At 35.3% G+C, this 144,179-nt stretch overlaps 6 protein-coding genes across 8 annotated transcripts; 4 read left to right on the forward strand and 2 right to left on the reverse strand.

Moving 5' to 3' along the window:
- Positions 1 to 2,003: 2,003 nt before the first annotated feature.
- Positions 2,004 to 9,890, forward strand: LOC111046161. Of its 2 annotated transcripts, none has more exons than XM_022331660.2 (3): positions 2,004 to 2,149; positions 7,171 to 7,407; positions 8,585 to 9,890. In XM_022331660.2, exons 2-3 carry the CDS (start codon positions 7,276 to 7,278, stop codon positions 8,957 to 8,959), a joined length of 507 nt encoding a protein of 168 aa, XP_022187352.1. In that variant the 5' UTR covers positions 2,004 to 2,149; positions 7,171 to 7,275; the 3' UTR covers positions 8,960 to 9,890. The 2 variants fall into 2 exon arrangements, with proteins under 2 accessions (XP_022187352.1, XP_039282663.1); XM_039426729.1 differs by having other exon boundaries at positions 2,085 to 2,466.
- An 8,308-nt stretch (positions 9,891 to 18,198) lies between these two features.
- LOC111046188 (zinc finger protein 525) lies at positions 18,199 to 37,997 on the reverse strand. The gene is made up of 6 exons (XM_039426732.1): positions 37,867 to 37,997; positions 36,927 to 37,023; positions 33,908 to 34,008; positions 31,684 to 31,780; positions 21,210 to 23,355; positions 18,199 to 18,952 (listed from the first exon to the last, which is right to left on the reverse strand). Exons 5-6 carry the CDS (start codon positions 21,763 to 21,765, stop codon positions 18,771 to 18,773), a joined length of 738 nt encoding a protein of 245 aa, XP_039282666.1. The 5' UTR covers positions 21,766 to 23,355; positions 31,684 to 31,780; positions 33,908 to 34,008; positions 36,927 to 37,023; positions 37,867 to 37,997; the 3' UTR covers positions 18,199 to 18,770.
- On the reverse strand, positions 27,220 to 30,678 carry LOC120348736 (host cell factor 1-like). Its single transcript, XM_039426731.1, has one exon. The coding sequence runs from the start codon at positions 30,579 to 30,581 to the stop codon at positions 27,348 to 27,350; it is 3,234 nt and encodes a 1,077-aa protein (XP_039282665.1). The 5' UTR covers positions 30,582 to 30,678; the 3' UTR covers positions 27,220 to 27,347.
- A 1,341-nt stretch (positions 37,998 to 39,338) lies between the features above and the next one.
- On the forward strand, positions 39,339 to 55,512 carry LOC111046199 (enolase-phosphatase E1). Of its 2 annotated transcripts, XM_039426734.1 has the most exons (7): positions 39,354 to 39,643; positions 40,729 to 40,830; positions 45,495 to 45,688; positions 47,170 to 47,302; positions 47,724 to 47,865; positions 51,530 to 51,873; positions 52,009 to 55,512. In XM_039426734.1, the coding sequence occupies exons 1-7, from the start codon at positions 39,536 to 39,538 to the stop codon at positions 52,258 to 52,260; spliced, it is 1,275 nt and encodes a 424-aa protein (XP_039282668.1). In that variant the 5' UTR covers positions 39,354 to 39,535; the 3' UTR covers positions 52,261 to 55,512. The 2 variants fall into 2 exon arrangements, with proteins under 2 accessions (XP_039282667.1, XP_039282668.1); XM_039426733.1 differs by having other exon boundaries at positions 39,339 to 39,643; positions 51,530 to 55,512.
- Positions 55,513 to 55,553: 41 nt separating this feature from the next.
- LOC120351004 lies at positions 55,554 to 65,537 on the forward strand. Its single transcript, XM_039426736.1, has 3 exons — positions 55,554 to 55,671; positions 59,856 to 59,932; positions 61,536 to 65,537. Exon 3 carries the CDS (start codon positions 63,465 to 63,467, stop codon positions 64,692 to 64,694), a length of 1,230 nt encoding a protein of 409 aa, XP_039282670.1. The 5' UTR covers positions 55,554 to 55,671; positions 59,856 to 59,932; positions 61,536 to 63,464; the 3' UTR covers positions 64,695 to 65,537.
- A 4,742-nt stretch (positions 65,538 to 70,279) lies between these two features.
- Positions 70,280 to 92,327, forward strand: LOC111046336. The gene is made up of 8 exons (XM_039426735.1): positions 70,280 to 70,617; positions 71,992 to 72,157; positions 73,737 to 74,283; positions 78,376 to 78,455; positions 80,895 to 80,936; positions 82,686 to 82,780; positions 83,320 to 83,436; positions 87,289 to 92,327. Exons 1-8 carry the CDS (start codon positions 70,607 to 70,609, stop codon positions 87,461 to 87,463), a joined length of 1,233 nt encoding a protein of 410 aa, XP_039282669.1. The 5' UTR covers positions 70,280 to 70,606; the 3' UTR covers positions 87,464 to 92,327.
- The last annotated feature ends 51,852 nt before the right edge of the window (positions 92,328 to 144,179 follow it).

A 144,179-nucleotide genomic window follows, 5' to 3' on the forward strand; every position in this document is an offset into this window, starting at 1 on the left:
TGCTTATTATGAAGTATTGCAATCATTACACACATAAATGTTCAGAAGTTAATAGAAATGACAATAGACGTGATATTTCAGAGTTATCCAGGAGTCAATTATTTTCATCCCATCTACAAAAAATCATAAATTAGTACTATAATGAAGATTATAATAACAAAAATAATATGATTGATGTTGAAAAATAATTCCTTTCTACATAGGTATGAAATGATATAGTTTTACTCATTTCGCTTTAGATATAGTATTTACAGGGTTTTCTAACTCAGCTTTTTTGGAGAGTAAAAGTGGAATTCAAATATTCTTCTTTCTTGTATGTTAATTTTTTTCCTTCAATTATGAGTCAATTTTATGAGCTACTGCAGCTGCCTACTATTGTGTCTCACTTCCACAATCACATTCAACACTATCCACATCCATTTTTTACACAAATTATTACGAAAATCAAATAAGAAACAACAAATTTGCATTCAAAATACATATGCCAACGGCTGCTTTGAATGATGGAGGTATGAAGAACCGAAAGGCACGCGACTTAGCGGAAAAAATCGTAACTACGTTTGTTCCATCTTTCCAAATACCTATCTAAAAACAATTTCCAGAAATTATTTTAGATTTACGTTCTCAAATTACAAAAAAATGCTCAAAGTAGCCTGAAAATATTAATAAAAATAACATGGACACCAGAGAATTTTGATTGTAGTTTTTTTTATTCACATGGATATCAATGAATGGTAATTATTTAACCTCAAAATTCAAATTTCATAATGTGTATTTGCTAGAGTACATTTCTCATTGCTTGCAGTTGCAGTAATAATTATCAATAGAAAAGAAACATTATTTATTATTAAATGATGAGAAGTAATTATTAAATTATGATTTACATGAACATTATTCTTATTTTGGATTTCTAGAATGAGATTTTATCATAAATGTAGCCATTGAAATGATTCTCATCCAAACACAGTCATTCTAACCAACATAATTTTGGCTTTCGCGTACCATTCATCCATATAGCCCACTAACTATTTTGTGTTGCCATGTTGCAAATCTGGAGTATGCAAAGTAATCACTTTGCGCACTAGTGCGCAAAAGTGATTCTTCGCGTTCTGTAATCAGTGCAGGAATGGTCACTTTTCAAGGTAACTGTAGGAAAACAAAATTTCTTAAGGAATATAGTATATTTCACACCTAGAGCAGAAAATGAGATTTTTCCGGCTCAAAATCAGTATTCAAGTCCGAGGTAGTAGGCCGAGGACTAGAAAAGATTGAGAGCCAGAAAAACATTTTTGCCCATGGTGCGAACGATATTTTTCACCACACTACAGGTATTGCTGACAAATAAATAAAGAATACTTGTTATTGTACCTATCTCTTGATTTTAGTGGTAGAAGATTTGCAGTCAGGATTTCAGATTCTTCTAAAATTTCACTTGGAATATAACAGGCATCGTCATCTTCAGGCATTTTTGAAAATTTGGAATGCACTAATCAACAATAAATAATTGAATAAAAATGGTTGCAAAGCGAATGCTGAATTAGTTTGATTTGAAACTCGAACTGAAATCATGGCGACTTAGTTAAAGAAAGTGGACACTCGCCCGATCTAGCGGATGACTTATTAACTACGGACTTCCATGTTAGCGGCTAGAAAGAGTATGTTTTCCGGTCTAGGCCGGAAAGAAACCCTTTTCTGACGTCAGATGAGAGTCGTCTGCAAATAAGGTCTTTTAGATCTACGTAGGGACTGGAAAACAGCTGCTTTCAGTGCAGAGTGGCGAAAAAATATGATTGATAATTTTAAACAAAAATGAAAAATTAATATTACATCAGCTAGATCTTATAGAAGGCAGATAATCAGCAACACTGTTCTCCTTTCTTCCTCCAGTGATATTATTATAACTCACTTTAACTCTGCCAGCGCTGGCAAACCACCCAACCATACACTGACGCTGGTATTCATTGGGCCAACGTGTGAATACGGATTTACACATTGCTCATGCGCAGGATCTTCTTCCGGGAGACCGATTTGCTTGCTGCTAGTTCAGTCAGCTGTTTTGAAGAAAATATTGACAAAAGCCTTTTAACCTTAAAATTTCCACTTTCACGCATTCACGGCATTGAGTATTGAGTTAGCGTGGCAAATCATTGTAAGTAAATTGATTAGTATTATACAAAATTCAGAATAAAGATTATTCAGATCCTATAAATTTAGGTTATTCTATCAATTATATAAAATTTGTGCTATAAATACGCTGTCAATTAGTAAAAATGTATATAGTAACATTTATTAAACAAATGTAGCACAGACTGTGCTTAAAATACATATTTGGAAGACGTAACTTACTTGTATACTTGTAGTGATCCCACTGGAAGCCTTTACAGCCGTGGTTGTCATTTTATTCTGTTCTATCTGGTTGTCAGACGTCATCCCAGAACTCCTTCATGGAATAATAATTCTTTCTAAGTAAGTGGGTCTTCAAGGATCTCCTGAAGCTCCAAGGGAAGCTTGTTGTACACCCTGCTTGCCACGTCTCTAACACTAGACAAGGCTAGTGTTGTTCTTTGCCTGTCGATGTGGGTATTGTCTCTGTCTTGTATTGTGATGATGAATGCTGGAGTTCATTTCAAAATATTCTGGATATTTCAATATTGTAGTCGCTGACTCCAATATGTATACATCAGTTAATGTTAACACATGCAATCTCTTGAATATCGGTCTACAATCTTCGATGTAGTGTGCACCACTTAAAATTCTTAATATTCTTTTTGTAATAAGAATACTCTTTCCGCTTCTGAGCGATTTTCCCAGTATTCGATACTATAATTTAATACACTGTGGAAGCATCCATGATAGACTTTCAGTAATACTTCTGCGTCCACCATTTTCTGCAGCCGTCGAGCAAGGCAACACACTACATTGAGTCTCTTGACAACATTATTTATGTGCTCTTTCCATCGTAGGTTGTCAGCAATATGTACTCCTAAATATTTTAAATTTTTATTCAGTTGTAGGTGTTGATCACCAACTCGCAATAGTGGACTTAAGTCTTGTTTCTTAACATTATGGAACTGCAACACACACGTTTTCTTTTGGTCAAGTACCAGCTTATTTTCTGTGCACCATACACTCATCTCATTTAGACCTTTCTGCGTTTTTTTAATTGCTTCAGAAGCATTCTTGTCTATTAAGAAGTGACAAACATCATCTGCAAACATCCAAATCTCCCCCTCTTGCACAGAAGTGGGGAGATCGTTTACATAAAGCAGAAACAAGACTGGGCCCATATTGGAACCTTGAGGTACTCCTATGTCAACACCCTGTTGTACTTGTGATCTAATATGTCGAATAACATTATCATTTCCTATGTGACTTACATTGACCACTTGTTGATGATTTTTCAAATATGTCATTATCCAATCCAAAGGTTTTCCTGTGATTCCGTATTTGATGAGTTTAAGCTTCAACATTTCGTGGTGAACACAATCAAATGCCTTAGTCATATCATATAATATTGTGTATACCTCATCAGTACAATCTACTTTGTCATACACTGCAGTTAACAAGGCAAAAATCGCATCAGCTGTGATTTTTTTATTCCTGAAACCAAATTGTCTACAACTTATCAATCTGTGTTGCTCCAAATACGGAATCAATCTGTCCAGATAAGTTACTTCAAAAACTTTGGAATAGACCGATTGAACAGCTACAGGTATATATATTGGTATATATTGGCTTATATTGGTATAAGCTTAGAAGTTTTGATAGCGTCTGGAAATTCACCTTCCTCAAATGACTTATTAATTATCAATGACAGTAGTTCAGCTGTAATATGTGCTGAGGCTTTAACTAGTCTACATGGAATATTGTCAACTCCAGCACTTGGCTTATTGCACATTCTATCAATTTTTATATTTATCACTTCATCAGCACAAGTTGATCTTAAGTGAAAATAACAACCATCCCTTGTCTCACAATCATCCCCTATCATGTAATGCTTGGGTAATCCATCACCAACAAGGCTCCTTACTTCCTCATAGAAATATTTATTAAACTCTTGTGCAATCTTAAAGGGATCACTAACCAGCTCCTCCTCTATCTTTAACTTATCATGGATGAAAGTATTCTTTGTTAAGCTGTGAACAATTCTCCATCACTCCTTACTAACATTTCTTGCCCTTATTATTTATTTCTATAAAACACCCTCCTGTTACCAGAAATTAACTGTGAGTGCTGTCTCTTTGCAACTTTGCTCTCTCATTGTTAAATTGCCTAGTCCTCCAGTATAATTGTTTCAATTTATCTCTTGACAATATAATGTCATTGTCAATCCAACTCAATTCAGATTTGTTATTAATCTTATAGATCTTTTTTGGGCAACATATTTCAAAACAGTATCTATAATTGTCATAAAATTCATTGAACCATGTCCATCCATTTTATCATGCCAAGCCTTCCAAAACATTCGTCCATACCTAGTTTTGTAATTCTATTCTTTTCTATTTTTAAGCCTGACTTCATATCAACATGCATCTATATCTATATGCAGCCATCTATGATCTGACAATGGTGTGTCAATACAGCCGCTTTGTACATGTTGTATGTTCTCACTTGTCAGTATGTAATCAATTTGTGTTGATACATTTGGAGTTACTCGAGTGTTCAACTTTACAACATTCAACAATTTGTGTGATTCTAACACATAAAAAAAACATCTCCTATATACGGAATCTATCTTGCCATCAATATTCCTATCTCCACATATCAAAATAGGTACATCCAACCTTCCAATTTGATTCAATAATTGCTCCAAAATGTCAATAAAGTTGTAGAAATTTGTATCTTGTGGAAACCGTCGTATCTTCTAATTTTAAATCTCTGCTGGTTTGAAATGGACAGATTAATTAACAGTAGTAAAAACGTTGGCTAGGTCTTTCAAAAGACGTTTCATGCTACGCTATGGCGGTGTGAAATTTGCTTAAAGATAGATTGTCGGGTCAGAACATAGTAGAGCATAAGACAAGTGAAATTTAGATGAAATGAATGTCACCCGTGTCATTCTAGCTTCTATCTATGCCACCGCTTGGCTCAACCACAGATACTAGCCAACTTCCCATTTCGTAAGTATTCTGTGGCTCAACTTTGCACTGATTTTTTTCAATACGAGACGCACAAAAACGAGTAACTCCCTACCACTGATCTTAATGAGAAGCTCATCTTCTGGTTACATTACAGTCTCTAAATAGTATGGCCTATGCATTAGCTACCGTTTCTGCTCCACTATTTTTTGAGACAGACAATAAAAGTTATATATTAATGAATCCTTCTTTGATTTCAATCATGAATTAGTTCAAATCTAGGGCCAAACCACATGAGGCGTTTTTAGACGATTCGGCAGGGTAGGAAGCTCTCCGAACTCGTCTAAAAACGAATAAAAAATAAAACTAATTTATTTCTAATCAAATTTATAAAGTATAAATGTTCAATACTGTAATTAAAAAATTAGTTATTTGATGAAGGATTCATTAATATATAATTTTACTGTCTGACTCAATTTGGCTTGGCCCTATCCAAAAAATTGGATACGTTGCAGAAATTTAGCTCAACGCACCATAAGATTAATGGCACCTTGCTGCCATTTGATAATAATAACCAAATTCCGAGTTACTGGGCTGTCCTCAGGTCTAGTTTCACGAGTTTTCAGGTCGCACCTTGACGTCTGCCCTTTTAGGTAGCCAGAACCGATGGCTATAGGCTACGTGTCCATCCAAAACTCGGGAATGGCCCTAGAAAAATATCTGGCTTTACATACCAGGTTTACAAAGCCAGCAGCGTCCAATATACTCGTATACGGCCACTCCATTTGAATTGAAAACCAGACTTGTTTTCTCAAAGCTGGTTTAAGGCATCTCGTGACGCGGTACCCTCTTCTTTATATTTCTTAGCAAGGATTTTGTTACCCGAGATTTTTCTCAACCAACGACTGTACATATTCAGAAGGCAAGTCGTTATGTCGAATAAGCTCTCCGATCGTGACCTGCCTATGAGTGACCAAAAAATGGTCGTTGATCTCTTCTACACGATGCGTGTAGGTATTGTCGGTCAGTTGTCCATAAACTATGTTTAGCGTCAGATCGCTCAATTTCCATCGTCCTGGCTGTCACATGGCTGAGATCCACATTCAATACATTCAATGTTTCAGCCAGTTCCACAATGCTGATGCGGCCCTCCCGAACGAGAAGATCATCCTCATTTCCTCGGTGAGATGGTTAGGCGTGATATATTCCTTTCCATCATTGGTAAATAAAACATCAAAGAGTTCCTAGAAATTTTGCAACGACTTCAATGCAATCCTTTCAGTCAACCTTATACCTTCTCCTTCATCCATTACTCAAAGCTGTGGGATCGATGGCGTCATTTATAATAAGTGAACCATAAGCTGTAGATATATATTTCAAGACGACCTAATTTCAAACCTACTAATTTTTGAAAAAATGTATATCAGTAAGCTATTACCCACTGAAGATGAAGTGTTTTACTTGATCTCATTTCATTATCAAAAAAATGTGGGAGTGATATAATTGGTCCGATGGTTTGTTTTGGCAAATATCAAAGACAACTGGAAGAGGAACAAAAAGTTCGAGGATTTTGAACTTTAAAGAAAGTGTCAGGGTACTTTCAACTTGATTTCAAATTGTCTAATATTCCAAAACATTGAAAAATTCAGTTGGTTTGGAGTTTTTTCACCGCAACATATACCTTGAGGTCATTGTACCCAGGTCAATGGCGTGGGAGTCATTTGGACTTATAACCGAACGATGAAAAACAAACCATCGAGGGATCATTTCTAATGCAAACACGTTTGGTTAACTCCAATTTCCAGGTTTTTATACAAACTGATTGTGAATTTTAAGTTGACTTATAGTACTGGTTGGTGGTATTGCAAAGTGAAAACTTCACCTCAAAATTGAAATTCTTATAGAAATAGAAATTAATTTTTTTGTTAGATTTTTCCCAGACCACCGCCTAGACTCACAATCAGTCAGCTCTAACCAGTATCCTGTCTTCAATCAATAATCTCTATTTCTTGTTTCTCCTATGATTTCACACCATTCAAACACACCAATCTTTTTCTAAATGCAGACTCATCACATATCTCCTCTTTTGCAGATATTCATCTCCAAGCAACCTCTGACTACTGTTTTTCAAGAGACACCTTTTTGTGACCGACAGTGTGAAGATATTGATGTATTGATGAAAGGATAGGAAAACTCGATGGAATCTAAATTGAAAGCGTACAGACGAAGAAGAGCCAGAGAAGAACTTCTGGACCGTACTCAAAATAAAATAAAAAGCATATTCAATAAAATGTTCAACTCGGATACAAAGGATGATAGAGTACAGGAGGTAAGATACTACTTGGACATTTATAATTTTGTCGATCGATTGAATCCTTTGACCTGTGGATTCATGGATGCTTGAATTCTTTTTGGAAAAATAAATTGGCATTATTAAGGTTCAGATAATTTGAAATAAGTTAGATTCAGTTGGAAGTCCATCTATTCTCTACAAGTTTCCAAGTTGAATAATTCAATCTCATTGGTGAATAATCAGTATATATGTTTTTGAATAACGGTTATCTGATATTGTCTTGGAATCTTCAGTGTTTCAATCGATCACCGATCGAGAAGTATCCACTTTGTTTTGGATATGTTAAATTAAATTACAAGGATGTTCGGAAAATGGATTATTTTCTGATGATCATATATAAAATTTTGAAAACCCTAATCCCCTAATGTATGAAAACATTATAATCATTTTTGCGCATTATTGAAATTGCGAATTTTTTAGAGAGCTATCAATTTGTCAGCTTGAAATTTATATAATATTTGTTTTTATTACTAAGTTTTTCACTGCGAAATGAAAGAAATTTGACAGCAACCTGAATTACTCATTTCATAGGCTACTGATATTTAGCTCAACTAAATTGAGTAAATATTAATCTACATTGAAATTTATGATTTTAAGAGTTCCAAAATATTTTTCCAGTTGGTCAGCATTCAACTAATTGCAATAAGTATAAAACTATAAATAACTGTATTGTATATCACATTCTAATAAATGAAACCACGGCTACAGCCGCAACTCAGATTTTGAGGCCAATTGCTCTCCTTTGAGGCTTTTACCATCGCTATTGTGATATTTTTGCCATGGTTGATGAATTTTTTATCTTCTACAAGATTATGTAACGATTCTATAGTAGTAGTTTCAACGATTCTGGTTTGGCGATATTGTAATATTTTATTATTTATTACGGATGATGCCCACATGAGCTTCTCGCTTGTGCGTGGGTAATGGGAAGTGCGTGGGTGATTTGTTGAGATGGTCAAACGTCCATGCCTATTTGATGGGATTCGGCGGGATTCGAACCCGCGACCAGGTAGCACTATCAGACTGATGGGTGCAACGCCAGAATCGACTCGGCTATCCTGGCCGAAAAATAAAGTTACAATGTGCTGTATTGAATTTGTACTAATCTTGCCGTATTTATTTGAATAATTTGGTTTCATCAATTGCTTTACAGAATGACACAAGACTGGATATCAACAACAGAGAGCTTGTTGATCAAGCAGCCGTCAGTGAGAGTGAATCGGTTATCGAAAATGAGTCAATTGTATCCGACGAAGACGGTGAACTCTTCGATTCAAGAACCTGGACTAAACTGACCCTATACACGTCCCTGTGGGCGTTTCTGTTTGTTCTGGCCATACACGCCGAATTCGGGGCCGTCTATTTTGTGATCTCGCTCATGGTTATTCTGTATAAGAACACTAGGACGGGGCCTAAGAAAGCGGGTGAACTGAGTGCCTATTCTGTGTTTAATCCGAATTGTGAGGCGATCGAGGGAACTCTAGATGCTGAACAGTTGCAGAAAGAACTGCTCTATGGCTTTAGGTGATCAAATTTGTTTGATCAACACAGTATACTGTGGGTACACTATATAAGGCGGGTAAACTTAGGTTCTCTTTATAAAATGTACATTATCAACATATATTTTAGGTAGAATTTGACTTTATTCTTCAAGGATTTGCTAGGACTGTTAGCTATTAACTAACATTAGCTAACATCCTAGCTTTATTAACATTTCTCCTCCTATTTCATTTAAAACAAAAGTAATTTCAGAAATATTTTTCTCCTAGAAAAACGTTGGAGTTGATATCTTTAATTCTTTTCATGAATCCATGACCAGCCGTTGCACTGGATAAATTTTCGTCTTAAAATATTTTCAATAGTAATTATTATTGAATAATTGGAATATCTCAGTAATTTCCATCTGTTTTCAATAGAAGTTGAGATTCAATGTACGCCGTAATACTAGGATCTAGTAATACATTATATTGTAATAAGAATTTGTAACTTTGCTGTGATTTATATTTAAAATGTTATTTATTTTATTTGGATAGAATTATAATTTGGAAATAGTTATTAAGTGAGCTAACACTACATTTTAAACGTACGTTAGCTAGGTAAATAAGTTTTAACTATTGATGTTTAGTTTGATCTGCATTTCAAGTGCAAGAGAGTTTCGGAAGTGTTGATCATCTTTATTGTTCCAAACTAATTACTATCACTCGTTTTAAGATATATTTGTATTAGAAAATCAATGAAGGTTCGCCAGTTATTGTCTTGAAATAGTAAAACTATTTTGAATTGTTATATTTTCTTTGTTGAAATATGAGGGGGTCTCTTTCAGAAGTATTTTAGTAATAGGGCATCTGCGAATATCTATAGTGGTGATCTATGACGCAAACACTCGACGTTTTTTGACATGTTTATTTATTATACAATTTTACAACTGGGTTCATTAAAGTGATTCGTTTTATATTTTATTCGAAGTTTACCAATTTTATTTTTACCTTTACACAATCAATCCCAATGTTTCATATTTATTTATTTGTGGATACAATTACAAGAATTGTATTTATAATTTATATCTACTTTTATTGCATTTATAAGTGATATACTGTGCTTCACATGTCATCATACAATTGACTCTGAGCAAAAGCTTGATAAGAGTACATAAATACGACGGCAGAAAGCTTCCCAATGGTGATTTGATCTATAATAAGATTCATTTCAAACTGCAAGCATTAAATATATGTAATATCGATGCTTACCATTTAACCTATGCTGAGAGTCTGAAGTGGATCTCAGACACTATGAATGCACTGTGATGGTGACATTTACTGGTGAATTATCCAATAATCAAAACGCACCCAGAAAAACACAACACGTAAATAGTTAAGTTGTCTTTGTACCACTAATTTTTATTACATCCAGCCTACAATTTAAATAACTGTGGATTTGATTTCTATCTAATTCTAATGTGAATGAGTATAAACTCTGCTTATTTCAGGCATCAGAAAATAATATTTTCCTGTTGAGTATGAACTCTGCTTATTTCAGGCATTAAAAAAGAATATTTTCCTGTAAATAGAATACCTCTTGTAGGTGAAAATTCTATCAGAGAGTTGATTGCGAGCAGACGTTTTTCGTTCCGTTCTCTCTTATCGGCTACCGGTTGATTTATGAATAGTTTGGCTTAGTTTGGTCGCCATCTTACTAAGCCTGTCGGTTCTTTCGTTGATATTTATTCGTTTTAACAGTTTTCAAGCCGAATTAAATCTTTATTACAGTACTAAAATGAGTGCATGTGCGGAGTGCAATGTGTTGGTTGGAAGATCTGACAAGGTCAAAGTGGTATGCGCTGAGTGTGGCTCGATTTTCCATAGAAAATGTATCAGGGGAGAGTCGGACAGAGATCTAAGTGAAGTTGAGCTCGAACTCATGAGGAAGAGTTCTTGGAAGTGCGGAAGCTGTTTGGCGGGTCACCGTAGTCAGCGGGGTACTGAGGCTCAATCGACTCCAGTAAAAACTTCCAGCGCTGGTGCGTCCGTCAATTCATCAGGCTCCGAGGACCCGTATACTGAGGCCTTGAATGATTTCAAGCGGCAAGTTATGAGCAGCTTCGAGAAATGACAAGAGTCCCTCAGTTCGTGTCATGCAAAACTCGACAACAACGCTGAAATTCTTGTTACACAGGGAGAATTGATAGCATCTCAGCAGGAAATAGACTAATAAGGACTCTGCAAACTGAAAATGAAGCTCTAAAGCAGAAAATTAATGACCTGTCGATGCAAGCCGACGATCTGGAGCAGTATGGAAGACGAAATACTTTGAAGATACACGGTATTCCAGTCGCAGATCAGGAGGTCGTCTCAAAGGTGGTGCTCCAAACTTGCCAAGCTGTAGGTGTGCAGATAGGTGCAAAAGAGATTGACTGCTGTCATCGTCTTAAAAAGCGACCTGATTCACGAAATCCGCCACCAATCATAGTGAAGTATGTTGGACGCACGAGATTATGCAGCAGAAGCGCAGTTTCAGCAAGCAGTCGACCAGGCACATGGGGATGCAAGGTGAGACCCACCCAGTTTATATAAACTTTAACGGCTCTACGAAAAATACTTCTCTCCAAAGCTAGAAAACTTCAAAAGGAATTTGGCTTCAAATTTATGTTTGGGTGGACAAGACTGGTACAATAGAGATAAGAATTGTTGAGAACGGTAGAATCTATACCGTACGATGTGAGAAGGACTTGAAAGCTGTACCAACTACAGTCAATTGTTAAAGATTTAATTTTATTTTCCCTATATTGTAGGTCTCATATAATATATTATATTGTTTTCCGGGAATGAATTGTGTCAAATCTAGAGTGTATTATTATTCGATTTCACGTATCTGTTTTTATTCATTAATCAATCAGAATTATACAACTGTTAATCCATTATTATCATTGTTCTCTCAGCTATTAACTCAACTACATAGAGTTATAATCAACTCAACCGAATGAATGCTTTCTATGAGACTTGCTTTTGTGATTTAAAATAACTGCTTCTAGTCCAGTCAAATGGTCGTTTTCAGGAAACAGCTCCTAAAGAATTTTTCTCGACGATTCTATTTATGTAATTTGGAGCGCTGAATTCGAATCTGAAATTTGCTGACACGCAAGAGGGCGGCTTCATCCCCAAAACCCCCTAAAATTTTGTGACTTTTTTAATTTTTCCATTCAATCTCGAAAACTTCAAGTTTTTGGAGAAAAATCACTCTCTACAAAATTAAAGATAATAAAATTTCCAATAAATTGAGTGGTCGCGCAGGATTCTACAACTTTTAGTTCCGGAGCTACGAATTTTCAAAAAAGGGGTATTTTTTAAGGGGTTTTCAAAATTATGCAAACCTACCACTTCTACCCTATACAACTTGGATATTTTTCTAGTATAGATAAAACACCATACATCACGTGAAAGAACAATTGAATCTGAACAGGATTCCTTAGGAATTTTCGAATTTAGTAGTGGGGGAGGGGGAATACACCCAACAATAGAAAATCATGTCCTACAGCCAAAATACAAATTGTTCATTATAATACCTTTTCAAGGCCTTCCTAACAAAAAATACATATTTCGGCTGAAATCATCTCACGAGGGTTTATTTTCTATGAGAATCATAGAATCGGTTCAAAATCATGTATCATAACTGAAATTTGATGAATAAATAAAACATTCCTCCTTTAGTGTATTTTAGCCCATATTTAAATACACAGAAAAATGGCCAATTCCTATATTTAAAACTGTGTATCTCGGTAACCCGAAATGATAAAAATGGTACTTGGTCTTGATTTGAAGAACAGAATCTACTCTTTCATGAGGGAGAAAATTCTCTACAACTTTGACTACTTTTTGGATTTTTAATCTAAAGTGTTTCACAAGATACGCAACTTTGAATATGCGAGACTGTGAAAATGATTAAAGCATCACAAATTTTCTGCATATTCAAAATTGCGTATCTTGTGAAACACTTTAGATAAAAAATCCAAAAAGTAGTAAAGGTTGTAGAGAATTTTTTCCTCTTCTTGCTCCCATAAATCGTTTTTCTGATTACAATACTGTTCGAAAGTAACAGCCAATTAAAAAAATGATTATTTTCATTTTTTCATTATTTTCTCATTTTTTCTGCGATTTTACTGTTATTCGAGAGGTCTCTAAAACGAGTAAGATACATGATAGAAACTTGCGATTGGTCTCAAATGAAAGAGAATTACATGCTCTATAAGCTACGTCTTAAATTCATCTTGCATGACTGTTAATTATCGATAAACTGTGGAGACTGTGAAAATGAGGAAAGTATAGCAAATTTCTTGATTTTTTGAAACAAACGTATCTTACCACACGATCATATTTTTACAAAATTCATTCACCTCACATGAAAGAGGAGATTCTGTTCTTCAAATCAAGATTAATTACCATTTTTTATCATTTCGGGTTACCGAGATACACAGTTTTGAATAAAGGAATTGGTCATTTTTCTGAGTATTTAAATATGGGCTAAGATACACTGAAGGAGGAATTTTTTATTTTTTCATCAAATTTCAGTTACAATAAATGATTTTGAACCGCCTTGACGAGCTGAGAAGAATGAGCTGAATTACGAGGAGATCTGATTATTCTGTCAAAAGTTATAAATGTTCAAAGTTTTGATCCTTGACGTATCCTTATGACGTACCCCCTACTAGTAAATTCTAAAATTTAATGTTTCTAACGGGCGATTCTCATAGAGAATAAACCTCGTGAGATGATTTCAGCTGAAATATGTATTTTTTGTTAGGAAGGCCTTGAAAAGGCATTATAATGAAAAATCTGGTGTGGCGCACTCACACAACTTTCCTTGCCGTTATGAGAATTGATCACCTGACGCTAGTGTTGACGCGCATCTCAAGTCCACTTATAAACAAAGATCTGAGTCAGCTGGTGACAGGAAAATAACGCTGGAGACATACGAGGTCTGCTATGTCTTCATAGTGAATCATTTAATAGAATCAACAGTTGCCAACAGTTTGCAATTGGATAATCACATTTTCTCGAATTTCGAGCTTATTTTCAATTTTAGGTGAAAATGTTACTGAACATTAATTGTAGAGATTTTCATACTCAATCTTTTCCACTTGAATTTTTTTGTTTAAATTGTATCTGGAGCCTGATAATTGAGAATCTAAAATCAAACTTTGCATAGATGGGGTGGAGCTCCTGAAATTTTTACAGATATGGGACTTGTGGCAGTTGATAGAGCTTATCAGTGACTATTTCAGGTGTAAATTTAATCAAAATCGTTGGAGCCGTTTTCGAGAAAATCTCGAAAAACCCTGTTTTTGACATCATTTTCGCCATTTTAGCCGCCATCTTGAATTTAATTTGATCAAAATTGTTCGTGTCGGATCCTTATATGTAGGGGAAGGACCTTAAGTTCCAAATTTCAAGTCATTCCGTTAATTGGGAGATGAGATATCGTGTACACAGACGCACATACACTCATACACACACACACACACACACACACACATATACAGACCAATACCCAAAAACCACTTTTTTGGACTCAGAGGACCTTGAAACGTATAGAAATTTAGAAATTGGGGTACCTTAATTTTTTTTCGGAAAGCAATACTTTCCTTACCTATGGTAATAGGGCAAGGAAAGTAAAAATTTGTATTTTGGCTGTAGGACATGATTTTCTATTGTTGGGTGTATTCCCCCTCCCCCACTACTAAATTCGAAAATTCCTAAGGAATCCTGTTCAGATTCAATTGTTCTTTCACGTGATGTATGGTGTTTTATCTATACTAGAAAAATATCCAAGTTGTATAGGGTAGAAGTGGTAGGTTTGCATAATTTTGAAAACTCCTAAAAAATACCCCTTTTTGAAAATTCGTAGCTCCGGAACTAAAAGTTGTAGAATCCTGCGCGACCACTCAATTTATTGGAAATTTTATTATCTTTAATTTTGTAGAGAGTGATTTTTCTCCAAAAACTTGAAGTTTTCGAGATTAAATGGAAAAATTAAAAAAGTCACAAAAATTTAGGGGGTTTTGGGGATGAAGCCGCCCTCTGGCGTGTCAGCAAATTTCAGATTCGAATTCAGCGCCCCAAATTACATAAATAGAACCGTCGAGAAAAATTCTTTCGGGGCTGTTTCCTGAAAAACGACCATTTGACTGAACTATTCTCCTATCTGGAGTCCTGGAAATTGATAAACAATTTATAATTTAATGAATGTTTAATCTTAAAGAAATTGGTAAGGAACCTTTCAATTGAAAAGCAAATAATAACGAAATAAATGTACTAGGGATTGTCTTAGTTGTTCCTGGTAATGGATTATAAGGCTACATTATATCAATACAAAATTCGTTTACTATTTAACAATGCGTGGTATAGTCTTATCAATTCACTAACTGCTCTAACTGTATGTTTTTCTTTCTGCAACTTATTCTACGGTATATCAACAGAACTATCGAATATTTTTATCTCATTCTCATTTACAGTATTGCTAGGTCTTCCAATAACATTTCTCGTTCTTGCTTCTAATCTTATTACTCTGTTTTCTTTTAAACTGGGTGTTTTCAATATTATAGATTCTTTCTGAGTAGTTGTGGTGGTACTAAGGTGGTTATCCATGCTGAAGACCAAATATCTAGTATTTTATTCATTAAAGGTTCTGCTATTTATAAGTTATTTTTTCCTTTAATTATTATAATTCTTGAAATGTAAAAGGGGGGAGGAGAATAGTGGTGATGACCCAAGTTATTTTCTGATTAAGGATGAGAATCTGATTATGAACGATAACCTTAAGGCTGTGCAAAGGCTAAAAATAAACTTTTTACTCGAGATATTTTTCAAAGTTTTTTGATTTGTATATCATCAAGCTATCAAAATGAGAAAGTTTTCTCAGGAAAACATTTTTTCTGATCATTACTTTCTGAGATATGATTACTTTCTTACAATGATATTCTGTCTCCTATCAATGGGCTGAGGTCGGGCTGCTCCGAGGGTCCTGATGCGATTCCAACCTTTATTGTCAAGGGCTGTGCTGTAGAGCTCCTTTAGAGCCATTAAAATTCATTTTCAACTTGGCTATAAGGTCGAGTAGATTTCCTTCAAAATGGAAGATTGCAAGAGTTACTCCTGTTTTCAAGTCTGGGAATAGGAATGGTATTAAAAACTACAAACCAATTTGGATTTGCATTTCCATTTTGCATTTCCAATTTCCATTTTGAATTGTTTTTCGAAAGTTTTTGAGAAGCTCCTGTATTCGATTATTTATAAGCAGGGTCAGAGGATTATTGAACCTGAGCAACATGGATTTCTGCCTGGTCGCTCAACTGTGTCCAATCTTATAGTGTTTAGTAGTGAGGTTTCACAAATTTTGGATCATGGGGGTCGTTCAGATGTTATCTTTACAGATCTATCAAAAGCGTTTGACACCATAAATCAGACTTCTGATACGGAAACTCAAAGTGTTAGGATTTTGTGTAACAATGGTTAATCTTCTACAGAGTTATCTGGAGGCAAGAATACAGTAAGTCAAGATTCATAATTTCAAATCAGAATGGTTTGAGTGTACATCAGGGGTTCCTCAGGGCTCTAACCTTGGTCCACTTCTATTTCTTCTGTTCATTAATGATCTACCATCTACCATCAGTGAATCTTCATGCCTTCTGTATGCAGATGATGTAAAATTATATGAAGAAATCAATTATCATAGAGATTGCTATGATTTGCAGAGGGATATTAATAGTCTGTCTAGATGGTGTGATGAAAATGGACTAAAAATGAATGTGAATGAAATATGTAAATTCATGAGTTTCACTCGGCAGTCCTCCACTCATCCAGGTGTATACTATATAAATGGCATTCCAATGGAAAAGGTGGAGTCCTTCAAGGACCTTGGAGTAGTATTCAGCCCAGACCTTTCTTTCAATTCACATATTGATTACATAGCTAACAGAGCCAATCAACAGATGGGTTTCATTTTGAGGACATGCTCGCCCTTCACTGATGTGGTACCTCTGCTACTCTTAAGCTGCGTACACATATTCGCGCTTGCAACCCGCACCGAGCACGCTCCTCCCTCGTACCACCATCGAACCACAGTCGCTCCGCCCACGCACCCATCATGAACGTTACGGAAGATGTTAGATCTTCTCGCGTTCCCGGTCGAACCACTCTTGCTCGCCGGTCGATCATCAATCGCTCTGCTGGAGTGACGTTCGGTTGCAGAGCAGAGCGAAAGTCTGTACGCACCTTTATACAAATCAATTGTGAGGAGTCTATTAGAGTATGCATGCGAAGTATGGAATCCTTATCATAATGAACAGATTCACCTTCTAGAACGCTTGCAAAACACATTTTTGAGATGTATGTATTATAAAAAGAACAGGGTTTTCTGTCCCTTTGATTATCCAACCAACTCCCTCAGAAGTATGTTCAATATTAAATCAATGAAAGTAAGACGTGATGTTAAATTACTTGTTTTTCTGTACAATCTGTTAAATTGATTCTTCCTACCTGTTTTTTTAAATTAACATATATATAAATACCATTGCTCGACGTTCTGAATTTCAATTTCATATTTCTCGCTCCAGAACGGTAAGCCATTATAACTTTCCTTTAAGTGGAGCTCAAAGAATTTTCAATACTTATTCGGAGCACTTGGATATCTTCTGGTTCTCCCCTTCCAAATTCCGAAGGATTTCATATGATTTAGTCTTGTAGTATGTGGTCCATCATTTCGTGATTTGCGCTTGCATTTCTTTTATTCTTTTATTCAATTATTATATATTATTTTATTCTTTTATAGTGGGGTGTATATTTATTCATTGTTGAAACACCGCTGATTTATGTAGTTACATTACAATACTATATTATCAATGTTCTAATGTTGCATTCAATCTTCATTGTAATTAATACGTTTTCATAATATGTGAAATTTGTTGCATAATAAGCTGTTGTACTGCATTTATTGTAGATTCGTGTATAAACCAGAATGTATTGTAACTTACTTGAATAAATAAATTTGAATTTGAATTATGCTCATAAAGGCTAGTGGTAGTACATTACACAGACATTTTTTCCCTTTTGTCTATATACTAGTAATGATTATAGTTTACTAAGGTATGTGTGCATTTTTTCATATTGAATTAAGCTACTGTATTTTTATTATTCTATATACGACTGTATATTTCTTAATAATAATAATAATAAATTTGACTTTATTTCTGCGTGAAAAAATACACAAAAAAATACAAAATATATCTTATATTTTCATCTTATTTCATTCTCATAATTTTATAATTAGCTATTTTTATAATTTATTTATTATTTTCTATCTTCTTTTTATTGAAAATTGTATTATGTTGGAAATTATTGTATAGTGTGAAGGAGGCAAAATGGTTTTTTTACCTGTTGTCTCCATGAATAAATAAGCAAAGAGAGTTAGAATATGACAAGAAATATTTTTATTATCTTTGATACCGAGGTACACAAAGAATCATAACCAAATCTATATAAACTAAATTATTTAGAAGCAATAGAGACCATTTATCTCTATATATCTCTACTATAAGCCGCTACCTGAGAGACTTATATAGATGTTGTACATTATCATTAAATAATAAAACCTATGATATAAAAGTTACATTGCTATCCATTTACCTGGTAAAAGCATTCCATCGACTATCCAAAAGTGATTAAAAAAATGCTCTGTAGGCTTTTGGCAAAGAATTGTCAGCGGCTTCCATCAATGCTAAATTGATACATTTTTGCTAATATTGCTAATACATTTTTATGGATATTCCAGTTTTCATGGATATTGAATTCTTACGTTTTCATGGATTCATTGTCAGAAACAGTGAAAGTCAGTATATCATCTATCGTTGGCTCCAATTCTATGGTAGAGTCAGTTGAGTCTGTAACCTCATGCTTTGATTTCAAATGCTTGCTAAGGCTGCCGTTCTGCATAAATTTGCGATCACACATGTGGCATGAGTAAGGCTTCTCGCCTGAAAAATAACAAAAATATTTTTCCATGAAAATAATTTGTATTATTTTATTTATTTTGTGTAAAGCTTTTTTGTGGCTGATGAAGCTCCTCTTCAGGAGTGAAATGCATTCCTCAATACTCCAACAAAAGTAAGTGTTTTTTTTCAAATATTTACAAGTAACACAGTGTCAGAACTACAACAAAGTTATTATATAGTGTTTCGTCATGGAAAGCAACTTCAATTTCAGCTTTTTTGTGTTTTGTTTTTGGCAAATAAATAAATAAATTATTTATATTCATTATTGAATTGAGGATAATAATATATATTATGGAAGCTTATAGTGACTATTATAAGAAATATTTCTTTGGCTGTCTTTGTATAATAAAGTCTAATTTAAAATAAAATCGTGGACTTTGTGTAACTTGGAGCCGTCTCATATAAAACTTGGTGAATGTATGTGGAAATTCACAGAGAACGTTTTCAGCCATCCACTGTATTGCCTCAACTAAAGCTATCTTATAATTGGCTTTATCCCCAGATACCAAAAAAAAGAATAAGTTATAAATTAATTTTGTTTGAATTTATATAATTTCTTGAACAAGTTCAAGATCTTGATATCGTATGTTTTTAAATCTTGATCTTCAATTTTTTGATGTTGCATATTTTGCGCAGAGGACTGCCACATGTACATTCAATATGAATTGTTGAAAGATTAGATTTCCTAACACAAATTATTATATATATGCTGAGTTACCTAGAGGATGATTCAGTGCTACGAGAGCTATTCAATAAGTAACGAGGCAAATTACTACTCAAAAACGTCTCAATTGATTCGCATGAAACTGAGGACATGTTAGCAACCTTGCAATGACATCTGGGAACTAAAAAGTCTCATGTTCTTATTCATGTCCAGAAGGGTCCTTCTCACAGCTCCGACCACGAACCATTACCCAAACCATCTTTTTGCACTCCTTAAAGAGGGTCTAAAAGGGAAACAATTTTAATCCAATTAAGAAGTCAAAAAGCATAAGTGGCTTTGAATATTAAATTGTCAGAAAGAAGGTATAATAAATGTTGTTAGGGTCTATTAATAATTTTCTTAAATGATTAAATGAATCATTTTTGAAGAGTAGCCTATTTATTGTCACGTGTTTGTTCCAAGGTGCAATTCTTGAGCGGATTTGCCATCATTAACTGAGTAATTTGCGACTGTGCTTGCAAAATACGATTAAACACTACTCATACTTAATCACAAAATTGCCAACTTCATGTCCTGAAGATTTCATGTGAATCAGTTGAGAAGTTTATGGGAGTAGTAATTCGTCTCATTAATAATAATTGAATGGCCCTTTTTTGTATTAAAAGAGAAAATAAGCATGACAATTTGTCAACGTCTGCCAGGTTCACCTTAAGAGAAATTTGGTTTTAATGAAATTTGCAATCAAAAATTTAAAATAGCCGTCATTTTGAATTTTTTTGTTTTATTTTTTAAAGCTGAGTCTTTATAGCATAAATATTCATGCCAAATTTCAGATCAATACAACATTTCATCATCTTGAGAAAAAATTGCCATGGAAAAAATTGTAATGTGAAATTTTCAGTTCAATATTATCATCAACATTTTTATAGTTTTTGCTTTTTAAATGTGATTTTGTGTTTGAAAATATTTTTCTTTATTTTAAAATTTATAAAATAGGAACTCAGGAAGTGAAAGTGCAAATTTTTAGTGAGAAAAATGAAGAACCCAAGACTTAACCTATAAACTTGAGTGTTGATAGGAGATGACATTGGGTAATACGGCAAGGTAGAACATCCGAAAGGATCTCTCTGCCGATAAAAGCCATAAGAGTGAATGAACCTTAAGAGAAGGTGAGAGCTTATTACAGAAAAGCCAGGTTCACCTTAAGAGGAGGTGACCTTATTACAGAGAAGCCAGGTTTACCTCAAAAGAGGGTCACCTTAGTACAGAGAAGCAAGGTTCACGTTATTATCCACAACTCACAACAGCAGGCTTATTTTTTATGTATATGAATATCTAATAATTTAGTTTAACCAGTTAAACTAAACTTTTTAATGGATAATTAATATGATTATTATAACTATAATTTTAATGGATCCGTATAATTTTCCTTTTAATCAAATATGTTCTGTAAACTTGATGTTACAATAGGCGATAGCCTAGTAACAATCATCAATATAATTCTATTCTATTTTATAGAGAAGGATAACGACATTCTCTATCAATGAATAGTTTTAAAAGAAAATAAATTATTACCTGTATGAACCATTCTGTGAGAGATGAGCGCATTGCGGTGTTTGAATAGCTGTCCACACTGGTTGCATCTGCAGGAGTAGATCTTCAAGTGAAGATGTTTGATGTGCTCTTGCAGAGTGGACCGGCTGCGGAATCCCTGCTTGCAGTCTGAACAGCGGAAGGGACGCTCACCCGTGTGCTTCAGCAGGTGAGTCTTGTAATAGATCAACTTGGAAAAGCAACGACCACATTGCTCGCATTCGAAAGGCTTCTTCTCCCCTTTGTGCTGGGCCACATGCCAACGAAGTTTCAATTCGGTCTTCAGGACCCGCTTACAAATGCTACACACAAATTTTGTGTCACCTACTAGCGGCTGCCTTTTATTTGGTGAGATTTGTTTCTCATCATCTGAATTCTGTTTGCTGTGAGAAGCTTCTTGTAGTTTTGTTTCTTTAGATGTGACTTGATGTGTCTTGAGGTTTGGTGTGCTGTTAGATGAGAATTGCTCATCATCTGAGAGTTGCTTACTGTGGAGAACATCCTGTCGTTGTTTGGTGTAATCTGAATTTTTCAACATGATTTGCTCACTATTTGAAATTTCTTCACTTTGAGGAAATCGGTGTGGAGTGCTGTCTGACAAGATTTGCTCATCACCATCTGAAATGTGTTATTATCGGGAATTTCGTGTTGCTTTTTGGTGTGTCGCTGTAAATTAAGTCGCCGTTTGAACGATGCACCACAAAAACATAAGTATGGCCGCGAGTCTGAATGACAAACCATATGCTTTCGGAGAAAACGCTTCTCATGAAATTGTTTCGAGCACACCTCACAAATGTAAGGTTTTCGTTGATCCTCCTCCTTCTCCTCCTCATGAAAAGGCACGTCATATTCTAACTCAATTTGAGATGACTTTGAGCTCGTTTTACAGGCAACGTCATTCTGGTTTTCATGCAACTTTTGACCACCACAAACTGCATCTTGATCCTCCTCTTCCTCCTCATGAAAAGGTACGTCATATTCTAACTCAATTTGAGAAGACTTTGAGCACGTTTCACAGGCAACGTCACTCTGGTTTTCATGCAACGGTTGATGACCAGAATCTTTGCACAAATCGACTTGCGAATCCTTACTGTGCAATGTCAAGTGACCCAACTTATTACCAGCATTGCTAAACTCTGATCCATGTAACTCAGCTGTCTTGAAATGCTCCTCCTTCCGGTGAATTCTAAGTTTTTGTAAATAATGAAACTGAATTCCACATACATCACACAAATACTCCATTGTTTCTTGTGATGATAATTCTTTGTGCATCTTTGTGATGTGAATCATTTTGTTCCGGTTGTTCGTGAACTGCAACCCACAATAGTGACAACTTTGTTCAGAATTTTTGTGTGTATTGACATGCTTCCTCAAACGCTTCAATGACCGGAAGAGCAGTTTACAATACGGACACTTGTTATCTTCAGGCAAGTGACTCGCCATATGATCGTGCATCTTAGAGTACATTACAAATTCATCACATTGTTTGCACTTTATTTTCGTGTTCCCAACTTTTAGCATTTCTTTTAATTTTTTATGTTTTTTGGAATGATGTCTACTCAAGGATGATTCTGAAGTGAACGTATCATCACAGAACCAACAGGCTAGAACTCTTTGATCTACCGCTACATCCCTAGCAGGATCACCTATACTTTCCTCATCAATCAAATTTCCATCATTCTCTTGTACATAGACTTGCCCCTCATCAAAAATAATTATTCTTTTATTTTCAATTGATTTACAAAATCCTCCATCTAGTTCACCTGTAACTGATTTGCTAAGATGATTTATTTCATTTGCAACTGCATTGATAGGTTCACTGGATTCTACAGTCACTTCATTTATTTTTCCTCCTAGACTATCTAAGGCTGGAAAACTACAATAGATTATATTTTCAGTATCGCTTGAACAATATTGTACCAATACATCCCCAGAACTTTCATCATAATTGGCCAAGCCTTGGTCTAAATCTTCACTAGAATCACTGTTGGATTCAGAGAGAAGTTCCTCTTCATCACTGTCTGAGTCGTCCACCTTTTTTGCATAATCATGTAGGAAAATGGCTCCATTTCTGTCTTCTGTCATGGCTTTAGAAAATCCTACAGAATCCTATTGGTTTTCTTCCAATCTGAAAACAACATTAATTACTACATAGATCCTTTTGAAATTTACAATAGAAACCCAGATTTATCCATCTAAGTACGGTACACTTCAACTGTACAGTAGCCTATATAAGTCCAGTTCAAACTGTAACGTTTGTGTTTTTGTGACAAATTAAGTTATTAATTCTATAGAATTTCTATTTTATTTTATTCCTAACTTTATGACTCATGAACTACCGTAGCATTGAATTTGTAGTTTTGAAGTTGACCAAACATTAAATGGTAAGATGACTATTAACAAAACTATTGTTATCTTCAACAAAAGTGGATTAAATACATTACTTTTAAACTATAGAATCACTTTCGCTTATATGGGCTAATTGATTCAAATAAAAACGTGCAGTACCCTTTTATTAAAAACTTTAAAATATTTTAACGACTAGTTTCGACCATAGGTCTTTTTCAGGTTAAAGCTTTTAATAAAAGGGTACGAAACGGTTTTATATTGTTTTTATAGGTACCTATATAGATACGTAATATAGAATGTTAAAGTAAATTGAATATTTTGAAGCAAAATATTATTATTAGCATTGCTATTGCTATCTACAATAAACGTTTATTATTTAGATATATTAAATAAATTGTGTTTATTGTATAGAAGTAATAATGCTTTACTAAGAATGATGCTCAAGTAAAAATTGCTAAAATTTAAAAGCAGAAGAAGTATGTAGTGAATTTTCAAAATAGAATATTTTACTGATTATCTGCTTGTTTATAAAATTGTATTAATTCCATTACTGCTGAATGGCATTATTGTTTTCAATAGTTATTGGCATAATGCTTTTGAATTCTATTACAGAATTACAAATTAAAGAGTAATTTCCATTTTAAAATAGAGTCATTATTCAAGATGTATTAATATAGGACCTACCTAACCATAAGATAATGCTAAATTTGTTTATATCACAAGATTAATCTTTAATACTATAATAACTTTGGATTTGTAATAGAATAGACCTGGTCTTCTTATTCAAGATAGTCAACGGTTTTGTGGACTGTCCTGAACTTTTTGCTATAGTGAGGTCCATGTTATAATGTCAGTGGAGAAAGAAAGAAAAGTATTGCCGATCCTCAAAGCTTTGCACAGCCTTTTCTCATTCTGGTATATTTGCGATGTAATATTAACTGATCATTCTTGTTTAAAATAATCAATTATATTTTATTCATACCAGAATAAATGTTTATAATTTGGATAGATATTTTGTCAATTAATTATCGATATGGCAACGTTGCTGAGCTAGAAAAGGACAGCGCTATCTGCTTTGTAGAATGATACACAAGGATAACAACAACATGAATAAAATAATACTGTCATTATAACGTGGACTTCATTTTTCCGGAGACGTAAGCATATTCCTATAATAGTAGACAGCATCGCTTGGGCTATGAGGCTGCTGATGATATTGATTTTTTCGGTGTGTCTATGAGAGTGTTTAGGATTGTTCTTCATGTGGGTGTGCAATGATAACGTGGTTGTTTTTTGCTTCTATTGACGAATAATCGTTTTCTAGTAAGTGCACTTGAAGAGCGGTCATGTGTTCCGAGTTCCAGTCTTAGATGGTTAGATATAATATAAATCTTAATAACTATAAATCCTCCTAAGACCGCTCTCTGTATGTACACACCCTCGAGTCTATCCAATGTTTAGGGTACGAATTCCTTTCCAAATTATTAAATTTTGATTTGAATAAAAAGTAACAAGTAGAAAATCTTTCATCAGAATTTATCATATTGTGTTCTTTGAATGCTAATGATTGGCTCAACGTGATATCCAGTCATTTGGTGGAAAAATGCAACATTGAGGGAAATTTTATTTTTATAGTAGTATTCTTCAACAATATAATTACTGCTCTTCTTTCTATAATTATATAAAAGCGAAATGGCACTCACTCACTGACTGACTCACTCACTCGCAGAACTGAAAATCTACCGGACCAAAACCGTTCAAATTTGGTAGGTATGTTCAGTTGGCCCTTTAGAGGCGCACTAAGAACGGATTTGGGAAAATTTCCAAAGATACGCCCAAAACCTGCGTTTTCTCAGCTTTATCGAGAACAAATGAACAGAAATTGTTCAAATTTAGTACAGAAGCTCAGCTAAGGGGTAATAATGTTGTGTTAGAAGGAATTTGAAATAACGTCAAAGATACGCCCAAAATTAGCGTTTTTTTTTACTTTTTCTCAGATTTATCGAGAACAAATAATGAACAGGAATTGTTCAAATTTAGTACAGAAGCTAAGCTAGGGTGTAATAATGTTGTGTTAGAAGGAATTTGAAATAACGTCAAAGATACGCCTAAAATTAGCGGTTTTTTGCGTTTTCTCAGTTCTTTCATCAAGTAATAGACAGAAAATGTTCAAATTTGGTACAGAGGTTCAGCGTGGGTCTAAAAATTTTGTGATGAGGTGACTTCAATATTTCATCAAAGATACGCCCAAAATCAGCTTTCTTCCAACGTTTTTCTCAGCTTTTCTGCGTTTTCTCAGTACTTTGACTTTCTGATGGAATGAAGCATGCTCAAATGAAAAATGCAGGCGAGCGAAGCGAACCCGCTAATCTCATTTTTGGACGATCCAGTCGGGGGTCCAGGGGGCGGAGGCCCCTGGCTAGACGGATATGGCGAGCGAAGCAAGCCTGACGGCTAGTAACAGTATAAAAACACCATTTTCTACGAATATTCCAAAAATAAGAGTAGATTCGATGAAAGTTGAAAAAAATTTCCTCTCTTAATTTCACATTCAAAAACCAAATGACTGTAGTTCCGCTAATTACTATTTTCAACCTCAGATTGACCTCAAATTAAGGCTGTGCAAAGGCTAAAAATAAACTTTCTACTGGTGATGTTTTTCAAAGTTTTTCGATTTGTATATCATCAAGCTATCAAAATGAAAAAGTTTTCTCAGGAGAACATTTTTTCCGATCATTACTTTTTGAGATATGAGCGCTCAAAGTTTAAATTTTTGGAAATAACATTTCAAATTCGGTAAGAGATAAATACATGAGATTTAGAGGATAAATTCTTCATGGTATTGTTGATTGAATAAAACATCATTTTGAGAAAGTTATTCAATTTACCAAAAATAACTTTTAGTTGAGTTATTTTTGGTCATTTTTAGTAAATTGAATAACTTTCTCAAAAATTGATATTTTCAGAAAACTTTTGTTTTATTCAATCAACAATACCAACTTTAGGCGATCATATCTCAAAAAGTAATGATCGGAAAAAAATGTTTTCTCAAGAAAACTTTTTCATTTTGATAGCTTGATGATAAATAATACAAATTGAAATCTTTGAAAAATATCACCAGTAGAAAGTTTATTTTTAGCCTTTGCACAGCTTTAAAGACAATATGACTGTTTTAAGACTGTATGTATAAGAGAATAATTTTTCACTAAAAGTTACTTACACTTACGATTATTCTTCAATGTAATTGCCGTGAAGGTTGAGGCATTTGTCATACCAGTGGATCATGAAATGCTGCCGCCAGATGAGTTAAGCTGTGACGTTATTTTGGAGATCTTCGTTAGTTTGGAAACTCTGTCCTCAAAGTCATGTATTGAGTTTGGGGAAAAGGTATATCACTCAAGTGACGCGGCCATGTTTCTGGGTCTATAAGTCGACAACAATTGACGATCTGGCCGCACCGATCACAGGGCGTTTGGTGGGGATGACAAGCTGTTCAGCTCTGCAAAAGTCGCCCCCCACCGCTTGTCTTATGATATATGATCGGAGGTTGAAAAAAATGACCCTAGTATGAGTAACTTTTGCGGGTTTGTTATTCTCAAATTGGGCTCATAGAAAAGGTGTATGAAAAACAAATACTGCAAGAATTAGGAGATATATTATTATTTAATAATGAAGAGTTCTCATCTATTTACATATGAAAATGTATTCTATATTAGAAATGCATTATTAAATAAATTCATTGCATTGGAATGCAGTCAATTAATATAAGTTTCATGTATGTTGGTGTTGGATAATGTCTCCATATAAAAACTGAGTAGGCCTAATGCTATTCGTCGACTTTGGCCTCTTGATGTCGACCGGAGTGCCGGCGGCTGATGCTTCACGTTTTATAGGCTTAGTCACTCCGCTAGCAGACGCCACCACATCTTGGAGCCACCTAACTTGAGTGGCTGGCCCGTAGCCTCTTTCGTTCTTAGCTGCTATCCGAAAAATGATTGCTGGTTTCTGAGTGGCATCGACATAAGCTGCTGACAGCGATGAGTTTGGAACAACAGCTTGGTTTTGGGGACCACTGTATACGCGCACAAACGCCAGTTGAGTTGCTGTACTTGAAACTGTCTTTGTATCTCCGTTAGTGGTGGTTGTCGCATTTTTCACTGCAAGGCAGACCGAGTATTCCACTATTTTGCCACCAGTAATGGCGGGAGGCTCCCATGAAAGATGAGCTCCATCGGCTAATTTGGAGATTTTGATGGCGGAAGGAGCACCCGGATGTTGTTGTAAACTGATTTTCTTTGCTACTGCCTGTTCGATTCTGATAGGTTTATTCAAGTCTTCTGGTTTCCTTTCAGGGATTGCAGCTGAGCTGGGCTCGGCTGGTGGTTGAGTATGTGTGTTACTGAGATCATCTCCTCCTCCTTGCTTGTTGACATCTCTTCCCTGAGCTGCTCCTCCTTCATTGTCATCTTCTTCCTTTTCCATTTTCATTCCTGATTCACCATCAATCTGACCTTGCAATTCTGATGCATTGTCCACCGAATTCTCATTTTTCACTTGCGTGTTTAATGCACCTTGATTCACCATAACAATCTTGGAGGAGCCTTCCAATCCAGATGTGTTCAAAACCTTACCTAATGATGACAGATATGTGTTACCTGAAGTGCTTGATTGATTCTGAGGCATCAATGTTACACTTTTTGGTCCAGTCATCATCTGAACAGTAACTGGTTTTCCACCGATGGTGATAGCCTGTGTTTGGGATGTTCCACCAGTGGGCTTTCCAGTTATGGTGACAGTCTTAGGCATGCCTCCACTGCCAGGAACCATGATGGTGATTGGTTTGCCTATGGAGGATGCTGAGCCGCCGCCTGCTGAGGACACCATCACCATGCGCATGCCCGATGGGGATCCAGTGCCAGGTGACTGCACAGTGGTGCCACCACTGCTTGCTACAGTCGATGTTTGACCACCTTGAGTGGATGCTTGTGACGTGGTCAGAGCTTGTACAGTACGAAGTCCAGATGCAGTAGTCACTACAATGATTTGTTGATTCTGTCTACCAACTCCAGGTTTGGTTATCATAATTGTTTGTTGTTTGCCACCGGGAGAGGTAGTAATTGCTGATTTATTAAGTGTTACAACATTCGATGGCACACTTTTCATAGTAGTAATCATTTTTTGACCACCTTGCCCTCCTGGTGAACTAACCAATTTAACAATGGTGGCACCTTGTGGTATACCCTTGCTTCCAGATTGTATAGGTTGGCCAGATTTGGCTTGAATAAGACTGGTTTTTGGCACAGTAGTAACAGTCATTCCTTGGCTTGTCTTAACAAGTGTCACAACTTGTGGAGAGCCAGGCTTTTGAACAATGATCTGTTTTCCAGCCTGAGGGGGTGCTGCTTTCAACATGGTTGTTGCAGACGGAGCTAGCTGAACTGTTTGTGTGGTTTGCTGTGGTTGGGACTGAATGATTTTGATAGGTTGGTTGATGGGGGATTTGGGAGTCACTGTTGAAGGAGTTGTACCAATTTTCAATTTACCAGAAGCAGCAGCAGCTAAAGCATCAATACCGGTCATGCCACTGGCAGTGGCAATTTGGCTTTGAGCTGCAGCAATGTTGGATTCACCTGCTGCTATGAAAGTAGTTGTAGTAGTAGTGTTGGCGGTGGTGGTTGCAACAGCTTTCACGCTCTCATCTGATTGGTCTGTGTCAATTGGAGTGGGCTGCGCTTGCACAGGAGGGGTGAGTGATGCTGGAGCTGGATCAGGTGCAGCTGTTGGAGGGGATGGAGGTGCAGCTCCCCCTCCGAATAGGCGCTGCCGAGATATAGCAGGAGTGGGGGGAGGTGTTGCATCCGCAATAGCAGCAGGAATTGGTGCAGTGGTGGACGGCACCGGAGTAGGCAAAATCGGGGGGACGTTCAGAGTTGGTGGCATGTCATACTTCTGGATTTGCAAGATATATGACTCAGCAGTGGGCACTCCAGACCAACACACTTCCAGAGAATTGGTTGAAGCACGCACCAGCTGCACTCTGCCGGTGACTGTCGGCTTCTCAACTTCCAAGTACCACAGATCTTTGCAGCAGACCTGGTTGTTCCAAGCCTTCCTGTAGCCATCTCTGCCCGACCACACGTAGACACGACAATGCACTCCTACTGCACAGTGTCCAGCCCGAGCACGAGGAATATTTTCTTCTTCAGTTTCTATAATAAGCTCCTCCCACCACATTGACTCAAGATTCAAGCTAGCCAATTGGTTGGTGCACTTCCATTCTTTTTCATGTGTTGCAACTTTAACATCATCTAGGACCAGAGGAACCCATCCTCCAAAAACATACATCTTACTGCCAATGACAGTTGCTGTGTGCAGGGAGCGTGGCAGAGGTGTCTTGCCGAATACTGTGGGTCTGTTCCATGCCATTGTTTCAATGTCAAGTATCCACAGATCACCAAGTCTGCAGCCGCTCATTCCTCCAAAGATAACAAGTTTCGATACACCTTTGCTATCTGTATAAGCACAAGCTGTGTGCGATTCCCTTGGCGAGGGTGAAGTGCCGTACGTTTGAGGCAATTCCCAAGCAGTTGAGTTGTTTGACTTCAAATCCAAAGTGTACAAGTCATTCAAGTAGCGAGGTATATTATTTTTAGGGTCGTCACTATCATTTGCCAAGCCTCCAAATAGATAAACTTTGTTTCCAATGAGAGTGAAACTGTGGCCAAGTCTTGGACAAGGAGGTGGTCCATGACGTGGTGGTTTGGGCTTCAACCTTTTCCATTCCCATCGACTTGCCTGCAATTCGTAGAGCTCATTCGAGTATTTACCGTATTCCACCATTCCTCCAAATATGAGTATTCTTGTATTGTCTACAACAATTCCATAGGCTGCACACCCTGGGGGAATGTCCCCCTTCACAGTAGGAATGAACCATTGGTTTGTAGCTGTATTATAAACATGAAGTTCGTCAACAATTCCTTCATTGCCACCTCCAAATACAACCATTGTAAAGCATGGGAATGAACAGAGCTTGTAAGTCTCGATAACGTTTCAGCACGATGGCATCCAAGTTTTCTGACAGCTGATTAGTGACATTTCTTAATGTGGCTAAAACGTTTTGTGGTCAAAAATGTTATTAAAAAGCATTAAACATAATGAATAGTATTGTAAATTCTAATAATTATAGGTAACTCTATTAAACAATTGACTTATTATCTCTATTAGGAGCTGAGATACATCCAATTTACTAAGCTCTTGCAGTTCTATACTTTGGTTGTGGAGAGGGGGTACTTGTGATAGCACTATGTATACTAAACATCATGCAAAAATATTTCCCTCTATTCATTGCAACAATCCCTGTTTTTTGCCTTGATTGATTGTACTAAACACCATACACTAAATAATAATAATAATAAATAATTACAAACGCATGATATAACAATAATTGATCTGTTGTGACTTTCAAATTGTACGCATTTATAATTTATAATTGTGCACATGTTCAATTGATAAGAACTCTTCATTTTGAAACTTTTATTTCGTACATCAATCATCAATCTTAGGAATTAATTGAGCATGGTTCAAATGATTTAATAGTGAAAAATATTATTCTACATAATTATTTGTTGTAAATTGATTAAATTTCAAATTCGTTAGTCTCAATAACTGACCGCTCCAATAAATGAAGTTCGGGTTCTCCAAAAATAATTCTGTGATAATAATACAAGGGAACTTTAAACTCAGAAGTCATTTAATAAGTCAGAAGTCAGTAATGCAGGAAAACTACAATGTTGCTGTAGATGTTCTTTCAATATCTCAAAATGATTTTGTCAACAGCTTTCTTTGTGCTACAATAGAAAATCCTTATTTTAAATCACCCTCTCTCAAGTGAACAGAGGTTGCCTCTGTTTTTTTTTATATGTAGATACATTCACAAATCATATAAATATGATGTGAATATATGATCTTTATATGTTTTGAGGCAATGAAGATTATAGATTTGGAACCCTTTTATAAGCCATCACTGGACATTATATACATTGAATAGAATGAAAAAATAGAAATAAGCTAAAGTTTTATGGTTCAAAATGTATAAGAAAATACTAACCTGCTTTTCTATAACCTTCAGTTCTTCTTAGAATTCCAAATCACTTGATTCAACTCAAAGTGTTTACATGCTCAAAAGCATAATGGAATAAGGTATCCTGTGAAAAACATTAATATGTTGTTTTATGTAATAGATTGTTACTCTAGTTTGAAAAAATTTCATGCAAGAATAATCACGAGCACAAACATTAAATAACAACCCTAAAAGCGTGAAAATATATAAATATAATTTCAATGCACAAAAATGAAAAGATTTCAATAAATTTAAAATTTTAATTTGTTTCACAATCATTATCTTTATTGTACTACTGCTACAGTAGTATTTAGTATAATTCCAGCTGTCTGTAAAACAGATAGGCCTAAAAATGCACACAAAGTAGCTGAAAACTAAAACTATCAATTTCCTGAATTTAAAAAATATCTTGATTTCATTTTGTTTTATGAGTATGTCCTGAGTGGTAGCCTATTCGGGCTCTGTCTGTTACACTCAAGTATTTATTTCTAAATAAATAGATGAATAAGTAAACAAATTCCATTCAGAATGTACACAGCTTTTCTAATAAAATTAATTCCTTGGAAAAATTGTGTAGCTTCATGATTTGAAAGTACATTTGCTGAAAAATTACTCTCAATAAAATTCCACTTCTTCAAAATTGTTTTGCCTCAACCTGTTTCAATACAATATTGTATTGTATTAAGTTGATCTATGGTATAACTTGTTGGGGCTCCACTTATAAAACTCATCTAAAGCCGTTAGTCACTATGCAAAAATCCATTGTCACTGCTATTAAATGTGTAAGGAGAACCGAGCACTATTTCCCAATTTTAATATTTATTGCTATTGCGTTACCAAAGTGTTTTTGACTCAATTCTTCATGCAATTATGCAGACATACAATAACTTCACCCGGCGGTCAAATCGGAGCGAATCAAGGCTAAACACGTGTACAGTCTGTAGCCTACGTCGTGACGTCATCACCGCTTGTTACATTTGTCCCGCTCTCACACTTACAAAGTAATAACGTTATTACTCTCTCCGATAAAAATTGTCTCTATCATATTCGATCAACCCCAACTCATTTGGATCCGAGTCTGTAAGCGTATATCATTCAAAATTAATCAAAAGAGAATAGTCGTGTTCCATTGATTTATCTTGACTTGTAAGCTGTGAAGAATTTTGGAATCCATCAATACTTGGAATTTTCAGTTCTCGCAGTCTGCTGAACCGTTTAACGACCGGGAATTGTTAAAACCCCACCACCCTCATCAACTACCGGGAATTCCCTTGATTGTCCACACCCCATCAACTTTTTTATAATTAGCACATATTGACTGTTTCAGTCTGTCACCATGAGTGGGAATAAGATCAGTGCTAATATGTTTTATATGCTGAGTGAAAGGGGTTCCAAGTAAATCGAAAAATAGGATGGAATTTGGTCAAAAGTGTGGTAGTACTAATAAAACGTGTACCACGCATTTGATTACGAACGACATTTGAGCTAAGGATGTGCATAACCATGAACCATGAGAGCAATATAAGCGAGTTATGGCGTCACTAGCGTTCACTCTGCGTGTGAGTGGCCATAAGCATTCTGACCGCGGGGCGAAATTCATAGATTCCCATCAGGGGATCGTAGTAGGAAATTGTACGAGGGTAATCACTTATATAGCACAAGAAGTGCAATAAAAAATCGTTCAAGACTACCCTTGGCTTACAAAACTTTTTTTCATAAATCTTTCGTCTTCATTGGTTCAAACCTTTTCAATAGTACCTGATATTACAGTAGACAGAGTGTTCAAATGAGGCTCAGAAATTCCCGTATATTTCCCCAATAATTCAAGTTTTTCCCGCCGGTTATATTTCATGATTTATATGGGTTCAGTGCTGTCTTTGTAGAAATATAGGTTACGGCAATGTTCCAGTGGATGATACAATAGTCCAGTAACAGGGTAGTGAAAAAGGCCGTATGGGGAATTAATTCCAAACAAGCTGTTTTTTCGTGCAATGATTCTGGAGTATTGGATAGTTCAAATACAAAAATCTAACCTTCTAACGTTTCGAACTTCGAGGGTGTCCAAGGGGGTAGAAACAAGCTAATGTTTTGCAGAAGGATGTGCATAAAATAAAATCAAGTTATTTTCATTTGGCCTAAATGTAATTCAAGCCATAAATTTCCAAACACACTCAAATAAGCAATTCCTGATAAGTTACAAAAAAATACCAACCTGATATTTTGAAGCTTTCAGAAGTTCATGAAATTCTGAATACTCCAGTACGCTCCGACGTACTCATTTACATGCTCAAGAGAATCTCGAATTATGGTATCCTGTAAAAAACAATATTTTTCACGTTTACTATTTGGTTCGAGTAAGGATGAAGAAGAAAAAATCTATAAATAAACAATAATGATAATAATGAGCTTAAGCGTCAAATAACTTGAACAGCTATAAACAAATAAGTTTCACAAGTAAAATAGATATCGGGCGAATACGTAGATTTTAATCAAGGAGTTAATAGAGATTAAAGCATTTTTTCCTATTAATTTATACTTATAAGTTTTTTACAATTGTTCATCATTGCTGATATTCTAACAGTGCTTTGCAAAAGATCTTCAGGAAACGAGAGAAGTTTAAAAAATTATCTTCCTATTTAAGTTCATGATACAAACTTTTCAGAGCTAGTCCTAGCATAATGAAAATTAGCTGAGAACTGAAACTTCTATAAATCTTTCTCAACATCTACAAGCATTTTCAATTGTTAAAATACTGACGAATATAATCTTTGTTTCTTACTTCGTAAAAAATACATAGATAATCTTCATTGTGGTTGAAAATTTGTGTTCACTAGAATCATCAAGTCTGGACACAATTGATAATAGGGTAAATAATACTTCAGTAATCAAGTTTAAAAACTTTTCTTCATGTTGATCCATTTTCATGGTACGGATTATAAGTTTCTTTATTGGTCGATGGACTCCCAAGTACTGAAATAGCATAATAGTATAAAAAGTGATGGAAGAATTGTTTGAAAAACTATGAAATAATGTGAAGGACCAAGGACAGTAAGCAGTTCATGGAGTAGACATAATGGGCCATATGAATAAAGTTGAGCATTTGCTTATACTTCTAAAATATGGAGCATTTGCTTCATTTTCTATAAATAAACGAGAGCAAATCTTTTGCTGATACTCATCAAAAAAATAATTTGAGCATTTGCTCAAAAGTAAAAGCTTATACTGAAAATTGTATGAATAAACTAGAGCATTTGCTCAACTTTTGAAGCAAATGCTTCAAAAAAGGTGAGTTCAGTCTGGAGCAGCTTATCACCTTTTGCTCATAGTAGAATGGCTCAACTAATTCGTATGAGGAAGAGGAAACTATACCAGATACGATCACAACCAATAGTTGAGAACTATAAAACTCTTTTTAGATTCAACCATGATATATATCACTATTATTCATCAAAAGAATAAATACAAAAGATAGCAACCTGATATAAAGATAGCCATCACAAAATAGGAAATAGGCATTTAAGAAAATGAGAATGTAGACGATTATAAGAAGGCTATTGATATTATAAGAATATGCTGAAGATTATTATGGAGATGACATTTTTTAAGGCTACAAAAGCGAATCAGCTGATGAAAAATCTTTAAAATACGTGAGCATTTGCTCCAGAGTTCAGATGCATAAGGTGAAGCTTATTCATATAAAAATGAGCAAATGCTTTTGCTTCTAACTTTTGCTTATGAGCAAAACCTTATGCTTCATGCTCTTGCTCTTGAGCATTTGCTCTGGTTTTATTAATATGGGCCATTATGATTATTTACTTATTTATTATTATACTATTAAAATTACTAATTAGTGACTAGTTTATTCCGTGAGTCAATTTCAAATATCAATCAGTTAATATTGCACTACGGTAGTTAATAGTTACTTATTTATAGTGCAGGGTGTTTGAAAAAGAGCTCCCTAGTTTAAGGCATTAATTTAATGTGTAAATTAATGAAAAACTACATCAACAAGTACATACAATAAGAGAGAGAACCTTCAAGTTTTGTTTAACATTGATACATTTCAACATGGTATCCATTTGTTGCCCTAAACACGTCGATACCATACTCAAGTTCTCGCCATGTATTCACCAACATAGGTATCAGGTGTAAATGTCCCAACGATTCTCTCCCGTAAATGGTTTCTGTCTCGGATTTTTTCACTGTTCACAACATTTTTATGTGTACACAAAATAAAAAGTCCAGAGGGGTTAAGTCCGGGCTTCGTGGTGGCCAAGCAATTGGGCCAGCTCTCCCTATCCACCTACCCGGAAAGCGAGTGTCTAGAGCCGCGCGCACATGATTACTGTAATGAGGAGGGGCGCCATCTTGTTAGAAAAAAAACCAAAACTACAGGGTGACAAAACTTGGACAGTTGCAGAATCAAACATCACAAACTAGAATAGTGTATATCACTTTTTTAAAGATTCTATGACACATTAAAACTAGGGAGTTCTTTTTTAAACACCCGGTATACTAGGAGGTAACCCGTGCTTTGCACCGGGGAAACTTTTTCGTTGTAAAATGTTCTTATGTCTAGGATACATAAAAAATAGAATTATTATTTATTTAGTTGATACGTCTTGAACCAGCAAACTCTGATTAATGAACCGCGCTCGCTACCAACTAAGCAACCTCTGATATACTGTAACACTGCTTGGTTAATCTTTTATAATTACGTAAACTCTGAATCAAAAACTGAACAAATTTGTTCTAATTTTATAGAATAAGAATTAATAGCAACGTTCATCCTTGGTAATTTCCGAATCTCAATGCAAAATTTTAAGTTAATCAGTTCAATAGTTTAGACGTCATTCATAATACGTAATGTGATAATGCGTCATTCATGTATTTCGGTTTCTATCCCGTACACGTCTAAGAAGATTCTTTCCTTTCTATATTATTATGATAGCATTGAATAGGGTTTTAATCAAAGCTGGTATACAACACCACCTAAAAATATTAACATCATTTATGAGAGCTCAAAATCTCTTTTCAGTGGTTTAGAACCTAAAAACTGTAGGTTAACTAATTTTTCATCATGATCCTTTCCAGCACTCACAAGCCTGGAGCATCATACTCAGATATACTGTAAATAACTTGACAGTCTTGACATATTAAATTAAGGCGTAAAAAATGAATTAAAAAGTGAAAAACAGATATGTCATGATTCAAAATTGAAAAATACTGACCTGATTTTTAAAAGTCTCAAAGACTTTTCAAAAATATTTATCAGTCCAGTTCGATATCACAATCTAGATGCTGAAGCAAGTTTAGGGGAAGAGTATCCTGTAAAAATAAGTATTTGTTATTAAAATTTAGTTGTTTAAAAGATGATTAAAATTAGTTTCACAATTATTATAATAAAAAATAAAAATAATTGTCTAGATAAAAAATAAAGTACCTATCATTTTTAAAAATTAGGTTGTCAATGTGATCGATATAACGTAAAATTGCCTATATGTGAAAGAAAAGAATAATCCTTAAAAAATCTTTTATTGGAACCAATTAACTTGTTTGACAATTCAATATTTTGTGGCTGGCTTGAAAGCAATTTAACATAAAAATATTTAAAAGAAGTTAGAAATGTGTCTAATCATCTCTAGGAAGTGGTGTTAAAATATTTATACTCGATCAATAGATTTAGATTGAGTTTTTTGAATAATCAAGCCCAAATACAAGAGAATAGAAAGCAGATTAATTCTACAATCATCAGAGTTCTGAAGTAGTACTGATATAAAAAAGACATACAGTACTATGTAGGAACTATTTATTGACAAAATCTGAAAAGACGAAGAAAAACGACTGAGACAGCCCATTGACTCCTGACGCCAATACTACTGTCAACTCTATAATTATCTTGCTATCAAACTAAAGGCAATGACAATGAACGTAAAATAATAATTAAAAATAGCATTATTGACATGAATAATTTAATATTGAGCGAGTTTCAAACAACAAACACAAATAGCATTCGTCTTGAGAGGCCGCGGGCAGTCAAGGGTTAGAATTATAACTAGGAAAGTATACCTATAATTTACATCTGTAGGACAATTTATGGATTCAAAATTATTAGATAAAATTGATTAGCACTTTTTGAAGTAAATTAAAATGATAAAACATAAAACTAACCTCTAAAATTTAAATTGTAATGATGTTGTAGTTGGAGATTAGCGTCGGCGGGCGAAAAAGAAACATGGCCGGACGCCGGAATTGTAGATTGTCAGGTTTTGTCTGAAGGAGCATGATGGGATACTATTATTACAAAGAGATTCAAAGAGGACGAGAGAGGTTCTGATCGCAGGTTTTATGACTAATCACATTTTGAAAAGTTGAAGCTGCTGGTATGCTAAGTAGACGTTTTACTATTTATTTGAAATGTGTACTTAGTGAATCCATCATTCACTTCCTCATCAACAAAAATAATCTACTGAACCATGATAAGTGTATTGTGTTATTGTGTATTATAATATATTAATATGATTTTTAAATATTATCTTAATAAGATCGTAGAATTTTTGATAACAGTTTGTAATCTTATGTAAATTTGGAAGAAAAATAGTACAAGTTTTCCTTTTTTCTTCTTCCTTGTAAAAATAACGAATAAAGAATACATTCTCTAATCATGCTGAGTTTACCATCTAGAGGCCATCCATATATCCTCTAATCCATCCATATATCCTTTTGCTTGTTCTTAGCTTTTCGAGAACAAAACTTACTTGAACACATATTTTCTCTAACCTGATTTTTCCAGTACTATCACAGAGCCTGTTCACATGACAGAGTTTTACGTTTGGTTGTCGCGCGGTTGACAAACAGAGCGATTGCAAGGTATAGGGAAACACATGGTGCCGTACACATGCATCGCTCGGTTTTAGTAGTCGCCGGCGAATCGCGGCGGTTGTAGTCTTAGACTACAACCGCTCGGTTGTCGCTCGGTTGCTGGGCGGCTCCATATACTAGAGCAGGGCCAGCAGGCATGAGAGCGTACACATGTCTTCAGTCAACCGAGCGGTTTCGATCAGAGCAGTAATATATGTTCAAGAGTAATATAGTGATTAAGTACATAGATTAAGATATTAAGATTGAGTACATAGATGTTGTACCTAGTAATTATTTATCATAACCGAGCGGAAACCGCTCATGAATCACTGTCATGTGTACGAGGCTGGAAAACCGAGCGATTTGTCAATCGAGCGTAAATCGCTGTCATGTGAACAAGCTCACAGTATCAAATTCACTTTTGTTCAAATATCCCATCAGATTTTCCCAAAAACAAACACACCTAATAGGTGTCGCAAAGCATACTTTTTATTCCGCTAAACAAATTCTCATTTGGAGCTCTGTAAGTACAATTTCAAAAACATTGATTTTCGGTCAATGTCTTTGACGTAGAATTGTTTAATTCCCAATTTGATGAACTGATGAAGCAGACAACCAGCACTCAGAACCAGAAAAGCTTTCGATTCATTGATTTTATTAAAAAAATTGGAAATAATAATTGAGATTATTTTGTTTCTATAATATCCATAACATTCGAAAATAGGCTTTTTGTATTATTCAAAGATCTCTTTGGAAAATGGTGGGGGAATCGCCATTGTACTGAATCAAACCACCCTCCCAAGTGCCGGCTGCAAGGCAAGCTGAAAACTGCAAACCAGAACCGGGACCGGCAGCCATTGCTAAATTATCTGTCTAGTCTGTCACAGAGAAATTTTCTATCTCAATCGTTAAAAATTCCTGGTTTTAATTCATTACGAATTAAACATTTTATATTTGCTTGATCTTTTTCCAAATCACAATGACTGCTGAAAAGAGACCTTTAGACCAAGAGAAGTTGACATTTCAAAACATTTCTTCCATAATAGTCGACATAGAAGGAACGACTACTAGCATAAGCTTTGTTCATGTAAGTTCAATTTTATTCTAATTTATTTTTTAACCAAATATTTTTGTTTGAATATGATTTTTTATCATTAATTTCTAGCCAGTATTTGTTACCTTTACATGCATATTCATTTCTGTACTACACTTGTTCTACTGGTATCTGGTTCAATTAATTATATAAATTTCAATGTAAGTACTTTTTGAATTACCGTAACTTTAAATGTTACTTTTTATAATCATGATTTGTAATTATATTCTGATTTTCTAGTCATTTTTTACTCTAAACCGTTATATTGTGGAATCCATTTTGTTTGCTCTTTTATGCACGTAGCCATTATCCTTTATAGCTGGTCCATCATTATTGAATAAATTTTAAAATCTGTATTTTTACTCTTTAATAGCATGTTTGTTTTATTTCACTAATTATTAATACAAGTTATCAAACATAAGTGGAAAATGTATAGCCTAATTAAAACTTACTTAAACTTTACAATAGTTGAAGAAATTTGAAGACTTGGGCTATTTATTCGGCAGGTGTTGAAGAAATGAATATTATGTAGTCTAATAATTAATATAATCTTGATTCTATTATTTTAATTTAAATTGTTTTGTTCTCATTTCAAACAGTTCTCTCTCTGCTACATGGCATTTTTACTTGGGCATCTAACTCTCCCTACCTTCTCAAGTAAAAAAACAAGCCACAGCATGAAAATTGGTCATCTTGAAATGTGTTTTAAAACTTGGGTAGACTGGCTACCACTCAAATTTAATAATCTGAAGATTATTTTGTAGTTTCTTATTTATATATTTACCCTGTCTTTGTTTTATTTAATTGATTTTTGTTTTAAAATTGCAAACCACGGTTATTACTGTTGTAGTAGGCATTCATAATCATGTTCATCTTCTATCTTCTCAATTGGTGTTGAATGAATTTTTTAGCTATTAAAAAAATTATTCTGGATTTAAATTAGCCCCAATCTATTTTAGTTTTCAGCCTCTCTCATGATAATATGACAATTTGGAATAACTAATAAATTCGTCTTGATAAATATTTAGCCTAAGTTAGTTATAGAGTATTCATTTTATAGTAAGTATTGTTTTCCACAGGATACACTATTCCCATACGTTCGTGAGCATCTAAATGAGTATGTGAAGTCTAACTGGACTGATTCAGAATTTCAAGAAGATCTAAAAGCTTTGAAAGAGCAGGTAAGTTAACGCCCTATAACTTACAATTTTTTTGTAATTTATTATTACACCATCATAGAAGAGTAGATAATAATCTATCAATGTACAATTTTAAATTCAAATTATTATTATTTTATTCTTCATTATAATTCTGAGAGTGTAATTGCCGGGGACGCATGACAGTTTTTAAAGTGAAAGGTTAGAATGTGCTACTCATGTAAGCGCTAAATGTGCAAGTATAAACACCGCTTGTATTTGGTCGTCTGCTCTGTTCTCTATCTATGAGTTTTAGGTCAGTTGAGTTCTGTTTTGAAATAAAAAATGTCATTTCTATAATAATCATAAGCATAATCTTACAATCTCAATAGCCTTCTTATAATCCTCTTCCTCACACAAATCAGTTGATCCATTTTACTATTAGCAAAAGGTGAAAACTCTAGTCTAGACTCACCTTGAACTATTTTTTTGATGGGTATTAGCAAAAGGTTTTGCTCACGTTTATTCATACAAAATGAAGCATATGCTCAATATTTTAGAAAAATAAGCTTATATTTGTATGAGCATATGCTTCATTTTTTATGAATAAACATGAAAAAAACCTTTTGCTGATGCTCATAAAAAAAATAGTTTGAGCATTTGCTCAAAAGTAAAAGCTTATGCTCAAAATTCTATGAATAAACTAGAGCATTTGCTCAACTTTTGTAGCAAATGCTTCAAAAAAGGTGAGTCTAGACTAGAGCAGTTTTCACCTTTTGCTAATAGTAAAATGGATAAACTGATTCGTGTAAGAGGAAACTCTGCCAGATACGATCATTACCAATAGTTGAGAACTATAAAACTCTTTTTAGATTCAACCATGATATATAAAATCACCATTATTTATTAAAGAATAAATACAAAAGATACCTATCCGATATAAAGATAGCCATCCATCACAGAATAGGAAATAGGCATTTAAGAAGATGAGAGTGTAGACGATTATAAGAATGCTATTGAGATTATAAGATTATGCTGAAGATTAGTATAGAGATTTCTTTTTTCACGAAATTATTTAAAAATTCAGAACTCAACTAACCTAAATCTCAATTCATGGATAGAGAACAGAGCAGACGACCAAACACAAGCGGTGTCTAAACTTGCATATTTAGCGCTCAAGTGAGCTATAAAAACAAAGTAAGGCCACAAAGGCGAATCAGCTGATGAAAAATCTTTAAAATACGTGAGCATTTGCTCCAGAGTTCAGGAGCATAAGGCTCTAAGAGTATAAGGTAAAGATTATTAATATAAAAATGAGCAAATGCTTATGTTTCTACCTAATGCTAATGAGCATATTCTCTGTTTTTATTCATACTACCTATTGTCATACTCCCTACATGGCTGGAATCTCTTGTTAATCTCAGATCTCGTAATTGCAATCTGCTGTCATTTTTGGAAAAAAATGTTCAAGATTCTTACTCCGTTTATTCACTTTTGGAGCATACCGGCGGGATTCGAACCCTCGGCCATCTAGCACTAGCAGACTGAAGGGTGTAACGCTTTAGTCGTCTCTGCTATCCTGTCTCTTGGAAAGAGCTTTATAATACCTAATTTTCTAATTGAATGATTCATTTTTTTCTAATCACGGAGTGATTCTTCGTCTAGTGGATAAAGTGCTTGCGTAGCAGTCTAGAGATCCCGAGTTCAAACCCGCTCATAACCAAGAGTTTTTGACCAGGTCACTCCCGTATTATCGGATGGGCACGTTGGATTGTCGGTCCTGACTGAAGTATGTCAGTTGTAAGGCCTATTGACGGCTTAGCCTAAAAGATATATTCAGGCAAGGTGGAACCTACCTATAAGGGACTCCCCACCATCAATTAAACGACATACGAATTTTCTTTTTTCTATTTAACAGTGCAACATTCAAGGCTCTTGTAAGATAGTTGCAGTTGGTAAGGGCGAGATCACACGAATTTTTTTCAGTAGTGTCGGAAGCTCTCCGATTGGCAGATTGAGGAAGCTGACTGATCGAGTATTAGCCAATAGTAGAACTTCCTGTCCTGCCGACTTGTCTGTAAAACGCCGGATAAAACTTTTGTGTGGTCTTACCACTAGCGTGGTAATCCACGACCAATAGCGGACTGAAAGGAGTAACGCGTTAGTCATCTCGGTTATATTAGCCGTTAGGAAGAGATTCTAATTAGTCAATTCATTTGTTTCTTATTAATAGGGCAATATAATGAGTTGATCCAACTGCATCTATATTACAAAATCCTTCTAGAAAACGCATTAAATTGCCCTATTAATAAGAAACAAATGAATTAACTAATTAGAATCTCTTCCCAACGGCTAATATAACCGTGATGATTAATGCGTTACTTCTTTCAGTCCGCTATTGGTCGTGGAATCGAATCCTGCTGTTAAGCTGCGTTTACACCTAAGTTATTAACAAAATGTGAAACTTAATCTTTAAATTCTATTAGATTGAATATAACTTATCATACACATGATGAACTTAAGTGTTTGTCAAGTTCCGTTCAATCAATAGAATCTATAAGGATTAGAACTTTGGTGTAAACCCAGCTTTAGTCTTGGATGGCCCAAATCACCCTCGAACTTTCCATTACTCACGAACAAGAAAACCCCTCATATTTATTGGCATCATTCGCAGTAAAAGAAAAAAAATATTAGTACAATATGTTTTATTAAAACATATATAATGCAGTTTGCACATTGAAAACTTGAACTGAATTGAATCATTTTGTGTTTTAATCTCAATATGAATCACATTGAAGCAATAAAACCTAGATTGATTTAATCTGGTTTAAGCTAAGATTCCGTTTAAACTGGCACTGTGCAAACAGCCCTCAATAGATTGAGTTCTTACTACAATATTACTGATTGACTGCTTAGCGGCTACCAGGTGTGTGCTAAACTCAACTACGTTTAATCATAGAGAAGAGATAGCATAAGAAGATATCCCATGGTTAGAGCGTTTATGTTCCACATTTCAAACCGATTTTTGTTAACGCAAGCCGCCTACTGTCTGTTACTGTATTGGCCTGTTTTGGCCGGATGAGAGTGTAATAACGGCACCGTATGAGAGACTACAGCAATAGACAGCTTCATAAAAAAAACTAACTAGAACTCAAGAACTATCGGCTTGATTTAACATTGATAATTAGAACATAAACGCCCTATACTATGATGGGATATCATCTTGTACTATCTTTTCTCTATCGTTTAACACTAACCGTATCATTTTTATGTTAGTATAACAAGAAACATATCTCAAGGAACACTTTCTTTATCACCTGTATTTTATTAAGAATTCAAAATCGAGAGTGAACTCAAATAATGCAAATAATTTTATGGATAACAACCAATTTACAAGCACTTTAGTTTCAATGTAGCAAGTGCTCACTCAATAGGTCATAGCAAATGAAGAATAAAGTAAGATACAATTCGTAATTCAAGAAAACATGTAATATTTCTGACAACAAATTTCTATTACCTAGCTCTTACTAAAAAACAAAATGAACTCGAGAGTAATGTTAACTCTGAAAATCTAACTAATTTGTCTTGATCCCTTCACTGAAATCCGCATCAATGATACGGAGGTCTCTATGACGAGCCATTAAAAAAGTTGCATAAAGCATATCCTCCGGTATCACAGACCGGGAATTCCGGGATTGATGAAACACTAACCGTATCATCAGGTACGATAGACCGTAGCGTAAGCAATAAACTGAGGCTGTGTTCGGAATGACTCTTCTAAAATCACCTTGAAACTTTTATTTGAACTTTTTTATTTGAACTTTGAACTTTATTTTCCAAAAAAAACATTACAAACAAAGAAAACGAAAAACATAAGGGAACTATATATTTAATAAACTACTAGTAATATTATTCTAATAATATTATTTTTTGAATAGCTACTGAGTGGGAGGAGCCAAACAGAAAGTCAGGTGTATCAATAATGGAATGCAAAATTTTGGTATCAGCTGGGAATAGATGTTATTATGCTTTAAAAACTTTTATCAATTCCCGACTTATCTCAAGAAGGCTAAAAGTGCAAGTTTACAACACTGTCATAAGACCAGCCGTACTATATGGTGCAGAAACCTGGGTACTTACTCAGAGGGACGAGACCATACTCAATGTCTGGGAAAGAAAGATCCTCCGAAAAATCTACGGACCCACCTATAGTGATGGAGAGTGGAGGATCCGCACTAACCAAGAGTTGCGAGAGCTCTACAACAACCCAGACATTGTAGTTGAAATAAAAATGAGACGTCTAGGTTGGTTAGGACATGTGGAGCGCATGGATGACTCAAGGAGCGCAAAGAAAGTCCACAGAATGAATCCTGGAGGAAGAAGACTGAGGGGAAGACCAAGAATGCGTTGGATTGACGACGTGGAGAATGACTTGAGGCAGATGGGTATCAGAGGATGGAGAAGGAAAGCTCAAAATCGGGACGAATGGAGAGGCATACTGCGGGAGGCCAAGACCCTCAATGGGTTGTAGAGCCGAGGAGTAGTAGTAGTAAGTAAAATTTTGGTACCGGTCTCAGAGACCGATGATACGGTTTAAGTGTTAATCTCAGCTCTCAATTCAGGTTCATGTGTTGGAATGTGTATGTGTCAACATTTTAAGTACAATATCAGCTGATATAATAACACTTTTGCGGCGAATTATGTTTCAGGCAGAAAAAGATGTAAGCGAGAAAATGGAGGGCGTCGTCGCCATCGCAGAAAGTGAAGATGAAGAGGTGGTGAGAGAAGCGGTCATCAAGAATGTGCTTTGGCAGATGGATAACGACAGGAAGACCGCAGCTCTCAAGCAACTGCAGGGTCACATCTGGAGAAAAGCCTACGAGAAGGGAGAAGTCGTTGGACAGTCAGTATTCTCACCTTTCTATTGCATATTATTCTTCTTCTATTCTCACCTTCCTATTATTGTGATACAACTGATACTACTACTTTCCAGCTCAATAGGTTTTTCACGACAAAGAATGACCTCCGATCAGCTGATGAGGTTCAATTCAATTCATTTCATAATTTGTCATAGGCAACAGTAAGGACAGGCACAGACCAGTTAGTCAAGACCATACATGATTTCACAATACTTCACATTGTTGCTTATGACGCAACTCACACTGACTAGTCATTGCAATTAGACCTGTCTTCATAAGCAACTTTGTGAAGTAATGTGACTAAATGTGATTAATCGTGTCTTGACTAATCGGTGTGTGACCAGCCTAAGGCTAGGCGCACACCAGTTACGACAAGGCAAGACATAATCAGACACGTTTAGTCACAATACTTCACATTGCTGCTTATGACACAACTCACACTGATTAATTGCAATTAGACTTGTCTTTATAAGCAACTATGCTGAGTATTGTGACTAAACGTGTCTGATCATGTCTTGTCTTATCTAACTGGTGTGCGCCTAGCCTAAGCACTGACAATAGTAATGTACATTGAAAACATAAGAATTATAACATCCATATTAGAAGTTAGACTTCTAATAACAAAAAACTTTTTAACACAAACAAAATATATAATTTAAAAAATAATGAATATGTCAGTTACAGCTTAACCCAATATAAAAACAGTACAATCACTAAAATCTGGAAACATGAACATGATACTCGAAAGTCACAATAGAGGCTTTATACATTTTTCGGGGTTGGTTTATAGGTTAAATACTAGTGTCGTGTTTGAGAAAAATCGGCGAATGTGAGAAAACGGTCATAGCTGTTTTCACTCACATAAATAAAACACTTCAAGCTATTTTATACTTTTTTCACACAACTCAGCTCAATAAATTATTCACTAATAATCTAATTTTGTTGATCATCGAATGTGAACTGTGTTATGTTTCCTAGAATATGTGTTCAAAATTTGAAGTTAACTGGTTGATTGCTCAAAGCGTTTGTCAGTTACCGTAAAACATACGAAAGATAATAAAATTTTAACTGACACTTCGCTTTGCTCTTTCCTATCCTAAAAAAGTACTCTCAAACACAATCACGTATAGGCTTGACAGTAATATTATGAAATCAGTAAGAAAACGTTTTGTACACCATTGAGCATAAATATATCATTCGTTTCAAACTATTTAAAAAATGTGCTTTTGAACCTGCCAGTAGCCTATTTATATATCATAAAATCTGTTGCATTATTCTATAGAAATAAATAACATTCAATTAAGAAAAATAGATGTAGAAGTAACCCCGTCATAAATATTACCATTATTCAACGTGGTTTTCTCTCTTAGAATAAGTTAGTTCGTGGTTCACTGTATTCTATTTTTGTTGTTATTGTATGTTATGTAGGTATATTGATATTTTACTGATGTTTTTTCTGTTACAGTATTTATGATGATGTTCATGAGTGTTTGAAATCGTGGGTTGCCGATGGTATAAAAGTCTACGTCTACTCATCAGGCAGCGTTGAGGCACAAAAACTGCTTTTCGGTCACACAAAGGAAGGTGACTTACTGGAAGTAAGTAGGCTTATTGAATAATAATTTTTCTATTCTTTAAAATGTTTGAGAATTCAATTTACTTTCTGTTATGTGGAACTGTGGAACCGAAAGTTACTTTCGGCAATTTGAAATTTTGTTCGTCTTCCTTAATGGATCAAATGAATGAATAATATGGAGGTTGTCACTATCACTGATTTGTTCAAATAATGGAGAGACCAGTCGTGGATGTTACTCCATTTTGGTGGTACGAATGGTAGTAATTGTAGAACAAGTAGAGACACTTTAAATTATCTAGTAGGAACTTTCGAGGCATAATTTTTTTGTAATCTAATTACTAGTTTGAATTACAATTTACAATAATTACAGTTGAAATTTTGGATTATAATCCCAATCACCTTATGTTTGATGTTTGAATATTGATTGTTCTATTTTGTTTCAGCTATTCTCTGGACATTTTGACACGGCAGTTGGCGCCAAGACTGAAGCAGCTAGCTATACTAAAATTATGGAGCAAATCGAACCTGATGGGGGTTCCGATAGATCTACAAAGTCTGTTCTTTTCCTCACTGATATTCCTAAAGGTAAATTTACTTCTTATCCAGATTGTTTGTTTTGAATTTTGTATAGATTCAATTTTATTCAACCATTCTCAATTGTATAACTTTCAGATGTATATTTATAAGAAAATAAATCACTCGATCAAGAGCATGGTATTTTTAAAAACAGAACTCCATGACGCTAATGTGTACGTTGGATCATATATATATATATATATATATATATATATTATATATATATATATATATATATATATATATATATATATATATATATATATGTGTATGCGAAGATCATATGAAAGGTTCAGAGTTGATAGATATTTTTATCACGGATTGTCAACATCTCTGTTATTGACGCATATTGCTTTGATGTTATTTATTCATCATCACATCACCCCCTACTCTGATCTAAATAATCTTCTCATATTACAGTCTTATTGAAGCATGTATAACTTACGCTCTCATGATGATCAGTTGATTTACAATATTCTTAATCTTTTGCATCAAACTAGTTTTTTTTAACCTACTTCAAAATGTTATAATTATCATTAAGGCTGTGCAAAGGCTAAAAATAAACTTTCTACTCGTGATATTTTACTAAGTTTTTCGTTTTGTATATCATCAAGCTATCAAAATGAAAAAGTTTTCTCAGGAAAAAATGTTTTTTCTGATCATTACTTTTTGATATATGAGCGCCTGAAGTTTGAATTTTTGGGACAGAACATTTCAAATTCGGTAAGAGATAAATCCATGAGATTTAGAGGATAGATTCTTCATGGTATTTTTGATCTAGTAAAACAAACATTTTCTGAAAATATCAATTTTTAATTTAATAATAAATATTCAATTTACTAAAAATAACCAAAAATAACTTCTAGTTGGGTTATTTTTGGTAAATTGAAAAACTTTTTCAAAAATTGATATTTTCAGAATTTTTCTGTTCTACTAGATCAACGATACCATGAAGAAACAACCATCCTCTAAATCTTATGGATTTATATCTTACCGAATTTGAAATGTTCTGTCCCAAAAATTCAAACTTCAGGCGCTCATATCTCAAAAAGTAATGATCGGAAAAAAATTCTGAGAAAACTTTTTAATTTTGATAGCTTGATGATATACAAATCAAAAAACTTTGAAAAATATCACGAGTAGAAAGTTTATTTTTAGCCTTTGCACAGCCTTAAAAGTATGCCTGACACATTATGGCAATGATTAGGAGAAAAATAGCAGGCTCACGTATAGATGTAGCCTTCTATCATTAGAATATTACATTACGATTATATTTGCAGATCACTTTAAAAACTGCCGTTTTGCATTTTAAGATTTGTTTTCTAGTCATGAATCCAGGTAGAAGTAGAACAGGCTCAAGTATAGATGTAGCCCACTGTTCATTAGAATTACATTATGATTATATTTGCAGATCACTTTAAATTTAAAAACTACCGGTTTGCATTTTATAATTTGTTTACTATATTAGCCCAAGCGAAAATGGGTCTCTCAAGGCCACTGCAATGTTGCCACTGTTGTCCACCCCTCACTCGACCAGTACATTGACTATATTTCTACACCCCTGAAGATCGCTCTTTCCTTCTCATACCTTCCCTCTTCCTTTCCTATTTTCCGTCACTACCTGTCAAAAATTCTTTTCATGTATTCTTTTCTACCATCCAACTCCTTTTCATGCTTCTATTCTTTTTCAAACACCAGCACAGCTGTTGAAAGTTATATGTATTATATATAACATATAAGCATTATGTACAATACATTTGTAAAACTGTGAACTATATTGTCCTCGTCATAGTCAACAATCCAGAGAAGACAAACAATACTCCTCACAAGAACAGTACTTCACTCTCACGCCCTCTCTCTCACACACATTCACTTTCTCTCTCACTAGCCACCCTTAGTACAAAGTGGCAACAGTGTTGGTAGACCTTGACAGACCCATTTTCGCTTGGGCAACTTAGTCATGAATCCAGGTAGAAGTAGAAGACACTAAGCAAAACTTGCTCGAGGACTTTGTGTTGTTTCTGGCTTCTTAGCAGCTCCATATTTGTAGTGAAAATTCAGCAACTCCATATCTGTAGTGAAAATTCAGCGTTCCCTTCTTGCTCCATTCCTTTCCCACTCTCGACGCTTTTATCTCATTTTCAACTCCTCATCGTATTGTTAAACTACTTGAAAAAACTTCATTTTGGCTGACAATCATTCAAAAAATTTTTTTCACTCTACTATTATTTTTGCTAGTCTGTAGTTGGGAAGATTCAACAAAAATGGTCATAAAATATGAGGCGTCATGATTTCTTAATTATTTCTCTTAGATTATTCTATGATTATTTTTCTTGGATTATTCTCTAACTAACTATGGCTGTTTTTGATAGTCAAAACAATGTATCATCAATGTATAATTATGTATTTATTTTTCATTCTATTTAATATATTTCATTCAGTGATCTCCTGTGGAAGGGGTGTAAGGATTTGTCAAATCGTTACTAAATTATTCAGTTTTCAATTCAATTAAAGTAATTGGAAACTACTAACTACCACCACTAGAATTAGTGTTTGAAACTACTATGTACTAGTAATTGTAATAAGTACAAAATATCTAAAATACAATACAATAGGTCTATAAAAAAATATGGAATTTAATTCTATTGGAAATTAACCTAATCAACTATGGGAAACCCATGTACCAGAGTAGGTGTAACCTACTCAATGTACAGTTGTTTGCTTGTAATATCCAATTTGGCCACTTGAGAAAATTGAACTGTGTTGGATATCTATTCTTTGCAACTATTAAATGAACGGTGAATTTAAAACACTGATGTGGAATAAGCACTTAGGTATAACAGTGACTTTTGTTTCATCCTGGTGTAGGCCATCATCAGACTGGAGAAAATTGAATTTTAGCTCTTTATATACATTTAATACCATAAACATGCACTGTAAATGAGTAAGATTTATTCATTCATCCATTTATTGTACCCTAAAGGTAGGCGCACACAGATCGTCATTGATGCGGATAGGTATGCGCACTCCAATTGAAAACAATGCAATCAAATCTAATCGTCCGATGCGTGCGTTCCGTACGATGACGATCTGTGTGCGCCTACCTTGAAGGTGCGTACAGATTTACGCGCCGCGAACACGAACAACTCACTTTCAACCAGCTGATGCCAAGCTTTTTATATATATTATCTGTATCTTACCGTTCCTGTACAAATACAGATATAATCAGCTGATGATAATAAGCACCTTAGCAGTGATCACATTGAATGCTAATATAATATAATAATGCTAATATATATATGGGCAAGTTCAAGTCAAATCATGTATGAGCTGAAAAACAAAATTTGTAAAGTGTAATTCTATATTTACTACCAAGTGAAAGCTTTCGGTGTTCCTATTGCTCTTGCCAGATTTTCTTTCTCATCTGCACAAAAAAGCGTCATACACGTTGTGACTTGTATATATTGACTTGTTGCTCATAGGCCTACTGAACGCAACTAGCATATGCAAACTTGCAGTGTGAGTGCTCTTTCCTCATTTTGTTTCTCATCTGCACGCTTGGTCATACATAATGAAACTTGCACTTGCACATATACGCATCTAATATGATAACACCCATACGAAATAATGAAAGTTTTGTGTATTGATGGTAATTGTTGTTTTGTTATGACAGAAGCGGCAGCTGCAAAGGAGGCAGGTATGCAGGCGGTGCTGGTGGCACGCGAGGGAAACGCGGCGCTGACAGATGACGCCAAAGCCGCTTTCAAGGTCATCAACTCGTTCGCCGATCTCTCTTTCGAAGGTAATTGCAAACGGCGTAAAGTGTCTGAATCCGATGCTAATACTAACAGCGCAGTAAATGTCGACACGAAGGAAGCTCTCGACGACGTCGACATGAAGGAAGCTCACGACGAGTCGACTGAACAGAAAACTGGTGACTCGACCAAAGATGAAAACGACTCGGCTGAAACGAAAATGGACACCTCGGAGGCGGTCGACACTGAAGCCAAAGATCAGGTGTGTGCAAGAAAGCCTGTTGAAGCAACTGAAGAGAAGAGTGAGGTGTGTGCAAGAAAGCCTGTAGAAGCAACTGAAGAAAAGAGTGAGGTGTGTGCAAGGAAGCCTGTAGAAGCAACTGAAGAAAACAGTGAGGTGTGTGCAAGAAAGCCTGTCGAAGCAACTGAAGAGAAGAGTGAGGTGTGTGCAAGAAAGCCTGTCGAAGCAACTGAAGAGAAGAGTGAGGTGTGTGCAAGAAAGCCTGTCGAAGCAACTGAAGAGAAGAGTGAGGTGTGTGCAAGAAAGCCTGTCGAAGCAACTGAAGAGAAGAGTGAGGTGTGTGCAAGAAAGCCTGTGAAGCAACTGAAGAAAAGAGTGAGGTGGTTTCTGAGAAAAGTAACGAGGTAGAAGCTGACAAAGAGCAGACAAACGAAACAGCCAGCTCTGACACAATCAAATCTGATGAGAATAGCAAAAACTCTGACAAGATTGAAGAGCCCAAGGATTCAGCCGAAAAGGCAGAGGTGAAGGATGAAAATGTCACCGATGAAAGTAAGAAAATTGAAGAAAATACTGTTGAGAAAACCGAAAATGACAAGGTTGAGACTAATGATGAGAAACCAGCTGAAAATACAACAGAAGAACAAGAGCCAGCAAGTGATGAAAAAGCTTCAAAGGATGTAACTGAAAATGGATCTGCTTTGGAAGCTTCGGTCGAGAAAGAGAAGGTTGATACACCAGACGACAAATCAGCTAAACAGGAAGTTGCCGAGAATGTGGAAATGAACGATGATAGTGGAATCGCAGACATCAACAAGTCGGTCAATCAGTCGACCCTATCTGAAAAGTCTGATGATGCGAAAGCTGACGACAATTTGGCAAATGGAAAGTCCGAAGAAACAGCCGCAAAAGAAGGTGAAGTGGAGACGAAAGCTAACGGCGAGAAGGATGAAACTGAAGAGAAGGAAACTACGAATGGGAAACTTGAGGAGACCGAAAGTAGCGATCACCTGAAGAACGGAGAGTCGAAGGTGAATGGAAGTGAAACTGTTGTCGAAAAGAAGGCAGTGGAAACTAACGGATGCGTGAAACCAGCAGTAGTTGGTGATGACGTAAAGGAGAAAGTGAATGGCGAAACACACGATGAGACTGACAAGCCTAAGACTGACAAGGCTGCTAATGCAAACCAAATAGCTGTCGACGAGAATAACAAGCCAGAAACTGTTACGGTGTAGTATTTTAATAGGTATAAGTTCCTTTTTTTATGACATCACTTACGATACGTTACACACTATTTTTAGTTCGCTTTTTAGTTAGGTTATTCATTATTATTATACATCTTTATTTGGCCCTCTTCTAAAAAGGATGGAAATGAACCACGATATTGACTCAATATTATTTTGTAGGGAAGTATGTGATATATTTTGAATGTAGACTGTTTTTATTGTTGAGACTGAAATTTGATAGGTCTTCCTCTTCCATCTCGGGGTGAACTGTTCTAAATCCCTTAATTACAAATTTAGTCTTTGTTCTGGGGATAAGTTCAAGCACAATTTTTCAAAACGTATCCACAATTACTAGAAAGTAAAAAATGTGCTCCTTTTCATGTGCTGCAAGTTAGATCTATCCTTTACTTTTCGTATTCTATGTTTATTTGTCAGTCTTCCTCCTATGTGTGCTGTTCTAAGTTCCTGTATAGTATGGGTTCAGTTACGATCACTTGAACATCTCTTGAGACTGAGCTATAAAGATGCTGCCAAACCAGTATTTAAGAAGATTCATTCAAAAATATTTGTTTCCCAAGTTTCCTAATCAGCCTAATCTTTACTAATAATACTCTTATTTTTGGAAAGAATGGCATGTAGATAGCCGATACTCCCAATTAATGAAGTTTCAATTTCATATGAAACCCGACAAGAAACTTGTTTTTGAATCTCTTCTCATGAAGTTTGAACTTAATTCGTTGAACATTATTGGAGGTGCTCCCCCACTTGATATAATTATCTAAAACGATTTAGTGTTGTAGATTTGCGTGAGAACTTCTGCCAGTCTTCCATGTCACAAGCGATATGAGGTGACATTTGCTGGTTATGACTTTGAATAATAGGAGCATTTTTATATAAATACAGCAGAAGTTACTTGAACCATTATTAATGTATATTTTTATAATCAATAGCCTATTTTCAATAATGTGGTACATCCCTATATTCATGCTAGTTAGTTTCAGTTTGAATCTTATCACAATATACGCGTTACTATAACGATAATGTTTAAACAACTTTCCATGTAATTACGCGTTGTTCTTGAAAATAATTTTTCAAACCCCTATTCTTTATACTAGCTTTAGATTGATGTAGAGTAAAGATTATCATTAGAATCATTACTTTGAAAGTAAGCAGTCTAAGCATTCCTATGTGTTTATCACTAATGTATTTTTGTCAATAGGAACAGTATTTTTCACATTCCGTCTTTGGTAATTGTTAATAGCTCACAGTATTTTTATTTTCGGATATTTCGCTGTACAAGTTGAAGCTTTTCACAAAGTGTTGGTTGTTGCAACTTATTCAGTTTTCCTATTATTGATTCCCAACAGAAAATGTGTATTGTTTAGGTTCATTCATTTTTGTAAACTCTTGGAAACAATACCTGCATTGTATTAACTCAATTTATTATACGTTTATGGATTGGCTTTACTTATCACTAAAAGTGCTTAATGTTGTGTTCTCAATATTTTCATCCACCTTTTTGTATGTAATATAACTTACGGAACTTTGTAAATCTGGTAGCCAGTAACTTATCCGAAGTATCCTTGTGAAATTTCTAGTCCTTAATTTGCAAATTGTCGTTCTATGTATTGTAAAGTAGGACACAGTCTTGTGATTTCAAAACGTTCCTTATTTATTGTCAACTTCAATTTCTGTGCTTATCCTTTGTGTTCGTTTTATTTATTAACTTAGAATTATGTTTTCTACAGTAGAGTCTGGTATTGATCTATGATCAAGGCTTGATAAGACTGACTTGTCCACTTCTAGAACTTACATTTTCATATTACTGAAATTTCATCATATTATAAGACTGATAAATTGATGGTGTTTTTGCTTTATCTATTATGAAAGAATAACTTGGCATTTATAAAGAAAAGTCAACATTCATTTCAATATTATCCATTACTTGGTGAGAGATATTTCACCACGATCGGTACTAATTGAATTTGGGATATGTTACTTTAGACTTCAGACATTGATTTCAATAAGCTTTCACTGATTAGAAGAGATTGAAGCCTAAATAATGAAATATTGTTCAAGGGACCAAGCCTTCAGTTGACAAGATTAGCTAGACTCTACTGTATCTGATTAGTTAACTTGAGTAGCTTACTTATCAGACTATGTCAAGTCTTAATAGTAATGTACTACTTTTTCAATGTATTGGGCTGTGAATGGTTGTAATGTATTTGTAAGTTGGCGCTAGATGACTGTGAATAACATACTTGAAAATATTGTAATTACTGCCAAATTTAAACATGGTGAGCTTGGAGCTGTCCGAAACAATATGCTATAAATGTTCCCAATAATCCTGTCCTGCGTACAGTGAATCAGATTTGAGCGTTTCCGATCTGTAATTGTTTCTTTTCTTTTCATAAACTTTTTGTATAATTGTAAATTGTGCTGTCATTCCTTTTCTACCTCTTTTTTCCAAATTGCAGCATAATATTACTATGTTAATGGCAAGCGAATGAGCTTGGTGGGGCATACAATGTGGAAGATGGACGGATTCGATCATTTGAAGCCCGAGAAGGCATCCAGTGGCCGGTGGCAGAAGGTACAATTACACATTCCAGTAAGAATGAAAGTGATTGAACAAAATTTGCATATATTCCGTATTCTCTAGTTACGGAAGCCCGTGCTTCACTATAACAATCGAAAAATTCCCGTTTAGATAGCACAGCTATAGTAAGATCCACGTTCAAAGTCAGTTGATTTTATGGGAGAACATTGTCACGTTTCCTTCTCCACCGCTGCCTATACGGTAGTAGATTGTTGAGGCTCAATTCATCCCGGTATAGCTTATCTGATTTGATATTCAGGTTGACAATTCTATTTCAAATATATTTTATTCGTCGAGAAAATATATGCCGACTATCATTTGAATTTAATTAATTTTCAAAGTTGAGTTGAAATTAAATATTCTAGTTGTCTACAATATTTCTTCATAGCTCACAAACATATTTGGCAACGTTATCTGCTTTGTATATTCATGAAATCTATGGTTGATGTTAGAAATTGATTTCCTGAAAAGTTCACTCTTATGGATTTTCCTTGTATATGCCCACGATTATGAAAGTATAGCGAACTGATGTTGATCAGATGCTGACTTGATAATTTTAACATCACTATAGGTATACAACTATTGATTAGGAACTGAGCCTCGACTTGGTTTTTTAAGTGTGAAAGGAAAAATAGTGTCAAGAAAAATCATCCCATTTAGGGTGATATTCACTTCACGGTTTCAGTTGATCAGCTGTGGAGAGTGTCTCAGTCGAATTATAAATTCCTCAAGTTTCCGTCGCTTTCAATGGATACAGTACCGTATCATTTATTTAAATGATATTTTGAACAATACTGCACATTGACATTAAAAAGTTAAAACCTAACCTACCCTTTTACCTTTGAAAAATAATTAAACATAACCTTCAAGTGATGTCGTGAGATTCTAAGAACTGAGTGGCTCAACTTGCCACCTGTTTCAGTTCCTCACGGTCAACATAGGCACGTGGGGAACTGAGACCTTCCCGAAACAAGCCTCTATCTGCCGGAACTGGACGCCCAGGTGGGCGTTTTGACAACTACTATGGCAAAATTCTAAAATGATTAATTAATAGAAAATTTAAAACCTAATTCATCTAACACGCTACCAGCGTATTCGCATTTTGGATGCCCAGATCCGGAAGTCACCCACTCCTTATCTGAACAGTTAATTGACTTTCAACTAAACCTTGCTTTGACCATGCTTTATTTATTTATTTATTCAATCATTAAGAATTACACAACTTACAGAAAAGTACCACAGGCTTATCAGCCCAAAACGGTTCCAATTCTAATCAAAAAATCTTCACAGAAAAAGCTTTACAGAAAATCTTCACGAAATTGAGCAGGTGGTGAGATTATTTTTACTGTCATAAATAATTTTTTACGAAATTGAGCAGGTGGTGAGATATTATTACTGTCATAAGAGTAAGCACCTGTCTACAAAGATGAATGTGTATCATTAATGAAATGGAATATTTCAATGCTATTCTAGTGGGGTCAACGCTATAATTTGCTTATTGCAATTGGACACAAAATTACTAAACAAGATAAAATATTCCTGTATCGTCAAGATAGGCCCCAACTATACGAGCGTCTCAGAAGCGCTGAATCTTTTTAGATCGTAGCTGTATGCATTGCCTCTTATGGGGTAGGAATAAACTGTACCGAACCGGTACGAGCGAAATATAGACTCTCCCCATAATAAGAGGCCATGCATTCTGCGAAATAAATTTAGACGCCCGTTAGGCTATAGTTGGGGCCATACAGTCAGAGTTGCAATTCTTGCTCGTCAAAAATTAGCAATAACTTGACTATTTTTTTGCATCTGGAGTCTTTATCAATGTTGAAGTCTGGCGGTCAATGGGGAGGGCAGCTATACTTAGCTGTGTTGCAAAAAATGCACATAATTATATATGGCACAACTATGTAGAAGTGACACAACTATATAATAGCAGAATAGCACAGACTCCCTTAGATGTTAACCAAAAAATTTGGATAGTTCGCTTTCTGCTATCGAAATTTTTTATTCTAATTAAAAAAAAAAATCAATTACAATTGGTGGATTCTATTGTTGATTTCCCTTGACAGCAATTCTGGTGATTAGTGTGGAATCTTAAGTTTTGCAACAATATTATAGGTAGATCACTTGACACCTGTTGTGAAATTGAAGATTTCTATCACATTTGACACTAGAGCTGCTATAAGAATTGATTGAAGGAAACCATGAAATACCGTAATAAATTCTATGAGAGAAACTACACGCTTCACAACCCGATGATTAGCATTTAGTTTTTCGATTAATAATTGCAAAGTTATGAGCCCTGAACGAGCAGAGTTGCAATGTTGGTTGGATGAAAAACTATTTCTTCGAAAATGTTACACTATAAAGACAGGATGTCTTGAAAACTATTAGAGATATTTCAGAGCTCTACTATTGGACAAAACTTGAAGGCAATTTATCATGTTTAATTTTTTATGTTTAGTCATGTCGATAGAACGCATTGTTTCAAAGATGGTAAAAGTGTAAGCGAAAAGATGCAACTATTTTGAACCATACCTAATCATGTTTTCAGCATTCTTCGCCTGGACTATTACAGATCCGTGGCTTGATTAGAAATTAGTAGAAGCTGCAATTTTATAAAATGTGACCTCCGCTATTTCGGCAGGTGGCCGCTCAAGTTTCAAATTGTTTCATCCACACTTCAAATCATAATTAAGTCGAATAACCTTAGGTTTACCCAAAATAGTCCAGTCAATAACTTATAGACATAAAAAAGGGGGTGTGCTTGCAATTTATATTGTAGTTCTGATCTTTAAATATATTATTTGGGTACATAAGAGAAGTCCAGAACCAATTTCTTCATGCAAAATTTCCTTGTGCTAGATACAGAATGGCCCAAAAACCTCGTAATTTCGGCTCATTTTCCAGTTTTCAGCTATTTCTGCCAAATCTCGTAATCGGACAGAAAAATTGTCTCTCGCCTTTTTTTTAGATTATGAAATTCTTAATAAAATGAGATCATTCGGAACTCTCTATCTCCAATGAGCACTGAGCTATGATTTTTCAAAAATGAGTGATATTTGAAGAAAAAATCAATTTTGAAGAATTTTAGTTATTGATCAACAATATCTTTTGATTGTTACCATTTAGATGTATAATTCGAAATCCCTCTGGGCGTATTTTTTTGCTGTACAATCTGAGATCAGGTAGAGCGCTCTATCTCATATAGATTTCCAGGTACACCTGACAACGATGATCCTTGAATATTGTGAAAAACACATAATTTTCAGCTTTAACCATCATCAGCAACTACATTGTCCTCACATTGATATTTCGCACAATGACATAAGTTCATGAGATTATGTTCTATGAGAATCACCAGATGCACTTCATTTCAGTATTTCCTAGTAGAGAGGCGCGCTTAAGGACACCTCAAGGATCAAAATTTCAAACACTTACAACTTTTGACATAATGCTCAGATTTCATCGTACTACACTTCATTCTTCTTGACTCGCCAAGGCGGTTCAAAATCATGCATCAAATTTCACTCATTTTTGAAAAATCATAACTCAGTACTCATTGGAGATAGAGAGTTCCGAATGATCTCATTTTATTCAGAATTTTATAATCTAAAAAAAGGCGAGAGAAAATTTTTCTGTCCGATTACGAGATTTAGCTGAAATAGCTGAAAACTGGAAAATAGCCGAAATTACGAGGTTTTTGGGCCATTCTGTATCTAGCACAAGGAAATTTTGCATGAAGAAATTGGTTCTGGACTTCTCTTATGTACCCAAATAATATATTAAAAAATATAAAAAATCAGAATCACAATATAAATTGCATGCACCAATGTATATAGTGACTGGACTAAAAGCTCGGTCAATACATGTGTGCACTGGAATTATCGATATTAACCATTACCATAGAAATCATAATATGCTCCAGAGCTCTAGTTGTAAACCATACCTGATTTGACCATGCTCAGATAATGTCTTCACTGAGATTTATTGTGCAACCTTGCATGAGACTAATTAGTTAATCAATAGCTAGTAAAACATTATCAAAACTACCGATTAAAAACAACAGTTTTAGTATTTTCGTTTTTTTAGATCCTTATTTATTGTGTTCATAATATAAGGTACATTTTTAGCAAGTTGTGATAAGTTTCTCATTATTTTTCTTTCATTTGTCAAAGATTCTGGTGAGCGGAAAAAGAAGCAGACAAGAATGACAGGAAAGAATAACTGATGGGCTTTCTCGTCATTAAAAAATGTAAGATTTTGAATTTGTTTGATGTAGGCCTACATCAGCGCTTGTTTGCTTAATAACCGCTTGCTGCTGTTTGATTAACTGCTAGTATTTATCAGGATTAATCATACTTAATTTAACCAATTTTAATTAGAGTACCCGGTACCGTAATTAAGAAAATTATGACGCACGTTGGTTTCGGTAATTAAATTGTTCAACTGACTATTGGGTTCAAAATGCATTATTAACTTGTTTAATGCAAAAATGCTTTATTGAAAAATTCAAAAATTATTCATGCTATTAATAATTTGCTGTCATCTACTTAGAACAACAATACTGTACCTGGGTTTTGTATAGTGCAAGGTCTTTAGAAATATCTATGAAGTATTATACAGTAATCAAGCAGAACGGTAATGCTTATAGGTAAAAACCTAGAAATGTTTATGCTCACATATGTATGGACACGAAGGAGAGAACAAATAAAAAATTTAAATTTATTTATTTGCCAAAAACAAAATACAAAAAAGATTTACAAAAAATAAATAATATTTATTTATTATAAGTGCAATAGCTTAAATATTATAAGCTACTGCACTTATAACTAAAATACATACATAAAAATTAAGGAACTGTTAATTTATTCAATTAAAAATAATAACGAAATGATAACCTTATTCATAATATTAAAGATAATTTAACGATTAAATGAAGATTTAATCTATGTTCACATGTATACAGTAGGTGAAGCAAAAACACCGGCAAAAGGAAGATTCCTTGTGCGCCAGTGTGAGTTGTAAAATCAGCTTAATCAGAGTAATTTATAAAAAAGCGTATTTGCTTGAATTTAGCGTATGTAGTGTTCAAAAAAGAAATTATTCTTTTTTTCTGTGGTATGGAATAATCGAGTGAATTTGATCTGCAATCAATGATTATTGATGTTTATTGATTTTTCATTATATTTATTGACGTTTCCTATTGCATTGTATATTGCCTTAATGAAATAAAAGTACCTATTCTTATTCTCATAATCCAAATTGCTTGCACAATGCGATGGTACTTCTTCTTACCATTAGAAGGAAAGTATAAAGTTTGATATAGTTTACTTAGAATACTTTTGTTTTAACCTTTTCAAGTAGGTGTAACTGAGAATTTAGTTAGAGAACAGAGAAACATAAATATTATATATTTATAAAATAAATATTAAATATAAAAAATTATTTGAATAATGTGGAATTAACAATAGAATAGAATTTTTATTACCCTCAATAGAATATCACAATTTAACATATAGGCCAGTCAACACAATACAAAAAAATAAAATAGGGTTTATACAACACAACAACCGTTCAGTATCTGTTCATCCAATATTATGGAAAAGTTCCACAAAATTCCTGATCAAAACAAATGTAAACTCTAATAATTTTATAATTTTATTGTTGATTTATACCGGTAGTGTCTCTAGTACTCTTACTCACCTACATCTTCTGGAATGAATAGAGTTACAAAGGAAAAATATAATGATGAGCTTAAATTTTAATTTTCATCTTGGCTATCAACATTTTTCTTACAAAATTTAGCATCTCTTATTCCTTGAGGCATGCTATTACAATTCTGTAACTTTTTACAGGGCCGCCCCGAGGTTAATAGGCGTCCGGGGCGAGATTTTGATATGCGCCCCCCTCCCACCAGTATAGCGCGGTGAGGTAGTATTTAAAAGTAACGCCACATATCTCTTCAAATTGAAAAAGATTCAATTTATTTTCAATTCAGGAATATCAACGAAAATTTAAAATTAAATAGGTTTTAGCCTGCAGAATACAAGGTTAAAGAGTATAAAATGAGAAGTTTTATCATCCAGCTTGGAACAATGGAGCGACCAATGACGACTTGCAGGTTGCAGGAGCACTGGGCGCGCACAGGATCACTCAATAACTGGAAAAATATACGCCTATGCTTAGAGTGACTGTAGTTACCAAAGTTTAGTCAGTGAACGTCAAGTTTTTATTGTTTATGCCACAATTCACACTACTCATATAAGTAACGAGTTATACATAGAAATGGATTGATAAGAAAATAGTTCAAGACTTTAAACGTGAAGGTGAAATAAAGGTACTTGAACCGATAATGTCGGGGCGGTAATCATTATACGACCGCGGCGCCCGGGGCGCCCTGCCCTTTGGGCGGCCCTGCAAATATGGATCGGGTTTTTTATTAATTGAGGCAAACGCATGCGGTGAATTGATCAAGGCATGGCGTAGTGAGTGTGGTGTGTACCCAATCAGAAGTCGACATTTACCAGTACAAGATTTTCGCGAAACGGTACGCAGAATCTCACCAGAGTACTTGTACTTGAACGACGGTACAATTCTAAAGCCTATCCAACCATCAGCAATAAAATTGGCAGAACACGACGAACAATTGAAAAACAATAGTCAGAAATATACTTCCACATTTATAAATACGGACGCACACAACGATACAGTCACAACATTTTATACGTGTGCTGCAAACACACAAATTCTATATTATAGTGAGTCGTTACTTCAACTGTTGGAAAGCGTTCAAGTGAAACACACTAACTTGCTCCATAAACATAAAGTGAAACCAGATATTAGTTACAAGTCATTGTTGGAACTTTGTCCCAATATGACCATTAGTGAATATAGATCAATTTATTGTTGAATGATTTTTTTATTATTTTGAATATGGATTCTATTAGTTATGCCGGTCTTGTGAACGATGATGACAGTATAATTACTGATCAAAGTGCCAATATTACTCGAAATTTTATAAACTACAATTTCCGTGATATTGAACTCGCAGACATACCGTACACATCGACATGTGAAGTAGCACATCTTCCAGTGAAGAAACGCCAAAAGAAACTGCACAATATTATCCATCACGATTTGGAATTGGACAAACAGTGTGATCTTTATGCGCCACAAAACCTGAATCCACAACAAAAGGTGGTTCACGACTATGTGATTAATAATTTGCAGAAATGCACACTGATTCAAGCCGGACCGGGAACAGGCAAGACTTTTACAATGTTGACTGTAGCCTATTCCTTGCGAAACAACTATCCAGTACATGTTCTAATCTATAAACATGATCTCTTGATGAAGTTCAGGCAGGCAGCGCACACATGACACTTGCCAGCTTTTTCATGTCGCTATTTCAAATCAAATCTTTTCCTGATTATACAGTCTTTGAAAAGCAGCTTACAGCAAAAATGAGTACATTGGAGTTTGCAATGTGTCTCGAAGGTTTGTTGAGGCGAGCAAAATTGCCAGCAAATTTCCACAACAGTCTTGTGATTATAGACGAATATACACAGTTATACCAAAACCAATGCTGTTTGTTTTGCTGTGTGTTTAAAGTACAATCGTGTTGGTGTAGTTGTGTGTGGTGATCAAAATAAGTTACAGAATGTACACAACTCAGTTCATACAATTCGGCCTACGATATTGTGTATAGATTTGCTGAGGCTACATTCAATTTGACGAAAAATGAACGATGCATCAATAGCAATTACAATGAATTTGTAAATTACATGTCAAAGTATTCGTCGGACGACCGTGTGACTGATTTTGGATTTGCATTGGTGGCTTTGGTGTTGTACCGCAATGTAATGGGTACACAATCGATAAATGATATCCATTTGGCTGCAGAACATCGAAAATTGTCGAATATAATGCACATGTTGGTGGTGAATACAGCACAAGCGCCCGTCTCGTTCTATTACATTGATGCTTCGAATGTGCGTGAACAAAATCTGAGTCGTGTCAATGGTCAATCAACAGCCAACGGGCTGTATGTACCGAACATTTTGTATCAATATCAAGAGACAAATGGGCCTAAAAAATGTCTGCCGTACATACCGTTGATATTGAATGGTAGATATTTTCTGTATAAATATTCAGAAATGAACGAAGCTGAGCTCATGTCTATAAATTGTGATGGACCAATATCTCCTGGCCAACACATTGACGAGCACAGAATCAAATCACTGACAATGCGTTGGTGTCACAACAACGATACTGTACTTGTATTCAGAAAATCAACCAATGATGTGACTTTTGACTTGCACCGACAATATCTGCTTGGCAACAACGGTGTGGGTGTACTTCTTAATTTCCCTATCTATCCTGTGAATTTGATGTCTATACACATGTGTCAGGGGCGTACAATCACCGGTCCTGTGCACATGAACTTGGACAAAACTACGTACCAGGGTTTGTATGTGGCAATATCTCGTGTTACCGATCCACAACAAATTACTCGTGTCAGCTTACCAAAGCCAATACCACACTTGATTTCGGCAATTGTGAATTTTGAAGAATTGTGCAATTATACTGACGACACATCAATTCTACCAGTTCAATTGCTTGAGGAGAAATTCAAAAACTACCTTTTATACGACACGACAACAAACGTGAAGGTGTGCTATCATCTAGCCGAACCGGCTGTGAATTTTCTACATGCAAAAACCAAAGCTGAAAAAGAAATGTACCGTAGTACAATTATAGATGGTTTGACGCATTTCAAGATTGCACCAATCATATTGACGCCACTATCACATACTATGTACAGTTTCGAATTGACAAGTCAAAACTGTATGAATGTGCTAATGGATTATAAATTCATTTTGCTCGCTTTATCATGTCTGGACGGTTACGATGCTGCAGTTTGGTTGAATGAGTTCATACGGGCCGAAGCTCGACTGAGTATACTCAATTTTAAAACTGAAAAAATTCTCGATTTACAAACACCAACGACATGAATACAATTCACGATATAACAGCAATGAGTCGTCTGTATGAGAACGATGAGAACACACTCCATTACATTGAACGACACGCGTACATTAGAGCCAAATTGAAAAGTGATCCATTGACACAGTCGTCGTCATCATCAGCACTATTAGAACAATATTAAATATGAGAGTTTGATAAAATCGGTTGTGTTTTGCAAACTAGTAAATTCAGAGTCGCTGTACATGAGAAGCTATCAAGTAAAACTGATGATGAAATAAGTGTGAGCTGGCTGGTGGATTGGTTGAAAATCATGTTGAACGATCTAAAATCAAATCCAACACAATATTGTCAAACAACAAGGCTCGTAGTTCAGCCAACCGATCATTGACAAAGCCAATTGTAACCAAGAGAAATCTGTTTGAATCATTGAAAAAGACATCATTCGAACTCAAATCAAGATAAAATGTATATATAATTATATAAAAAAATATATATATGAATGTATATATTATTATTATTACGATGAGCACTACCATATGCTGTGTCAGATGAGTGTGGTGTCTTTCAACGAAAGCCAAAGTGTGAGCATCTGGTGCAAAAATAATATCAGAATACAAAATGTGAATTTATACATTTACTTTCAATGAACCGATAATGTTTAACAATCTACTCTTTCATTGAAGTATATATAATATTACTCTGCTCTTATCAAAATATATACATATACGGTAGGCCTATATATTATATCACTCTACTATTTCATCAAAGTATATGTATTATTCCATTTATTCATTTTCATGTTATTTTTTATATATATATTTTGTTTGTAGTATACATGTCATGTTTAAATAAAGCAAACCAAAAAACGCCTTTCTTGTATGACTTTTACCCAACATCTTTAGTATAAAGATTTTTAGTATAATATTATTATGATTGTGTGTGTGTGGAACTAGGGATGGATATCGAAAGACAAAACATCAATGTTTTTCCCCTCAACATCGATAAGTGAAAAAAATTGTTTGATGTTGAAACATCGATGTAGCGATACCCATCCATATAGTGAGGTCCATGTTATAATGACAGTATTTGATCAACTTTGGTTTTGCTATCCTTGTCTATCATTCGACAAAGCCGGTGGTACTATCCTTTTCTAGGTCCACAACGATGCCAATTATGTTTTCGACATTTTAGAAATATAATTAATTAATGAAGAGAATCGGCATCGCTATTCTTCTATCTTTATCCACTGCAATTATAACGTGGACCCAACTATAGTGGAATCTTCTTCAGACTTGGAGGAATTTGCGGCGCAGAGAAATGGAGGGAGATCATAAGCCAATTGCAGTGATTGATCGAGTCAAAGGTGAAAGCGTAGTTGTCAATTTGTCGAATAGAGTCGGTAGAGACTGTGATCGCAGAGAGGAAACTTCCTAAGTTCAACATGGGTGCTTGAATACTAAACTGGAAATTAGAAAATGCTGGCCGATACACAACGGCAACATAGCAGCCGTTGTATCCCTGCCACTGTGTGCCTTCTCTGCTGCGCATGTCCAATCCAAGTCGGAAGTTAATTTGAGCAAAGTATAAAAGTACAGTAGTTCCAACCAATTTTGGTCAGTTGACGTTTGAATAGAATAGCAAGATGTTTCGTTTTGACAGAGTAAAAGACCGACCGACTGTAGTGACTGATCTGATCACTAGTGTTGCTTATTCAAAGTTGAACAATATGTTTAACCAAATGTACAGTAAAAGTGTCTTGATGAATCGCATATACGATGATGTGTATTGCTTATGCCATGAAGCGTCTAACATATATCTTCATGATATTGTTTACTGAGGTCCACGTTATAATGGCAGTGGATAAAGATAGAAGAACAGCGTTGCCTATTCTCTGCCTTAATTAATTATATTTCTACATTGTCAAAAACACATTAGGCATCGTTGCGGAGCTAGAAAAGGATAGTACTACCTGCTTTATCGAATGATAGACAAGGATAGCAACATCAAAGTTACTCAAATACTGTCATTATAACGTGGACCTCACTATTAGCTCTGATGAACGGTTGACAGAGGTTATGAATCGGATTAGCCCATTGGTTTTCAACAAGTCAACAATTTGAATAATTTGTTAGGTCAGACTTTTGTGAGAGAACGAATCAAGGATTGGACTACAGACATAAAGGAGAGGAAAAACAGTGCATTGTTTCTGATATCTACTTGGATGGAAGCTTTTAATCAGATTATTCATAAGTGACTGAATAAAAATACTAGATGGTGGTTGTATATAGATAACTACCACAATATCACCCTCACAACTACTCCGGAAACTTCTTATAGCCTATAAGTTACTTTGCTATATCTGGGAGACTTATTTAATGAGTATCTATTTTTATAATATAGCTGTTTATTAATAATCCAGATATTCTGTCTAAAACAAAGCCATGACCATCTGCCCACCTTTGGACAGCCCAAATATTTTTTCAAGTGGGGAACAGAGTTGGTGAGGACTCATGTAAGTTTTGGATGGATGACAAATTTAAGGTTTGCTTCAAGTCTCTTACATGTCAACAATGACTTCATAAAAAAATGAAAATTGATTCTGATTTCCTAGATTGATTCTGGTTTTGCTGTTATTTATGTAGGCCTATATTGGAAGCTTGTTTGAAAAATACATAGTTACTTGGGAAAAATTGAATGCCTTGCAAAAAAAACAAACAAATGCCTTGCAATGATAGATAATTTTTATTTTTCTCCTCAATACTCGGTGGATCAGTAGATATTTGTTAGTTAAAAGCTATTTGATTAGCATTAATTTTGTAAATGTATTCTAAATGTACCAGTAGACCACCAAATAGGTAGTTAGAACCTATTATTATAGAAAACTTGATGGGTAAATAATGCAGATGTAGCCTATTGATATTAGTTGTAGTAAATAGATGTTTATAGTTATTGTTTATTTATTCATGTACAATTTATCAATAAAGACATTTTTCTATATTCTATATGTTGTTGTTTATTCAATAGTACGGTACTGGACCTCAGTTACACCTCATGTGTAAGGTACTGTACCGGTACTGTTCTGCTTGCATATCCCTTTACTTTTCGTTCAAAAGAATACTTCTTGAATAGTCAATTGTATATCATAAAAATGGAATGAGAAAGAAATAAAAAACAATTTATATAATAGTTAGAACCAAAAGTCGCACACCTTTGCGTTTAAACATCTATTGACGGTATGGCTGAAGTGACAAGAAATTGATGCGATGTTAGCATACTCAGAAATAGTTTTGAAGAAGATAATGAGAATTTTATAATCATGCAGTTAAGCTAACAAAAAGCACACACACAAAAAACATCTGGAGTACTCCAGTACACACAGGAGTCTTAAAATGTATGAATAATGTACAGTTTATTAAAATAGAATAATAAATGGCCTTAATTTAATTATTCCATAGAAACGGTATACAAAGCAAATCATTGTAGGCATTTTTACCCCATCACAAAAGTGCCGTCTGGGGGAGTTGATTCGTGAATAAGAATACAACAAAATATATAATAATAAATTAAGCTTTTATAGGAGTTCAAATTGAATAGCTGAACCAGGAAGTATCTCTACTGCCAGGCACCCTTGCCATAGCGGCTCACTGCCTTCCAGTCCCGTATCAATTCAGATATTACAGCCGCAGCAGCTCCTCTCCAGACATGCAGAAAACTTTTCTCAAAGTGCCTTCTTTGGATCTCAGCAAGGACAAGGCATCTGGCAGTGTGGTACATCATCCTCGCTCCCTTTATATTGCAAAGAGAGCAAATTCTCACTTCCCGGCCAAAAGAGTATTCATTCAGCAGAATAAGCTCATAGTCCAGTCAATATAGACATAAAAAAGGGGGTGTGCATGCAATAAATTTATATTGTAGTTCTGATTTTTCAATATATTATTCGGGTAAATAAGAGAAGTCCAGAACCAATTTCTTCATACAAAATTTCCTTGTGCTAGATACAGAGTGGCCCAAAAACCTCGTACTTTCGGCTCATTTTCCAGTTTTCAGCTATTTCTGCCAAATCTTGTGATCGGACAGAAAAATATTTTGCTCTTGCTTTTTTTCTAGAGTATAAAATTCTGAATAGAATGAGATCATTCGGAACTCTCTATTTCCAATGAGTATTGAGTTATGATTTTTCAAAAATGAGCGAAATTTCAAGAAAAAATCAATTTTGATGAATTTGAGTTTTTGATCAACAATATCTTTTGATTGTTATCATTTAGATGTATAATTCAGAATCCCTCTGGGCGTATTTTTGTGCTCTACAATCTGAGATCAGGTAGAGTGCTCTATCTCATATTGATTTCCAGTTACACCTGACAATAATGATCCTTATATTGTGAAAAACACCTAATTTTCAGCTTCATCCATCATCACCAACTATATTGTCCTCACATTGATATTTCACACAATGATATAAGTTCATGAGATTATGTCCTATGGGACACCTGTTAGATGCACTTCATTTCAGTATTTCCTAGTGTAGAGGTGCGTTTAAGGACACCTCAAGGATAAAAATTTCAAACACTTATAACTTTTGAAACAATGCTCAAATTTCATTGTACTACACTTCAATCTTCTTGGTTCGTCAAGGCGGTTCAAAATCATGCATCATAAAAAATCATAACCCAGTACTCATTGGAGATAGAGAGTTCCGAATGATCTCATTCTATTCAGAATTTTATAATCTAGAAAAAAAGCAAGAGCAAATTTTTCTGTCCAATCATGAGATTTGGCAGAAATAGCTGAAAACTGGAAAATGAGCCGGAAATACGAGGTTTTTGGGCCACTCTGTATCTAGCACAAGGAATTTTGCATGAAGAAATTAGTTCTGGACTTCTCTTATGTACCCAAATAATATATTAAAAAATCAGAACTACAATATAAATTGCATTCACCAATGTATATAGTGACTGGACTATCAGTCCTCACCTTTAAAAGCTACTCTACCAGCAAAAAGGCGATTGGTTGATGTACATACATCTTTGAAATCTGCAAATTGTGGATAGATTGAGCATATATGACTCTTCATCGAAACAATTTATAATAACTTGCCTGATATCTTGAAATTGGTTAGGTTGGGTCACAAAGGCCAATCTTTAGAATTTAAAGGAGCAATTCCTTAGCAATTACATGAAACGCGTGGCTAAAGCTGCACATATATAACCTATGAATTATTAGATCGAATCCAATATGATTTATTGGATTTTTATATTGCATAAACATTATGACAGCAACTTCTCAACTACACAAAAAGATATTAGAAATGCTTGCTATATATTGCTCTTTCAATTTATATTTAATCTCTAATGAATTTATAGGTTTTGTGCTCTAGCCGTGATGACTCCAAGGACGCAGCTCCAGTGGTTGCTAAGGAATAGCTCCATTCCTTGCTAGTTTGCAATGTTTTAACCAACCTTGAAAATTATATTTTACATAAAATGTCGAATCTGAAAAAGTTCTACTTTCTTCAAATGACGAAATTCTTACCTGTAGCGTTGTATGTAATTATGCGCTCAAAATAATTTATATGGCCAAATTCTTCGACGGAGAATTTATTAATTCAATGTGGCTGCTTCCAGATGTAACACTGAGAAAATCTCCATAATGTATCAAAGGTATCAACAGAGGCAGAGAGCTCTAGCCTAAAAGTGCTTCGGTTTCCTGTTTTGGCGTAATCTATAACTTTCTTACTCATTGCTCATTCATCGTCATCCTTCATTCAACTTCAAAGTCAATTTTTCAATAACAAATAATAATTAATTCTGTTTCTTGTTAACGTTATATTTTAGTTTTATGCGACAGTCTTAAAATGGATCGATTTATATCAATATTATTATGAGTAAAAATTATGCTGGCTTTCTCCATTGTGGATTTGTAAGCTACCAATTGACAAATGGATAACAGGTTAGAATCTTTGATAATGTTTCCTTATTGCTATTATTTAAAATAAGTTTAATGACAAGTTTTATTTGCTATCCGTTTAACAAATTTTACTTTCATTGGAATTCTGTACGATTATACGTTAATTTTGCAATCAATTTTGCTTGTACTTACATCATTCAGCTATCTAACCTAGACCCTTGACCTTAACTAAATAAAAATCTAGATTGTAAAGAAATCTTGAACGAAAGTAAACTAATTGTAATAGAATTATCAACTTCTATTTTCTATGATTCCATATTTGTCAATTTCTTATCTTTGTGTCAATAGAAAAGTTTATTACAGACTTGATTTATTTATTCTATTGATAAATGTGTAATTACATTGAATACTCATGTGCTATAATTGTAAGCAGGACCAAGTGTGCAGAAGAAAAACAAAATCTAGAAAGAGCAATAGGAACACTCGGACACTCCCACTGAACGTTTGTACTTGAAGGTTGCGTTCAGTTTGTGCAGCTATTAAAAACAAAAGTCGTTGCCAAGGACTGGGGTCTCCAGATAGGCAGTGTCAAAAAACTTCTGTCACATACATTTAAAAAAGTGAAGGGTGGAGGTGCTAGATTTGCTAAATGAGACTCCTCCCTTGACTCCCCCAACAAGTAGAGTGGTATTTCAATAAGTTTCTTCTTCACAATGAATTTTGTAGAACCTGGAGCTTGGTTTGTCTTGTATCTCCTTGGGAAGACTGTTGAAGAATTATATATTCTGTGTTGGGAAGCGGGTTACAAGTTCAAGGGTTGCAAATTCCAACCAGTCTGCAGCGAGGTAACTCCAGTGATGCAGCATGTCTGGTATTGTACGCATGTATAATACTTTTTCTTTGAAGCAGATCCTGGTTTTTTTTCATGTACAATAAATATGTACATATTGAATGAAAAAGACTGAGAAATTGTCAAAAAACCACTGATTTATTGATAATTAGAAAGACTGGTTTCAGTTATTACACCATTGTCAATCTGTGATAAACTAATAAGACTCAAAACACAAAAACTGAAATATGTACATCAGTGAGCTCAGTACATACTGGCTGTACACATTGAGGATTCTAAAACTCCTGAAGAATACCCGGCATTGATTTATGAAGTCTGAGGAGGACATTATCCTTCACCTAATCAACTTCTCTCCTCTACGATTCCATATTTGACTTTTTCCTATCTTGTTATCAATATAAAAATTCATTAGATTTTTTCTTTAAATATTTATTCTATTGATAATATTTGAAAAATCTCAATATAGTACTTACATACTTTATATGAACATAGTTTAAATATGAAAAACAGTAAAAATATTGATCCAGTATGAATTTGAGATATTTTACGGTTTGGGTAAATTTCAGAAGCCGTCAGAACGTTGCAGGCATGCCAACTGCAACTTCAAAGTCAAGTCTGGATATGAATGGCGTGGGCAGTAATCGACAACATGCCAGGCGTAAGACGCACACCAAAAAAGTGAAGCGACAGCCGACTACCAACACAGGCTACAGGTCGATGAGTGAGTTCCAGGTAAGCATCATCATTCATTTTTACCGCTTCTGAATTCTTCCAAAGCTGTTCTAATCTTTGTCACATTGCCCTACTAACCTAAACTTATAGTAATTTAATCTTCAATGCAATCAGTTCTATTATACAGTATTTAAGTTATATTGAACCGTGCTCCTCAAGGGTCTAATCGAAAACTTGACAAACTGAAAACTTGGCGTGATGAAATCTTGAAACTAGGCCTAAAATCATCCTCGGTAAATTAGTTCCATTATATATAAGTAATATTAAACTGTGCTCCGTGAGAATCTAATTGAAAACTTGACAAACTGAAAACTTAGCGTGATGAAATCTTGAAAATAGGCCTAAAAACATCCTTGGTAAATTAAGAATCTATATGCAAAATTCCAAGTTAATCAGTCCAGTATTTCAGATGATGCTCATAAAAAATAAACAGATATCAAAACAATAACAATAAAATGCAAGATTGTCTTAGAACCATTTTATCGGACACCCTATTTAATCTAATGGACCATTAAACTCATAATTCAATACATATTTTTTAATGTTTCATTAGATTTGATGAGTGTCCTAGAAACTGAGCCTAAATCTTATAGCCCATATGAGGAACCTTCTCATCACAAATAGATAATCACAATATTGATATTCGTATATTTTAATCATTAATGTCTTTGGAAGAGAAATAAAATGTTTGTTTATTTATTTGAATAAAGAATTTTTCCCATGAAAAAATTCATTATTTAATTATGGACTTTTGAATAATCCAAGATTTTATACATTGCTAAAGCCCGAACCTAACTCACAAACTGATCGCCAGTCTTTCATGATCATGCCAGATTTGACAAATAAGGTTGTATTATTTATTGTGGACAGTAGTTTTGAAGTTTGGCATGAGTAAAGTTATTCCACTTTTTAATTCATATCTGACTAAGGGTGTCGGTGTGATGACATTAAATGCGTATATGTGCAAGTGCACGTCGAATTAAAGACTCGAAAAACTAAATCTGGAAATTGCCATTGAAACACCTTGTGACTTGCATGTAGCTGCTCACACTGGACGCAACCAGCAAGTGCACGATTTCATTGTGAGTGTTTCTATTGCTCTTTTCATATTTTGTTCCTCATCTTCACTCTTGTTCATACATAACCAAGCTTGCATTTGCACATGTACACATTCAATCACACCCTAAGACTGTACCTGTGGACGGTAGATTTGAAGTTTGGCAAGAGAAAAACTAGGTTTGAAAAACTAGGAATAAGCTGAGGGACTGTTCCACTGTGAAATGCTTTTATGAATGGAACAGATGTTTTGTTCAAACTTACTTTCAGAATCGTGTGTACGCAGTTTAGTCTTGTCAAAGGTGGTATGATCATGCAAGACTGACTTCAAGTTTGTACGCGGGCTTAACGTCCATGAAGAACAACATATCAAATAACCCATTTCGAACTATTTATGTAACCTTATCTAAATTAGAGAGAGGAATAGCACAAGGTTATCTTTTTTATTTTCTCCCTATCACTATGTTAATGTTGTTCTTGTAAGAAACCAAGAATAAAGATAATTTTGATGAATAATTTTCAGCCACCTCCCAGCTGTTGGATGCCGCTCAGTCAACAACGCCTGTTCCCGGCCGTGTCAGATTCCGCGGTCGGCGGCTGTCCTATGTACTCTGTGGAGTATCAGCCGGTTTTCCACCCGGTAGCGATGACGTCACACCGCTGCAACGGCCTGCTTCACACCGAACGGCCGAACAGTGAGTACGGCCCGCTTCTCACCAACAGCGAGTACGGCCCCCTTCACACCAGCCGCGAGTACGGCCCACTTCACACCAACAGCGAGTACACCAGTCTGCCGCCCAACACAGTCCTCTGTCAGTCGGAGTCGCAGCGGCGCTTCAGTGACCCGGGCCTCGCCAACGGCCTTGACTCGGACGATGAAGAGAGCGCCGCATCCTGCACTGGTGATGACTGCAACGCCACACTCACCGAGCGGGTCAACTGCCTCACCAGAGAGAATCACAGACTGCGCGCTGACCTGAAGGAGACCAGGCGAGAACTGCAAGAGCTCAAGATGGAGATGAACGCTTGGAAGGAGTCGCGTCCCAGCTATGAGCCCGGCATGGTTTCCGGTAAGTGTCCTGCCATACCCATCTCTATGATGAGATTCTGTGAAAATGTTAAGAATCGTAAAAGGATATTGTAAATTGTAGGACAGCGAAAAGTATACGCATTGCCCCGCTCAGAAGGTACAGACAGCCTATAGTAAAATTATCATTCAAGGCTGTGCAAAGGCTAAAAATAAACTTTCTACTGGTGGTATTTTTCAAAGTTTTACGATTTTTATATCATCAAGCTATTAAAATGAAACATTTTTCTCAGGAAAACATTTCTTTTCCCAATCATTACTTTTTGAGATATGAGCGCCTAAAGTTAAAATTTTTGGTACAGAACATTTCAAATTCGGTAAAGGGCACGCCACACCAAGCTCGCTACCGCGGCGGTAGCGAAGTTTTAAAAATCGCTAGCCATGTATTCAGGTTGATTGCGCCACACCCAGCTCGCTACCGCGGCGGTAGTACGGCGCACTACCACCTACGACCGCCTGCTAGGCGATTCAACAAAAGTTCGCTGAGAGGTAGTACGGCGGACAAAGCGAGCTCAGTGTGGCGCGCTCAACCTGAATACATGGCAGGCGATTCGAAGAGGTAGCGCATGCGCACCTATCCTCCTTGCAACACAACGCAACTAGTACGTCTCACCCCCCACTACTAGACTCACTACTCGGAGACTACCGCTAGCGGACGTTTTTCGGTGTGGCGTGTTCAGCCGAGAAAACTACCACCAGCGGTACTGGCGAGCTTGGTGTGGCGAGTCCTTAAGAGATAAATCTATGAGATTTAGAGGATATATTCTTCATGGTATTGTTGATCTAGTAAATCAAACATTTTCTGGAAATATCAATTTTTGAGAAAGTTATTCTATTTACTAAAAAAAGACCAAAAATAACTTTCAGTTGAGTTATTTTTGGTAAATTATAACTTTGAAAAAGTTATTCAAAGAAATTGATATTTTCAGAAAATTTTTATTTTACTAGATCAACAATACCATGAATAATTCATCCTCTAAATCTCATGGATTTATATCTTAGCGAATTTGAGGCGCTCATATCTCAAAAAGTTATGATCGGAAAAAAATTTCCTGAGAAAACTTTTTCACTTTGATAGCTTGATAATATACAAATCGAAAAACTTTAAAAATATCACTAGTAGAAAGTTTATTTTTAGCATTTGCACAGCCTTAAAAGTCAGTGGATTTCATTGGAAATGTTAGGAATTGTAGAACAGTGAAAAGGATACGCATTGTCCCGTTCAGAAGGTACAGCTATAGTAAAATTCTCATTTAATGTCAGTGGATTTTATTGGAGAGCATTGTTGTCAGTTCTCCGTTTTCACCACCTTCTTGAATACACAGCTGTGATTCTAGTTATGCCGGTATATCTGATATACGATAGGTTTTTAACCTCCGATTGGTCATATATGAAAGATGAATGTATAAAAGAATAATTTTATCACTTGAACTTACATACACGTCATATTCTTCAATATAATCGTCGTGAGAATTTATCATACCAGTCAGACTATCTACTGGAATCCTGTTCATGAAATGTTGCCGCCAAATGAGTTTAGTGGGTTAAGAGTATGATCACATTGGATGCACGATTTTGCAAGTGCACGCAAGACCATGCATGACCACGCGTACAGATGAGATAAAAATCTGGAAAGAATCATAGAAACACGTTGACACTTGTTTGTCGCTGCTCACACTGAACGCCACCAGCGCGTTCAGTGAGTCAGTGAGTATTTCCATGACTCTTTCCAGATTTTGTTGTTTCCCATCTGCACGCGGGGTCATGCATTGCCTCGCGTGCACTTGCACAAACGTGCATCCAATGACGTTGTTTAATAGCTGTTCGTTAGTTTAGTAAGTCATGTATTGAGTTTAGGGATTAGTTACTAGTGGCCAAGTCAGGTTTTTATGACAGGTCATTGAAATTACTCCATTTGATTTGCTGAATAAGCTGTTTGGTTGCATCAGGATAGTGATGACGTGATCACTACCACTATTATGATCACTATTAGAGATGGGAAGTGGTTCGGATCAATTTACTGATACGGGTTAATCGGTCTCGTTCACTGCCGCGACCCGTTCAATTGACTGTCAGCTTTCCTATTTAAACAAGCAATTGAATGAATGGATGAATGAATTTATTGGCTAAAAACAAAATACAAAAAAGCTTTACAAAAAATAAAAATAAGTATATGCTGACTGCCATATATGTTCACTGCCGCGACCCGTTCAATTGACTGTCAGCTTTCCTATAAACAAGCAATTGAATGAATGGATGAATGAATTTATTGGCTAAAAACAAAATACAAAAAAGCTTTACAAAAAATAAAAATAAGTATATGCTACTGCACTTAAACAAAGATACATACAGAAAAATTAAGGAGATGTTAATTTATTTAATAACGAAATGATATCCTTATTTATGAAGTACAGTAGGTGGGGCAAAAACACCGGCAAAAGGAAGATTCCTTGTGCGCCAGTGTTAGTTGTAAATCAGCTTAATCAGGGATGTAATATATAAACTTGAATTTAGCGTATGACGTGTTCAAAAATGTAGGTAATTTATAATATGAAATTGATAATTATATAAAAGTCAACGATTGGAAATAACTCAGCCATAATAAGTTCAGCCATGCCTCTATGGCTCTTTTTCTGTGTTTATTATTTCGGAAATTATTGAGTGAAATAATCAAAATGAACGAGTCTTTTGAATAAGTGTGATCCGGATCACTTGTTCACCTTACTGTTCCGTTCAATCTGAACGGGTCATGACCGAACGACACATCTCTAATTACTATCCGGATGACACCGCTTCACAACGTTTCCGGGAGTCATTTCAACTAACGTTGAACAGCTGTTGTTTTAGGAGTACGTTTGAGTTTATTTTCGCGTTTTGAAATTTTCAATTATTAATACAGTATTTTTAGTTATTAGTGATGATTTAGTGAATTATTATTATTTAATTTGGTTTTCAACTTTCCTAAATTCTAAATTCCTAGTTTATAAATATTTTGGACTCAAAATTGGACAAAAAACGTGTAGTGTAAACATAACCTATTTTTGGACAATTTCTATCTAAATTTGGGAAAGGAACAGTTTTGGGCTTTAAGCCTGTTGTTCCTTTCCCAATCATTCATAGTTGAGAATGATTGTATCTATTAATGTATAAATAAATAAATAAACGTCTTTAATTTTCCGACACCATCCACGCACAGCATCATTATTCAAAACTTTTTCTGCGTAAACTTGAAAAATTCAGTAGATGTATACTGAACTATTGCCTTTGCTCTCAAAAACGAATAACGCTACACAACTAATAGAAGCGATACTCAAGTGAGGTGGCCATGCTACTGATATCTTCGTCTTCAACAATTGACGATCGGCCGCACCGATCACAGGACGTTTGGTGGATATGACCCGCTGTTCAGATCATTATTCGAATTATTTGCTCTTGTCCAACTATGAGTAGGCTAAAAATGAAGCAACGATAATGAGCATCAAATAGAAATAACAACAATTTGTTAAAAAAACTAGTAGTTACGTTACAATTTGTATTCTTGTTTTATTATTTTATTAATTTTAAAGGGTACTATTATTCTATTTTATAAATAAAAGAAAGTAGCCCTGAATTTTTACATTTTAAAAATTTGTTAAAAGTTTGTAACACAATTCTTGACACCGCAGCTTATTTAAGGATATTCTTCACTCCTACCCCCTGTGCTGAGGGGTGGGGTTTTTTTTGGGTGGTTGAAAATGTTATTTACAAAACAAAACGTAAAAATGAAAATTCATAGTAGATTCTAAATTTCCACCCTCTCAAGCAAAGAAATAATGAACCGAAGATTGGATGTAGTACAAAATCATTGTGCAATAGATTGCATTGAAAAAGTACTTGGAATATTATTCATTGAATTGATAGGAATTGTAGGCTACTGAGCAACTATTCTACACAGAGTGTGTTAAGGTTACTGCTTTTTGACCTCTTGCTTTTATAATATATTAATTGATGAGGGTTTGTGACAATCTCAAGCTATTATTGTATTTGAGAAATCTAATCTTTATTATGAAATTGAATTTTTTCATTTTATTTGTAGATATGGTTTGCGAAGTGAGGGAATCAATGAAAGTTCACCAAGAAGTACTTCTAGCCAGGCTGAAGCAAACGACTCCTCAGGTATCAAATCAAAATAATTTACAATCATTAGGGGTATTCACAATGTTGGAGTTAGCTGGCTAAGTTGAGCTATTCGCTAACTCCTACTATTTGCTAAGTCTGTGTTAACTCAATGCTATAGTAGTACGTTAGAAAAAAATTAGCAGACGAGATAGCAGATAGCCCAGGTTTAAGTCCGCTAACTCTGTTAAAACGGCAGCCATATTAGTTTTGGCCATATTTGGTAGAAAAAGTGAGGCTATGAACTTTAAGTTACACAGATTATCTGCTTGGAGCGCTATTACAGTTAGCTTATGGCAAGGTCTATAAATACAGGTCATGACACTCGTGTTGCTTATGGAGCGGCCATTATGTGGGGTCTTTATGGCGGTACATTTTAAATATTCAAATCTGCTCATAACAAAATCATGCATTATGCTTTTTAAAAACAATATTCTGGTTCAGATAATATGTATATTCAGGTTTTCGATTTTTACTTTCCTTGCCCTATTACCATAGGTAAGGAAAGTATTGCTTTCCGAAAAAATTAAGGTACCCCAATTTCCAAATTTCTATACGTTTCAAGGTCCTCTGAGTCCAAAAAAGTGGTTTTTGGGTATTTGGTGTGGTGTGTGTGTGGTGTGTGTGTGTGTGTGTGTGTGTGTGTGTGTGTGTGTGTGTGTGTGTGTATGAGTGTATGTGCGTCTGTGTACACTATATCTCATCTCCCAATTAACGGAATGACTTGAAATTTGGAAATTAAGGTCCTTACAATATAAGGATCCGACACGAACAATTTCGATCTGATGTAATTCAAGATGGCGGATAAAATGGTGGAAATGGCTAAAATAGTCATTGATAAGCTCTATCAACTGCCACAAGTCCCATATCTGTAAAAATTCCAGGAGCTCCGCCCCATCTATGCAAAGTTTGATGTTAGATTCCCAATTATCAGGCTTTAGATACAATTTAAACAAAAAATTTCAACTGGAAAAGATTGAGCATGAAAATCTCTTCAATTAATGTTCAGTAACATTTTCACCTTAAATTGAAAATAAGCTCGAAATTCGAGAAAATGTTATTATTTCAATTACAAACTGTTTGCAACTGTTGATTCTATTAAATCATTTACTAAGAAGAGATAGCAAACTTCGTGTGTCTCCAGCCTTATTGTCCTGTCATCAGCTGGCTTGGATCTTTGAATAGTAGACTTGAGATTCGCGGGAACACTAGCGTCAGGTGATAAATTTTCATAACGGCAAGGAAAGTTGTGTGAGTGCACCACACCTTATTTTTTAATAATGGAATTAAAATAATAAATGGTTCAATAGTTCATTTTTTTATTATTACAATTTGTTCTTATTCTTGTAACTTGTTATGATTCATAAGGCATTGGGACAAAAGGCAAACCTCAAAAAGAGGTTGAAGTTCCCAATCTAAAAATCAACAATTCAGTTCTTAGTTGGAATTTAAATGTTATTATTCTGTGGGGAGAATTTATTTTACAATTCAAAGCCAAGCAATAATCTTTGAACAATTTAACAAAATAACACATCATGTTCTTCAATCTATAATAATAACACCTAAATTTGAAAATTGGTGAGCAGATTGGAATGTGACAAATGTATCTCCATAAAGACCCCACATAATGTCGATTTTGCAATACATCATGACCTGTATTATTTATAGACCTTGGCTTATGGCAGGACCTTCTAAATATATATAAAGGTATTTAGCAGGACCTTCTAACATGTTTGAATGTCTGGTATGTTTTCTGCACAAAAGTTGATTACCCAGTACGTAGTCATCATGTGGTAGATAGAATATAAAGATTGGTATTTTAACACATTCATAACATATTCACTGTTTTGTCAGGAATTATTATCATTAATTTGTATGTGTTTAGGGTTTACCTCTAATATGATACTTACACTACTTCATCTACACACTAGTAACATAACATATTTCCGAAACTACAGGAAATTGACTTGATGACTAGAACATTTTTTTTTAAATTGAAATATAGAAGAGGAATCTTGCAGAAGCCTTTTCTTCAGAAAAAAATAGAGTGTTCCGTCTTAAAAAATAATTGTAAAAAAGATTGGTCTGAATTTGAGAAAGTGATAATTCGGAAAGATGCAAATGCTGTATTGATGATCACAGCGAGTAGTTAAGAAAACTGATGAAGGTTTCAAAACATTTTCTATTGCAACTTTGCTTCTGACTTCCATAAGCTCATTTGGAGACTCATTTGGATAAAGCTAATCAGTGCTAAAAGGTTTTGGTTGTTAAAATATTTGTTAAAATAACTGCACCAGCAAAATAATTTATTCTCGCTGGTAGAAGCTGCAAAACTATTCCGCTTCATATATATTAAAGATCCTTTTCATATCAATAGTAATTGCAAGAATTAAACTATAGCCTTCATAACGTTATAATTCAATCAAATCTTCTTTGCAGGTCAATGACAGGCTAACTCTGAAAGAATTTGATGATCTGAAGGTGAGTAATTTTTTATAAATTAGTGAGAAAATAGTAGCCTATAGAAATAAAGATATGAATATAATGCCGTCAAGAGTTTCCATACACTAGTAATATATTCATAATCTTTTACCTAGAAATTTTATTTGAATCTCATTCCTTGCTGATTAAGATTAAGTAACATAACATAACATAGAATAAACTTTGCAATGACGTGCATTATATTGAAATGATGGATAAAACATAAATAGGCTTCATAAAAAGTTGCTATAGCCTCAACCCTGTTACTGAATAAATATCTTCACCTACTAGCCCCTTGATGTAATTGATTATCAATAATGAAATAGCATCTAATATATAGCATTTTCTGTTCTTGATAACAACATTTGATTAACTGTCCTTATCTGCCTGAACCACGACCCTTGTTGAATCGTAATTTGCCAGTATTCAAAATACGATTTTGCGGGCGACGCCAAATAATATATTCATTGAATTCAATCAATTTTATTCATCAATACAATTACAAATCATAATTTATAGATATGACTGGGTGAGAGCAACAGGCCTAGCCCAGAACTGCTCCACTCCCAAATTTTATAAATAGTACAATTTCCACAGAGAGATTATTTATTGAAGATTACGTTTAACTGCTAAAAGTTCCTATTTTCAATAGAGAAAGTCGGTTCGTTTTTCGTTATTTTCAAGGCAAATCAAGATGATTTTGATGAACGGGTTCGAATCTAACAAATGCACCATTGTTGGATGAAGATGATCATCTTGGAATAAATCTAGAAAATGGAGATGGAAATCACAAATCCATCATTATTGATGTTTGTTAAAGATGATCATCTTGGAATAAATCTAGAAAATGAAAATGGAAGAGTCATAACGTTTTTTGGGTGGGTGGTGGCGGCGGCAGAGGGAGGTAGACGGTAACAATGAGCCTAATGGATAGATCTGACGATGGATCACTCGCCCTCTGAAACATGATATGTTCCACTCCCACCCCACCCCCTGTCCTGCACCAAATGGTCTAAGGCTGAGTCTGTGGCCCATATAGTCGATCTGACATTATGTGCTCAACCACCCTATCCACTTAGATCTCCCAATATTGACATAAACAACGTATACGGCTCCAACACCGCAAAAGTATTACTCAAATATAATGGATTCTATCCCCAATAAGGTCTGGAGCAACTGATTTTCATCTCAATCATACATTTTGTTGAAAATCGATCACCTGGAAAAAATGGCAATCCCCACTCCAAATAATTTATCTTTACTTGTTCCAAAAAATAACAATATTTCTCATCAGTGTTAATGTCGAAGTTTTTGATTCATCTGGTTACTTCTGTTGTCATCCAACCCCAAATTATTTATTATTCAAAATTATGAATCGACAACACCAGATGAAAAATGTGGCTTATCGAGAAATACCATTTGGTATAATAATATGATGTTTCATTTCGTATTCAGTAACAATGTTCTGGATTATCTCTGCTTTAGCAACTTTTTATGAGGCTGTTTTACCTATCTGGTACATGTAAATATATAATTTAATGATAGTCATTTTAATGTTTATTCTATGTTATGGAACAAGAGGCAATTCACTTTACTGTTGTTATAGTGGAAAATCCAAATTCTTTATTTATTCCAATTAAAATTTTTCAACAAAATTTGCGTTATTGAGCAAAACGTTTTGAACAATAATTCTAATGTTTAACATTTTCTTGAAAATATTGAATAAATCTTATTTGTTAAATTTTACAGAAGAAACTTCAAAATGTTACAAATGAAAAGGAATCTCTGAGCGACAGGCTGAAAAGATTGGAGGAACAAATGCAAACCGTTATGGTGCATAATAGGTAAGATATTTTTTTGTAATAATGTTTTCTTCAAATTCACTCGATAGGCCTAAAATCATTTCAAATTTTCTATTTAAATATATTTTCAACAAGCATTCATCTATTTAATTTGGGGCACTAGTGTTTAGTCAATCCATTACTTTCTCATTCGTTCTAATTCTACAGATGGAAATAAATTGGAAATTGCATTTGTTCAAATGCTAATTAATGAATAATTATTATTAAACTAAATTCAAATTAAATGCTGTTAATCACCCCATTTAATTGGAATTTCTTTAATAATTATTCGTTATAATTGTATTTCATTGAGGCTTCACTGTTCGTCGATTAGCTATTTCAACTATTTCAGATCAAGCTTGAGTTTATATAAATTGTCTAGCTTCAAGTTTTGCATTAGTGATAAAAGATACAATTATCGTGACAAAATTTCAACTATACCTATCCTCTTTTGAAATATCTTTTGTGTCCAGAATTTATGAATAGTTATGGCAGCTCATATATTGTCATTAACAATCTGTATATTTATTTACTGTTTCTAGTCTTCAAGAATCCAATCAACAAGAACTTGTAGTTCTTGAGCAAGAAAAACTGAAATTAAGGAGAGAGTTACAAGAAGAAATAGATGCTCGCAAAACAGCTGAGTCACAATTTCGAAGGTGAGTGACAAAGACGATAAACTTTGAAAACATTATTTTATTCAAGAATAAGTTGAAAATCAGAATTGCAATTTCATATGAAATGAATTCTTATTGATAAATTCTTAATACTATTGTATAAAGTTATTCTTATAATATTGCTTTAGTGTTTACGAGTTTGTGTTTCTTGAATAGTTCCAAATTTTCTCAAATAACTCAATATTATTCGTTAAAAGTGATAATTGAGTGGAATATTTCTAATTTATTTATCAATTTAAGCCATCTAAATTCAAAATTTATAGTTTTAGTGTTTATTTTGAACCAAAATTTTATAAAAATTGTACACGTGAATTCTAACCTTATCTTGGACTTTGTCACCTATAAATTTGGAAGAAAAATAGCACAAGGACTACCTTATTATTTTATCTTTCAATGTTATTACATTAGTGTCATTTGCATTGTAAATGAATAAATAATAAAGAAGGTTATATTACCACTTTTTATGAGTATCAAGGAAATGTTCTATCCAAATATATATTACACTATAGACCTACATTTTGAATCTGGATTAATAACAAAAGTAAGAACTTGAAGTACCGTACAATATTACACTTGAGACCATCTCACACCGCTGCAGCGTAGCTTGAAATGAGTCTTCGGAAGTCCGTGACGTACTATATCCTTTTGATGAAATTATTTGCGATTTGAAATAATTGACAGATTGATTCAGGAGATACGTCGGCGACGTATCCTCTTTCAAAAGACGTATCTCCAGTCACGATACGGCGGTGTGTGATGGCCATTAGGACCAGACCATAATATTATAACAAGAGAACCCCTCTAATCCGTCACCTTCGGGACCGGGGGCATGGTCGGAACGCAAAAAAGGTCGGATTATCCGAGGGAAGTCAATATTTATTAATTTACATTCAGAATAATACAAAAGATCACGTTTTTACATTGAAATAAAGGAACCTTAAATACCTATGCAATCCTTTTACTATAAAGAAACAAACTACTGTACTTGGAAAAAAAGTCAGTTATTGATTTTTGTTTAGCAGATGAAATTCTAGACTTAGCTGCAGTGTCCCTCCATTTGTTTATCCATAAGACGTCCATCGGAGTTGAGCTTGGGTTCTGCTCGATGTATTGCAGAGCTATGTCGAAAGCGTTCTTGGCATCGGTGTGTGAAATCCGGGTAGGGGGTTCGTCTTCTTCACAATCACAGTCATCATTCACATGTTCCTCACCGTCGTTTTCCAAAACAGTGGAAACAATCTGGTCATCATCGAGTTCTTGATAGGTTTCACAATCTTTGTCACATTCGGTTATCCACTCTTCAATTTCGTTTGAAGTAACATTCGGATCTAGAGTTTGTAATTCTTTAACAATTATCTGTGTGTCGCTGTTTTGATCGTTATCTACCTGGTCATTTTCATTCATCACTTCCGGCCAAAGCTTTCGCCATGATTTCCGCAAGGTTTCATTTTTGAGTTCATCCCACGACGCAGCGATTGTATAAATGGCATCTTTGATATTTAGGGATTTCATGCCTTCAAATAAGTTGCAACCTTCTTCAGATTTTTCTAAGATTGATCTGATGTACTTTCGGCGATATCGCCTTTTTAGCCATTCGATTACGCCTTGATCCATCGGTTGTATGAATGGAGTCACATTTGGGGGCAAAAAGAGAGCTTTTATTTCACCTTTCACTAAATCTTCCTCGGATGGATGTGATGGCGCGTTATCCAACAAGAGTACAGCACGAGCAGGCAAATTTTTTTGTTTCGATTCTTTTTCGACTGATGGCACAAACTCGTCAAAAAACCAAGATTTGAAAAGATTGCTGTCCATCCAAGCGGATTTTTGATTGCGGTAATAAACCGGCAAAGAAGATGGGTTTATGTGTTTGAACGCCCTAGCCTTCTTGGATTTGCCGATAACGAACAGGGGAAGCTTGTGCGAACCATCTGCGTTGCTACAAGGAGTGACTGTTATTCTATCTTTCATCAGTTTTGTTCCTGCCACGGACTCATTTGAAGCTGCCAGTGTTTTAGTAGGCAACATTTTATAGTTTAGCCCTGTCTCATCGATATTGTAAACTTGGCAAGGTAACAGATCATTTTCTTTGACAATTTCTTGAAACTTAAGAGAAAACTCTTCAGCAGCTTCGGCATCAGATGATAGTTTCTCACCTGAAATTGTAACAAATCGGACTCCATGACGGGTTTTCCAGCGATCAATCCAGCCCTCACTAGCAGCGAACTCACTTCCGACTTCCAATTTTTTGTGCAAAATTATTGCATTTTCCTTTAAAATTGGCCCTGGGGTCCCTTCCTTCTCTCTTGACAAAACCACATCCACAATGCGTTATCAAGCAGTTCAAGTTTAGGCTTTTTTAGCGTTTTGCGATTCTTAATAGCCTTTTCACCATCAATCGTAGTTGTATACGATTCAAGGTCCTTACGATTTTTCCTCCAATCCTTAATTGTTGTAACACCTACGTTGATTTCCTGTGCAATTTTTTGGACTGATTCTCCTTTGTCCAGTCTTTGTAGCACTGCTAATTTTTCATTTAGTGATAGAGTTACGTGTTTCCGTTTTTTCACTGACATGTTTAAAAACAAACCACGGCACACACAAAGAAAGTGTCAGTAAACAAAAAAGAACAATGTTAAAACTACAGTATACATACAACCATTAAGTGTCACAGTGCACTACAATAACACGCGACAGAACCAAGACGACAGGTGACACGGGACTGAGGCCCGGAGGCCGTAAACAATGGAGCGGCGCGGCGCTCGACGGGAGTGAGTCATCGACAAGTTGTAACAGGCTCGCGGCCGGCTCGACGATGGTCGGATTAACCGGAGTGACGGACCAGCCGAGGGCGGATTAGAGGGGTTCTACTGTATTAAGCGTTATTATAAGCGTTTTTTAGACAGAGTTTTTTGAATCGGGAGGGCAGGAAGCTCTCCGATTGGCTGATGGGTTGGCGCCTGAAAAACGTTCTATGTGGTCTGGCCCTTAGAGTGCTCATCTTTGTTTATTGTAGAGTAGTAAGAGGACATTATCAGCTTAATATATGGAAGGACTTTGGCATCCAAATTTCGTAGCCATTAATGTTTGATTTACAATTAATTATGATTATTAACTAAATTTATTTACTTATTTAACAACAAGACAAAACAACTAAATCTTAAAATGATTGGAAACGGGAAACGGAAAAGCAGGCTTACATCCCTTACTATTCCATTTCCGAATTTTGATTGCATATTGGTTCAAAAGAGGTTATGATTCTTCAGCAGTTTTAAACACATTCATTTTGATTCCTAAGTAATCATGAAAGATTTTGAATTTAGAATGTTAATATTGGAAATTAATTTCAAAAATCCACTGTAGTGTTAAGTCAAAAACTTGGAAAATATTGAATAAACATTAAAAATTCTGAGCCATAATAAAAACACCAACTCACTGTATAAATTATTATTTATTTATTCATCATTTACAATCAACCCAAGGACAAAGAAACATACTTCAGTCCAAAACTTCTTTTCATCCCAATTTCATAAAATAAATTGTTCAAATAAAAGTTATGTGCGACTTTTCAATTCTTCACTAATGAACTAATGATGAACTAATTAATGGAAAATATTTTAAAACTTGACAAATTTATGTCAAAAAATCACAAAAATATTCTCAATTATTCTGGCATCCAACTTTCATAGTCTATTTTATGATTAACATTTGATTATGATTATGAATTAAACTAATATTAATAGAACATTTTTTAAAAACTTGACAAATTTTTACTAAAAAAATCACATTAACTTTTCCTGTAAGTTCTTATTGGATTCTGTAATTGTGTTGCAGCCTGGAACATGTGCTGGGCGCCTTGCGGAAGAAGAAGATAAACGGCATAGTGGAGGACAAGATGGCGGCCGATGGGGATCACGTGACCTCGGGCGAGTCTCTGATGAGCAGCCTCGGCAGTGGCTCGATGCATTCGCCTCATGTCACCATGTCAGGTCCTGTTACCGACCTCTGACCTCTGACCTCGCTCCACCACACCCAAACACATTCCAACCTTTCCCCGTAATGTATATTAGGTTATACAGGATTGTTTCCGCAAGGATCTTATAGATTAAAACCCTAAGTTCCCCATACAGATTGTTCCGAATTGTTTCCGCAAAGATCTTATAGATTGAAACCTTCAGTTCCCCCCAAGGATTGTTTCGAATTGTTTCCGCAAGGATCTTATAGATTAAAACCTTAAGCTCCCCCTAAGGACTGTTTCGAATGGTTTCCGCAAGGATCTTATAGATTAAAACCGTAAGTTCCCCCTAACCTAAGGATTGTTTCGAATTGTTTCCGCAAGGTTCTTATAGATTAAAACCTTAAGTTCCCCTCAAGAATTGTTTCCGCAAGGGTCTTATCGATTAGATACTTGAGTTCCACATAAGGATTGTTCCGAAACCGTTTAATTGACCAGATAAGAAAATCTCAATATGTTAGTTTCGTTTTCTGGAAGTTGAACTATAGTTGTACTGTTATATTTATTAAATATTTCAACTCTTCTAATTTTACTTTCTTTTAAAACTAGCTCCAATTTAGGACCTCTTTCTCCAAAGATGGTTTTACTATTGAACCCGTTTAATCAATGTATGATCGCATTATTTTTATAATGTGTTTCAATTGAGTCAGCTGGTCGTTTAAACTTGATTTTTAGTTAAAATTTTTTGGAGAAAGCGACCCTTAGTGGTGACCATCATAATACAGTTTTATACAATGGATTGTTTGAGAAAACGTTTGCTCCCAAATAACGTGCTTCTAAAGAATGAAAATCTCAATGCATTAGTTTTGTCATTCTGAAATTTAATTATAGCTCCTAACTTTTCTTATTTTCATTTAAAAAAACCAATTGCTTTCTCATGGAATTCAAGCTAGCACCAGTCTAGTTTCTTGTTGACTTTCATTTTAAGCGAATGCTAGAACTATGTAATAATTCTAAAAAACTACTATGCCTATTGTTTGAAATATTCAATATCTAGACTGGATCCTAGAGGATTGAAGTTATGTTGAACCTACTTTCAACGCCTTTATCAAAGCCAAACATCTGTAACATCACGACTTCAAAATCACGAATATTTGCTATCACTTTTGTGTGTTTTAGTGGGAGAAATTCCAATGATAGTTTTTGTGACCTGATTGAAAAAAACTAGTTTTTGGACATTAATTAATGCATGAAAATATGCCATTGAAAATTTCTGATTTGATATAAATGATTGAGATCTATAGCAACACGTTCAAGACTCTTCTGTGCCTTTTTATTAAGAGTACAATTGAATACCTCAAGCAAAAAGTCGAAGTAATTTATTTTAGTCTATTAAAATTTTAAACTTTTATTCTATAAGATCAAATGCAATACATAAACTTATAAGAAAGAGGACTACTGACTGACGGTAGTCAAATATCAATTATGTACTAACTGAACACTTTGTTTTATTACTAAAAAGAGTATTATCATGACTCTTTCAAACCAAAGTAGTATAGCTCTGAGTAATTCAAGTCGAAAGAAAAGTATATGCATAAATTACATATGTTCACTAATATTATGTAGCAACAATGTATAGTACCTAGTACAGTAACGTAGAAAACCTTAGTGCCTTTGTTAAAAAGATGCCTTCACGAGAAATACTAATAATTTTCTTGAAATTGGATAGGTGTATCCATAGATTAGAGAATATTGAATATCACTCATTATTTAGATATATCTATTGATTAATCTTTATAATTATTCATTGTTGAGTAAATAGCTACATGGACTTCTGAGAAATATGTGACTGTCGAGATTCATAGACTACGCCGAACTGAAAAGAGAGAAACGATGTTCATACTCGTCAGATGCATTTTGCAGATAATAATTTGGGACTCATTTATCTAAAATCATGTTAGGTTAGGTAGAGGCATTAAATACCTATTCAAAAAAAAACTAACATAAGTACGGTGTGGAATAGCATTCTCGTTAGTCAAATTTAGCGATTACGCTAACGTTACTGAAATCTAAAACTCGACTGTCATTTGATAGAATAAATTATCGTTGATTGAAGTGAAAGTACCTCTAATATTATTGGTATAATATATATTTGCCGTAGACCTAGGCCATGTAGAACAAATTTATTATTTTTTAAAATTATTGTTTAAGATTTTTAATGGTAATTATCAACTCAGGAGTATGAGGTTCTTATTTAAGCCCTAGTCCCAAGTTTAGAAAAAATTAAAACCTACTTCTAATTGATAAAACCTAATCAATTCATTGATTTTCCTTCAACTGATGAAACTATTTCTATTTATTAATATTTTGTTTGAAATTGAAACATACTTCTCAACTGGAAGCTCACTGTAGATAATTGAAAATGCAGTGTAATATTCATGCAAAATCATACGCTGCACTGTTATTGTCTTCTTGATCCTGTTGAAAGTTCATTTTTTCAAATTACCATGTTCATTTTATATAATTTCAATTGTTTGCTACTATGTTGACTTCCATCTTATAGTATTTTTCAACAATAAACTATTGTTACCATAGGCCTACTTTAGCTTCTCTTCCACCTCAAATTCTCTCTAAATGAACTTAATATTACTTTTCTGAAAGCATTTCCTACTTTTCTTTGAAAATCAATCAACATAATATTATATTGCTGAATGGTGAAGGTCCTACCAAATTATTTTATGGTTTAATGATGAACTTTTCAGCAGACGTCTCTTTTTAAATCTCGTGATGAATATAAATTATTGTTTTCATATATTTCACATTCCTTGACAAACTGCTAGATAATAATTCGTTTTTGAACTATTTTCACGACACTACAGTCAAGTTTTTTTAATAAAATTCATTAAAACTAGTAGTCATTCGGATTTTTAAATCCATTTTCGACACTTTGTTCAACACAACACCTTGTTGAAAATAGATTTAAAAATCCGAAAGCGCTCCACACGTGAGTACTAGTTTCTAATATAAATTTCATTCAAAAAACTTGACTGTAGTTAAAAAATCATTCAAGAACGAAATATTGTTCGTTTTGAACAATTTTTGACGACACTAGAGTCTAAATTAAGTTACGTAAGTAACTTAACCTTTAGACTGTTTATTCAAAATTAAGGTTTGATACAGTTTTAGGCAAATGCCTGTTGTATTTACCTAGATTGTATTTGCATATGAATAAATGAGGCCCATTGACGGCTCAAATTATATATTCAGGCGGTGGGACCTTCCCGCAAGGGACTCCCCACCAACAAAAGCCATGCGAATTTACTTTAATGAATAATTAGACTGTAGTGTCGTCAGAAATAGATCAAAACGAATTAACTTGCAGTTCGTCATGGTTGGTGAAATAGATGAGAAATATTATTGTTGTTTGAAATTCTATTTATGCTTGAGTTGAAGCAGTAGGCCTGTATTGCATGTTGAGGCTCTAAATAATTATCTGTAATTAAATTATAAATTATTCATGTATGAAAATTATTCATTTACTGTATTTCAAATGTTGAAAATTCAAATCCGTCCTGGATATGCCTTATTAAATTGAGTAATTGCTGCTCAACTTGGATATTATTGTATCTGTATTCTGTAATATAATGTTTTAGGTGCCTGATGATATTTTTGACCATATTGATAATTCAATTATTGCTTTCAATATTTATGAATCTCCTCTGTGATTTGTGATGAATTTGTTACACTTTTATGGTTGTATCCAAAAGCAAACAATATAATTAATATCGTGGATGTGAGTAATTTTTAGACTGAAAATGAAAGTTTGCTTAATTTTGTTTGCCTGATTTTTCATTTAATATGGAATCATGTCATACCAAAGAATTTCACTCTTTGGCAAATATTGGTAAGCTTCTTTCAAAACATAAAGCGTTGTAATATAAATGACATTATTGTTGAACTTTGAAGCCTGTAACAGCGACAAGCTTCTCCTCCATTGTTATTTTTTTCAAGATTACAATCTTCTACTGGAATTCTTAATAGTGTTGTTGTAATTTTGTCAATAAGTGATGAAGTAACTGTGAATATTTCCTATGATATTGGAATTGTGTACCTTTCACGATCAAACATAATGAACATTATGTACATAATTACATAATGAACATTATTAAACCAAGAATATGATGACTGTATCCAAATGGAAGTATTGTTTGTAGATCTGTATTTTTTTCTTGTATAGATTTTTTATCATTACTTATTTTCTTGCACATCATACATGCAGTTTGTTGTTACACATTTATTTTAAAATTAATCTATTTTCATACAAAAAGAAATAAAGGGTTGCCTATTTTACTCTCCAACAAAACTTACTTTGGAAATTTCACTCATTGAAAGCTGTTATTAATGCAACACAAGCGTACTATAAAAAATTGAATTAAACTTTCAGCATTTTGCAAAACTAAGAATACCTTCCCAGACAAGAAGACATTAAAGTATTTGTTTCACATATTAATAAACTTTCAAAAATAATATTCTATCTAAACAAATGGTACAAAAATATTTATATGAATTTCTAGGTAGTTTAGAGTTTGAAATACAGAACAATAGAATAAATTAGTCTATAACTGAACTGAGATTTTGTTAATTTTTTGTAGTCTACGTTAATAATATAATATATTATTCCTTTAATAATAATATTATTATTCCTTTGTATTTTTTCACGTATTGCATCACAAATAGATAGCTTTTTAGTGTTATACATTTTTTTGGATTATTAAAAAAATGTTTCTTTTCTTATAATAGATTCGTATTAGACAATGTATCATAAAACATTGCATGATCTTAAGAGTCAGAGTCAGTAAATTACATAAAAAATGTTAGATAATTATCAACTTAATTTAAGATTTATAAAAAAGACATATTCATAGCTTATCTATGTTAACTATAATGTTTTATTTATTGACTCATAATTATTTACTCACTACGATTTTCAATTTTATATTTTCACTAATTATCACTTATTTGTGTCATAATCAAAATCAAAAGATTGTATTTACGTTAAGTTTTTTTATGTAGGTGTTCATTGATGTTCCTTCTCAATTAAAAAAATATCTATTATCCATATATGTTTCTTAATAATTCTTTTTCAGGAGTATTTTAAAACCCCTTCTGAGGATGACTTATATAATTTTTTAAAGCCTCATTTACAAAAATTAATGGAGAGATTCGTATTCTCAATTATGAATGCTCTTAATACATCTCTTATTTACTATTTTGTAATTAGTTTATAAAGATCTATATAATTAATTCAAAGTCAACTTATATCTTCTCCATATCAATTCAATTTAAATTTCACTAAGGTATAGTATTTATTCATAATACTTGTTTTTCATAAAAATATTTTTCAAGCAATAAATTTAAAACTAAACCAAATTTGTTGAACTGTATGAATACAATTAACCTTATAAACTAATATTTAATTGTTCAATTATGTTTAATTAAAATATTTTTTGTGTTTACCCTATTTCTTGTAGTAAGGTTTACGTTTATTTTATACACTTTCTCTCCCTCTCCTTCTCCAATCTCCAATCACTGATATTTACAAACCTAAAATTCTGCAAACTAATAATTCAGGGCATCATCTAATATTCAATCTTAAGGTGCGTACAGATATACGCGCCGCGAACATGAGCAATTCACTTTTAATCAGCTGACTATATCTGAATTTTTACAGAAACTGTAAGATACAGATATAAAAAGTTTGGCATCAGCTGATTAAAAGCGAATTGCTCATGTTCGCGGCGCGTATATCTGTACGCACCTTTAGATTGATAGTTGCATATAATCAATCTTAGCTTTAAGTATTTTTACTTTATGTATCAATTTATTAGGAACACCAACATTAACCAGTCTACATATAGATTCAATTATAAATTATACTTATAGTATTTATTCATAATACATGGATTCTAATCTAATCTAATCCACTTATTCCACACTCATCCCGTCTTGGTGTGCTTTTATTAAATTATCGTATCTTACAAAATATATACGGTTTATAAATAATGAGTCAACATGAATTGATGTGATTTAAAATCTCTGGAATTCAATTGATTTGGTTAAATAGCCATAGCCATTTATCGTAACAATAAATTAATATGGATCTTGTAGCCTATTAAAATCTATTCCAACATATCAATTGAGGCTCCATTCTTCCATAGCAAAAAAGAAATAAGTTCAAATTATATTTTCATTATGCTTTGTGATCACTGTAGTCTGAAATACGAGTGTTAAATAATATTAATTCAACGCAATTCTTATATCTATAGTGAGGTCCACGTTATAATGGCAGTGGAGAAAGATAGAAGAACAACGTTGCCGATCCTCTGTCTTGTCAATGCCTTCTATGGAGGGTAACTGATACCGGTTTATTGATGTAATATTAACTGTTCATTCTCGTTTTCGTCGTCGTTGTCGTCTTTTTACCAGGATTAGGCAATTTGCCTATTCCGACTTCAAACTCACCATCATATCCATCTTTTACGGGGTCTGCCCACACTTCTCCTTCCAACCGGGTTATACAACATGACTGCCCTGTCGCTCTCCATCCTTTCAACATGCTCTTCCCAGTTTTGCCGATTTTCTTCAATCTTCGGCCATATAGAGATTATGTTGAGCTCGCTTCTTATATCAACATTATGAAGCCTATCTTCCTTTGTGCACCCTTTTACTGCTCTTAAAAACCTCATTTCGGCAGCCTGTAAAACGAGTTCTCGTTTTAAATGATCAATTATTATATTTTATGAAGCAAGAAATTATATTTTTCAATGATCTTATCATGAATTTTTATAATAAAGATTGAATATCTTGATAATTAATTTTATTATATTTTTACATTGTTAAGAAACGATCTGGCTACAGAGCAAAGCGAGAAAGAAATAGCGCTATCCGCTTTGTTGAATGATAGATAAGGATAGCAATACAATTGCTAATCAAATATAACGTGGACCTCAATATTTAATAGCATTCGATGAGGATGGTGTACCAGAGCTATCAGATTTGGTCCTTATAAGACTGTTTTACACCCAATGTTCATGATCACTATGTTTTATCGCAAAATAATATTATTTTGTTGATCACTGTGTAGTCTAGTAGTTGATCACTGTCTAAAACTAAATTATGTACGATGCTACATGATTACAAGATGGTTACTCAACATGTGTAAAGCTCTACAAATAACGAGATGGGAATGTAACTTGTGTTAGAATTACAAGGCGCAAGTGAGTGTCAATAGGATGTGAACTTAGTTAATTAATGAGAGACTATTCGAAATTGAAACGGCTGGCTGATGTAAAGGATGGGAATGATGATATATGGGATTCAGCCAGAGACTCTGCCCTTGCATGCGATTCGTTCAAAAAGGAAATGTTGAGAAACGAGCAATCTCTTTGCAATGTAAGGCAAGGATTGAGTCAGAGAGAGAGAGAGCACATTTACGTTTCTGTCTCTAGTTGAGGGTGAAGATTGAGGATTTGCAAAGCAAAGTTTTGCTCTCATCTCCATTCTGCATCACCCACCATGTCACAGTAGTCTGCCTCAGTCTCACTCAAAGCAAAGAAAGACTCCTACTTCGACTACTTGTACTTCTCATTATGAGCTCGTTTCTACGCTTTACTTACTCATTAATCATGTATGACTCTTTATCAATCCGCCGCCCGCCATTCGCGCTCACTCAGTTTGTTCTGTGCTTCTCGATGATAAACTAGCTTTCTCCTACACACTATGTAATCAAAACTTTTTTACTTACCTGATTTAAATCTATTTCTGTTCCTTCCATTGATTTTCACAAAACTAGCGATTTTGTCACAAATGTAACAGAAGATGAGGTAGGATTTCTCCATATTGAAAGTCAGTCTCATCTGTCATGTGACAGGTGACAAAACTGAAGAGAATTCAATGCTCTATAAGTTCATAATCAGAATGGATTTTTCCCATCGATTTTTTAAAAGTTGTAAGAGCAAAAATAGCAAAATATTGGAGGCGAACGTTTCCAACAAAAACAGTATGATTTGCACAAAACTTGACCCTTGATGATCAAGGAATCATATCGATGAAAGATATCATTCTATTTTTCATCTGTATTTTTAATGCGATTTTATTAGGTTTTTATATTCTGTTGATTTTTTAAGTTCAATTTAATAGTCAGTCTCATCTCTCATGTGACAGGTGACAATACTGAAGATAATTCAATGCTCCATAAGCTCATAATCAGGATGGATTTTTCACATCGATTTTTAAAAAGTTAAGAGCAAAATATAGTATTTTTGTAATAGTATTTTCTCATGTTGTAAAATTTAAATTGCTTTTATCATATATTTCTAAGATGTTGTAATTTTATATTTCTGCCAATAAAACATTTTCATTTTATAGAATAAAAAAAAATAGCAAAATATTGGAGGCGAACGTTTCTTCAAAAATGTCACATCTTTAAAAGCGGATATCCCGAAAGCTAAAGAAGATGTAGAAAAAGTTGTAAGATTAATATTGTAGGAATTATGTGAGCTTCAGTATTATATACAACAGTCATGTTCGTGAATACATCGTTTTCGATTTATGTATTCTAGACATCACCAAATGGTACCTTTGAACCACACCCACCCCCTTCTCGAGTTATATGCAAGAAACCAAAAACTGGTACATTTGAACCACACCCACCCCCTTAGCACAGGGGGTAGGGGTGAGGACCCCTTAGGTAGGGGTGATATGCTACCTCCTTTGGCTCCTTACTAACCTAAACAGAACTGCAGGGTCAAAAATTGTTTTCCAAACTTTTCTCTATAACATTTCCTTGACTGGACTAATATTATAACGCCGCTGAATCATGAGCTAATTCTATTATTTTTGTTGAAAATTTCTCCAAGAATGATTTATTTCAATTTGCCAGTTGGATGGGTAGGCCTACATGTACAATATAACACAGTTATGTTATTGAACTCCCATGAGCCACCCATTGCTTCTTTAGTTAATACTCGTACTAAACAAGTCTTCAGAGTACCAGTTTGAAGCACTTAAAAGTGGGTTTGCAGAATTATCAATTGTTTATGAATCAGTTGTGAATCTTCGCTTGAAATCTGGAAACTCAACTCAAGTGCGGTGTCTCCCCTCAGGGTCGCTGAGGCAATGAAATTGTGTTTGTGGTGTCCATGAGGGGATGGCGGGGGGGTGCAGGGCAGTGTTGGAGGGAGGTAGCAGAGACCGCTGGACATGAGGGGCCGCTAAGTCGCATTAGGCTGAACAAACTCATCCCGAAGGAAGAACGCAGAGCAGGGTCAACACTTGTGTCCTTCCTTCACATCTCATTCTTCCCGGTTCTGATTCACCCCAAAACTCACATCATCTGCAACATAAACCTCAGTCGCCTTCCCTTCGAAGCTTCCCAATCGAAACTCCTCAACACCCAATCTACAACTCTGTAACAACTTCAAATCTCGAAAATCGACATACTCGGAAATTCTACTTCAGTGTGTAGTGATTGTGAAAAAACTGTGACATAGAAGCAATCTGAATACTATAGGCTTCTTAGTTATTTCAAATTATAGGATTGTAAATCCCAGTTAAAATCATTTTCTATAATTTATTTTAGGAATGTAGAGGTTTATGTTCAAGATACATAATTGTGTAACAATTATACAAATAGAACATAATACATAGAATTAAAACATAATACTGTACATAGATATAGTATTATGAGCCAGTGCGCCATATATGTGATATTTTCTTTTCATTCGGCTTATTCCATTCAAGGATGAACTGAATAAGATGGACTCCAGGTTCTTGCGTGAATAAATATTTCGACCATGATAGCTTAATTGCTCTATCAAGGTTGATTAAAAAAAATACGTGGTGCGTCTTCTGTTGGTTGAAAGACTGAACTAGGTCTAATCTAAGACTGAGCAAGGTATACCAAAAAAAACACTTTTACAATGCGTTCGATTGTCCTTAAAAATGTAAAATCCTATATTGTACCAATAAGCACTAAGTACTGGACAAATATAGTATAAATTGTTATATTAATGAATTATTGAAAAGCATTATGATGTTGAAAATGTTGAATTTAATAGGAATGGCAGAGTTCGTATAGTACGGTACCTTCTAAGCGTTTGCAAGTGATAATCTCCATCTTGTGAAGATGGGCTTTTATCTTAAGGAGCCTGCTTTTCCCGGAACATCTAGGGTGCACTGTATTTGTATACGGATCCATTAAGGGAGGGTTTGGAACTTGAAGGAATACAAGAACGAGATAGAACAACACTCGTGCTTTGAAGGGAGAAAAAATGAGGGAAGCAAGAAGGGGAAATATGATAGAAGATATTATATAAGAGGAAAGCAGGAAGAAGAAAAGTGATCCTAATGCAGTAGAGTTTCGGTTCTTATCTGCAAACTACCAACACACGCGCTGCAAAGGGAACAACCTGAAAAGCGAAGGAAGGCAAAGCAGTCCCCAGTCCCTATTTCTCATCCCTTTTATCCCTTATGTTCTTGAGGTCTGCGCCACATTGCCCGCTCACACAAATTATCTGCTTATCTGATCTTGTTACCTAATTTATGTTCCTAATCCTCGACTACACAGAATCGAATAATGTATTCAGAGCCGTTTCGGTTCTTTAGCAAAGTTTAGTCATTAACTAAGGTTGGCCAGCGCACTTTGCATGGCTAAGGCTCAGGCTATTCATCTCTTTGCTGTTTGATACAAAAGTTTCGAACGCTAATACTCCTCGCTAGACTTGGCTACTGCCGCCTGTATTCTTGCTTCCAAAGTAAACACACACAATAATGTTCTTCAGCAGCGTTCAGGCACCGAATATTAATTCGTAATTTGAATTATTATCCACTGCTAATAAGCATGGCTCACAACTTTATGACACAATAACCAAAAGTTCAAGAAGTTAAACTTGGAATGGAAAAGGCTATGAATCAAAGCACACGGTATACGGTATACCGTAAAGTGTACGGTATAATAACAAACACCTTATAATAAAAGGTGATAGCATTGCTGGTCTTCTGTACATTATAGAACACTGATTGAATTTAATGAGAAATTGCATTCATTCAAACTATAATTAATGGATCTCCGTTCAATAATAATTATAGAAGACAGATTCGTGATTTATGGTTCAATATCAGTTTTCTCTAACTATAGACACAATGGTCTTCATGAACAATGAATGTTCTTCATCTTTATCCTCTCCTCATCTTGTATGATCCTCATTATGACTTCATGCTACTTTTTCAACATTCTTTATTAGTCGTGTAATTGAATCATCACACATGATATTTTCTTAATGTGAAAAATTATTCACCCAGTAAAACGTCAACTTAACTTAATTAAACTTTGTAGTTTCTTAGTTTGTATTGTGTGTTGTAATTCAGAATTCTGGCTTTGTATTGTGTGATGTAAGATTAGTTTCTCTTTCCCCACACCCTTATTATGTTTTCTAATTTATTTTAGATCTTGATCGTCATCGAGGTCGTCTTTAATTTATCACCGAAATTCAGGACGAACGTAGATAAACCAGACACACGCGCGTGTTGTGTAGTGTATTCGGCTTCGCAAGGAAGTTTTTCTCGATGTATCTTTGAGTTTGCCATGTAGGAGACGCGGAGGAGTAAGGAGTTTGCCATCCAACTTATGGGGAGCGTTTCGTTAGTTTGGTGGAGGAAAGAGACAGGGAGGGAAATATTAATGAGGAGCACAGTCGTCTTCTCAGTGCTGCTGGGTGCTACGACTCTGCGCGCAACGAATCAAAGAGAGAAAAGCGGAAGCCGTGCTTACAGGTAGGAGGACCCCGGGGGTGAAGGAGGGATGTAGCAACGTGTGCGACAAGGAGGAGGAAGAGGAGTGACGTGTGGAGGTGGAGGAGGAAAAGGAGTCGCTGAAAAACGAGTCTCCTAATTTTCCCTGCCGAGAACTGTTTGCGTTTGCCGAGCATGTATTAATTATTTCCAGACCGGTTGTTTTTCCAGCGAAGGTTTTCCGCCTGCCTTCAGAGCTGCGGCGCCGGCCGCCTGTTTGAACAGGATAAAATGTTACTAGACAAGAAATTGAGATACGTTCTCCTCGTCTCTCTCACTCTCACAGTACCACTTTTCCTGCTCGGATTCCCCACGATAGTTAGCCGACTGTTTGAGTTGTCAATTGGAGATGAGCAAGATAGGGCCGAGGTCGCTGGCTACGGCTAAATCAAGATGGCTGTGAAATTCGTCTTCTCGTTAACATAATAATTGCTGGGTGCAACCGGCTGGCAATTTTTAGTCAGTAACTTGAGTCTCAGTAATACACCAGTTGGTAAATGAGATATCTTCCTTTCTAGTTTTGAGACAGAATTATTCTTCTTCAATTTTTCCTCTAGGCTTTTTCTCAATTCTTTATTCAATTTAATGATACAGTTTTATATCGACCTTGTATCTCTGACTCTTCATCTCTTTCTTATTCTCTACTTTTTTCATTCCTTCCATAATATGATAATTATAAAAAATCACCTACTATATGTATGTAAATGAGTAATAGTTTTTATGTCTACATCTATTTATGAATATTTTGGCGTAATTGAATAATTCTCAAGCTCCGATTAGTAATCTAAACTTCACAGCGCTCTTCTATGGATGCATTAGTGTGATAAGCGAACAATGAGCAGCAAATCGTTAAAAAGGAATCTATATTGAATCTATTGGATCTATGAAATTTGATCTATTGAATATACGAAATATATTCTCGCTATCGTTGTCATTTGTACGCACTTTTCGAAAGTGTGGATGCGGTATTACCTGAATAAATTGACATTCAGCAGTTCCACACTACTCTTAATACTTAATGTATTTCAATACTGATTTCTTTTCTTTGTATTGCTCCTCTTTCACTTTTTACTTTATTGAAAAAAATATAGTTTCATTCTTGGGTTTGTATTGATAATACAGAATACGTAATAAGGATATTTCATAATCAGTTCGGTAATAAATAAAAGAAAGTTAATATGAAGAAAAAAAGAGTAGAAAAATAAGGAAGATAGATTGATCGTTCTATTCCAACCAGTTAAACACAGATAACAACACGCACCAATGATTTTGTAAACTCAGTATTCAATTTTCTTACAAAAATATAATCAAATTACAATACCGTGTTACCGTGTTGCATCAGAGTATAAAGAGGGGTTAATTGAAGTATTCATGTCTCATCGTAGTTTGTGGCAGACGGGTGACCGGAACAGGAAATTGATGATGAAAAGCTAGGCGACTTGTGCCGTCACACTTGGCTGCTGGAGAAAAAACCAATAATTATTGTGAAAATACAATTGCTAGAGAAATGTATAGCAATGACGTGGAGGCCAGCCAGGTAGGTCCGATGACACGTGACTTGGACACGTGGCCTGGCCGTAATTACATTGATTGAGAGGAACACAGGGTTGGCGTTGGGGTTGGTGGGGATGTTCATGTGGGGTGACCCCTCACCAGGTTCAACTGCAAAATAATGTCTGTCTTACCGCTGTCACATTCACTAATGAACTAAAAACAACGCCCACTTAGCCTCGCATACTTGCTTCTACTGTAGGCTACATCGCCGCCGTATGTATAGCGAGTGAATAGTTTATAACGAACGAGTAATTTACAACTTGAATGTGCCGTCTGCCTCTCATATCTCTGTTCAAAGACCACTATTTCATAAATAATAATTTTAGGGCTGGTTGATTTTATGATAATAGTGTGAGAACTTCTCTAGTTTTCTTTCTACTAATGCTTCTTATTTTTTACTTAAGCTTTTTTCAATTACATGTACGTTTATTAGATTTAACCGCGAGGTTGAATGGCACAAGAAGCAATGAGAGAAGCGGATGACGTCTTCAATAAGTGGTTGACCACGATTGAATTCAATATACGTACGAGCAACCGTGTCCTAATGTATTGAACTATTTTTGAAAATCCAATAACAGAGTCCGTTCCAATGACAATGACAATGAAAATCCAATTTTAAAAATCCAATGACAATGACAGTTTTTTTGAGGCCGTAATATTGGATCGTCAAGTTAAGTGCGGTTTGCGCCAAAACAAAGGTTAGTCCTTTGGTTCAAAGGTTATATTCTCCGAAACCGGAACAGGTATAGGTCTACACCTAATCCTGGAATGAAGAAGAAAACAAAGGTAAGATTTATGCATATTTGTAATTTAAAGAAAAATTGTACGTGAGAAGGTTAGAAGCGTAAAATAAGTGAGAAGAGTCGCTGTATCGCGACAAACTTATTCACTGCTCAGACTCTACGGATCATAGACTCATTGGTTAGACTCTACCAGAGAAAACTTCTATAATTTGTTTATAAATCTATAGAGGAAACTTCTATAGATTGTTTATTCCGTGACTCAACTCATCATAAACATACTGCTTAAATTCGATTCATAGATTAAGATTGTGTAAGGCCAGTTTTTGTAGCAAGCTGCTCTTGATCCTGTAGGCTGGGTGCTATTCTGCAAATCTAATTAATATATAGTGTGGTCCACGTTATAATGGCAGTGGATAAGATCGAAGAATAGCGATGCCGATTCTCTGCATTAATTAATTATATTTCTACACTGTCAAAAACATAATTGTCATCGTTGTGGACCTAGAAAAGGATAGTACCACCGGCTTTGTCGAATGATAGACAAGGATAGCAAAACCAAAGTTGATCAAATACTGTCATTATAACGTGGACCTCACTATAGAGTTATCTGACGTGTTTGGGTAAACATCGGATGTCAGTCCAATGAAATCAAATGCACCCCCACACTATAATAAGATTTTCGATTATTGTTGTTTTTCTATTGAATCAATCAAAATAATTCAATTGAATTCAACTAGAATATCAATTATTAACAATCAGTCAAATGTCTAATACAAAGATTCATCCAAGTATCAGAGATTTTGATAAGATTCAGATCAGAGATTTTGAGAAGATTCAGATCAGAGATTTTGGTCTATGGTCAGTGCTCTCTTCTCCTTTCCTCCTTCTTCTTACTCCTCCTCCTTCTCCTCCTCATGCTATCCTCACTCGTGTCCCTCTTCATTCCTAATTTCATACAGTACCCAACTTTAATAATTGATGGATCATTCAGACAAGACGATGTGAATCCTGCGCCAGAATGGACATTCAGAGTGTGTATAGAACTCTGTGATTTCTGCACATCGCTCCTCCCTAAGCAGACATGGACTCTCTTTTTGTTTCGGCTTCTTGGCGTGTGTATCATTAGCAATGCATTTGGACCTTGAGTGCCTTGGGGGTGCGCCCGTCTGGGGCGTCCACAAACACGCGGCGTCGCTATCAGCGACGGCTCGACTCGGCGCGGTTCGCTCATTCTTCTTCTGCCGTGAAAACTGCTCTATTTTCCTTGTGTGCTTTTAATTTCGAGTGAGCAAACTCTCAACGGCAAATATTTGTTTTCCCCCTCTACTCCATATTTGCCTACTCCATAATTCAAACAGTGGCCCTCTCCTACACTGCAGTCTAACCTTAGTACTCTTCCTCCTAGTGCTCTTCTCCTCCTCATTCTCCTCTCCTCCTCCTCTAACACCCTAGCAGTCCTGATGAGGGGTGCAAGTATAGTGCAGTGCATGCACGTGAGCACGCGTGCCGACGTTATTTGCCAAAGAGCAATCATTTTAATATTGTAGTTACAATCCTTACTCCAAACAGCTATCCTGCTACTCCCCTTCCCTCCCTTCCAATCTCACCATCACTTTCTCCCATAGATGCTTCATTCATTCAACTTGTTTTGGGCACCGTACTCCCTACACAACTTTCTTCATCGCCCCCAAAGTTAAAGTACCAATTCACTCTTCCATTCACATTCTTTCTCTTTCATTTTCTCTCTCTACTACCTTACACACCCGTCTTCTGTCTGTGCTTTGTCGCAATTGTCACACCATCATCATCATCATAATCATCATCATCACCAATGCTCATATATATTCTTCTCATTTCATCAATTTCTCTCTTTCGCCCACCTCTTCCCGACCAGCTGACTCAGTGACAGCCAAATTAACTTCCTCTTCTTCTCCTCTTTCTCATCTCACTTGCTCCTCCTAATTCCCAGATCCCTTTCCACTGCAGCAGAAGTGCAGAATACGCTGTTCAAACGTTAACTCGCGTTTCAACTTTCCTGGAGTATTTCGGCTGAAATTAAATTTTGATGGAATCCAAGTACCTAAAGCAGATGTGCGTGATAATGGTCGTGATCTACGATATCAGATCCAGTTATTACCACATATTGTTCACGAGTACTGAATTTAATTTATTCATCTATCATCATACAGTCCATAAACCCTTATTTCTTATGCAAAAATCAAAATCTTCTATTAAAAATCGAATTAAATTAACCTACTCATTATAACTATTCATTTCACTATTCAAACATATTTATTAAACCATTTCAGATCGCTCCGTTTCTTGTTAATCTTTTTCAAATTTTCTTCTTGAAACTAAATTAGTTTTGACTTGAAAAATTTAATTCTCTGTGATACCACTATCTAATTGGTATCTAAATTTTAGATCCGAAAGAAAAATTTCAGCTCTCAATAAACGGAAATCTTTGGTAGAGTAAATCAATTATCAAAGTATTATTATAAAGTATAAAGTTACTACCCCCTGACTGTACCAAACAAGACTAACAAGACTATACATTCACTTCATGGAATTCGCGATAGAAAAACATCACTTCTCAATGAAAAATCACATGATTCGCTCGGTTCATGGAGAGTACTGATTATAAAGAGACAATAAATTATTATCAAACTGAAAAGACACATACATTTTCTTGACTTTTGTGTTCTTGGAATGATTCATGATTTGACTCTAGGAGAACTAGAAAATTCTGAATTTGAATGAATAAATCTGAAATCGGGTGAGAGAAAACGCTCTCTCAAAATGGAGGCAATTTCTGCAGGAAATTACTGGCTGTTAATAAGTTTATAGCCACAGACAACCAGTTGTATCTGTGTTATTTCATATTTTATATACTTCATCCTTGATTTACTTTACCTATAATCCTAGAGAGATAGAAATCAATCAATCAAATCAAATAAATAATCGGAAATGGCAAATAATATGAACGTTAATTGTTGAAATAAACACATCAAGAGTGATGGTTACAGTAGACAGAGTGAGAGTGAGAGAGAGAGAGTAACAACGCACACTTCCTTTATATTGTTCAGGTCGGTCGTCTTTTTGTCGCTACAAGTTCGAGTAATAAAAAAGGCTGTGTTGTATCCACTACAACGCTAATATAATGTAAACAGCTATGTTAAAAATTTATACACATATTTTACATTATCATCATGCTCCACAGGTAGACGTCAAATAGAAGATGAAGCAGACGTTTGTTAACACCTTCGAAAGCTTGAATAGCATTATCATTATTTATTGACCCGCAGGAGAAGGGCGAGAGAGAGGAAGTTAGTGTGTGGGAGAGTGAGAAGTAAAATATGAATGAGGGAGAGAGAAGGAGGAAAGGAGAGATGAAAAAGGAATCGTGAGCTTTTGACGACTGTGTGGCTTAGCATGGTGAAGTGGCAGCGTGTGTGGTCCTAGCTCTGCTTTTATTTAGACCTCTTCCGAATCTCATCTATCTGTTTTCCTTTTCCTTTCTCATAACAGCTATCATAACTGAGTTACAGGTGAATCTACCATCCTTGTCTTGCTGCCAAGGGACTCACCCTTCAGCTCCAGTCATAATCATGACAACATTGTAAAATCAGACGAACCATTTAGTATGAGAATGACCAGTACCACATTGTGGATCTACTTGGCACTTTTTAAGAGTGGGCCTACTCTGCTCTATTCACTGTATCTTCTGAATATTCATCAAGTTCTTCACCCTTCCTCATCCGCACGCCTCATGGCTGGAATCTCAAGATAGAAGCACTCATCTTCCTACTTCTTCACCTCTTCCTCCTCCTCATCCTCCTCCCACTCCTCCTCCTCCTCCTCGTCCTCCTACTCCTTCTGCACCTTCACCTCCTCCTCCCCGCATCTTCTACTCCTCCACCTCCTCCTCCTCCTTCTCCTCTTCCTCCTCCTCCTCGTTTCATCTTAAATGGTATTCACAATCAATCGTCACGATTTCAATGAATCGACTGCTACTTTGCATAATTCTATTAATGGTCAACTATGTAGAAAAGTCTCAACATCTAATCAAATGATGTGCTCTAGACGTACTCGACTTATGCATGCCTTCAACTTTGTATCGTGAATAAGTGTGATTGAATTATGGCGGTCAAAATGGATTAGTTGTGATTTATTTGAGATTTTTTACTCGACCAACACACAAAAAATATGAAATAGCTTGATTAACAGTACTAAAGTTTCTAATTAATTTTGAACTACTTCGGATCTAGAAAACATTCTCAGAAACATCTTGGCAATTCCATTATAGGACGCTATTTCTATTATTATTCATCTCAATGGGTTTTGTGAAGCAGTTTGTCGGCTGATTTGCTTCTTGAGCGAAGCCGTTAGATTCTCCAAATCTGGAAGATAAATTTAAGGGCAGTTTGATTCTTAAAATCTTGAAGAGAATTTTAATGGCATTTGCACAGTGAAAGCAGTGAGTATAGAATGTATAGAATGAAATAATTCTATACTCACTGAGTGGAAGTACAAACTGAATCAAATCAGCTAGTGGTTTGATCTCGGAATGAATCACATTATAACAAACAACAAAACTTAATATTAATTTGATCCAGTTTACGATTTTTTATTTTATTTTTACAAAAAAGCACATACAAATAAATTGGGGTGCAGTACCGAGCGATTTAAATTCTAATTAGCGCGATTATTTGAATATACGAATGTTATTAAAAATATTGTACAATTCATTAGCTCTTACCACCTTTGATGCCATATCCATGATTTGATAAAACACCCAAATAATTGTGTTCAAGAATCAAGAATACATATTGTTTTGCATGTAGCTGACATCTACAACAAGCAAATAAGTGAATAGACATATCGTCCGATACTTGTTTGATGTCTACGTCAATACATAGTAGGCTACAATATACTAAGTGGTAGACCGCTTGCACAATTGAACAAGACGAGAGTTTGAACAGGTCGTAGAAGTGCTTGCAAGATCGGTTTTGGTTGGTGTCGTACCGAGTGCGTCAAAGTGCGGACAAAATGGGTAAGGGGGGGCTACAATGCGTGTCGGGGAAGGGTGGAGAAGTTGAGGTTTTGACATAGATAGTAGTATTATATATGTGTATGGAGACTGTCATATATACAGAAACTCATCCGGATGAGAGGGGGGAGGGGGCTAATGAGGTGTCCGGATTGGATGACGGATGGGCGCCGGATTAGGGTTGGGGGTGGGCTAGGCGGTAGGGGGTGACCGGCTATCAGCGTCGTCCAGCCGTTGTGCGTGTCCGCACATGCCAAGGCGCGCTCACATCCAATTTCTTCTTCCGATCATATTGACCTGCCGCCTAATCTTACTCCGGCCACAAACGCCCATGCAGCTCACGCTCTTACACCCAAATTCGTACTTCCTTGCACCCATCCTCCTATCTGACGATCATGAAAAAGTTTGAAAATTTTTGCGAAACAATCGTTTTTAAAATTAACCACTCACGATGTTACCCAAAATCTTACTCCTCCCTACACCTAACGATCATGGAAAAGTTCGAAAGTTTTCGCGATACAAACGTTTTTAGATTTAACCGCAATTAAACGTTATAACCAATTATTCGCAATTATTCGTTTATAAACCAGAATATGTTGTAACTTACTTGAATAAATAAAAATTCTAATAGAATCTAATATATAGAATCTAAACCTTGACGCTAACGCTGTCACCCAAATTCATACCCCTTCCTATTTCCTAGCCCACTTTCTCCACTCTTGGACAATCCTGAAAAGTTTGAAAATTTTCGTGAGCTGTTTTCGTTTCTAGTATTATTTTACATTTCTCAATTTTTGTTCATTCCTCGGTCGGCTCACTCTATTATACTTCCATATCAAAGATCTACGAGTATGATCTACAACCAACATCTTCTTTCTCTTCTTGCCTTCAAGGATTATTCGACTCACAAAATGATATTAATATTGTTGTATATATTCATAGATTATACATCTACAACTTTTCAATTTAACTGCGACTGAAAACAATCCAATATTGACTTATGTACTTTCAATGTTATCATGTTATATCCTCATGAAGGACGAAGGAGTGAGGCAGTTTCGTAGGCTATCGAACTCGATCTCTATAATGCTGGGTGGAAAAATGTGTGTTAAAAATGATATAAATATAATTGTTGTATATATTCATATATTATACAACTTTACAATTCAACTGCGACTGAAAACAATCTAATATTGACTTATGTACTTCATTGGCGTAGATAGCTGTTTGATATTGGGGGGGGGTTGGTGGTGCAAAGATTTTTTTGAAAAATAGTTCATTAAAATCATGGTTTTTGAAGCATATTTCACTTCAAATCCGTTTTAAATCCTCTTATTTGGCAGTGGTAAATTAGTGGGTAAATAAATAAAATTCTGAGGTCATGGTTTCAAGTTTTACTAAATACAAATTATTTACAAAAAAAAAAACAGCATAATAAAACAGCATTAGTTGTATTGTTTGTTTTGATTACCAACCAAAAAGTTCTACACTCACAAACCATACAAAGCTGTAATTTTACTTGATAGCTAAAACTGTGTTACAAAGATCAACATAAATTCTCATGAGTAATTAATTTTTCAAAACAGTCTTAAATCTTTGTGATTGTAACTCTTGTAACTGTCCTTGTTTGAAGAGAGTTTCAGATACAAAATACTTGGGTAAAATCGTAAAATAATAGACGAACTCCTTAAATGAGATGATCATTCTAAACTCCTGTGTAAAAAAGTTAACTAATGGAAAGGTGTTTTCATAATTAAAAACTTCAATAAATTTTTCCGGGGGACATAGCCTGTACCATAAAATATTGGGGGGACGCGTCACCCGTATCCCCCCAGGATCTACGCCCATGCTTTCAATGTTATCCTGTTATATCCTCATGAAGGACGAAGGAGTGAGTCAGTTTCTTAGGCTATCGAACTCGATCTTTATAATGCTGGGTCGAAAAATGTGTGTTAAAAAGTTTTGATTGAAGCAGTTTGAAAGATGCAGTTGAGATTTCGTAGAATTCGAGATGTGACGTTCATAATCAAAAGTTTTTCTTTCAATAGTCAACAAGTTATACATTCAAGAAGGCTCAAAAATCTTTTACTAAAGCTGCTATATCATTTTCTCAATCCTCAAAGATCCTGTCCAGATTAAGTATCATTATTTATCATTCACTGATCTGTGCACTACAATACAAAACAGTATTCTTGAGAATTGAGCAACAGAATTTCTTGATAATTCATCGTTCTAGATTCAATTAATTGAGTTTAATTTTAGTGGATGATTGAGTTTACACAGATTTTATTGTTCACCTGAATCAAATAAGTCTCAAGAGTTTCTCAAAAATCCTGATTCTGAATTATTACAAAGCTTATAGATTAATTCTCTATCACAACTTACTGTATTTCTTTATGCTTAAAACACTTCACTTATATAGGCTACTTTTGTACAAATTGATAAAAACAATATAAAAGCTTATAGTACCATTTATTATTAAAAACTTTAAAATATTTCAAAGTTTTTAATAATAAAGGGTAGCCTACTACTAGTTTTTACTTTCCTTGCCCTATTACCATAGGTAAGGAAAGTATTGCTTTCCAAAAAAAAATTAAGGTACCCTAATTTCAAGTTTTCCATACGTTTCAAGGACCCTGAGTCCAAAAACATGATTTTTGGGTGTTGGTCTGTGTGTGTTCATGTGTGTATGTGTGTATGTGTGTATGTGTGTATGTGTGTATGTGTGTATGTGTGTATGTGTGTATGTGTGTATGTCTGTGAACACGATAACTCCATTCCTAATTAACCGATTGACTTGAAATTTTAAACTTAAGGTCCTTTTACCATGAGGATCCGACAATAAGGAATTCAATAAAATTCAATTCAAGATGGCGGAAAAAATGGCGGATAATCACTAAAAAACCATGTTTTTTACGGTTTTCTCGAAAACGGCTCTAACGATTTTCTTCAAATTTATACCATGGATAGCTATTTATAAACCCTATCAACTGACATAAGTCTAATTTCTGGGAAAATTCCAGGAGCTCTGTAATGTTATTGAGAAAAATGGCGAATAATCACTAAAAAACCATGTTTTTCACGATTTTCTCAAAAATGACTCGACCGATTATTTTCAATTCATACCCTGTATAGTCATTTATCTGCTCTATTAACTGGAATGAGTCTCATTTCTGGAAAACTAATGTGGGGTCCACCCCATCCTTGAGAAATGGACTTTGTAGCCTCCTTCTCGTGCATAAGGTAGGTAGGTAGAGCAGTTCATAAAAAGAACTCATAGTCGAGATATTTAATCTGTAAAACAGCTGTTTTGACGACTTTAAAAAAATATCGAATTTCACAGTTTACACATAATATACAGAAGTCTGATCGTAGTTTCAAATATTATGTTGCCGCCAATCGTCATTATGTTATTCCCCTAAATCATTCTCCTTTAAGAATGAGGCTTATAGTTCAATGAGCAAGGAAAGTTGTGTGAGTGTACCACACCAGATTTTTTATATTGTTTTTATCAATTCCTTAATGGTTTTATTGCAATAACAAAATAATAATAATTGAGGGCATAGTTGTATTCTATAGACACATTTTTCTAAATTTTCATTGAGAAGTAACAATTCTTCGTTAACAGCATATTGCATCATAATTGAACGAGCGCAGCGAGTTCTTACTCTTGACTTAAAGCTCGGATCGTTGACAGTTTGTAGGTGAGTTTAAATGCTGAGCCTTAAGCTGAGTCAATTTCTAGTTTCTACATACAGTTCAACTTCAACACATAATACACGATAATACAGTAAGTTCATAAAGCCAATAAAAGTGTATTACAGGCTCTAAGTGAGGATGATACACATCATATCACCACAAATGTAATACCTTTGCGTTATCCGTTCATTGTCGGAAGACACATGGGAGGCAATAATAATAAAGGTTAGAGGGTCGCGATAATGGGCCGAACGATCAAAGCGGTTTATGAAGGGATTATGGAGAGTTTACAGCGCAATATAATGTTTGAAGGGGTTGTAACAGCGCGGAGGAATAAGGTGTAGTACGCGGTGAAGGTTATCACAGATTTAAAACTGACTGGATTCAAAACAGCTATAGTTCGTTCAGCGAGATAAGAAGGCTCTCTATGGCGGGGTGCACACTAGCTAACAGATTCACACTCTTGAAGAGTTTTTCGTTATTAGTATGTGCGCGCTATACACGACAATATCGATTCTGATACAACGTCCCTACGCCTGGGGTTTTACGGCCGGTAAAATTAAGGGTGCATCATGGCTGGTGGAGCCCCCTTGTTTGTTTAGAGAGGGAAGACCTCGACGGAGCCTTTGTAGACAAGTTTGTAGTAGATGCGCCCCTTCCCGACAGCCAGCAGCTGGGATCACTGCTACATCGTTGAAACTGACTCAACTGCAAACTTCAAACAACATCAACATTTAATTGACTCGCAATTGAAATGCAGTTCAATTATTATTATTGGTTTCACGATTAATTATGACTTGGGTAGTGATCCCTCCAAGTAAGGAGTGTAGCTAAGCCTTTCTGCCTGGGGACATATCAATCAATACTTTTTCAATATAAATTCATACATTGCACATCATTATGAGTGCAATTATCTATTACTGGATTGTTATATCATATCAGCACACACATACTGCAAGACAATGTTTGTAGTTGCTTGAACAATCAAGAAAGTTGGCAACTTCACTGAGAAGTTTTACAATTTCCTATCAAATCAGGGAAAATTGAAACTTTGTATCCTCTGCTGTATAGTTCATCACCAGTTGATATCATTAAAACATGGAGATTGGCAACTTATCGAGAAGTGAAACTACTACATGTTCAGGTAGGTAGTAGGAGAGAAAACTACTATAATTCTGCATATTAGTTCTATGCTGCATTTTGTGGTAGTAAGTGTATTCTTCTCGTAGATTTTAAATTCATAATTACTGGATTTTCTGAATGAGAGTCAGAATTACTCATATTTTCAATTGCATTACTTAATAAAGTACCACTTTTACTTAAGAAGAGAATGTGATATCCAACCAGTGTTGAGTTTGATAAAACCATATAGAAATAATCATGTCCTTAGAATGCCTGAAGACCGTTTCCCATTGAATGCCCTACTCCACAAGCCGATAGGCACAAGAGCGAAGTATTGGTAGACCGAGGAAGAGATGGACGCCGGAACAGGTTTGAAACCCAATCCATGATGACGACGACGAAGAAATTATCACTCTAGCTTTCCATTCATATTCCTGAATTCTAATTTCAGTGGTTTCGTGATAATACAGGAAAAATACAATCAAGTTACAAGCCGCTTCAACCTAATTCTATCCAATAGAACAATTATCAATATTAACTATTTGTTACTGTACTTGAGGTTATTGAAGTGATCAATTTTTAGCCATTGCCCTACTGAAAAAAGCGTACTCAGAGTCATTGAATCCAGTTCATTCATACGTTCAAATCCGACTGAACAGTGAAGGGCGACAATTTCGGATTTGGAAAGCATCGAGGGAGAGAATTACAAGCTTTATGCTTCCTATATTGTATTGCTAAATGCCTGCAGGCCACACTACAGTGTTATGCGCTTTATTAACTGGAACTCAATCCGTTTTCATGTTTTATTCCGCCATATCGAGGGATTTTTCCCTCGGATAGCTGGGGGCGTTTTCGGATTATCAGCCAGTTCGTATTTTTGATGTGCTTGCTCTCTGCTCTGACGCGCGCGCACTTGTTATTACTAGGTTAGCAATTCTAGGCACTATGCTGTTGTGAGCGATGCATTTCATGGCAATAATTAATAACCATTGGACGACGAGTAGATTCATTTTTAGGAGTGAAGCTCCACTGCAAACAAACAAAATTGAACAGAGAGGATTGATGGGGTGTAGGGGGGAAATACGTAGTCGGTGCTCCAGTATGTAGCAAATAATTGATTGGCGCAGACAGTGAGTGCAGGATGTTTTCGGGGGAGGAGGGTGGGGGGAGAGGCACAGCAGCAAATGTAAGAGGAAGGGGCTTTGCAAATTGCAAACGGTTTATTTGTTGAGCAGAGGTCGCTGTTAAACATTATGCGCGTACAAACAGCGCGAGTTGAGTAATCACAAACATCGCGGCCGGTCCAGCCGCCATCATGCACTGCTGGCTCCATGCAAACCGAATTATCCGTGCCGGGGTCTGGAGGACCACAGCTCTGGTCTGCCGGTGGACTGGTGGACCAGTGGACTGCAGACGATAGACCTCCGGTAGCTGCAGCACTCTCTCAAAGCAAAAACCTCTCCCTCTCTGCGGCCATCAGGCTTCCTTTGCTGTCTGCATTTCAACAACTGACCGACGTATCCTACCTGTCTCTGTGTAGGTACAAGCTAGTGCTTGTAGAACATACAAAACACAACAAACATACTACCTTGAATAGCTTTACCCCGGCCTGTGTACAATTGGGGCTCTGAGCTCCATAAAACCCCTTCTCCCTCTCTTACTTCATATATTAATGGTATTTTGAGATATGTTTCCATACACTACCTTCAAATTTGTCTGTCTTTCCCCGCTATAAATTATATTCATAATCCTGATAATCATCACCTCCTTTTCTCAGACAAATCTTTCATGGAGTCATTTCTCTCCTGACCTTTGATAAAAATTAAGAACTTCCAATGGTTAACATAATTATCAAGTGAAAATCCAAATAAATGTTATAAACTACCCTGAATTTGAAGGAATCTGCTAGTACAAATATTGACAACAGAGAAAACAGCTAGGAGGAAATTCGATGAGAGCTGCTTTCAAAAAATTATTTTCCCTTGCGGGAGTATTCTCTACCTCTTCCAAGTATAATGGAGAAAGTATAAACATTGAATTTGAAAATACTGAGTTTGGTGAAACATTGAATAATTGGTCAAACAGTGAAAAATAAAACTTATATTTGGGAGCATATCATAATATGAGAACGAGATAGCATTTGAAATAGAGAAGTTAACATTTTTATTGAAAAGTTGAATGAAAATACTACATGACCATTCTCACAAACCTATCTTAACTTGACTTGATCATTATAGCAATCTTTGAATGCAACCTCTTTTCCATAGCTTGAATGCAATTAATATAATTGAATGAGTCTCAACTGATATTGTGGCTTGGAATCGTCTATTTCTCAAAGGTATACTTCATAAAGGTACTTTACTCAAACATTCACAGATTCACAGACATGAAGGTTTGTATCTAAGCTAGAATGCAATAACCTAATTATTTTATTCACATACCAAGTATTCTCAATATTTAATAATATAAATCAGATAAATTTTTATTTATATGAAAAGTAACCCTAATGAAAAAAGACAATTCTCAATATTTTTTGGGGTAGGAAATAGGTGTGTAGTTCAAAAAAAATGTGAAAGTGACACATGACCTGACATTTGGACTGTAGTACAAATTATAATTGAAACCGTTTTGGGCTTACTTCTGATAGTTGTGTAATTCTGAATGATTCAATGAATAAATAAATATTAAAAATTACTATTCTCAATCGCAATATATTTTTGATATTGCCTTAATTCGAGTTGATTGTCTCTCAAACACATATGGTAAAAATGAAGTGGTGAGTGTTGAATGTGAAAGTGTGTTGGAGCAAGACAGTGTTACTGTCCTGGAACAAAGTAGCAAATGCTGATGTCGAGCTGTGTAACATTATTTCAGAGGCTGCCAAACTCCTCCACCCTCCCACAGCACATCATATCCGTTATCCGGACAGAAGTCGTGGGCCCTGACTAAATATTCATTAAACTAGATTGAATGGTACCTTAACGATTCATAACATGGCGTCAATATAGGCCTAGGCCCGGTCGTCACCGTTGTTTGCGTCCAACAAACAGTTTAGCCGAAATTGTAATACTGCTTCTCTAATAACGGCCAACCGTCGTTCACCTCCACAGTGCATTATTGTTTCACCGCTCTCTGTGCCACGGTATGTGTGTGCATGTGCTGTGCTCCTATGCTGCAATCAGCGGTCATTGCTTGCTCATTTTCAAAAGCTGATTGCAAAAACGAAAGCTGTCACTTTTGCCACCCACGAGCTGTTTATTAAAATATCAAGGAATCTGCTCAATTTGGTCGGCTGCACTCATAGCTGTTGCTATTGGATTAAAAAGTCGAAGCATATAAGTCGTTTTGGCAATCAATATTTGAAAGAGTACCTGGATTTTTTATGTTTTATGTCTTGATGAGTCCTTTTGGATTCGGATTCATGATAAATTTTGCAGCATGCCATTGAATCATCATAATATCATCATCGGTATATTGGTAGGTTCTAATAAATGTTGTCATTGTGAAAATGGAATATATGAAGTTAGAATATCATTTATTCGGCGGAGTTATAACCACTCTAGATTGAATATTAACTGAGAAACATGCAGGAAGCATTATTTTCTCACATAGAAGTGAAATGTCTCACCCCTTAACTTCCACTTCATGAATGTAGGTGTTCATGAGTTCAGATAAATAAAAGATTTGTGAACCATTACTTGCGAAGGTTTGCTAATCAAGTTTCGATTGTTGAGTCACTTGTTCTGTGTAAATCGCTCAAGCTAATAACTCATAACTGTCAAATAGGGATAATTGTCGATGATTATTGGTAATTGAACAACTTACAGATCACCAACGACAACAATCAACAGCGATTGCCAAATACTGATGTAGTCCAACAATCCAGTGACCGTTTTTCACCTACTAATTGAACAAGACAATAGAGCTGAGTAACAAGCTGAATTAATTACCTCATCGTACGGATTACGTCACATATCAAGTCCGCTCATGTCAAATATCAGTTAATGCAGTGTCAGCGAATGTTGTCTCAAACTGATTTATTCGATCGTGAACGACCATTGTTGTCATTTGTAGTTTTCCCCGGTGATTTGGCTTTGTTCAAAATCTACAAAATCCGACCGCGACCCCTGTACATTATTTTGACTCCTGTAACACACATGAGCTTTAAACTCGTATCGCAAAAGCAATTGAATTCACCTTTGTTTTGATTGCTTTATTGCTTGAATCGAATGTCACGGATTATCAACATTTCGCTCGCTAATTTTGTGTTTAAACGGCGGGTTAGGAACATTTGTTCAGTCTAGTAATTTGCTTGCTAAGTCATTAACACGTAATTTAGCTACAAACTTCAATAAAGTTTCCGTTTATCCGAGTAGTTTGTATTGAGATATCAAGTGAGATATGAGGCTTGTTAAATATGAAGGGTATCAGTTTGTGATAACAGTGTCGGCTGTCGGCTAATTCATTGTCAAGGGAATAGCAAATCTTGTAATTTGGCGATGCGGCTTCATGTTTGCCGTATCTTTAATCCAAATCAATTTAGCTCATGGAATGAGTAACTGTTGAATCGTCAGACATCAGTTCATGATCTGAGAAAGGGTTTTTAAATAAATAAATAAAAAAGTGCAACCCACAAAACTCAATTACATTTGATCCTGAATGAAACTGACCATTCCTTTTATACGTTTAATAAATTTATTCTTTTTATCTGGTGTTTTTCAATGATAAGACTCTGAAATACAGTACATTTGATAATTTCTAAAAGTGAATTTATCGTTTTTCGAGCAAAATTCAATTGAAAAGAAGAGGTTTCAACTTGGCCAATTTTATAAGTGCATCTTATGTAACTATCATTATTGCAATTGTTCAATCTAGTATCGACTTACCTGAATTACCTAAATCTATTGGAAATGTCAAATCGGCAATCATATTTATATCAGGCCTATATCTGGAAGTAAATTAAGCTATCCCAGATAACTATATTTTTATAGCTAACATACTTGATCAAATTGTCTCTTGCTAAGATGCATAATGCGTAATCCAATTGGCTCCTACATCAACTTCAAAGGAAAAAGAGAATAACATATTTGAAGTTTTCAATAACATTACGTTCCAAAATCCATTCAATTCCATTCTAAAGCTGCGTTTACACCGAATTTATTAACAAAATGTTTTTTCCCGTTCTTATAGATTCTATTATATTGAACGGAACTTGACAAACACATATGTTCATCATGTATATGATAAGGACGGAGAAATTAAAATTTTGTTGATAACTTTGGTGTAAACGCAGCTTAACAGTTCAAATATATTGTTATTGTTACATAAAACAATTTCATTATCAATTCAGTATTGATGGTGTCAAATGAGTTTAACATTATTTGATCGCAACTATTGAAAGTGTTCACTGAAATTTCACTACTGGAATCACCGGATATTTATACTGGTGCACATGAAAAACAAAAAGAGACAGGATTTAGCTTGTTATCGGCTGGTAGATGGAAAGATAAATAGAAAGTACAGTAACAGTGTAGTGTCCGGCAAACAGGCCCAGGGCCCTGGCAGAGGCACAGGAAACGCGAATTGATGATGGAATGGAAATAGATCAAATAAATTCTGGCGAATGTCACCAGTCAGCGACACAATGCATTGCAAGACTCGGAAAGGTTTTTCGGTTTGGGCAATGTCGCAACGTGCAGCTCGGCCTGAGTGATGCCACTCCAAATTGTAGGTTCGATTCTGTTTGTGAACGATTCGAAACGCGTTGTCATCAAAATCGTGACGGAAAAATTCAGCGCGCGTCTGTGCTTTTTCCACTCGTCGAGCACTGAGCACATGCAACGAGCCATTAAAAAACGGAGAGAAAAAACTGTCCGAAAACCTAAACAAAAAACGCAACAGAAGTAGAACTTGCAGCGTGCAAACAATCAGTGGTCAGTCGGAAATGGAAATCCGATGGATTGTTGATTTATTTGTCCGGCTTGTGTTTACGAATCGGATGAACATGGTAAAAACGTCGATCAGTCCTCACGCTTACACTCTCTCTCACTCTCACTCTCCAATCTGTGGAACGAGAGACCCCCTCCAAACTCACCTCTAACGTCATTACAAAAATAAATCGAAAAAACCGCCGATAGAAAAAACCTCTTCTTGTCAATTATTTTTTAATCACATAACCAACCACTCAATATAACTTATTCAAGCTTGGAATCAAATTCAATTCTTTGGATTGGAAATGGAAACAAATTCAATTCTTTGGAGGAAATTGAAAGTGAGATGCACTTTTGAAGCTGATTGATCAGTGGGGAACATTTGTTGTGTGTTGAGGAAGACATGAAATCCGAACATGGTAATCCATGCTAGAAATTATCAATAGTAAATTCGTATGGCTTTTGTTGGTGGGGAGTCCCTTGCGGGAAGGTCCCACCGCCTGAATATATAATTTAAGCCGTCAATGGGCCTTACGACTGTCATACTTCAGCCGGGACCGACACTTTAACGTGCCCATCCGATAACACGTGAATATTGTATTTATTATTTTTTTATTATTAAACAATATCCATGTGAAGCAATAACTGATTTTTTTACTCATGTTGAAAATATTGTAATTCATGTGAGTGAATAATGTTATTTTTGATACGTATGAATGGTATGGGAGAAAGAGAATACGGTAAGAATAATTGAACAAATGCCTTCTAATATATTTTTCAAGAAGTTGATAGTCTGAGAACAATTGATGAAACTAACGTTTGAAAAAGTATATTTCAACTGTAAAATAGACTACAATTCAATGGGATTCAGGGGATGTAATGGAATTAAATTCATTGAAGATGCTTATAATAAGCTTGAATAACTAAAACAATGCTCTCAACAATTTGGATGAAGTATATGTGCTCAAAGCAGAGGCTTCTTGATTATATATGAAAATGAGTAATTTCAAATCAAATCAAATCAAAATTTTTTTATTCACAATACAATCAGTTGAGGGTCCTGCCAAACCCAAAGGTTTTTCAGCGGGTGCCCTGTTACAGAAAAAAATTAGTTTCAAAAGATAAATAAACTTAGACAAAATAAATATACACTTCAAAGATTGTAAGTAAAAAATTAAAGAAAACTAATACTGTACAAAATGCAAAAATGAAATAAGAAATATACATCAGATTTTGATACAGAATTAATAAAAAATGGAAAAATGAAAATTTATTAGAAAGGAATTTTATTATTTTGAAACAATAATCGAATTGAATCATCTTGATTATGTTTTCACAAAATTCATCCATGTTCCAATTATGTTACCATGTTAATTAATTGGCGAAAAATTAGATGAATGAATTCATGAGTGGCTCGCACATTTGAGCAACAAGCAGCATGAGACATTGTGATTTCTTAGATAAAATGGAATCTGGAATGTGACGTGTCAACGATTTGTCAGGATTATCTGATATCTTTGGTTTGTCAATTGGCTAAAAATTGGTTCAATCCAGATTTTAAATTGTACAGGCCTATTGGTTCTTCGATATTATATGAAGCCATTCTTGAGACATGGTTGAAATCATCAGTGTAGACAAAATATTTTTTTTCAACTCAACTTATCTGACCACAAAATCCTGCATGTATAAAAAGGAGCGATTGTTGGTTCAATCAAAATCGAGGCAAGTTAATTGCCGTCAACTGTATTTTTAACGTTTCCAAATGCACTAATTACTTTCCTAATAAAACGCTCACATGGATTGGAAAGTGTAGAGGGGGCGTAATCGGTCATAGTGCCGGTGAGGGGGGAATATGTAACGGCCATGTTTGTTTTGCGAGCTTCTGCAATATTTAACTCGCCAATCTACTCGTAGCTCCCAAAAAGGGGGACCTATATAACGAGGTACAAGCTAGAGGTAGATAAGGCTTGCTGCTTGTTTCCTGACGGGATGGGGTGGTGTGGGGGTTTGGTGTTGAGGTTACTGTGACGATTGTTGGTGGTTGGAGAGGGAGGGGAAGTAGGAGATTGAACAGAGGCCAGCTTGATTAAATGAACTGATCTCATTAGGTTCGGTTAAGGGAAGCGGCCCGTAAGGAATAGGAGACCATGTCGAGCAGCCATATACTACACGCCTACAGAAATCATGCAAGAGGTCTATGCTAAGGTTCGAGTTTATGATAGACTACTCTGATTACCAATCTTTTGTACATTATTTTTTAGTAATAAGGTTTAATATAATTAGAATTGTGTGATTTCAAATTTTGCGGGCATGGACTAATGAGTGTAGCCCATAAGTGAGTACCTTATATCGTGGATAATACCCTGAAATGCCATCATGTCGATATAAGCCAGTTTGATTATTTTATGCATAAATTTTCCGTGCAGAAATTAACATTGGTGTTTGACAATCGCATAGTATCACGACCATTATTATGCCTACCTTACGACTGTCATACTTCAGCCGGGACCGACACTTTAACGTGCCCATCCGATAACACGTGAATATTGTATTTATTATTTTTTTTATTACTAAACAATATCCATGTGAAGCAATAACTGATTTTTTTTACTCATGTTGAAAATTGTAATTCATGTGAGTGAATATGTTATTATTGATACGTATGAATGGTATGGGAGAAAGAGAATACGGTAAGAATAATTGAACAAATGCCTTTTAATATCTTTTTCAAGAAGTTGATAGTCTGAGAACAATTGATGAAACTAACGTTTGAAAAAGTATATTTCAACTGTAAAATAGACTACAATTCAATGGGATTCAGGGGATGTAATGGAATTAAATTCATTGAAGATGCTTATAATAAGCTTGAATAACTAAAACAATGCTCTCAACAATTTGGATGAAGTATATGTGCTCAAAGCAGAGGCTTCTTGATTATATATAAATGAGTAATTTCAAATCAAATCAAATCAAAATTTTTTATTCACAATACAAACAGTTGAGGGTACGGCCAAACCCAAAGGTTTTTCAGCGGGTGCCCAGTTACAGGAGAAAAATGAGTTACAAAAGATAAATAAACTTAGACAAAATAAATATTACACTTCAAAGATTGTAAGTAAAAAATGAAAGAAAGCTAATACTGTACAAAATGCAAAAATAAAATAAGAAATATACATCAGATTTTGATACAGAATTAATAAAAAAGGGAAAAATGAAAATTTATTAGAAAGGAATTTTATTATTTTGAAACAATAATCGAATTGAATCATCTTGATTATGTTTTCACAAAATTCATCCATGTTCCAATTAATGTTACCATGTTAATTGGCGAAAAATTAGATGAATGAAATTCATGAGTGGCTCGCACATTTGAGCAACAAGCAGCATGAGACATTGTGATTTCTTAGATAAAATGGAATCTGGAATGTGACGTGTCAACGATTTGTCAGGATTATCTGATATCTTTGGTTTGTCAATTGGCTAAAAATTGGCAATCCAGATTTTGAATTGTACAGGCCTATTGGTTCTTCGATATTATATGAAGCCATTCTTGAGACATGGTTGAAATCATCAGTGTAGACAAAATATTTTTTTTCAACTCAACTTATCTGACCACAAAATCCTGCATATATAAAAAGGAGCGATTGTTGGTTCAATCAAAATCGAGGCAAGTTAATTGCCGTCAACTGTATTTTTAACGTTTCCAAAAGCACTAATTACTTTCCTAATAATACGCTCACATGGATTGGAAAGTGTAGAGGGGGCGTAATCGGTCATAGTGCCGGGGAGGGGGGATATGTAACGGCCATGTTTGTTTTGCGAGCTTCTGCAATATTTAACTCGCCAATCTACTCGTAGCTCCCAAAAAGGGGGACCTATATAACGAGGTACAAGCTAGAGGTAGATAAGGCTTGCTGCTTGTTTCCTGACGGGATGGGTTGGTGAAGGGGAGTCTGGTGTTGAGGGTTACTGTGACGATTGTTTGGTGGTTGGGAGAGGGAGGGGAAGTAGGAGATTGAACAGAGGCCAGCTTGATTAAAATGAACTGATCTCATTAGGTTCGGTTAAGGGAAGCGGCCCGTAAGGAATAGGAGACCATGTCGAGCAGCCATATACTACACGCCTACAGAAATACATGCAAGAGGTCTATGCTAAGCTAGAATGCAATAACCTAATTATTTTATTCACATACCAAGTATTCTCAATATTTAATAATATAAATCAGATAAATTTTTATTATATGAAAGTAACCCTAATGAAAAAGACAATTCTCAATATTTTTTGGGGTAGGAAATAGGTGTGTAGTTGAAAAAATGTGAAAGTGACACATGACCTGACATTTGGACTGTAGTACAAATTATAATTGAAACCGTTTTGGGCTCACTTCTGATAGTTGTGTAATTCTGAATGATTCAATGAATAAATAAATATTAAAAATTACTATTCTCAATCGCAATATATTTTTGATATTGCCTTAATTGGAGTTGATTGTCTCTCAAATGCATATGGTAAAAATGAAGTGGTGAGTGTTGAATGTGAAAGGGTGTTGGAGCAAGACAGAGTTTCTGTCCTGGAACAAAGTAGCAAATGCTGATGTCGAGCTGTGTAACATTATTTCAGAGGCTGCCAAACTCCTCCACCCTCCCACAGCACATCATATCCGTTATCCGGACAGAAGTCGTGGGCCCTGACTAAATATTCATTAAACTAGATTGAATGGTACCTTAACGATTCATAACATGGCGTCAATATAGGCCTAGGCCCGGTCGTCACCGTTGTTTGCGTCCAACAAACAGTTTAGCCGAAATTGTAATACTGCTTCTCTAATAACGGCCAACCGTCGTTCACCTCGACAGTGCATTATTGTTTCACCGCTCTCTGTGCCACGGTATGTGTGTGCATGTGCTATGCTCCTATGCTGCAATCAGCGGTCATTGCTTGCTCATTTTCAAAAGCTGATTGCAAAAACGAAAGCTGTCACTTTTGCCACCCACGAGCTGTTTATTAAAATATCAAGGAATCTGCTCAATTTGGTCGGCTGCACTCATAGCTGTTGCTATTGGATTAAAAAGTCGAAGCATATAAGTCGTTTTGGCAATCAATATTTGAAAGAGTACCTGGATTTTTTATGTTTTATGTCTTGATGAGTCCTTTTGGATTCGGATTCATGATAAATTTTGCAGCATGCCATTGAATCATCATAATATCATCATCGGTATATTGGTAGGTTCTAATAAATGTTGTCATTGTGAAAATGGAATATATGAAGTTAGAATATCTTTTATTCGGCGGAGTTATAACCACTCGATTGAATATTAACTGAGAAACATGCAGGAAGCATTATTTTCTCACATAGAAGTAAAGTCTCACCCCTTTAACTTCCACTTCATGAATGTAGGTGTTCATGAGTTCAGATAAATAAAAGATTTGTGAACCATTACTTGCGAAGGTTTGCTAATCAAGTTTCGATTGTTGAGTCACTTGTTCTGTGTAAATCGCTCAAGCTAATAACTCATAACTGTCAAATAGGGATAATTGTCGATGATTATTGGAATTGAACAACACTTACAGATCACCAACGACAACAATCAACAGCGATTGCCAAATACTGATGTAGTCCAACAATCCAGTGACCGTTTTTCACCTACTAATTGAACAAGACAATAGAGCTGAGTAACAAGCTGAATTAATTACTCATCGTACGGATTACGTCACATATCAAGTCCGCTCATGTCAAATATCAGTTATGCAGTGTCAGCGAATGTTGTCTCAAACTGATTTATTCGATAAATCATCCTATAAATGTCCTAGCTACGTATATTAACTTTGCTTTTTGTATATACTAACTTTTGACCTTTTTACTAACTTCCATAGCCTTGAAATAGCTATTGACAATTTGTTGACCGAGCGAAGTTAGGTCTAAGATTCAAGTCGACGGTTTGGCATTTCTCTTAATGTTTAAATGTTTAAATGTGTAAGGGCGGGTTTCCGAGCTCGGGATTTAGCTAAGTCCTAGACTTTAAACAGCTGGAGTCAGAAAATTGTTTTTCCAAAACGGGGCGTAGTCGCAGTCATTGCGTCATAGTCACGTTTGAATTAAATTTCGAAAATTAAGTTTCAGCCAAGTTCAAGTTGAGAATTAGGTTTCAGCTATTTTGAATTATTTAAGAATGTCTAATTTCGTCAAGAAAAACGGTTCCAATAAGAAATGAGAAAATAAAAACTACGACTACTGTTATAAAAGCTGCGACTACGCGCCGTTTTGGAAATCCAATTTTCTGACTCCAGCTGTTTAGTCTAGGACTTAGCTAAATCCCGAGTTCGGAAACCGGCCCTAAATGTTTAAATGTGAGTATGTTTATATGTTTTCATGTTGCGCATTTACGGCGAAACGCGGTAATAGATTTTCATGAAATTTGACAGGTATGTTCCTTTTAAATTGCGTGTCGACGTATATACAAGGTTTTTGGAAATGTTGCATCATTTGAAGGATAATATAAAAGGGAAAAGGAGCCTCCTTCATACGCCAATATTACCGTAAAAATCAGACTATAGAATTATTCATCATGAATCAGCTGTCTAGTGGACTATATACTACCCGTTCAAAAACATCGAACATCTTGAATATTTATCTTTCCATCAACGTTAGTAGACAGTTGACTATAATACTACCCGTTCAAAAACATCGAACATCTTGAAAATTGTATCTTTTCATCAACGTTGTAGACAGTTGCAGCCAGACCTGATAACAGCGCTCACACTCACATTCCGGGACGACACGTCACGGTACAATAGGACAGAAAGCTCTATATTATTAAGGATTTATTCCAGACATTTTTAATTGATAAATTATTATTAATTTTTGAGAAAACATAACAACAGGTGAATGTAAGTTACTGAGCGCGAGGTCTACTGTTCACAGAACTACTAGTTTAGTCTGTGCTATGGTTGGCGTATAAATGAAGCCCAAACATATTTTTCGAAATTTCAAATAGGCAATCATATTTATATCAGGCCTATATCTGGAAGTAAATTAAGCTATCCCAGATAATATATTTTATAGCTAATACTTGATCAAATTGTCTCTTGCTAAGATGCATAATGCGTAATCCAATGGCTCCTACATCAACTTCAAGGAAAAGAGAATAACATATTTGAAGGTTTTCATAACATTACGTCCAAAATCCATTCAATTCCATTCTAAAGCTGCGTTTACACCGAATTTATTAACAAAATGTTTTTTCCGTTCCCGTTCTTATAGATTCTATTATATTGAACGGAACTTGACAAACACATATGTTCATCATGATATGATAAGGAGGAGAAATAAATTTTGTTGATAACTTTGGTGTAAACGCAGCTTAACAGTCAAATATATTGTTATTGTTACATAAAACAATTTCATTATCAATTCAGTTGATGGTGTCAAATGAGTTTAACATTATTTGATCGCAACTATTGAAAGTGTTCACTGAAATTTCACTACTGGAATCACGGATATTTATACTGGTGCACATGAAAAACAAAAAGAGACAGGATTTAGCTTGTTATCGGCTGGTAGATGGAAAGATAAATAGAAAGTACAGTAACAGTGTAGTGTCCGGCAAACAGCCCAGGGCCCTGGCAGAGGCACAGGAACGCGAATTGATGATGGAATGGAAATAGATCAAATAATTCTGGCGAATGTCACCAGCAGCGACACAATGCATTGCAAGTCTCGGAAAGGTTTTTCGGTTTGGGCAATGTCGCAACGTGCAGCTCGGTCTGAGTGATGCCACTCAAAATTGTAGGTTCGATTCTGTTTGTGGTGAACGATTCGAAACGCGTTGTCATCAAAATCTGATGGAAATGCAGGATTTTCCCTGTCTTGTCTTTTGCTGATGACAGTCACATCTGTAACGGCGACAAACATTCGCCGCTGCCAGCACCCAAAAGGGAACAAGCCACTATCACAGGGCACAATAATTCTTTGCGGTGGAGAAAAGAGAACGTCGCAGCGTAAAAACGCCGTCAAACGCGTTGGCCGGCACCTGGCTGCGTTCACACGACACTTTCTGCCGTGTTGACCGGCCCGCACCGGTCTAAACCACGTCACAACTCTTCCGATCCTTTTACATTGGATTCCACTCGTTTCGCTAGCTTAAAACACGTGCAAAACCGTTTGATCAACCCTTCTCTCTCTCTCCCACACTCATCTCTTCATCTCTCTCCCTCGTTTGCAGCGGCGACATTTTAATACGGGGCCCGTGTCACTTGTCCCTCAACAAACACGACCTCTCGCGGATTAATTGCTAATTAATTTAGTAATTAGCCTTTGACCATGTGATCCAGGTTCGGGCAAATGCTGGTCCAACTACAGTCACCTTCTCCGAGGTTTTACAGAGGACAAGCTTTTTGCTTTAGTTCCTAACGAGACCACAATGCTTTTGCCGTCAAAGCTGTGAACACTTCAAAGAACTCAAATTGTAAGGCAATTTTGGATATCTGGGAATGAAGTCTGAAACTGTGTTCGTCATTTAACGATCTTGTTCTATCCGTTCTCAGTTCAAAATATAGTACTAAAACGAAAGGACACGATGAACATTCAATTTTAAATAATACTCTTTCATTGTCTAAATGCTCAATGCCTGTAGTGTTCCTTGTTCTTGTGATAGATAAAAATAAATCCATTAGCGAAGCTGCTATTATATCAATAAATCATTCCAATTCTTCAAATGCATCTTACTACAGTGTTGATATTGATGCTCACCTCCAAATCATCTCAATAATGCTACATGAAGGCCATCATAAAGGTTATTCATGAGAGTTAAATTTTATGATACTACTCTTCGTGCAATTAATTTCTATTTCCGATTGATATATAATTATACTGGCATACATTTCTTATGTAATGTGGAATCAGATTTTTACACTTGTAAATAGCCTAAAAGCTTTGATGAGTTTCAAGGCTGAGGCACTGGGTCCCATCTTCACCGTAAAATGGGTGACCCATAGTATCCTTACACAATTAGACTGAATACTAAATACACATTTTACCTTGTACATGTGTACATACTCAATAAAACGTGCAAGAACCAATCAAATTGGATAACATTGCGTTTGTCACATTATACACAATCAATTCAAGAAGTAAGCAACCTCACCAAGAAACACAGATTGTACAAGAATTATTGAACTCAAAAGCTATATCAAACTCATACGTCAGTAAATGATTGAGAATGGGGGTGTTCTTTCCCTCTTTATGTAGACTATGTATCTAAATTCGATTTGACCGTTATTTATGTCGATTCTACCATGATACCTTGGGTTATCATGGATTTCTAGTGTTAAATTTTTCCAAGATGAAAATTATTCTACCGAGATTGTTTTTACTGCTAAATGCTCAATGTCTGTAGTGACTAGGCTAATATTTTAGACACTAGGCTACATCAAAAATGATTTGTCTCAATTGATCAAGTTTCCTGAATGAACGTGACTTTTCATGTTTCACCAAAACATTTGGTGCATGATTAGCGAGTGTTTCAATTGATTGACAGTTGTGATGGGGTGCAGGGGTGGTGACGCTTCAGTGACTTCACCATGCAGTCAAATACCTTATGCCTGCCTTATGCTATAATATTATGTGCTAATTGATTGCTTGCTCTTCCAACACCAACAGGTAATGACTGTGCAATCCAAAAACCCTGCAAGGCTCGATTTGCATGTCATAACTTCAACTTATGCTTGTACAGATGGCGTTGAAACGTCATTGACAGGACAATATGGTTCGGTTGAGAATAGTCTACTGAGTAAGCTGTTCATTTTTAGTTTCAAGGTTGAAAATCGCATAGTATCACGACCATTATTATGCCTACCTTACGACTGTCATACTTCAGCGGGACCGACACTTTAACGTGCCCATCCGATAACACGTGAATATTTATTTATTATTTTTTTATTACTAAACAATATCCATGTGAAGCAATAACTGATTTTTTTTACTCATGTTGAAATATTGTAATTCATGTGAGTGAATATTGTTATTTTGATACGTATGAATGGTATGGGAGAAAGAGAATACGGTAAGAATAATTGAACAAAGCCTTCTAATATATTTTCAAGAAGTTGATAGTCTGAGAAACTTGATGAAACTACGTTTGAAAAGTATATTTAAACTGTAAAAAGACTACAATCATGGGATTCAGGGATGTAATGGAATTAAATTCATTGAAGATGCTATAATAAGCTTGAATAACTAAAACAATGCTCTCAACAATTTGGATGAAGTATATGTGCTCAAAGCAGAGGCTTCTTGATTATATATAAAAATGAGTAATTTCAAATCAAATCAAATCAAAATTTTTATCACAATACAAACAGTGAGGGGTCCGGCCAAACCAAAGGTTTTCGGCGGGTGCCCAGTTACAGGAAAAAATGAGTTACAAAAGATAAATAAACTTGGACAAATAAATATTACACTTCAAAGATTGTAAGTAAAAAATGAAAGAAAACTAATACTGTACAAATGCAAAAATAAAATAAGAAATATACATCAATTTTGATACAGAATTAATAAAAAAGGGAAAAATGAAAATTTATTAGAAAGGAATTTATTATTTTGAAACAATAATCGAATTGAATCATCTTGATTATGTTTCACAAAATTCATCCATGTTCCAATTAATGTACCATGTTAATTGGCGAAAAAATTAGATGAATGAATTCATGAGTGGCTCGCACATTTGAGCAAACAAGCAGCATGAGACATTGTGATTTCTTAGATAAAAGGAACTGGAATGTGACGTGTCAACGATTTGTCAGGATTATCTGATATCTGGTTTGTCAATTGGCTAAAAAATGGTTCAATCCAGATTTTAAATTGTACAGGCCTATTGGTTCTTGATATTATATGAAGCCATTCTTGAGACATGGTTGAAATCATCAGTGTAGACAAAAAAATATTTTTTTTCACTCAACTTATCTGACCACAAAATCCTGCATGTATAAAAAGGAGCGATTGTTGGTTCAATCAAAATCGAGGCAAGTTAATTGCCGTCAACTGTATTTTTAACGTTTCCAAAAAGCACTAATTACTTTCCTAATAATACGCCACATGGATTGGAAAGTGTAGAGGGGGCGTAACGGTCATAGTGCCGGGAGGGGGGATGGTAACGGCCATGTTTGTTTTGCGAGCTTCGCAATATTTAACTCGCCAATCTACTCGTAGCTCCCAAAAAGGGGACCTATAAACGAGGTACAAGCTAGAGGTAGATAAGGCTTGCTGCTTGTTTCTGATGGGATGGGGTGGTGAGGGGGGTTTGGTGTTGAGGTTACTGTGACGATTGTTTGGTGGTTGGGAGAGGGAGGGAAGTAGGAGATTGAACAGAGGCCAGCTTGATTAAAATGAACTGATCTCATTAGGTTCGGTTAAGGGAAGCGGCCCGTAAGGAATATGATGAGACTCCAAATTCATCGAACAAGATTTATTTTAACCTAAGCCAGACGCATGCGAGTCGAAGGATCTTTAACGCAATACTAGTGGAAATTCTCGACACTTCAAATAGCAGAACATTCAATGGACTACTGAGGAATCGGCTACAAGAGAGATGTTCTTACAGTTTGATGGAATTTTTCCATAAACAGTGCGAGAGAACTTTGAAATGAACCAAGTGAAATTAGAATAATTAAGATGATGTAATCTTTATTTTGGCTTCAAATATTCACGGACATCCGATGACTTTTTGATTGTAACTGACGAATGCGAAGCATTGAATGTAAAATGTACATGCATGAATAAATATTATTATTTTTCACCTATATAGTACGATAGTATATCGGAGTGGGTTCCAAACTCCTGGAAAGGACACGAAGATGGGTGTCATAATGTGGGCTAAGTGCTAGCCCGTGCAACGGGATTATCAGGCTATTACGATTATTTTATTAGTCTATTAGTTTATTATGAGTGATTAGTCACTCACCATTACACCAACCTCTACTGCATTGAATGTAGTTATTACAGCGCACACAAATTATTCTGGTAATAGTGTTGATCCCCAGCAAACGAAGCCTGGAAATGAGTGCGTTCTCTTTAATTTTTCACCGGTTTCCCATTTTCCAGTGGGATGCCTCTAATCTACGCTGCAGGCCGGCGTTCTGATAACAATGATAGGTTAGGTTCGGCTAAGAGTGAGCTGCCATCATGACAATTTAATCAGTTTGCTGGACGAACAACAACAACTATTACGGCATAATGTTTATTAGCAGAGCATGTTGGACGCGTTTTGAGCCACGGGCAGTGCATCAACCAGTACATGCATCGCTAATAGGCGCCGCTTGAAATATTCATGCCATCGCCAGTCGCCCAATATACGGCTTATTGCTGCTACGAACCGGCAGCTTTAACGATTGTTTGTTCGCGCCATTTCTACTCCATTATTAATGCTGTTTACCCGGGCGGCTTGCCCCCCCTGCCGGTCCTGGCTCATCCACGGCCTCCCCGATCCCACCGCCTCCGCCGCCTTTTTACAGACCTCCTTGTACAGTAGAATTCATTCACCATTATGAGGCCTCTGGTCGATAATGCGCCATCAAGTTTCTAGGTTTTATGATTCAAATTTCGTGAGGAAGATAATCAGGTAGAAGCATATAGTCAGTAGTTCAGAATGCTAGTTCTTCTTCCAAAGTATGAAATTGAAATAGTTCATAAACTGAATCAGAAATGTATAATTTGAAATAGGAACAGTTTTTGGCATCAGCCTGTTGTACTATTCCGTAAGTTTATATTTGTACGATTTGGAATAAAGAAGAGTGAAGGTTATCAATTTTGAACTTAGTATTGATCAGTAACGGATTGATGGGGTCCCAAAGGATGCAGGAGATAATATCATCCGTGTGAGAAACCGGAAGATGGAGTAAAGGTATCGAGATGGTTGGAGAAGCAAGATTGAGGAGGCCCTGGGTTGATTTGGGCTGTGGGGCCATCTAAGAACAAGAAGAAGATTGATCAGTAACTTCATGAAATACACAATTGATGGATCGAAGCAAAATAAATCTGATGATAAATCTGATACTTCCGTGGCATTCTTATCTGGGATTTCAAATCATAACATAAGATATTGAGTTATCATTGGAATCAAGAATCATATCTCTTGCAAATACTGATATTAAATGGTTGCAATATGTGACATTTTTCACAATTTTCCCACAAATGTAGATGTGGAAAATCCATTGAAATTTGCAACAAATAAAGTACGTTGCAATTCATTCATCTTATCTATACCAACAGCCCATCAACTCGTCAATGTGTCATAAATTAAATTGTATAGAATTGGTTATTAGGTATGGTTCCAATAATAATTATTGTGGTCTGGTGGTAAGCCTTCTATCCACCTCACTTGACATGATAATAAGCCGAAATCATAGAAGGGCTGGCCACATTGACATAGGAAGCGTGCACTATGCTATGATGAGATGAGCATTATTATGGGCGAGCATGTTATTAATCGAATTAAAGTGGCAACGGAATTAATAGAGGGGTGGAAGACTCATCACATTTTGAACTCGTTGATCAGAATAGACGTACGTCAGAAGCATGACTTGCAGATTGCAGTTCAAGGCATTTCTGGTTATTGCTTTTTTTTGGGAACTATGGTAGTTTATTTGTAAGTATTTTTTCAAGCAAAAATATTAGTAATAATCGAACTATCTTGAAGAATAAGAAATTGATTTCGACATAAGAAATGTGGCCTGGTTGTCATTTATCCTTTTCAAGTACGTGTTACGAATCCTTGACTCTAGAGACTATTTCGAACAAAAAGTGTTCGAAAAATCCCTGATTCTAAAGAATCTCAATGACCAATATTGAGTTCGAATTCTTGCTTTTGAAACACATAACCATCAATATTTTTATAATGAGGTAAGATGAAGAACGCTGGAAATGGAACACTAACATCTAAGTATCAATCAAATTTATAACTATAAGAATAACTGTGAACAGTAGACCTCGCGCTCAGTAAGTTACATTGACCTGTTGTTGTTTTCTCAAAAATTAATAAATAATTTATCAATTTAAAATGTCTAGAAAAAATCTTAATGAACATAGAACTTCTGTTCTATCGTAGCGTGACGTGTCGTCCCGGAATGTGAGTGTGAGCGCTGTTATCAGGTCTGGCTGCCGTCGATACGCCAATCCAATCAACCCATCAGAGAACATTCTGTGTTGTCCTGTTGGCGAAAAAATTAATCGGTGTGTTGAAATTAACAAAATAAACTACCATAATGCTGATTTCCTAGAAACTTCATTTCTCACTTTTCTTGATTTTAGATATCAATTTCTTTTCAATAATATTTTTGCAATTTTAACCATCAGATTAAAAACAAAACTTAAAAAAAATGTTTTCTATCAATAACTCCAAACTACAAACTAGAATCATGGCCTCAGCTTATGGAGAGACAAAGTTAGTAGACAACAACTCGTCGGCTTACAAGAAAACGTGATCAAGTCCAATTTTTTCAAAATGGGTTTTTTGACCAAATGATTCAACATACTCATCTGCTGGTCTAGAAGAAACGACTATGTCCAGAAATAAATAGTAAATTAATAATAGACCATAAACAGTTTTACCTGAAGCAGTTAATAGTGAAGGATCTCTGACTAGTAAAACTGATCAACTATCACATAACCACTTTTTACAGTACTCTAAAGTGTTTGTACCCGGAATTCATTACAAAGAAAATTGACTATTTCCCATTGATCAGTTTATCATGCCTTTTATTTGGTCGTTGTGATTCTTTTTATTTTCAGGTAAATGGACTATGTGGTGAGTAGTCAGTTTTACCAGTTGATGGATAACCATGTAAATGGAATAAAGGCTTCAGGTAACAATACTATAGCATGGTATCTTATGAGAGACAGAAAGATTTTATTATTAATCTTGTTGATGAAGTTGATGTCCAAAGAAAACGGTCAAGGAATGAGAGTGAGAGTAAAGGAAAAGAGAAGAGCCGGCACTACCATTTCATGAAAGACGGCAATAAGAAAAGAGTCTGTAAGAGTTTTTTTCTAAGAACACTCTGTATAAGCCATGGACCAGTTGACAATGCGTTATTGCATAAAAATGAAGCAGGAATATTCTATGAAGTGGATAAGAGAGGTAAGAAAGAACCTGGAAATAAGACAAAAAGTGACAAGGTGGCTGAAGTTAGAAAACACATTGAGAGCTTCCCAGTAATAGAAAGCCATTACTGCCGGAGAAATAGTCAGCGCAGATATTTGGATGAAAATTTGTCAATTTCTAAGATGTACGATCTCTACAAAAACAGTCATGATTATCCTGTGAGTGAAATTACATACAGAAGAATATTTTCTGATAACTATCTGTCCTTTTTCAAGCCGGAGAAAGACCAATGCATATTTGTATTAATTTCAAAAATGCCAGTCCCGAAGAGAAAGCAAAAATGATGGAAATTTATGAACACCATACTAAAATGAAAGATGCCGCTTTACAATCGAAAGCAGCCGACAAAGATAGAGCAGCAAAAGAGGAACATTTTGTGAGTGCAAGCTTTGATTTACAAAGTGTCTTACATATACCATCTGGCAATGCATCACAACTTTATTACAGTAGAAAACTGTGTGCATACAATTTAAGTGTTTATGAATCTGCCGAACCCAACAGAGCATTTTGCTTCTGTTGACAGAATTAATGGCCAGCGAGGTAGTAGTGAGATAGGAACATCATTACTGCGTTGTTGACTGTCAGTAGATCGGGTTGTAAGGCGATCTGCAAAGTAGTGGACTGTGTGAAAGTGTATAGATGAGATCTATATCTGATCTAGGCACTGACAGCTTTTCATTATTTGCTATGAGCGGATTTACAAACCTTGAATGTGTAGATCCGAAAAAATACCTCTGGTTTACTGTGCGTCTGAGCACAAGTAGAATGCACAAAAGTAGTGCAATAATGATGACTAATAATTGAAGAATGATAGATAATAAGTTTCTTATTATCCGTATGTAATGCTGATATTTGAATGTAACTATTGGAATGCTTAAATTAATGTAGTTGTAATTAAAATAAAAAGAATTAGGAATGCACTCAAGTTGTTTATTGTACCTAGACTTTTTGCTAGTACGTTTAAGAATACTGATACAATGTTTCAAAATGATGTTACCTCTGTGAGCGCAAAAGATTGAGTAATACAAAGATAAAGTTGGGATATCATGTTAATGTTGAATACACAAAAGAGTATATTGATCTGAACTAATAAAAGAACAATAATGACAATGAGTATGATTGAATTGAACGTACAAAATTAGCAATGTTCAAATGAATAAAATTAATACTTGAAAAATGATAGTAATATGAGAATCTTAACCTGACTATAAAATCAGTCGAGAGACAAAAATCCTAGATAAAAGTCCTGCAAAATTCTTAGTAATCTTAAAGGTATGAAGTACAGAAATTATATGAATATGAACAATTACCTAATCAACAAAAAATGACAACTAGGATTCAGTTTAGGTAGAATCCATCGTACCTGAAGCTTTCAAGCTGTTGACTATGTAACACTGAAAGAGGACAAATATACAACTTGGCTATAATGTAAGCAGAAGGAGCAGAAAGTCTGTCCAGAACTGAAGGTTCGATTAATAATTAAAATGAAAAGGTTTGAAAAATACCAATACAATATTGAAAGGAGACGAAGCTCAGCATATTGTATTACATAAGCGGCTGGGAAATGACAGCTTAAAGCATGTCAAGTACTGGGGAATATTACTATATGTAGAACATATAGTAATAATAATATAGAAATAAAAAATTGAATGATTGATAGTATTTAAATAGTTATTATTAGGAATAAAAAGTTAATCAGGAACAAATTGATGGGATGAAGACTACCAGTAAACACAGTGCCTCTGAGAGGGTAAGTACAAAATGTGAATAAAGAATAAGACTTCCCTGAATAATTAATGATGTGTTGCCGAAGTGATAGGCCTACGGTGACTCAAAATCCGAGGATGGAACTTGACTCCTGTCAAGTACATTGTAGTTGCAGACAGCTGCTGGGCTAATAGAAGTTGAACGATGAAGATATCTTGATTATATCCTGATAAACGGTGACCGATGCGGAAGAGAACTTGACTTGAATACGTTGAGATATTGAAAGTTGAGACTGTTCCAATATTAAAATTGATAATGAATATAACGACGAATGGGCACTTCACAAATTGAATGAGTTTCACTGGTGAATGTTAATTGGAAAAAAAGTTCCACCATGAGTTAAGTAGAATAATTTAATGTTGAAGTTATGTCCTAAAGTTGATGTAATTGCAGTGAATAAATTTGAAAAAGAGATAAAATGTTCTTGACGAATGAAATCACTGGCATCAGTAAGAATTGAGATTGACAAAAATCACTGGCATCAGTAAGAATTGAGATTGACAAAAATCACTGGCATCAGTAAGAATTGAGATTGACAAAAATCACTGGCATCAGTAAGAATTGAGATTGACAAAAATCACTGGCATCAGTAAGAATTGAGATTGACAAAGTTCGACTAAATAACTGATGAGTAGCTAAGACTGAGTAGCTAAAAAATGAGTAGCGGTTGACAATGAAAGGCAAACTGCACTTGCGCAAATTTCCTGAGTTGAAATGTTGAATAAGGTAAGCTGCACTTGCACAAGACTTCCCAAGTTGAAAATGTATCTCCTATGAGCATACAAGATGAATGAATGTAACCGCTAAAAATTGTGTACTGAGGCTCAGTAAAATTGAAGTGATAAATAATAAATCAAAAGTTCATATTGAGGATTGTTGAAAGCTCATGTGGAATTCATGTTAAAATTACTTACAGTTCATAGTACTAATGTGATGAATAATTGAAAACGTTGTACGCAGAAAGCATGGCGTGATTTGCAAAAAGGACGCTTAGTAGAAAGTCCCGAAAGGTAAGTTAAATCATAGAAATTATGGTTGAAAACGTTCACTGATGATAAATGCGTTGAATGGTTATCGAATAAGCACACAACTAGGACATAATGAATGATGAAAATGGATAAAGTTTTCCAAAGATGGACGCGTTAAACTAAGATGTTACATCGTATAGCTGTACAAAGAGAGTGATGCTTCTTGCAAGCTGGTTGAAGAAACAGGAACTGCCCATAGCGGAAACATGACGTGATCGGCAGTCATGTACACAAACTCAACGAATGAAGTGAAAATATAAAATCGATATTAAGCGAACTGAGGTGTTGAGGTTGATGTGACTGTTGAAGTATACCAATGGAGGTTCAAAACAATGAAAATACAATTCAAAATACTTATAGACGAATATTAAACTAGAAAACATTGAAAGAAGCAGACGACAACTAGCGCTACTATCGATCAAGCGATCAATGAAACTGTGACGTCAGAGATCGCATGACAAGTAACATGGGAATATTACTATATGTAGAAACACATAAGTAATAATAATATAGAAATAAAAAATGAATGATTGATAGTATTTAAATAGTATTTAGGAATAAAAGTTATAATCAGGAACAAAATTGATGGGATGAAGACTACCAGTAAACACAGTGCCTCTGAGAGGGTAAGTACAAAAATGTGAATATAGAATAAGACTTCCCTGAATAATAATGATGTGTTGCCGAAGTGATAGACCTACGGTGACTCAAAATCCGAGGATGGAACTTGACTCCTGTCAAGTACATGTAGTTGCAGACAGCTGCTGGCTAATAGAAGTTGAACGATGAAGATATCTTGATTATATCCTGATAACGGTGACCGATGCGGAAGAGAACTTGACTTGAATACGTTGAGATATGAAAGTTGAGACTGTTCCAATATTAAAATTGATAATGAATATAACGACGAATGGGCACTTCAAAATTGAATGAGTTTCACTGGTTGAATGTTAATTGAAAAAGGTTCCACCATGAGTTAAGTAGAATAATTTAATGTTTGAAGTTATGTCCTAAAGTTGATGTAATTGCATGATGTTGAGCATCATCATTTTGAAAAGAAAATTCTTGAAATGCAATTCATTAGAATTACAGGGCATCATTCCTTTCAATTCTTTGAAAAAAATAATTTAAATTAAAGAAGTACTTTTTTCAATTATGATAATTTATGTAATTTAATTGATAATGCAATCAATAAAGCTTATTTTTGGAACAAGTGTTGAAATTTATAAAAATGATCATGACCATCTATTCATAAAAAAAATCAGGTAAAACTGTCTATGTATATTTTTGGTATTAGAAGCCTAAAACAGGCATAACTGTTGTTGAACATGAGAAAAACGTTTGTATGTGTGTTAATTCAACCTCAAAAACATTAATACAATACAATTACTTAATTTTCAAAGTTTTATGGGTTTATATTTCCAGTGACCAAGTCTTAAAAATAAGAAAGTTTATCAAGAAAAATTTATCATATCCAAATTTGGCGTCGGCTCTCACAAAATAAAACAAATTAAGCTTTATTTTGCTCAATTTGAATTGATTTTATACTGAAATCAATAGAAAAATAGTTGATCCATTTGAAAATCCATTTTTGGAATGAGTTATTATTACTGCATATTAGTAGTCTGATGTTCAAACTTTGCTTTTGCTCTCCTGAAAAAACATGTAAAAAGGACATGGTCACTTTTGCTTGTAAGCCGACGATTACTGTCTCCTAACGTTGATGGAAATATACATTTTCAAGACGTTCGTTGTTTTTGAACGGGTAGTATTATAGTCCTCTAGACAGCTGATTTATGATTAATAATTAATTTTATAGTCTGATTTTTACTCTAATATTGGTGTTCGAAGGAAACTCTTTTTCCCTTTGTATTATCCTTAAAATGCAAAATTTCAAAAAATCTTATGTATACGTCGACGCGAAATTCAAAAAGGAACAAACCTTTCAAATTCCATGAAAATCTATTGCTGCGTTTCGCTGTAAATGCGCAACATATAAACATTTAAACATAGAGAGAAATGCAAAACCGTCGACTTGAATCTTAGACCTCACTTCGCTCGGTCAACTATTGAAATTATTAGGGATTATTAGGAACATGTTTTATGTACAAAAAAAGGTTATAATCACGAAACTTCTCCTCCGAGCTAAAATTTAAATGGTTCGTTTGCCATTTTATGAGGCTAAAATGAAAAAAATTCATAGTCTTATGAATATTTTTTATTTCATTTATCAATGTAATTTTACAAATCATATAGCAATGACTGGGAGAAAGCATCAGGCTTATGCCAAAACTGCTCTTCTATAAAAGAGTGATTTAAAAAAAATCATGTATTATTGATCACATAAGATTGAAGGAGCATCCAGGAACTAATTCATTCACATTTACGTCAGTAACAGTTGATCATTCAGCAAGGAATAACTCAGAAACCAGACCTGAGAGTTGTGAATATGGTTGTGTAGGCAATATATGTAGTAATACACATTAAATCGCCATTACACATGCGAATCGATTATCGCGACCGGGCGGACCGTAACCATGGTTACCGGTAAAATGCCGATTAGCTTTGGCCAACCATAATGCCATAATCATCTACTCGCTGCGATATCAATCCTTTTCGGCCAAATATTTGCCAGCGCTCTCGAGGCTGGTACTGTTTGCAGATATGTGCACCGAGACCCGCGAACCGAAACTGATGGTAATGGTAACCGTTTCTTGCGTTGGTAAACAGGTAGGCTATACAGAGTACAGTGGAGGCTATACAGAGTACAGTGGAGGCTGTACAGAGTACAGTAGACCTCGCTGTTCTACCAACAACACTGGTTCACTGTTTATGGTCGCCTATGGCATCCAAAACTGGGATATTGCACTCATTCAAGTGCGGCTCCCATTACCCATCATGCTGTGCGCTGGGCTCTGTTCATTAGTCGACCAGCTTCATGTTCAAGTGCTAAATTGATTCCGTTCAAACAGCGCAGCATCGATAAAAGTCCACTCTCGTGTCGTTACTGTATGAGTATGAGCTACACCTACTGCCTCCAACGATCAGCTGATAAACCTGTAAGATTAGAAGTGTTAGTCGTTGATTGGAATAAATTAGGAATTTAAACAATGCCGAAAAATGAGATTCCATATCCTATCATAATGATAATCAATCTAGATTTATTATTGTTGCATTTGCTATTTACACACCAGCTATATTATTTATTTGGAGATGATAATTTTGTTGTCCTCGGTATCAGACAATGATAATAAATTGTCAGTGATAACTGATATTAGTCAGTCCTCTGACAATAGTTTCATCTCACTCTACTACTGTATTTCCTTATCTAAATTTATTGTCCTCAATGTTTCAAAAAACAATATAATATGCTGTCAATATTTGCTAATTATCTTCCTTCGATTAATTAAAGCTGGGGACACACATGTCATGCAGCGTTCTTACTTATGTCCGATATTTTTGTGATGTGGAGGGGTGTTGGTGAGACAGACAGATCATATGTGGGATGCTCCATTATATGCCGATTTCATCCGTGATGGAATCTTGGAATGGGATCGGATCGCTGCATGATAAGTCTGGCCCTGGCTACAGTATCGGAATTTCAAAATTCACGATTATTTGATGTCATTTTACCAACTGAACTTTCATCAATCCACATCCAGATCTTAAGTTATTACAACTCTAACATAATAATTACAGCATAAATATGACAGTAGTTATGATCGCGCATGAGCCAAAACAATTCTACATCTATTGTGTTATAATCATCTGTGATGTACTTTATAAATGTTACTAATATACCACACATATTTTCTTCGGGAATTTGTGTTGGACGACTTCGTGAACCGATAGCTGTAGCATATCAGGAGGAGACACCAGTTCAACCAAGCCTTGAGCTCAACCAAGACACATGTTCAACCAGGAAACGAGATGTCATGTTCAAACAAGACACAGTTATGTTCAACCAAGACACGAGTTCAACCATAACATAAGTTCAACCAATACAGAAGACATGAGATAGTCGAATAAACAAATTCAAAGAAGACACAGTCATGTTCAACCAAGACACGAGACACCAAGTCAACCATAAGCGATAGGCATCCAAGAATTTTACGAGGATTTTGTTGCTCACATGAACCAATAATTGCTTCTCATGATGAACTTACTATAGTAGATAGCTGCTTCCACCACGTCACAATCAAAGGCTAAGCCAGTACTTCATATTGCTTTGTGACAAAAGTGAAGTCAAGAGGTGAGACCATCAAGCGAGGGGGGAGTGGAGGGTAACAGCCCGAGGGCAGCCGACAAGGGCCGAACAGGTCGCTATTTGGTAAATAAAGACCTAAACATATTTGCCGAGCGTTTTAAATAAAAGTTTTCACTCTCTCCGGGGCTGTTTGTGTAGCCTAATTTCAGACCGCGCGCGAGCGTCACGAAAGATCTTCTCAGTGCAAACACATTGCAGAATGAATGATATGTACAGAGCTGTGCTCTTTGCAGACAAGGGAAGCGCCACGGCTCACGGCTGGTGGCGACACTTGCTCGGTGGCGCTTCCGTGATGCCCCCTCCCCCCTACCACGAGTGGCTTTTTGCGAAAAAATACCCCCCACCCACCAACCATCTACTTACTGTTGACACTTTCCTTGCCTCATCACTCCGTTCTCTTCACTTATTCAGCAGTCACCCCTCTCCTCTCCTCTTCCTCCTTTGTCACCATCCTTGAACTTCCCCTGCACATACACAGTACTACACATTTCACTTTATTCACCTCCTGTCCTTATCATGATCATCATCATCATCCCTCATCACTTCCACCTGCTTCAGCAAAGAAAAAAGCAGCTATTCCCGTTTGCTAATAACAAATATTAGTCTATCACAACGTTCTAATTCGGGTGCCACCAATCTCCTCCCTCCTTTCACCAACTGCATACAATTAGAATGTGTTTATTAAAATTTCTTATTTGCACTGGCATTACAGTCGCCTTTTTTCGAGCTGTATGTATAAGAGGTGTTTTCGAGCTTGATCAAATGTTTTTCTTGTAAACTCAACATTGATACTGGAGGCTAGCTCGTTGATGGAAAATGTTTTCGTTGGTAATCCAACTTCCAATATTGATGTTTCTGTGGTTCCATTTATTCCATATGAACCGATGGCAATGTTTGCTATCGAATTTACAGATTTTTTCCGTAGCTGCGTGATGTGAAGTACATTTTGAAATTATTTAACTTCTCATACATCTGTGATTTGGAAATGTTTGCTAGATAAAGAGAGACGGCGAGTTTTTTGTAGTGTATGAAGATATGATCACTCTTGATTTTTCATCTACTTCCTTGTAAAAGTGGAGGAGATGGTGAATTCAGAATCAATCATAAATATTGATTTATGAAAAAAATAAAGTTATTCAAGTGACAAAGCAGTGTGTGATTACATCATCTTATTTTTTTGGACAAAATTATCATTTTATCAATATTTTTGGAGAGAAATAGTACAGACTCAGCCTAGTTTATACTCCAATGTCATAATTGTATTATGATTATAGTCTTTAATCAATAAATAAATGAAATGAAATGAAATATTCTACTCCTTTGGTCGACCTAAAAGATTACCGTGGTCCCTAGATTGAATATAATATAGAATAGAATAGAATAGAATGACTTCTTTATTTGTTTAATATAGAGAACAAAACACATCTAAAGAGGTCTCGCGTGATATTCTAGTAATTAGTTATTTTCCCATATTTTTTCGTGCCATTCCAGTGTTTCGGATGGAGAAGTTAAGTCTTCGGTCCCGGCTGTCGTGAGGTCATGTTATTTTTTTTTATTATTTATTCATGTCAGAGGCCCTGAAATTGATCAGGTACGACCTGGAAACTCTAACATTAGAACTTAACCAGCCAGGTTACACAATTATTGTTATTATCCTCCAATTGCAATTTTCGTTCTATTCTTTAACTTTTTAATCTCAAGATAACTTCACAGTGCTTTTGTTAAGAGAATTTCCAATGTGGCTTTCGAGCTATAGAATTATCAACAGCTTCCCACATTGGGTGACTATTATAAAAAGCTTGTAATATGGAATTCTAAGCTGCCGTCTATAATAAGATTATCAATGTAATCTATCAACCGTAACGAGTAAGTAACTGCAGAAACTCAGGATTTGAACTGACTTTTCAAGAAACCCCGCCCTAATTTCACAGCATTCAGTCTACCTTTTATATGGCCCGTCTACAAAATTCGCTTTATATTGGCGTATGACAGTCTCAACGCTAACAATAGAGCTATCCACAGTTTGTCTTCTTTTTTGCTCCTTTCAAGTTGAAAAGTCACAACACTAATCCTCGAAGAAATCTCCCTTCGACATGGTCTTTACATCCTCAATGGACTATAAAATATATCAAGGAACCTGAGAACCTGAACTAATGTCACTTTGTTATTGGAAAGGGGAGATGATGAAGAAGCAGTTTACTTTCCACATCCTGTCAGCTATCCACCACTCAAATGCATGTTTTCAGATGTATGCTACAAAGTAGCTTACAGATTTATTTGCTGTAGATTTATTTTCGATACCTTACTAAAAACTAATGTAATGTGTCTTAAACGAGGCAGTTATTTGAAGTTTGAAGCTCCCCAGTTTAAAACCTAAAAACTTGGCTAAAGACTAACCAATCTAATGATTATAGTTTAAACTAGCCGTCAGGCTCGCTTCGCTCGCCAGATCCGTCTAGCCTGGACCCCCTACTGGATCGTCCAAAAATGAGATCAGCTGGCACGTTTCGCTCGCCTACATTTTTCATTTGAGCATGTATGCTTCATTCCATCAGAAAGTCAAACTACCAAATTTGAACATCTTCTGTCTATTACTTGATGAAAGAACTGAGAAAACGCAAAAAACGCTAATTTTGGGCGTATCTTTGGCGTTATTTCAAATTCCTTCTAACTCAACATTATTACACCCCAGCTGAGCTTCTGTAGAAAATTTGAACATGTTCTGTTCATTTGTTCTCGATAAAGCTGAGAAAGAAAAAAAACGCTGGAAAAACGCAGATTTTGGGCGTATCTTTGGCGTTATTGCATATTCCTTCTAACACAACATTATTACTCCCTAGCTGAGCTTCTGTACTAAATTTGAACATTTTCTGTTCATTTGTTCTCGATAAAGCTGAGAAAACGCTAAAAAACGCTGGAAAAACGCAGATTTTGGGTGTATCTTTGGAAATTTTTCCAAATCCGTTCTTAGTGCGCCTCTACAGGGCCAACCGAACATACCTACCAAATTTGAACGTTTTTGGTCCGGTAGATTTTTAGTTCTGCGAGTGAGTGAGTGAGTGAGTGAGTGAGTCAGTCAGTCAGTCAGTGAGTGAGTGCCATTTCGCTTTTATATATTTATATATGAACAAGGAAAAATACATACTACTGTATTTTGTGATTCTTGGATTGTGTATAATACTCTACATGGGAGGAATTATTGTGATGACTAAGTTGTATAACACAATCTATGAAAGTATTTTTCAATAAACCATCAAAGACATGTAATGGCAGTAAATTTTCACAGTTGTATCTGTGATGCCATGTAGCAATCTTGACTCCTGTTATCACTCTCATCATAAGTGGAAAATCAGGGATTATTTTCAATCCAGATCCTTGCGTTTGATAATAGTTAAATACTAAGTTGAATAATAGAGAAAAGATATCAGCTGAGTTTCAGTTGTCTCTGGTTAAATCCTTACTAACATTCACAACTCTCACTCGAAATCTTTTTAAAAGTCATCCTCATTTGAATTTTATTAATTTAACATATTGTCAAAGATTCTGGAATCCACAATCTGAATTTGATATCTGTTCCTAAAGTACGAGCGAATTGAAGACTATTCAGTACTGTACTTTCAAAAATGCCTGGCACGGAAGTTTGTGATAAGAAGATAAATGAAAAATGCTATAAAATGAGACATGCTCGGTTTTGTTCGTGCTTTAAATTTATCCAGTTAGCTCCAGCATTGAATTCGACAAGCTGCGAATTAAAAAGATGATTGTCGACTGGTGGTTTAGATGTGTTGCTCCCCGCTGGGTGACGCTTGTAAAAAGGGTCGCGCCTCCCATCTACAACTTACATCCCCCACCCACTAGAAAGAAGGGCTGCTGCTGTTAAGTCGACGTGTCCTATCTAATTTGAAGGGATGTAAACGCGTGGTTCAGCCAAAGCCAAAGCAGTCTGTTACGAGATTATCGATGTGCATCCACAGCTCCGTCCTGCGTCATCGACTATTATTGCATAATTGGCGTCATGGATGAGGGGGAAAGTTTTTCCCAGGTGTAAAATCACACCAGTTTTCATTGATAATTATAGTCGGACACCCTCCCGACATAACCTCACTCTGCTAAGCGGATTGATGTCGTTTGTCAAGACCGTCCAGGTTACGTATTGTTGCATTTCCGTCTGCTAAGCACCTTTGCCGAGTGTGACATGGACCCCTGCCGATCGCTGTGCCACCCTTCGCCAATCCGTGTCGATTTATTGCTGTCAAAAGTCACACACCTACGCCTGCCTACGCCCCAGCGTTTAGTGTCGACACAATAGATTCTTTCAGGCTGACTTGCTGTCCTCGGTCCTAAATTGCTGCTGTAAATGACTTACAAATGCTCCTGGTTTGTCACCTACAATAATATAGTAGCTTATCTAGGATGTTCAGTTTCTTGTTCCCAAAATCAAAAGCAAATCATGAATTCATGATGCATCATTTATTGATAATTTGTTATATTGTGTGTATTTTCTCACACTAATTATTATCATTGAACTTATTACCACTATTTTACGCTCTCCTACTCTCCTCTCATCCTTCTTCTCTTACTATTCTCTATCTTATCTTCTCTTAC

Source organism: Nilaparvata lugens, chromosome 4 (assembly GCF_014356525.2).
Source record: "Nilaparvata lugens isolate BPH chromosome 4, ASM1435652v1, whole genome shotgun sequence".
Lineage (NCBI taxonomy): Eukaryota > Metazoa > Arthropoda > Insecta > Hemiptera > Delphacidae > Nilaparvata > Nilaparvata lugens.

Excerpts from the sequence above, each read along its gene's own strand:
- LOC111046161 (XM_022331660.2), top strand. The coding sequence starts at position 7,276 with ATGGAATCTAAATTGAAAGCGTACAGACGAAGAAGAGCCAGAGAAGAA. Across the intron at positions 7,408-8,584 it reads AGGATGATAGAGTACAGGAG|AATGACACAAGACTGGATAT; the intron begins GTAAGATACTAC and ends ATTGCTTTACAG.
- LOC111046199 (XM_039426733.1), top strand. The coding sequence starts at position 39,536 with ATGACTGCTGAAAAGAGACCTTTAGACCAAGAGAAGTTGACATTTCAA. Across the intron at positions 40,831-45,494 it reads TAAAAGCTTTGAAAGAGCAG|GCAGAAAAAGATGTAAGCGA; the intron begins GTAAGTTAACGC and ends ATTATGTTTCAG. Across the intron at positions 47,866-51,529 it reads CCTCACTGATATTCCTAAAG|AAGCGGCAGCTGCAAAGGAG; the intron begins GTAAATTTACTT and ends TTGTTATGACAG.
- LOC111046188 (XM_039426732.1), bottom strand. The coding sequence starts at position 21,765 with ATGTTGAAAAATTCAGATTACACCAAACAACGACAGGATGTTCTCCAC. Across the intron at positions 18,953-21,209 it reads TCACAGAATGGTTCATACAG|GCGAGAAGCCTTACTCATGC; the intron begins GTAATAATTTAT and ends GTTATTTTTCAG.
- LOC120351004 (XM_039426736.1), top strand. The coding sequence starts at position 63,465 with ATGTCAAAGTATTCGTCGGACGACCGTGTGACTGATTTTGGATTTGCA.
- LOC120348736 (XM_039426731.1), bottom strand. The coding sequence starts at position 30,581 with ATGGTTGTATTTGGAGGTGGCAATGAAGGAATTGTTGACGAACTTCAT.
- LOC111046336 (XM_039426735.1), top strand. Across the intron at positions 78,456-80,894 it reads TGAAGCAAACGACTCCTCAG|GTCAATGACAGGCTAACTCT; the intron begins GTATCAAATCAA and ends TCTTCTTTGCAG. Across the intron at positions 80,937-82,685 it reads AAGAATTTGATGATCTGAAG|AAGAAACTTCAAAATGTTAC; the intron begins GTGAGTAATTTT and ends TAAATTTTACAG.